The 144,179-nt window shown below is 42.7% G+C and overlaps 9 protein-coding genes and 1 long non-coding RNA gene across 15 annotated transcripts in view; 9 read left to right on the forward strand and 1 right to left on the reverse strand.

The window, feature by feature from the left end:
* Positions 1-11,133: 11,133 nt before the first annotated feature.
* LOC129841247 (uncharacterized) lies at positions 11,134-31,376 on the forward strand. Its single transcript, XM_055909431.1, has 6 exons — positions 11,134-11,674; positions 12,231-12,355; positions 14,112-14,279; positions 27,813-27,977; positions 29,303-29,414; positions 29,635-31,376. The coding sequence occupies exons 1-6, from the start codon at positions 11,392-11,394 to the stop codon at positions 30,594-30,596; spliced, it is 1,815 nt and encodes a 604-aa protein (XP_055765406.1). The 5' UTR covers positions 11,134-11,391; the 3' UTR covers positions 30,597-31,376.
* A 115-nt stretch (positions 31,377-31,491) lies between these two features.
* Positions 31,492-57,152, forward strand: LOC129841238 (zinc finger protein 692-like). Of its 2 annotated transcripts, none has more exons than XM_055909405.1 (7): positions 31,492-34,523; positions 34,931-35,061; positions 38,262-38,453; positions 48,802-48,963; positions 49,343-49,454; positions 49,681-49,808; positions 51,393-57,152. In XM_055909405.1, exons 1-7 carry the CDS (start codon positions 34,262-34,264, stop codon positions 52,449-52,451), a joined length of 2,046 nt encoding a protein of 681 aa, XP_055765380.1. In that variant the 5' UTR covers positions 31,492-34,261; the 3' UTR covers positions 52,452-57,152. The 2 variants fall into 2 exon arrangements, with proteins under 2 accessions (XP_055765380.1, XP_055765381.1); XM_055909406.1 differs by lacking the exon at positions 51,393-57,152 and adding an exon at positions 50,330-50,900.
* Positions 57,153-58,692: 1,540 nt separating this feature from the next.
* Positions 58,693-70,144, forward strand: LOC129841249 (uncharacterized). Its single transcript, XM_055909433.1, has 6 exons — positions 58,693-59,336; positions 59,727-59,857; positions 62,204-62,362; positions 64,616-64,738; positions 64,863-64,974; positions 66,395-70,144. Exons 1-6 carry the CDS (start codon positions 59,078-59,080, stop codon positions 67,357-67,359), a joined length of 1,749 nt encoding a protein of 582 aa, XP_055765408.1. The 5' UTR covers positions 58,693-59,077; the 3' UTR covers positions 67,360-70,144.
* Positions 59,901-66,468, reverse strand: LOC129841269 (uncharacterized). The gene is made up of 2 exons (XR_008757298.1): positions 66,383-66,468; positions 59,901-63,455 (listed from the first exon to the last, which is right to left on the reverse strand). It is a non-coding gene; the product is annotated as an uncharacterized LOC129841269 (long non-coding RNA).
* Positions 70,145-71,032: 888 nt separating the features above from the next.
* LOC129841263 (uncharacterized) lies at positions 71,033-73,826 on the forward strand. Its single transcript, XM_055909456.1, has 3 exons — positions 71,033-71,291; positions 71,675-71,805; positions 72,465-73,826. Exons 1-3 carry the CDS (start codon positions 71,033-71,035, stop codon positions 73,557-73,559), a joined length of 1,485 nt encoding a protein of 494 aa, XP_055765431.1. The 3' UTR covers positions 73,560-73,826.
* Positions 73,827-74,508: 682 nt separating this feature from the next.
* On the forward strand, positions 74,509-93,996 carry LOC129841264 (zinc finger and SCAN domain-containing protein 21-like). Of its 2 annotated transcripts, none has more exons than XM_055909459.1 (5): positions 74,509-74,626; positions 85,411-85,541; positions 85,739-85,888; positions 89,257-89,368; positions 89,570-90,873. In XM_055909459.1, the coding sequence occupies exons 2-5, from the start codon at positions 85,533-85,535 to the stop codon at positions 90,316-90,318; spliced, it is 1,020 nt and encodes a 339-aa protein (XP_055765434.1). In that variant the 5' UTR covers positions 74,509-74,626; positions 85,411-85,532; the 3' UTR covers positions 90,319-90,873. The 2 variants fall into 2 exon arrangements, with proteins under 2 accessions (XP_055765434.1, XP_055765432.1); XM_055909457.1 differs by lacking the exon at positions 74,509-74,626 and adding an exon at positions 83,155-83,632 and having other exon boundaries at positions 89,570-93,996.
* Positions 93,997-103,467: 9,471 nt separating this feature from the next.
* LOC129841243 (zinc finger and BTB domain-containing protein 24-like) lies at positions 103,468-115,788 on the forward strand. Of its 2 annotated transcripts, XM_055909417.1 has the most exons (7): positions 103,468-103,974; positions 104,374-104,504; positions 104,703-104,870; positions 109,261-109,413; positions 109,791-109,902; positions 110,085-110,212; positions 114,569-115,788. In XM_055909417.1, the coding sequence occupies exons 1-7, from the start codon at positions 103,692-103,694 to the stop codon at positions 115,508-115,510; spliced, it is 1,917 nt and encodes a 638-aa protein (XP_055765392.1). In that variant the 5' UTR covers positions 103,468-103,691; the 3' UTR covers positions 115,511-115,788. The 2 variants fall into 2 exon arrangements, with proteins under 2 accessions (XP_055765392.1, XP_055765393.1); XM_055909418.1 differs by lacking the exon at positions 114,569-115,788 and having other exon boundaries at positions 110,085-113,072.
* A 93-nt stretch (positions 115,789-115,881) lies between these two features.
* On the forward strand, positions 115,882-125,850 carry LOC129841256 (zinc finger protein with KRAB and SCAN domains 1-like). Of its 3 annotated transcripts, XM_055909445.1 has the most exons (4): positions 115,882-116,366; positions 123,549-123,679; positions 123,758-124,977; positions 125,764-125,850. In XM_055909445.1, exons 1-3 carry the CDS (start codon positions 116,111-116,113, stop codon positions 124,967-124,969), a joined length of 1,599 nt encoding a protein of 532 aa, XP_055765420.1. In that variant the 5' UTR covers positions 115,882-116,110; the 3' UTR covers positions 124,970-124,977; positions 125,764-125,850. The 3 variants fall into 3 exon arrangements, with proteins under 3 accessions (XP_055765420.1, XP_055765419.1, XP_055765421.1); XM_055909444.1 differs by lacking the exon at positions 125,764-125,850 and having other exon boundaries at positions 123,758-125,379; XM_055909446.1 differs by lacking the exons at positions 115,882-116,366; positions 125,764-125,850 and adding an exon at positions 116,398-120,606 and having other exon boundaries at positions 123,758-125,379.
* A 13,211-nt stretch (positions 125,851-139,061) lies between these two features.
* The window catches only part of LOC129841374 (gastrula zinc finger protein XlCGF49.1-like), a 19,681-nt gene continuing 14,563 nt past the window's right edge, over positions 139,062-144,179 (forward strand). The window contains exon 1 of the mRNA XM_055909621.1: positions 139,062-139,070. Within this exon, the coding sequence (XP_055765596.1) occupies positions 139,062-139,070 (9 nt within the window). The remainder of the gene's footprint in view (positions 139,071-144,179) is intronic.
* Positions 143,596-144,179, forward strand: part of LOC129841253 (gastrula zinc finger protein 5-1-like) — a 32,527-nt gene continuing 31,943 nt past the window's right edge. Inside the window, exon 1 of the mRNA XM_055909440.1 lies at positions 143,596-144,179. This exon is cut by the window's right edge and continues 1,197 nt beyond it. The gene's annotated coding sequence lies outside the window, so the exon portion shown is untranslated.

The raw sequence follows: 144,179 nt of genomic DNA on the forward strand, positions 1-144,179 counted from the left end.
ATGGAATGGATACAAATACAAAGCAGATGTCAATGCTGACGTCTGGACTCCCATACACAAGTATATTAAAAGACAAAAGAGTGCAGATTGCCCGTAAGAAAATCACCAGAAAACTCACGCTGTCTGCACCTGAGAGACCCTCTCCCGCAACAAAGGTAACAGTAGCTGGGCTAGCCTTGCAAAGTTGCAATCGAACATTATCCCCATTCACACTAATATATATTCCTACAAACATTAGTGCAACACTACATCAATGACGATATAACTTTTGCGTGTCTTTTTTTTGTGCATTTGTGAACATTTGCGAACATGTGCATTCAAAAGACCGGAGCATACATAAACATCTGAGCAAACTGAGGAGTAAAAGCATGGCCAGTGTTGCCAACTCATTTTCAGGGTAAGTTGCTAGAGGCAGGTTGATTTGTTGCTAAATGTCGTTGTGATGTCATTGTGTGATAACGTAAAACTGCGTCATTACGTAGAATACACAATAACATTACTCAAATTGACTGGCCATCTCGGCAAAAAATATGATTTGACATTTGTTCAGGTGTTGTACAATTTTGATTGAGACATGTTGATTGATGTTGTAAGTTCTGTTCAAGATCAAACATTTGTGACCAACTATATTCATTGGGTTTGGCTCGTCGAACCCGTACTGCTGCAGTCAGCCAACAATGATTTACAATTTGCTGAAATTGCTGATGGCCTGCTGCTGCCTGTGCACGAGCTGAGCGCCTGCTGCTGACGTCACTCACAATGCACTTTTGCAGCCAGGCACGTGTATTGTGACTGAGTGTGTGACAGAGAAAATCGTTTTTGTGTCATTTAGAGGGGGAAATGCGTGCATTTTAGCGTTTGAGTCACTTTTCAAAAGTTGCTAAAAGTTCAAAATACATTTTTAAAAGTAGCTACATTTGTTGCTAGGTGCTGTTTGACAAAAAAGTTGCCAGGGTAGTCTGAAAAGTTGCTAAATCTAGCAACAAAATTGCTTAGGTGGCATCACTGAGCATGGCTCCTGTTGATGACATCACAGCATTAACACGATTTAGAAAATAAATACAATAAAATAGTTAACTCTTGAAAGTAGTGTAACACATCTCAAAATAACCTTAAAATAATAAATGAAAATAAATGAGTGACTTTCAGTGAAATACATAAAGTATATTTTACACCTGTTACATTCACCCCTCCTGAATTTCACCAAAATCCTGAATGCAAATTAAACAGGATATCAAATCAAATAAAATCAAATTTTATTAGTCACATACACATGGTTAGCAGATGTTAATGCGAGTGTAGCGAAATGCTTGTGCTTCTAGTTCCGACAATGCAGTAATAACAACAAGTAATCTAACCTAACAATTCCACAACTACTACCTTATACACGCAAGTGTAAAGGGATAAAGAATATGTACATAAAGATATATGAATGAGTGATGGTACAGAACGGCATAGGCAAGATGCAGTAGATGGTATAGAGTATGGTATATACATATGAGATGAGTACTGTAGGGTATGTAAACATAAAGTGGCATAGTTTAAAGTGGCTATTGGTACATGTATTACATAAAGAGAGCAGTTGCCGTACCAGGCCGTGATACAGCCCGACAGGATGCTCTCGATTGTGCATCTGTAGAAGTTTGTGAGTGCTTTTGGTGACAAGCCGAATTTCTTCAGCCTCCTGAGGTTGAAGAGGCGCTGCTGCGCCTTCTTCACAACGCTGTCTGTGTGGGTGGACCAATTCAGTTTGTCCGTGATGTGTACGCCGAGGAACTTTCCACCTTCTCCACTACTGACCCGTCGATGTGGATAGGGGGGTGCTCCCTCTGCTGTTTCCTGAAGTCCACAATCATCTCCTTTGTTTTGTTGACGTTGAGTGTGAGGTTATTTTCCTGACACCACACTCCGAGGGCCCTCACCTCCTCCCTGTAGGCCGTCTCGTCGTTGTTGGTAATCAAGCCTACCACTGTAGTGTCATCCGCAAACTTACATTTACATTTAAGTCATTTAGCAGACGCTCTTATCCAGAGCGACTTACAAATTGGTGCATTCACCTTATGAAACTTGATGATTGAGTTGGAGGCGTGCATGGCCACGCAGTCGTGGGTGAACAGGGAGTACAGGAGAGGGCTCAGAACGCACCCTTGTGGGGCCCCAGTGTTGAGGATCAGCGGGGTGGAGATGTTGTTACCTACCCTCACCACCTGGGGGCGGCCCGTCAGGAAGTCCAGGACCCAGTTGCACAGGGCGGGGTCGAGACCCAGGGTCTCGAGCTTGATGACGATTTTGGAGGGTACTATGGTGTTAAATGCTGAGCTGTAGTCGATGAACAGCATTCTCACATAGGTATTCCTCTTGTCCAGATGGGTTAGGGCAGTGTGCAGTGTGGTTGCGATTGCGTCGTCTGTGGACCTATTGGGTCGGTAAGCAAATTGGAGTGGGTCTAGGGTGTCCGGTAGGGTGGAGGTGATATGGTCCTTGACTAGTCTCTCAAAGCACTTCATGATGACGGAAGTGAGTGCTACGGGGCGGTAGTCGTTTAGCTCAGTTACCTTAGCTTTCTTGGGAACAGGAACAATGGTGGCCCTCTTGAAGCATGTGGGAACAGCAGACTGGGATAAGGATTGATTGAATATGTCCGTAAACACACCAGCCAGCTGGTCTGCGCATGCTCTGAGGACGCGGCTGGGAATGCCGTCTGGGCCTGCAGCCTTGCAAGGGTTAACACGTTTAAATGTTTTACTCACCTCGGCTGCAGTGAAGGAGAGCCCGCAGGTTTTGGTAGCGGGCCGTGTCAGTGGCACTGTATTGTCCTCAAAGCGGGCAAAAAAGTTATTTAGCCTGTCTGGGAGCAAGACATCCTGGTCCGCGACGGGGCTGGTTTTCTTTTTGTAATCCGTGATAGACTGTAGACCCTGCCACATACCTCTTGTGTCTGAGCTGTTGAATTGCGACTCTATTTTGTCTCTGTACTGGGACTTAGCCTGTTTGATAGCCTTGCGGAGAGAATAGCTACACTGTGTGTATTCGGTCATGTTTCCGGTCACCTTGCCCTGGTTAAAAGCAGTGGTTTGCGCTTTCAGTTTCACGCGAATGCTGCCGTCAATCCACGGTTTCTGGTTTGGGAATGTTTTAATCGTTGCTGTGGGTACGACATCGTCAATGCACTTCCTAATGAACTCGCTCACCGAATCAGCATATTCTTCAATGTTGTTGTTGGACGCAATGCGGAACATATTCCAATCCGCGTGATCGAAGCAGTCTTGAAGCGTGGAATCAGATTGGTCGGACCAGCGTTGAACAGACCTGAGCGCGGGAGCTTGTTGTTTTAGTTTCTGTTTGTAGGCTGGAATCAACAAAATGGAGTCGTGGTCAGCTTTTCCGAAAGGAGGGCGGGGGAGGGCCTTATATGCGTCGCGGAAGTTAGTATAACAATGATCCAGGGTTTTACCAGCCCTGGTAGCACAATCGATATGCTGATAGAATTTAGTTTTGTTTTGTTTTTAGATTAGCCTTGTTAAAATCCCCAGCTACGATGAATGCAGCCTCAGGGTGTGTGGTTACCAGTTTACAAAGAGTCAGATAGAGTTCGTTCAGGGCCATCGATGTGTGTGCTTGGGGGGGAATATATACGGCTGTGATTATGATCGAAGAGAATTCCCTTGGTAGATAATGCGGTCGACATTTGATTGTGAGGAGTTCTAGATCAGGTGAACAGAATGACTTGAGTTCCTGTGTGTTGTTATGATGATCACACCACGTCTCGTTAATCATGAGGCATACCCCCCCGCCCCTCTTCTTACCAGATAAAGCACAAGGGACAGCAAACTCTTCTGAGTCACTACTGGCACAAGTGAACACCAAGATCTCATCTTCGGTATCTTCGGTCTCTGCTATACAAGCCATTTGCTGGGCAGATTCAGAGGAATGTAAGGTTGATCAGGCCCGAGAACCTCCTAAAGTATATTTTACCCCTGTTACATGTACATTTAAGGGCCAGACGAGCTCCCCTGTTCTAGGCCAGTTGTAATTTTCCCAAGTCTCTCTTTGTCACACATGACCACACGACTGGGCAGTAGTCCAGGTGCGATAAAACTAGGGCCTGTAGGACCTGCCTTGTTGATATTGTTGTTAAGAAGGCAGAGCAGCGCTTTATTATGGACAGAACTCTCCCCATCTTAGCTAATGTTGCATCAATATATTTTGACCATAAGTTTACAATCCAAGGTTACTACAAGCAGTTTAGTCTCCTCAACTTGCTCAATTTCTACATTATTCATTATAAGATTTAGTTGAGGTGTAGGGTTTAGTGAATGATTTGTCCCAAACACAATGCTTAGTTTTTCAAATATTTAGGACTAACTTATTCCTTGCCACCAATTCTGAAACTGACTGCAGCTCTTGTTAAGTGTTGCAGTCATTGCACTTGCTGTAGAAGCTGACGTGTATAGTGTTGAGTCATCCGCAGACATAGACACACAGGGTTTACTCAGAGCAAGTGGCAGGTCATTAGTAAAGATTGAAAAAAGTAAGGGGCCTAGACAGCTGCCCTGTCCTCCCCAATTAAGATGCCACCGGCCGCCTGTGTTCTATAGGATCTATCTACCCTGTGACAACACAGACTCTCCCTGGCCTTCGTCCTCCTCAGTCTCCTTATGTTATACCAGACCTCAGACAATGTCAGTGCTTCAACCATAAATGGCTACACAAGCCCATTGACAAATGACAGTAGTAGAAAAGTTATCAGTAGATCCAGTGGCAAAGAGAAGAGCTTCTCGTGTTCGTTCTGTGGGAAAGCCTTCAGTTTCCCCCAACAGGAGGAGATCCGCCAGAGGATGCGTAGAATTGCTCCGAAAGTAAATTTTTTAAACCTGAATGCCAAAACATTCAAGAGATAAACGTGCTCAAAGTTGACCCATTTTGCATACCCCACCATACCATGATAATGCCATGTCTTCGTCACTGGAAAAGATAAATGGCTGAGATTGCAACTTGGTCTTAGAGCATTTCATATTATTCTGTATGTAAATCCGAGACACTCCATTTAGTATGATATGTTATGAATTACAATTCGTATGATATGTTATGAATTGCAATTCATACAATATGTTCTGAATTGCAATTTGTACAATATGTTACGAATTTGCAAAACGTATGATATCTTACGAATTCCAACTTGTTGTGGCTAACGTTAGCTCTAGGGGTTAGGATAAGGGGTTATGGTTAGGGGTTAAAATCGCACCCGTGTGTAAGTAACATAATAAAAAAGTCAAAATCAAAATCTGTCAGTTTAACCTGTCTAGGATGAGGGTGCCGCTAGCGGCACTCCCCCCCCACCCCCACTGAAAAGGCAGAGCCGCGAAATTCAATTTTTTTTTTTTTTTTTTAAATATTTAACTTTCACACATTAAAGTCCAATACAGCTAATGAAAGACACAGATCTTGTGAATCCAGCCAACATGTCCGATTTTTAAAATGTTTTACAGGGAAGACACAATATGTAAAGATGTAAATCTATTACCTAAAAACGCATTAGCATAATCCACCATCTTTTATTTGTCCACCAACACCAGTAGCTATCACCAATTCGGCTAAACTAAGATATTTATAGCCCCTAACCAAGAAAAAAACTCATCAGATGACAGTCTGATAACATATTTATGGTATGGGATAGGTTTTGTTAGAAAAATGTGCATATTTCAGGTAGATGGCATAGGTTACAATTGCACCCACCGTCACAAATGGACTAGAATAACTACATTTTTTTTTTTTTACCTTTATTTAACTAGGCAAGTCAGTTAAGAACAAATTCTTATTTTCAATGACGGCCTAGGAACAGTGGGTTAACTGCCTGTTCAGGGGCAGAACGACAGATTTGTACCTTGTCAGCTCGGGGATTTGAACTTGCAACCTTCCGGTTACTAGTCCAACGCTCTAACCACTAGGCTACGCTGCCGCCCCAGCGGAATAACTACATAGAGCAACGTGTTTACCTACTTACTAATCATCAAACATTTCGTAAAAATACACAGCATACACTAATCGAAAGACACAGATCCTGTGAATACAGACAATATTTCAGATTTTCTAAGTGTCTTACAGCGAAAACACAATAAATCGTTATATTAGCATAGCACATGTGCAAACATTACCCCAGCATTAATTCTAGACAAAGTGAGCGATAACGTAAACATCTAACCAAAATCATGGTTAGACAATGGGGAAAGTAGCCCAACTGGTGAGAAAATGTCCGTGCGCCACATTAGACAGTGATCTACTCGTATACATAAATACTCATAAACGTGACTAAAAAATATAGGGTGGACAGCGATTGATAGACAATTTAATTCTTAATACAATCGCGGAATTACATTTTTTAAATTATCCTTACTTTTCAATACAGTTTGCGCCAAGCGAAGCTACGTCAAAAAACATGGCGTCCTAAGCCACTAACATTTTTCGACAGAAACACGATTTATCATAATAAAAATTTCCTACTTTGAGCTGTTCTTCCATCAGTATCTTGGGCAAAGGATCCTTTCTTGGGTCTAATCGTCTTTTGGTGGAAAGCTGTCCTCTTGCCATGTGGAAATGCCAACTGCGTTCAGCATGAACTGGAAGCGTGCCCAGCGATTCACAGCGTTTCAGAAATAAATGTCCCAAAATCGCACTAAACGGATATAAATTGCTATAAAACGCTTTAAATTAACTACCTTATGATGTTTTTAACTCCTATAACGAGTCTTAACATGACCGGAGAAAGATTACTCCCAACACTAATGCTTGGAACAGGTGCGGGTCGGTGTCCTCCACGCGCATGACGCAGCTCCAAAAGACTTACTAGCTACAGGGTTTTTTAATTTATAGTGCCTGTGAACGCGCAATCGACCCCATTCAAATCGTCATCACGTAAAGGCATCCAGGGGAAGACGTAAGCAGTGTCCGTATACTCATAGCAATAACAGTGGCCTTTTAACTGACTCCAGATCAGGGGCCAACATTTCTGAAATCTGACTCCATGTCAGGGAAATTGCTGTAGAATGGGTTCTGTTCCACTTAGAGACAACATTTCAACTCCTATAGAAACTATAGACTGTTTTCTATCCAATAATAATAATAATATGCATATTGTACGATCAAGAATTTTGTAGGAAGCCGTTTCAAAAATTACACGATTACCATAAATAGTGACAACAGCGCCCCCAGCCTCAACAGGTTTTAAGCTAAGGATATCTGTGGTGGAAGGTGGTCGAGCTACAAAGGTGTTTGTTAGACCATGAGACATCCCGAAAATCGGTCTTCTCACAAACGTCTGTAGCATCTGAATGGTTTGGCCTAAAAATATTATGACCGCTCTTTGGAAAGAAGACTCACAAACACAATGGTGTTTTCCAGGACCCATCTGATGGTAACCCATACAAACAAATGGAAGTATGGAGGTAGTTTTGTGCCCCCCGAAATCTGGGGTTAAATATGTGTCAAATATATATGTACAGTACCAGTCAAAAATTCCCACATATGCTGAGCACTTGTTGGCTGCTTTACCTTCACTCTGCAGTCCAACTCATCCCAAACCATCTCAATTGGGTTGAGGTTGGGTGATTGTGGAAGCCAGGTCATCTGATGTAGCACTCCATCACTCTCCTTCTTGGTCAAATAGCCCTTAACCAGCCTGGAGGTGTGTTGGGTCATTGTCCAGTTGAAAAACAAATGATAATCGCACTAAGCGCAAACCATATGGGATGGCATATCGATGCAGAATGCTGTGGTAGCCATGCTGGTTAAATGTGCATTGAACTATAAATAAATCACAGACAGTGTCACCAGCAAAGCATCCCAACACCATCACACCTCCTCTGCCTTCTAGGCAGAGTTGCAAAGAAAAAGCCATATCTCAGACTGCCCAATAAAAATTAAAGATTAAGCTGCGCAAAAAAACACAGACACTGGACAGATTTTTCTTTGCAACTCTGCCTCGAAGGCCAGCATCCTGGAGTCGCCTCTTCACTGTTAACATTGAGACTGGTGTTTTGCGGGTACTATTTAATGAAGCTGCCAGTTGAGGACTTGTGAGGTGTCTGTTTCTCAAACTAGACTCTCTAATGTACTTGTCCTCTTGCTCAGTTGTGCACCGGGGCCTCCCACTCCTCTTTATATTTTGGTTAGTGCCAGTTTGCGCTGTTCTGTGAAGGGAGTAGTACACAGTGTTGCACGAGATCTTCAGTTTCTTGGCTTTTTCTCACATGGAATAGCTTTCATTACTCAGAACAAGAATAGACTGATGAGTTTCATAAGAAAGTTATTTTTTTCTGGCCATTTTGAGCCTGTAATCGAACCCACAAATGCTGATGCTCCTGATACTTAACTAGTCTAAAGAAGGCCAGTTTTATTGCTTCTTTAATCAGAACAACAGTTTTCAGCTGTGCTAACATAATTGCAAAATGGTTTTCAAATGATCAATTAACCTTTTAAAATGATCAACTTGGATTAGCTAACACAACGTGCAATTTAAACACAGGAGTGATGGTTGCTGATAATGGGCCTCTATGTAGATATTCCATAAGAAATCTGCCATTTCCAGCTACAATAGTCACTTACAACACTAAATGTCTACACTATATTTCTGATCAATTTGATGTTACTTTAAATGGACAAAAAATGTGTTTTTCTATCAAAAATAAGGACATTTCTATAACATTTATATAACTTAAACTCAGTTTTTCACAATTCCTGACTTTTAATCCTAGTAAAAATTCCCTGTCTTAGGTCAGTTAGGATCACCACTTTATTTTAAGAATGTGAAATGTCAGAATAATAGTAGAGAAAATGATTTATTTCAGCTTTAATTTCTTTCTTCACATTTCCAGTGGGTCAGAAGTTTACATACCACTCAATTACTATTTGATAGCATTGCCTTTAAATTGTTTAACTTAGGTCAAACATTTTGGGTAGCTTTCCACAAACTTCCCACAATAAGTTGGGTGAATTTTGGCCCATTCCGCCTGACAGAGCTGGTGTAACTGACTCAGGTTTGTAGGCCTCCTTTCTCGCACACGCTTTTTCAGTTCTGCCCACACATGTTCTATAGGATTGCGGTATGGGCTTTGTGATGGCCACTCCAATACCTTGACTTTGTTGTCCTTAAGCCATTTTGCCACAACTTTGGAAGTATGCTTGGGGTCATTGTCCATTTGGAAGACCCATTTGGAAGACCAAGCTTTAACTTCCTGGCTGATGTCTTGAGATGTTGCTTCAATATGTCCACATCATTTTCTATCCTCATGATGCCATCTATTTTGTGAAGTGCACCAGTCCCTTTTGCAGCAAAACACCCCCACAACATGTTGCCACCCCGTACTTCAAGGTTGGGATGGTGTTCTTTGGCTTGCAAGCCTCCCCCCTTTTCCTCCAAACATAACAATGGTCATTATGGCCAAACAGTTCTATTTCTGTTTCATCAGACCAGTGGACAATTTCTCCAAAAAGTACGATCTTTGTCCCCATGTGCAGTTGCAAACCGTAGTCTGGCTTTTTTATGGCGGTTTTGGAGCAGTGGGTTCTTCCTTGCCGAGCGGCCTTTCAGGTTATGTTGATATAGGACTCGTTTTACTGTGGATATAGATACTTTTGTACCTGTTTCCACCAGCATCTTCACAAGGTCCTTTACATCTCCACTTTGCTGATCCTCAACACTGGGGCCCCACAAGGGTGCATGCTCAGCCACCCTCCTGTACTCCCTGTTCACCCATGACTGCGTGGCCATGCACGCCTCCAACTCAATCATCAAGTTTGCAGACGACACAACAATAGTAGGCTTGATTACCAACAACGACGAGACAGCCTACAGGGAGGAGGCGAAGGCTCACGGAGTGTGGTGTCAGGAAAATAACCTCTAACTCAACGTCAACAAAACAAAGGAGATGATCGTGGACTTCAGGAAACAGTAGAGGGAGCACCCCCCTATCCACATCAATGGGTCAGCAGTGGAGAAGGTGGAAAGTTCCTCGGCGTACACATCACAGACAACCTGAAAGGGTCCACCCACACATACAGTGTGGTGAAGGAGGCGCAACACCGTCCACAACCGCAGGGCTCTCCAGAGGGTGGTGCAGTCTGCACAACGCATAACCGGGGGCAAACTACATGCCCTCCAGGACACCAACAGCACCCGATGTCACAGGAAGGCCAAAAAGATAATTGAGGACAACCACCACCCGAGCCACTGCCTGTTCACCCCACTACCATCCAGAAGGCGAGGTCAGAACAGGTGCATCAAAGCTGGGACCGAGAGACTGAAAAACAGCCATCACTAGCACAGAGAGGCTGCTGCCTACATACAGACTTTAAATCATTGGCCACTTTAATAAATGGAACAATAGTCACTTTAATAATGTTTACATATCTTGCATTACTCCTCTCATATGTATATACTGTATTCTATACTATCTACTATACTATACTACTACTTGCATCCTACGCCGCTCTGACATTGCTAATCTATACATTTATATATTCTTATTCCAGTGGTTAGAGCGTTGGACTAGTAACCGAAAGGTTGCAAGATCGAATCACAGAGCTGACAAGGTAAAAATCTGTAGTTCTGCCCCTGAACAAGGCAGTTAACCCATTGTTCCTAGGCCATCATTGAAAATAAGAATTTGTTCTTAACTGACTTGCCTAGTTAAATAAAGGTAAAATAAAATAAAAAGTACATTTCCTTTACTTAGATTTGTGTATATTAGGAATTTGTTGTTGAATTGTTAGATATTACTTGTTAGATATTTCTGCACTGTCGGGAACTAGAAGCACCAGCATTTCGCGACTCCCGCAATAACATCCGCTAACCATGTGTATGTGACCAATAACATTTGATTTGATATACAGTGGGTTTTCCTCAGAGTTGCCGGGACATCTTATATCAATCAGTACACTCGTAACAACTTAAGCATTACGAAACTATTATTCGATCAAATAAACCCACATAACCATAAAACAATTTGTTGACCAAATTCGACACTCTCCTTGACCTAACAAAACTCCTTGTTTGGTTGGCGAAACGACGAAAAAAACGCCTCCTACTGGGGGGTGACAGATTTTCTGCCGAGTTGGGCATGTCTCTTCCTCTGGTATTAGAAATTGTGACGAAAGTGGTTAGTCTGACGGAAAATCACACGAAGAAGAAAACGGAAGTGAACAGTGATCAAGAACAATTTCCACATTAGCGTTTTTATTGTTGTTATGTAGACGTTTATGAACACCTTGGTACTCAAAATATGACTCATTTAATTACCCAGCATCACATACTTACCCAAGGTAGTGTTTAATTCGCATTGCAGACAGGATTTGGTTGATAGATTGTATCTAGGTAACGCTAGCTAGCTGCTAACAATGGCTAACTGTATGGGTTTTCACTCTCAAATAGCCTCCATTGTGGAGGTGCTAGCGAATACAGCCGTGGCAGACATCTGTAAACTCGTAGACGACGACTATGCAGTGTTTCGTTTGGAAATAACTCAAAGCCAGAAAGAAAACAGGACATTACGGAGGAAACTACAGCTATTGGAACAGAAGGTGACACGGGAGCGCACAGAGAGGACAATGCGAGACCGCGTCCTCGCCAGTCGTCCCAGTAGTGTCAAGATCCTCGACCGATACAGAGGAATGGCCAGAGGTACATTTTGCACAAGGCTGGGGCCGTCGCCCTGTTCCCGTCTGCGCATGTGTTCAGATGTATATTACCCAGAATTGTGTCTTGGTCAGTTTTTGGAGAGAATGCAATAATTCCCCTGATTGCTTACTTAGATATCTTGCACAAAGACAATATTTCCCGGAAGGCCGAGGCTGTGCAGCCTGTCACCGTTCATATATAGCTAGTGCCTTTCGCCCCGTTCCCCTCTGCACATGTGTTAAGATGTGTTACCCAGAATTCCGTCATGGTCAGTTTTTGAATAGTATGCAATAATTTCTCTGATTACTTATCTTGTGCAAAGACATCATATTCAAACCAGATTCTTGATTTACTGCATTTCCTATTATTTACTCAATGAAAACAATATGATGCATGAAACAATCAATTGATCTATAAATAGTATATCAATAAGTTATAAGGTGTTACCTTACATCCTTCACAATTCTAGACATTGTCAATTGGGTACAATATACAATTGAGCATTGACAGTAGCTAAGCTAACCACCTTTTTCCCGCCCCAATTAAATCTCCATTGAAGGAAATCTCACTGGAGGCTACAGGAGCTCTGTGAAGCCAGCAGGACACAATACATGGAGAGATGACCAACCAATCAATGTTGAAGAGGGGAGTGGAACCTCAACCCAGCACGTTATCGTGATAGAGGTTAGTGTAATTGTGTTACATCAAAATTACAGTACATCAAATGTGGCCAATTCATTTCAGAAAGGCTCCCCTCAGCTATTTACTTGTTTACATGTACAGCACCAGTCAAAAGTTTGGACACACCTACTCATTCAAGGGTTTTTCTTTATTTTTACTATTTTATACATTGTAGAATAATAGTGAACACATCAAACTATTAAATAACACATATGTACTCATGTGGTAACCAAAAAAGTGTTAAACAAATCAAAATATATTTTATATTTGAGATTCTTCAAAGTAGCCACCCTTTGCCTTGATGACAGATTTGCACACGCTTGGCATTCTCTCAACCAGCTTCACCTGGAATGCTTTTCTTGAAGGAGTTCCCACATATGCTGAGCACTTGTTGGATGCTTTTCCTTCACTCTGCAGTCCAACTCATCCCACACCCTCTCAATTGGGTTGAGGTTGTGTGATTGTGGAGGCCAGGTCATCTGAGGCAGCACTCCATCACCCTCCTTCTTGTTCAAATAGCCATTCAACAGCCTGGAGGTGTGTTGGGTCATTGTCCTGTTGAAAAACAAATGATAATCCCACTAAGCAAAAACCAGGTGGGATGGCGTATCGCTGCAGAATGCTGTGGTAGCCATGCTGGTTAAGTGTGCCTTGAATTCTAAATAAATCACAGACAGTGTCACCAGCAAAGTACCCCCAAACCATCACACCTCCTCCATGTTTCACAGGAACCACACATGCGGAGATCATCCGTTCACCTACTCTGTGTCTCACAAAGATACGGCGGTTGGTACCAAAAATCTCACATTTGAACTCATCATACCAAAGGACAGATTTCCACCAGTCTAATGTCCATTGCTCATGTTTCTTGGCCCAAGCAAGTCTCTTCTTCTTATTGGCGTCCTTTAGTAGTGGTTTCTTTGCAGCAATTCGACCATGAAGGCCTGATTCACACAGTCTCCTCTGAACAGTTGATGTTGAGATGTGTCTGTTACTTGAACTCTGTGAAGCATTTATTTGGGCTGCAATTTCTGATGCTGGTAACTCTAATTAACTTATCCTCTGCAGCAGAAATACGCGGTCTTCCTATCCTGTGGCGGTCCTCATGAGAGCCAGTTTCCTCATAGCACTTGATGGTTTTTGCGACTGCACTTGAAGAAACTTTGTTATTGAAATGTTCCGTATTGACTGACCTTCATGTCTTAAAGTAATGATGGACTGTCGTTTCTCTTTGCTTATTTGAGCTGTTCTTGCCATAATATGGACTTGGTCATTTACCAAATAGGTCTATCTTCCGTATACTACCCCTACCTTACCAAAACACAACTGATTGACTCAAACACATTAAGAAGGAAAGAAATTCCACAAATTAACTTTTAACAAGGCACATCTGTTAATTTAAATGTATTCCAGGTGACTACCTCATGAAGCTGGTTGAGAGAATGCCAAGAGTGTGCGAAGCTTTCAAGGCAAAGGGTGGCTACTGAAGAATCTCAAATATGAAATATATTTTGATTTGTTTAACACTTTTTTGGTTACTACATGATTCCATATGCGTTTTGATGTCTTCACTATTATTCTACAATGTATAAAATAGTAAAAATAAAGAAAAACCTTTGAATGAGTAGGTGTGTCAACTTTTGACTGGTACTGTACATCCTTATTTCTCTGCCATAGGGGAGCTTGTGAGACTTTCCTACGACATTGTTATCCAATTCCACTCATGTACCAGTAATAACCTCCTCTCTTCTTCTGTCAGTCTGCAGATACAGGGGTTGCAGGTCCTGGGGTCAAGCAGGAGAGAACTGAAGGAGAGGACACAAGACTCAGCAGAGACATCCAGACTGGATTGACTGGAGCACCCCCTGTATCCAGGGAGAACCCCGCCGCCTCGCCTCAGCCCAGGACCCAACACAGCATCACGGAGGTCAGTGGAACGCCGAACACCGTCCTCAAGTCAGAGACAGATACAGAGACTTTAACTGTAACACACAGGCTCTTACCCACAGGATCTGATCACAGATCAGACTCAGAGAGACTGGAGCTGGGGCCACTGGGCTGTCCTCCTGCTTCCAGCTCAGAGTACTTACCGGTATTTCACCAGAGCCAGAGGACGGTTCATTCCTGTGGAGATGGTGACGCGTTAGACACTGGTGTTGATGACCTGCCTTGTTCTTATGCTACAGAGATGGACCCTGGCAACATATCCTTGGGTTTAGAGACACAGACTCATCTGTTTAGAGAGGACTGGAACCAGTACAGTAGTAGTGTATACTCTGAAGGGTGCCTAGATAAGAAACGGGAGGTTATAGTGGTAGACGAGGTGAAAGTGGAGGGCGACGCTCCTCCCACATGGAATGCAGATAGTCACTTAGGAGACAGACACTCACAGGGTAGAGATTTCTTAGATTACAGAGAAAGCTTGGACACAAATATAAATGTTGTCACCCACTCGCCATTACACGCATTCAGGGATCGTGTCCCAGTGTCCACATCGATGGCACCTTCCGATTCACATGGCTGCGTCGTTTTCGATCAAGTGTTGAACTCAAATGACCAAAGGGCCATGGCTCGTGGAGGGGGAGCAACATCCGGCAATAGTAAAGAGAAACGGTTCCTCTGCATGTTCTGTAACAAAGGCTTCAGCTGCCCACAGAAAGTGGAGATCCACCAGAGGGTCCACACAGGGGAGAAACCCTACAGCTGTACCCAGTGTCATATGTGCTTTTCCCAGGCTTGTCACCTAAAGAGGCACCAGAGGGTCCACACAGGGGAGAAACCCTACAGCTGCCCCCATTGTGAAAAGAGGTTCTCCCGCCAGGACCAGCTGAAGATGCACCTGAAGGTCCACACGGGAGAGAGGCCATTTGCATGTACGCACTGCAGGAAGAGGTTCTCAGAGAGGAGCAACCTCAGGATACACCAGCAGAAAAACCATTCCACTATGTAACATAGGAAGTACCCATTCCACTCTATAGTGTCTGACGTTTAGATCAAACCCAGCATTGAAGACACAGATTCATTTTCAGTGTTATCAGCAGAAAAGATCCACTGATGCATTTAGAATAACGAGAGTAACAGATTTCAATGTTGAATATTTGTGGGTAGAATATTGCATCCAGATATGATATTGTATGATATATAAGGCATATATAAGCCTAAAAATGTAAAATAAGTGCTTGAGGTGTTCCGGAAGACTGTTAAAAAAAATGAAAAGAAACAGAATTGAAATGCAAACAGATTCTAACAGATTGGTTGATGTCATAAATATTAAGAACTAAAAGGCGATGGAAAAGTGGAGAGGAACTGGCACGACTGTCTGAATGAGTTGCCAGCATCACAAAACATTTTTGGAGAATGAATATGTTAAGGTTACTTTTGTACGTATTGGCCTAGACCAGAGCTATTCAACTCTTACCCTACGAGGTCCAGAACCTGCTGGTTTTCTGTTCTACCTGATAATTAATTGTACCCACCTGTTGTCCCAGGTCTAAATCAGTCCATGAGTAGAGGGGAACAATGGAGAGAAAAATGCGGCAGAACTGGCTTCGACTTCCAGAGTTGAGTTTGAGGGGCCTAGACTATATTGCAACATAAGGATGCATTAAGGTGTATTACAGATTTAATATTATTTTACTTGGGATGAGATGTTGAATTCGTCTGATGACACCAATACTTCTCGCCATTTTATTGTAGACAAATTAAATGGGATTTGCCCAGTTATTTTTTTTTGTCAATGAGAACACCTAGGAATTTGGTAGTTTTAAAGGAAATGTATTATACATTTTTTGGGCAATAAAATGCATGATTTAAACCAGTTGTCAACATCATTTAATTACAAATAAAGTTTTGCGATACTAATCATTGAACGGAAATGCCATGGAAAATGTTATTGGGCTTTTGAGCAGCAGTTTCATTTACAACATCTGACCAGTAGATATCAAAACGTTTTTCTGTAAATGTAGCAATTTGTTTGTGATCAAAATTACTGAAATAAATTCTATTGACCTGATTGCTTTGAGAGCTGGTACAAACGAGATAAAATAACAGGAAATTATCAGATATATCTGTACAAGAGACCAGATACCCCCGATTTAAAAGAAATTAGTAAATATATTGTCAGATTGCTACTTGTAGCAGTGATTCTTAAGTACAATGATGGCAAGATATAGGATCAAGAAAGTTATTGATCTTAACTTGATCACTCTTCTGTCGCAGAGAATTTTCCTGCTGCATCAGGAAATTCAAATGAGCCTGGTGAATCCCTGAAAATGATCAGTTCTCTTTCTCTCCATGCAGGGGCAGTCAAGCCATTGGGATCAGTGCTTGCTATAAAAAATCATATTCTCACTCTCAAACACTAGGCCCTATTACTGCAAAATTCAAATGTACAAAAATGTATCTGAAATGCAGAAGCCATATACATCAACAATTGTCGTTTTACATAGCTTAATAACGCAAGATGGATATTGGTCTTCACTAGGCTACTACATACAAGTGTATCTTAAGGTTACGAATGAACTGTCAAAATATAATTAAATCGTGGTCTGGGGTGGTCTTGCAGTTAGGACTGCTGCCTTCAATACTGTTTCGGCGGGGGTTCGATTCCGGCCAACGCATTTCTGGCACAAATAACTCAATCCCCCTGATTGACTTGATTAAGTTACACATTTCAAATATGGACAGTCCAGGGATATTTTACCCCCGATCTTGATAAGAAATTACCATACCAGACACGTTTGGATAACATAAAAAGGAAACAAAATAATAACAATAGCTTACGCTACACCAACATTAGTTTCCATTCATACAAAGTGTCGGGTAAATTGCCACAGTAGATTTGCCGTGGTAAACAAGGAAATCCTTTTTTTTCTGTTGTACGGAATGCTTGTCAATCGCCCTTAGTCTGTTCAAAAAGAGCTACGTCTTTCCGATGACAAGACCAATTTGAGGGCGAACATATCTAGAAAGTTGCAAGTGTAACCTGATCTCCCACAGGAGCAACCAACGTCTTAGACCGTTTTAGACTCTTTGACCGAGGGCAGGCACTGGTTTCAATATGCCATTTGGTTATATTCCAATAAGCTACATTCTGTATGCTACCCGTAAAAGGCGCTGCATGGTCAATCCGACATCTGCTTTGGCCGTGTAGCATTTACGGTGATACTGCTTCGGCAGAAATCAGGAAATTCATACATCTTGTGCTTCGCAGAGCTGTTGTGAAGGAACTTGTCAAGGAAGTGAGTTTGTGTTTATACAGTTTATACAGTGGTACGGAGCTAAATTTGGCCTCTGCATGCTTCCGTAGGCGCCACAATTGCTTCACACCTTCCATACGGAGCCTCCGACCACATTTTTGGATCAAGCATAAATTGGCTTTTAGCCTATCCATTGTCACATTATGAAAGGTGTGAAAACAAATTATAGGCTATTGTTTGTGTCCCTGGCTGAGCTGATTTGGGCCATCAGTTGATTGACAGATGTAGGCCTACTGTAGAACGATATATTTTCCTCCAGTGTGGATGCTCGCCTACTTTTATAGTTAGGCTGTGTATAATTTGTCAATTTAGTTATTGTCTTTGGTATGGATTGAAAGCCTATATTGTGTGGCCTTAATATTTTATTTTGTAAAGCTGTCAAGATGTTTGAGCCTATCCAAAGATGATTTTGTTGAGCTGAGACACTTTTCTCTGAATAGTAAATTATCAGACTATTTGTTTTACTTCTGGAAAACATTGAAATAAATGCAATTCACTTGTGGCCCTAATGTAGGCTCAGGCTTGCCACTAGATCACCCTGCACTGGGCGCAAATTCATGAGGCTCGGAGCCGGAGCACGCTGCTTAGACCTCTGCCCTACTGCAGGTTACAATGCTCTAGCAATTACTTAAATCCTTGTGCTACCCACACTATAGAATAATAATTGGAAATTGTCAAAAACATGTAATTTCAATTATTCATGCCTCTGTTCCAAATTACCCCACTTTGTCCCTTACAGCCTGTTTATTTCCTCAGTGAGTACTGGCGGCTAGCTCAATCCCTCTGTTTGTAATGTGACCTTGTATTGAAACATTTACTTCTTCAAATTACTAAGATATTGCATTATTAGAGTGCTATCTGAAAGCCAATTACCATTCACTTTTTTCCTTCACACTTATTAAATGTCTATTTTAAGATTCATATGTAATGCTTTGGAGGGATCAATATGTATATATTTCGGTCCCCTGTATATCGAATGCTCTGTCCATAATACGTCTCTACCTAGCATTTTAAACGGTTGGTTAGGTGAATACAGAACATCATTGGTTCTATTTAACAGGGTATGGGGTTTATTTCAAAAAGTATTACCAGGTTGGAAGAAATCTTTTAAGTGTTTATAATTGTATTGGTTAGGAGTAAGTCAAATCCTATACCATATCTTTCTCAAATGATCCATCAAGGGACCACTCTGAACATTTCTCAATACTTTTTACACCACTTACGTACTACACCACTTACGTCTAATTGTGGGTGAGCAGGTTGTATATATATTTGTTCTGTTGTTTACTTCATCAGATCTCTAGTAACCCATTATACATTTGTTACATCACAAATTCCTCCTCTACACCAGTGTAGACTGGTGTACATTCATACAGGGGTTTAAATATTCACTCTAGTCTTCTATTTAACAGCATATTCAGGAATAATACTATTTTCTTTCATATCTACATACAGAATCCCAATATAATGTTATAGATCTGAAAACTCAGCTCACACAGAACTGGTTGGGGTATTCATTATTTTCCTTATATAACTATACTTAGGTATTCACATCCACAACACTCCATGTGCATCTTCAACAATTATAAATCCCTACAATAACACTTTGTGCTATTATCAGTGGTTCTCAGACCACGTAGACCTTTCTATCGTTACATCCTATGTATCTTCAATGGTTCTCTTGCCGCTACTTCCTATACACTAGTAGTCCCAGACTATGATGGGCGGTGGTGGATGGAATCCCTAGATTGAGTCCCTACATTATTACCCCATGTGCATCTTCAATGGTTCTCTTGTCATTACTTCCTATGCACAATATGTATCTCCTACTCTGCCTTCTGAAAGTATTCAGACCCCTTGACTTTTCCACATTTTGTTAGGTTACAGCCTTGTTCTAAAATTGATTAAATAGTTTCCCCCTGATCAATCTACACACAATACCCCATAATGACAAATCAAAAACAGGTTTTTAGACATTTTTGCTAATTTATTAAAAATACAAAACTGAAATATCACATTTACATAACTATTCAGACCCTTGTCCCAAAACCACTCCTGCATTGTATTGGCTTTGTGCTTAGGGTCGTTGTCCTATTGGAAGGTGAACCTTTGCTCCAGTCTGAGGTCCTGAGTGCTCTGGAGCAGGTTTTCATCAAGGATCTCTCTGTACTGCTCTGTTCATCTTTGCCTCAATCCTGAATAGGCTCTCAGTCCCTGTCACTGAAAAACATCCCCACCGCATGATGCTGCCACCACCATGCGTCACTGTATGGATTGTGCCAGGTTTCCTCCAGACGTGACGCTTGGCATTCAGGCCAAAGAATTCAATCTTGGTTTCATCAGACCAGAGAATCTTGTTTCTCATGGTCAAAGTCCTTAGGTGCCTTTTGGCAAACTCCGAGCGGGCTGTCATGTGCCTTTTACTGAGGAGTGGCTTCCGTCAGGCCACTCTACCATAAAGGCCTGATTGGTGGAGTGCTGCAGAGATGGTTGTACTTCTGGAAGGTTCTCCCATCTCCACAGAGGAATTTTAGAGCTCTGTCAGTGACCATCGGGTTCTTGGTCACCCCCCCTGACCAAGGTCCTTCTCCCGTTATTGCTCAGTTTGGTCGGGCGACCAGCTCTAGGAAGAGTCTTGGTGGTAACAAACTTCTTCCATTTAAGAATCTTCAATGCTGCAGAAGTTGTTTGGTACCCTTCCCCAGATCTGTGCCGACACAATCCTGTCTCAGAGCTCAACGGAAAATTCCTTCAACCCCATGGCTTATGTTTTGCTCTGACATGCACTGTCAACTGTGGGACCTTATATAGACAGGTGTGTGCCTTTCCAAATCATGTCCAATCAATTTAACTTACCACAGGTGGACTCCAATCAAGTTGTAGAAACATCTCAAGGATGATCAATGGAAACAGGATGCACCCGTGCTCAATTTTGAGTCTCATAGCAAAGGGTCTGAATACTTATGTAAATTAGGTATCTGTTTATTTTTAATACATTTCCCCCAAAAATCTTAATGCCTGTTTACGCTTTGTCAATATGGGGTCTTGTGTGTAGATTGCTGAGGATTTTCTTTATTTAATCAATTTTAGAAAGGCTGTAACGTAACAAAATGTGGAAAAAGTCAAGGGATCTGAATACTTTCCGAAGGCACTGTATATTTAATAACACCACGTGTCATTGTTAGTGGCTGCAGACCACATAGACACTTCTTCAATAAATGCCTACAGACAGCTGTCAGCGGGGCTTTCCGTGGTACTGTTACGCCCTCGCTCTAGTCTTCTATAAGACTAGTGAATAGCCTTCTCTCTATAAGACTATGGGTACCTTTTTATGCATTATTCACCTTAATTGTATTGGTTTTATAATGCATTTTTTTAATCATTTCAAATTGACTTACTGAAATAATTTGCCGTTCCTCAATTGTTTGCGGATGATGTTTCCTCCTGGGCAGTTAACAATAAGGGTCTGGTCTGGGCGCGTCTCGTCATCTTTTGGTCAGAAGGGAATTTCCCTCAAAATGCGCAACTGGTTTTCCTCACAGACCCCCAACTGGAAAGCTCCGCAGGCAGAATCAATCATCCAGTTCATGATGCCAAATTGAAAATTTGTGGAAATTCTTACACAGGGAGACTCAAAGTCAATCTTAAATTAATCATTGTTTATTATCAGCGTGCTGGAGAGGTTCCAACCAACTCAATGCACCAAGTACACATGTCAATCTACTGGGGCAGTCCCGTTAGTTCTTATATACAGACAAGTTATATTTGCATGATTTAGCTTATTCATCATTCATATTTAATTAATCAATAACGTTTGCATGTGACAGACCAATACCTCAAAATACTTCTCTCTAAGCTGTGACCTTGAAATGGAGATATCCCTTTCTCTAAACAAGGTTCTGGGCTGCCAAATTGCAGATCGTGATAATGAGGATTCGTTCAATCAGTCACTTGCATGAATACAGAAATAGGTTTTTACAAAAACACAAACGTAAACATTTCCATCACACATTCAATACCGCCTTGCACACATCTAGCTGGCCTAAGGTGTAATCATTAGTCCAACAGTTCCAAACAAGAGTTTCTATTGGACAAAGCCAGGTATGTTTATCCCCATTTCATTCCGTTTGCTTCTGTTTAAGAAATGTTTTTCAACAGAATTGGCGGAATGAATACACCCTTGATCACACACAAACAATTCACTTTCATAGCTACATACAAACAGCTTGTTGTATTCCTTCTCGCATGTATGCGCTCTCCTCCTCTCACCTTTTCCCTTTGCTTGTGGACTTCAATGCACAACACATTGTGCATTGCTGTCTGTTACCAGGCGAAAAAGCATTTCCAAGCAAAACATTCATATCATAACTGCTACACACAGCCTACATTGTTGTCACCATATTAGCTAAAGTAACGTCATAGTCAACATAGCTAATAGAACTAATGCATTAGTTAACCCGCTACAATCATGCAGTACAGTCACTGGGGCCCCCCGGTTGCAATAAATTAATAAAACCAAAAGCTTACCTTGACTTGGAAGAGTTCCAGTGTTGGATAGTCATAGCTAGCTAACATAGCATCCCGCTGTTTGAGCCGGGTGTTTAAGTAGGCTAAACTAGCTAGCTGCATTTGCTAGATATGAAAACAGTGATGACGTTTTGCTCTCTCTCTCGCTCCTCCATTTTTGAAGAAATTAATTTGTTCAAAACTTTAACTATTGTCTTTGAGTCAACTACTCACCACATTTTATGCACTGCAGCGCTAGCTAGCTGTAGCTTATGCTTTCAGTACATTCTCTAATCCTTTGATTGGGTATAAAACATGTCAGTTCATGCTGCAAGAGCTCTGATAGGTTGGAGGATGTACTCCGGAAGTTGTCATAATTTTACTGTGTAAGTCTATGGAACGGGGTGAGAACCATGAGCCTCCTAGGTTTTGTATTGAAATCAATGTACCCAGAGGAAGACGGAAACTAGCTGTCCTTCGGCTACCTTAGAGTAATGTTGAGGCTACTGTAGACCTTCATTGCAAAACAGTGTGTTTTAATCAATTATTTGGTATTGTGAATATATTTTGTATCGTTTTATCTAAAAAGAACAACGTTTTAAATGTTTAACTATTTTTATTAAATTCACTGAGGAGGATGGTCCTGATACATAGGTGCATCATTTTAAATTATTTTGTTTTAAGCCTTCCCCAAACCACCATAAAATTATGTTGGAAATGTCCATGGTGAGTTGGGGAGAAATATATATTTTTTAAGATAAAAAAAGTCAAATGAATTAAAGGAATAGATCAGTGGGCTACAGCCAAATTGCCTGCAGTAGGCCTACTGGGCAGAGGGGGTGAAACACCAGCTGGTCGTACTTCAGGTATGTGATGTTGCCTCTCTTTTGCTGTTCAAAGAAAGCGGGTCTTTTCTTTTGAGGCGTACCTTTCGGAGAAGTCTTCATCGATTAAGAACTGAGCTCTTTGGCCTTGCACACCAGTGGTGGGTTTGGTGTTGAAATGAGAATTTATAAGCAGATAAGAACACCATACCCACTGTAATATATGGTGGTGGATTTTTGTTATGGTGCTGTTTTGCTTCCACTGGTCCTGGGGCCCTGGTTAAGGTCAAAGGCATCATGAACTTTACCCAGTACCAGGACATTTTAGCCCAAAACCTGGTTGCCTCTGCAAGGAAGCTGATACTTGGCCTCAAGTGGATCTTCCAGCAAGACGATAACCACAATCACACATCAAAATCCACAAAGAAATGGTAAATTGAATCGAATCCCATTGAAAACCTGTGGTTTGAATTGAAGAGAGCAGTCCATAAGCGCAAACAAAGGATACCAATGATCTCGAAAGATTCTGTATGGAGCAATGGTCTAAGATCCATCCTCCCAATGTATTCTACAATTTTAGAAAACATTTTAGAAAACGGCTTAGTGCTATAATCTTCGAAAGGTGAGGTATTGAAAACAGGAGTGTCAATCATTTTGACCCCTATCTTTTTGTGATTTTTTTTCTCTGAGCAATTGTATTAGTTTAAAATATAATACGTTTAAAAAATAAAATGGCATACAATATAGCTCAGTATTTGAATTATGTATTTTATTCAGTAATTTTTGCTCATCTTTATCAAGGGTGTCAATTTCGGATCCCACTGTCTTCCCTAATTTTTAAAGATACATTATGATGCTTGCAACATCTGAGCAGGGGGACGTGACCATGATGTGGTTAGCTGATACGTAAAATACATATCCAGGTGTTGTAAGATCTTACAGGTATCAGCAACGTATAAGCAGAGAAACGTGCCCATTGAGATGAGCACGATGCAAGACTTAGTTGTCACACAGAGTATCTGCGGCTTTGCACGTGTGTGCTTCACACTGCTATAACGTGGTAGCTCTGGGATCAAAACAGCTGAGAAGTTTAGCGTCACGCTTCAATGCTTCTGGTTGTTGCAGGAATTTACCCACTACTACTGTTTACTTGGTGCATCTACATCACATCTCGCTGAGTCTGCCTTTAAAGCAGGGGTGATGGGAGTTCCTTACTAATTAGGGACCTTATTTCATCAATCAAGTACAAGGGAGAAGCGAAAACCCGCAGACACGCTGTCCTCCATGGAATGAGTTTGACACGTGCTTTAAAGGGACAGTTCACCAAATTACATATTGGTTTCCTTACCCTGTAAGCAGTCTATGGACAAGGTTTGACATCAGTCCATGCTTTGGTTTAGTTTCACTGGCACTGTTTCCAAATGCTAACGTTTTAGCATTTGTGGCAAAAAAATCCCATTCAAGTCATGGTACCAATTTTTTTTTGCTTGGATTGCGTCATACCTTGACCATAGACTGCTTACAGGTTAAGGATACCAATGTGTAATTTGGGTTAACTATCCCTTTAAACCTAACCGACCTAGAATATGTGGACATCTATAAGTACCTAGGTGTCTGGCTAGACTGCAAACTCTCCTTCCAGACTCATATCAAACATCTCCAATCCAAAATCAAATCTAGAGTCGGCTTTCTATTCCGCAACAAAGCCTCCTTCACTCACGCCGCCAAACTTACCCTAGTAAAACTGACTATCCTACCGATCCTCGACTTCGGCGATGTCATCTACAAAATAGCTTCCAATACTCTACTCAGCAAACTGGATGCAGTCTATCACAGTGCCATCCGTTTTGTTACTAAAGCACCTTATACGACCCACCACTGCGACCTGTATGCCCTAGTCGGCTGGCCCTCGCTACATGTTCGTCGTCAGACCCACTGGCTCCAGGTCATCTACAAGGCTATGCTAGGTAAAGTGCCGCCTTATCTCAGTTCACTGGTCACGATGGCTACACCCACCCGTAGCACGCGCTCCAGCAGGTGTATATCACTGATCATCCCTAAAGCCAAAACCTCATTTGGACGCCTTTCCTTCCAGTTCTCTGCTGCCTGCGACTGGAACGAATTGCAAAAATCTCTGAAGTTGGAGACTTTTATCTCCCTCAACAACTTTAAAAATCTGCTATGCGAGCAGCTAACCGATCGCTGCAGCTGTACATAGTCCATCTGTAAACTACCCACCCAATTTACCTACCTCACCCCCATACTGCTTTTATTTATTTACTTTTCTGCTCTTTTGCACACCAGTATCTCTTCTTGCACATGATCATCTGATGATTTATCACTCCAGTGTTAATCTGCTAAATTGTAATTACTCGATTTATTGCCTACCTCATGCCTTTTGCACACATTGTATATAGATTCTCTTTTTTCTACCATGTTATTGACTTGTTTATTGTTTACTCCATGTGTAACTCTGTGTTGTTGTCTGTTCACACTGCTATGCTTTATCTTGGCCAGGTCGCAGTTGCAAATGAGAACTTGTTCTCAACTAGCCTACCTGGTTAAATAAAGGTGAAATAAAAAATAAAATAAATAACCTATGACCTGACCAATCACCTTTATGTATTACTGCCACACAGTGGCAAGAAGTGACATCAAAAACTATACAACACATAAATGGCTGTTAGCCTCCCAAGCGCAGGTTACTTTCTGTCCCTAAAACTGACACTAAATAATATAAACAAAATATATTTTTTATAAAACTTAAAGATAATAAAAACCAGTAAATCAGATCTGAAAACTAACCAAAACTAAACTACATTTCAAACAAAAAAATTAAAAATGACACAACTATGGGCCTCTCGAGTGGTGCAGTGCTAGCTATGCCACTAGAGATCCTCGTTCGAGTCCAGGCTCTGTCGCAGCCGGCCGCAACTGGGAGACTCATCGGGCGGCGCACAATTGGCTCAGCGTCATCCGGGTTAGGGGAGGGTTTGGCCGACAGGGATGTTCTTGTCCAATCGCGCACTAGCGACTCCTGTGGTGGGCCGGGCGCAATGCACGCTGACACGGTCACCAGGTGTACCGTGTTTCCTCCGACACGTTGGTGCGACTGACTTCCGGGTTAAGTGGGCATTGTGTCAAGAAGCAGTGCGGCTTGGTTGGGTTGTGTTTCGGAGGACGCCCGGCTCTCGACCTTCGCCTCTCCTGAGTCTGTACGAGAGTTGCAGCGATGGGACAAGACTGTAACTACCAATTGGATACCACGAAATTAGGGAGAAAAGGGGGTAATTTTTTTATAATAATAAATAAAAACAACTATAATAACCTTGGTATAAATCATTTTTAAATTGCTTATTTATTTTTAGGTGGGGGGTGGGATTAATTTAAGAGGTAGGGTTTAACGTTTTCGGAAGATGGGCAGGGACTCTGCTGTTCCACCATTGTGGTGCCAGGACAAAGAAGAGCTATGACTTGGCTGAGCTTGAGCTAACCTACCTGTAGGAGTGGGATGGCTAAGAGACCAGAGTTCGCAGAACAGAGTGTAAGGGTTGGGGTGTAGGTTTTGAGCATGGAAGAAGTTTGGAACCAACAAGACTCATCCTAGAGCTGGCCGCCCGGCCAAACTGAGGAATCGGGGGAGAAGAATCCGAGATGCCCAAGAACCCGATGGTCACTCTGACAGAGCCCCAGAGTTCCTCTGTGGAGATGGGAGAACCTTCCAGAAGGACAAACATCACTGCAACACTCCACCAATCAGGCCTTTATGGTAGTGGCCAGACGGAAGCCACTCCTCAGTAAAAGTTACATGACAGCGCGTTTGGAGTTTGCCAAAAGGCACCTAAAGGACTCTCAGACCATGAGAAACAAGATTCTCTGGTCTGATGACACCAAGACTGAACTCTTTGGCCTGAGTGCCAAGAGTCACATCTGGCGGAAACCTGGCACCATCCCTACAATGAAGCATGTTGGTGGCAGCATCATGAGGTGGGGATGTTTTTCAGCAGCCGGGACTGGGAGACTATTTAGAATCGAGGCAAAGATGAACGGAGCATAGAGAGATCCTTGATGAAAACCTGATCAGGACATCAGACTGGGGCGAAGGTTCACCTTCCAACCAGACAACGACCCTAAGCACACAGCCAAGACACCGCAGGAGTGGTTTCGGGACAAGTCTCTGAATGTCCTTGAGTGGCCCGGCCAGAGCCTAGACTTGAACCCGATCGAACATCTCTGAAAAGACCTGAAAATAACTGTGCAGCGACCTGGTCTGCCGAGAAGAATAGGAGAAACTCCCCAAATACAGGTGTGCCAAGCTTGTAGCGTCATACCCAAGAAGACGCGAGGCTGTAATTGCTGCCAAAGGTACTTCAGCAAAGTACTGATTGAAGGGTCTGAAAAGTTATGTAAATTTTTTTTTTAAATATATTTGCAAAAATGTCTAAACCTGTTTTTCCTTTGTCATTATGGGATAGTGTGTGTAGATTGAGGAAAAAAACGATTTAATCCATTTTAGAATAAATCTGTAACGTAACAAAATGTGGAAAAAGTAAAGGGGTCTGGATACTTTCCAAATGCACTGTATAGTGTACACACACTAACGAACACGTCAAAATAGTTTAGTCGGGTTTGTATGATGTTGACTTGATTTTCTAGCTGACTTCACAGCTGACTCATATTTACCCACAACATCATATTTATATCCACACTGATGGGTTTAACAACAATGAAGTCATTCTGTAACTACAGTATAGGACTCAAACGTAGTGGGGATGGGTAAACACTCCATGTTGAAAGTGGGTTTATTATCTGTGTGTGTATGTACCTGAGGGAATGTATGTCTGTGTAATCTGTATCATCTGTTTCTTCCAGGAGGAGAAGGGTCCAGAGGTGCTGCTGGTGAAGGAGGAGGTGTGTGGGGAGGGTCTGGGGAACCCTGAGGGGACAATGGTCATGGAGGACAACCAGACTACACCTCCTCCTGAACCCACAGAGGAACCAGCTGAGCAGCACAGGACCACACACAGTCTCACTGAGGTGAGCCCACTGTAAACTACTGTCTGAATGGTATTAGGTCGGGCCGTATTCCACTAAGCCTCTCAGAGTTGGAGTGCTGAATTAGGATCAGTTCGGCCTTTTAGATCATAATGAATGACTATGTAATGAGGTGGAGGACCTGATCCTCGATCAGAACTTCTACTCTGAGACTCTTTGTGTATAAGGGCACAGGTCTTGATATATTGTTAGGTAGTGTGGGACCATGCCTTTGAATTATCAAACCATTAAAGAAGGTCAAGTAATCATATCAACTAACACGTTTGCATAGGACTCATAGCAATCCCTCATTGCCCAATCAGAAGATGGTCCATAGCAGGGTGGTCAAATCAAATCAAATGTATTTATATAGCCCTTCTTACATCAGCTGATATCTCAAAGTGCTGTACAGAAACCCAGCCTACAACCCCAAACAGCAAGCAATGCAGGTGTAGAAGCACGGTGGCTAGGAAAAACTCCCTAGAAAGGCCAAAACCTAGGAAGAAACCTAGAGAGGAACCAGGCTATGAGGGGTGGCCAGTCCTCTTCTGGTTGTGCCGGGTGGAGATTATAACAGAACATGGCCAAGATGTTCAAATGTTCATAAATGACCAGCATGGTCAAATAATAATAATCACAGTAGTTGTCGAGGGTGCAACAGGTCAGCACCTCAGGAGTAAATGTCAGTTGGCTTTTCATAGCCGATCATTGAGAGTATCTCTACCGCTCCTGCTGTCTCTAGAGAGCTGAAAACAGCAGGTCTGGGACAGGTAGCACGTCCGGTGAACAGGTCAGGGTTCCATAGCTGCAGGCAGAACAATTGAAACTGGAGCAGCAGCACGGCCAGGTGGACTGGGGACAGCAAGGAGTCATCATGCCAGGTAGTCCTGAGGCATGGTCCTAGGGCTCAGGTCCTCCGAGAGAGAGAAAGAAAGAGAGAATTCGAGAGAGCATACTTAAATTCACACAGGACACCGGAAAAGACAGGAGAAGAACTCCAGATATAACAAACTGACCCTAGCCCCCCGACACATAAACTACTGCAGCATAAATACTGGAGGCTGAGACAGGAGGGGTCAGGAGACACTGTGGCCCCATCCGATGATACCCCCGGACAGGGCCAAACAGGAAGGATATAACCCCACCCACTTTGCCAAAGCACAGCCCCCACACCACTAGAGGGATATCTTCAACCACCAACTCACCATCCTGAGACAAGGCCGAGTATAGCCAACAAAGATCTCCGCCACGGCACAACCCAAGGGGGGGGGCGCCAACCCATATCAAATGTCTTTATCCAACATCATCTCACTCTGTATCTCTTACAGTCAGTAGACATGGAGGATGGGAAGCCTGATCTGCTGCTAGTCAAAGAGGAGACAATAGAGGATGAACCAGAGAGCATTGACCTCCTGAGTGGACTAAAGCTGGGGGTGCAAGGTAACGGGAGTAATATTATGGTCTACATACATTAATACATCTTTAATGGGAATAGTGATGCACTTGGCTATTATGTTTCCTTAATTCATCAAATGCAACTTATGTTTACATACAAAAACATACATAATGTATGAAAATTATTAGGTAATTGACAAAAAACTCCATATGTAGAGTTTTCTCTACATGTTTTTAAAGTATATTTTGTAACCTCTTCCTGCAGGTGGTTGGCTGGATGCAAACAGAGATTGGGCGGCCATCTTGGATTCCCAGACCCAGACCGGTCCAGCCAAAGGCCTAAGGGGCAACTTCACTGATCAGGCCAGGACCAGAAGCGATATAATAGAGGTCAGTGGATTGGACAGCGTCTTCAACTCTCGTCTGGGGAACAACACTGTTAACCACAACCAGAAACTGACAGTCGAACACAAAACAACCGAATTTAGTCTCCATGACAACATACTGGCTGAGACCAGGGCGAGACGTAGATTTGGTCTGCAGGGTTGGGTAGGTGTCCGTATGCAGCTTGAGAGAACAGATACAGACTTGGCTAGCGATGCTCCATCCTGCTCCTATAGTTGTGATTCAGAGAGACTGATGGTGCCTCAGGTTAACCCCCTAACAGGTGCTGCCTTCAGCCTGCCTTCTATAGGATCTATAAACTGGAACATGGACCCGGCGACAACACAGACACTCCCTGGCGCTTGTCCTCCTCACACTCTCCTAATGTTAAACCAGACCTCAGACAATGCCAATGCCTCAACACTAAATGGCTACACAAGCTCATTGACAAATGACAGTAGTGGAGATGGAATCTGTAAAGCTGGCAGCGCCAAAGAGAAGCGCTTCCCATGTTCATTCTGTGGGAAAGCATTCAGTTTTCCCAAACAGGTGGAGATCCACCAGAGGATGCACACTGGGGAGAAACCATTCAACTGTACCCAGTGTCAAATGCGCTTTGCCCGGGCTGGCCACCTGAAGAGCCATCAGAGAGTCCACACAGGGGAGAAACCCTTCAGCTGCCCCCAGTGTGAGAAGAGGTTCTCCCACCAGCACCAGCTGAAGAGGCACCTGAAGGTCCACACGGGAGAGAGGCCGTTTGCATGTACGCACTGTGAGAAGAGGTACTCGGAGAGGAGCTACCTCAGGTTACACCTGCAAAAAATGCACACGGCCTGTGTATAGTGACATGTAATGTAGTTCTATTTTTTTATCTTTATTTAACTAGGCAAGTCAGTTAAGAACAAATTCTTACTTATAATGACAGTTTTCTGGGGAACAGTGGATTAACTGCCACGACAGATTTTTACCTTGTCAGCTCGGGGATTCGATCCAGCAACCTTTCGGTTACTGCCCCAACGCTCTAACCACTAGGCTACCTGCCGCACCAACGTTTGTTTGTTTGTAGTTCATTTTGTTGGTTTTGGATGTAGTAGGGAACTGGAGGATGTGAACTAAGGAAAGAATGAGTATGATGAGGCAGAGTAGATGATATGGTGATGGTTGGTGTGATGGTGTCTGTAAAAATGCTTCACTGATGAAGAGTGACAACCTTGTCCTGTTTGATGCTGGTGTTTTATAATGAGGAAATGATAGTGCCTTAATTCATGTTTACTTGACATGAAGTAGTGAAGCTGTGTGTAATGTAATCTTGAACCTTTTCCAAAGTATTCTAAAATTTATTTTATCAAAGCGATGGTACCAGATTTATAGAAAAGGTCAAGTGTTACCATAGTGAGAAATTATTCTACTTGTGATTGCTATTTAGTTTAAATGAAATACTAAATTGACTCTGCTGACTGACTTGGTTATTTTGTAATTTTTTATAATATAAATATACTTTTTTAAAAATAAACTCCAATGGCTCCATATTTTTAGGTTCTTGAATCAGTGTTAGAGATGGCTTGACTGTGGTTAACATTTTATAATATCATGTCATGTTTCTGTGTGTACAGCAAAGAGTTTGTTATATAAAGCATTATGTTTTTCTGTACAATATTTGTTTGCAGTCTGTAGTCAATGAAGACCTGCTGATCTGGTGTTACTGGCGGAAGAGACTGGACCTATGAAGCAACTGGTCAGGATCATGGATCAGGAGCTGTCGCTCTTCCTTCCCGAGTCAGAACAACGGTCCCAACCGCAAGGGACAGAGACTCGACCACAACCACTACATAGAACACAACCAGCGGACAGTTGGACTGAACAACCTCACTCTTGGTGGTCATTAGAGAGACTGGGGGGAGTCCAGTCAGGGATCCAGTCTGCAGCCCAGACCCTTCTCTTCACAGTCTCAGTGCAGGGATGGAGCAGGGAATGGGGCTGATAGATAGACCCTCCTGTTCCTATGATACAAACTCCACAGTATCCATGATGAGCAGAGCAGATCACCCTGGGATTCAGAGGGAGCGCCCCCCCCCTATCCACACGACAGGACAGTAGTGGAGAAGGTGGAAAGTTCCTCGGCGTACACATCACAGACAAACTGAAATTGTACACCCATACAGACAGTGTGGTGAGGAAGGTGCAATAGCGCCTCTTCAACCTCATGGGGCTGAAGAAATTTGTCTTGTCACCTAAAACCCTCACAAGCTTACAGATGCACAATTGAGAGCATCCTGTCTGGCTGTATCACCACCCGGTACGGCAACTGCACCGCCCACAACCGCAAGGCCCTCCAGAGGGTGGTGCGGTCTGCACAACGCATCACTGGGGGCAAACTACCTGCCCTCCAGGACACCCACAGCACCCGATGTTACAGGAAGGCCAAAAAGATCAAGGACAACAACTACCCAAGCCACTGCCTGTTCACCCCGCTACCATCCAGAAGACGAGGTCAGTACAGGTGCATTAAAGCTGAGACCGAGAGACTGAAAAACAGCTTCTATCTAAAGGCTATCAGACTGTTAAACAGCCATCACTGACACAGAGAGGGTACTGCCTACATACTACCTAAATCATTGGCCACTTTAATAAATTAATCACTAGTCACTTTAATAATGTTTACATATCTTGCATTACTCATCTCATATGTATATACTGTATTTTATACCATCTATTGCATCTTGCCTATGCCGCTTGTGGTGGTTCATTTCTGTATTATCAAATGAGGAGAGACAAACTTATCACACAAGTCAGAGTTATACTTAAACTGAATCTTTATTAGTGAGAGCTCTGCAATAGCGACGGCTGGTCGACAAACCACCCTCAGATGATTTGTTGAGAGCCACGACACAAAGGCTACTAAAATCTTTTATAGCAAAGATCCACTCCCTAGTCGACATGACAAACAACAGATGTGTGGAACGGGTCACAAGGTGAGACTTGATAAATGAGAAAGCAGTATCCCGCAGCCAGATAGCATTTGCTATGAAGACTGTTCTTATTGTTCAGTTTGGCCCCTAAGACGAGGCTCCGATCTCGTTCCTGGTACTTCATAGCACAAAAACACCAACTCATTCTGTGGCATAAATCAATTGTCAACTCCAGATACACCCATCTCAAGTATAACCCCTTCTTTACCACACGCCTGGACAAGCTCACTGAGGTGAGTGAGCCTCTAGGTCATACACTATCCCAGGATAGGTGCAACATCAGAGATGACATACAATGGTTCCAGACACTACCCCACACATCTTGTCTCAAACCTTATTTCCCCCAAGGCCAAAGGAGAGAGTGACTGGCGCACAGACATTGTGGAGACAAGTAGTTGGTTCCCCATTAATCACGCCATTCCTTCACATGGTTTAGAAATAGGTAAAGACACATTCACATTTAAAGACAATGTTCCCTCCTGTCCTCTTCTCTTTCTGATATTTTGCATAGCACCAGGGACATGTGAAAGACAAGCCTGACTTCTCCCCTCTATGGGCCCCAGGTGACAGCCCCAGCTGAGGGTGGAAGTGAAACTGCCAACACCAGAGTCCGAAGGGCTGCATTCAAATAACTATCATATTAGCATATTATGCAGATAATACATCTTAATTATCTATGTTACCTAACAAATTCTGATTCTTACGCCACTTGCTTTTTCATTGCTCATCCATATATTTATATGTATATACTCTTATTCCATTCCTTCCTGAGATTTGTGTGTATTAGGTCGTTGTTGTGGAATTGTTAAACTACGTGTTAGATATTGCTGCACTGTCGGAACTATAAGCACAGGCATTTCGCTGTACTCGCAATTATATCTATGTGACTGATTTGATTTCAGAAGGTATGCAGGGGATGTCTGGGAACTATTATTTAGCAGAAATATTATAGTTATCATGTGAAGTGTCTTGTGGTAAGAGAGTAATTAACCACATACCCCTCATTAATTAACACTTTGTTAACTTGTCATTTGAAACAGGCTTGTGTAAATACCTGTTTTTTACAGCGACAGTAATCCTAGACTAGAACAAGCACTTGAATATTTACCTTACTGAGTAGATGGAATAAAGGAATTATTATTTTCAACTCTATTCTTGCTAACACACTGTTCGTTCTAAACAAGTATTCTCTAAGCTTGAAAGATAGTGATCACGAATAGATTTGATATGTAACGTAATAATCAGTACCGTATTTCAAAGAACAAGGCGCATAACCTTTTCAGTTAACCACAGCCTTTGAGCTGTGATGCCAACCAATAAGATTCTTTCTCTTCAGTGTAAGCGGAAGTGAACAGTTACCCAAAACAATTATCACGATAGCGTTTTTAGTATTGTTATTTAGACGTTTATTAACACCTTGGAACTCAAAATATGCCTAACTGCACAGAAATACATACTTATCTCAGGTAGTGTTTATTTCGCGTTGGAGACAGGACTTGGTTGCTAAATGTTCTAGGTAAGGCTAGCTAGCTGCTAACAATGGCTAACTGTATGGGTTTTCACACTCAAATAGCCTCCGTCATGGAGGTGCTAGCGAATGCCGCTGTGGCAGAGATCTGTAAACTCGTAGATGACGACTATGCAGTGTTTCGTTTGGAAATTACTCAAAGCCAGAAAGAAAACAAGACATTGCGGAGGAAACTACAGCTGCTGGAACTGAAGGTGTCACGGGAGCGCGCAGATAGGACCATTCGTCCTAGAAGTGTCAAGATCCTCGACCGATACAGAGGAATGGCAAGAGGTACATTTTGCAGAAGGCCGAGGTTGCGCTGCCTGTCGCCCCAATCCTCTCTGCGCATGTGTGACCTTAGATGTGTTAAACACGTACTGTAGTTGGTTAGCCAGAATTGGGTCTTGGTCAGTTTTTTTGATAGTATGCAATAACTACCCAGAATACTTGGCTGTCTTGCGCAAAGACACTATCATATTATAACCAGATTTTTGTTTACTGTACTTCGTATTATTTACCCAATGAAAACAATGTAATGCATGGAACATATTACATCAATCAATAAATAGTATATCAAGGAGTTAGAAGTGTTACCTTACATCCTTGCCAGTTCTAGACATGATCAATTGTGTACAATATACCGTTGAGCATTGACAGTAGCTAACCTAACCACGTCTTTCCCCCAATCACTCTCTCAGGTGAAGGACATCTCACTGGAGGCCACAGGAGTTTTGTGAAGCCAGCAGGACACAACACATGGAGAGATGACCAACCAATCACTGTTGATGAGGGGAGTGGAACCTCAACCCAGCACGTTATCATGATAGAGGTTAGTGTAATAGTGTTGCATAAAAAATTACAGTTACTTTGTAAATCAAATGTGGCCCATTTATTTCAGAAAGGCTCCCCTCAGCTATTCACTTGCTTACATGTATCTGCCATAGGGGAGCTTGTGAGACTTCTCTGACACAGGGTTTTCGCTGCAGTCATTTATCTGTGGCGCTGCGCAACGGCAAAGAAATATGGAACATGAAAAGAATATGTCTGCCGAGGCGCACTTTAAAGATTCTAGAACAGTACACATTTACTTTGCCTCTGCAAACAAAACGAGTAATGCATGACAACCCCATAGTAGAATAGTTTCTCTTTACCTAGTCGGCTTGTTGTTGTGTGTTCTATGCGAGAGAGATATTCCCCTCAAGGCGCATTCAAGTTATGAGTGCCATAGGGCGAAAAACATGAATTCTGATAGGCAGTCAATGCATAACAATTCTTGCAATTACTGGGAAAGCAGCAGTTGTAATGGCCTTTGTTAAAAATAGAGATCCCAATTTTCCATTCCAACTTTATTTATTGTTCAACTCCTTAGCGAACTGCACCATTTTAAACCCATGGTTTTTAGCAGTAGCATTGTTAAGCACATTCCTGATCCAATTCCCTGTGTATAGGGGAGAGTGGGGCTAAATGTAACAAAGGCCAATTGTAGGGTAACTTGGGGTTAAACACAACCCTTCCTCAAAATATTTTGGGGGAGTTACTTTTTTTTGATGAGACAGATAACATTTTTAGTTGAGCAAGAGTAGTGGCATCCAGGGAAAGTGCTGGGGGGGAATAGTGACATGAAATGGGGGGGGGGGGGGGGGGGGGGTTACTCCAAGTTATCATAAGAGGTAGGCCTATATTATATTTGCTGTGTTATTCATGTTTTTTGGGACATAAAATTCAGCAATAGGATGCTAACTAGCTAAAAGGTCCCATATTTGGGATCTAGCTAATGATTAGCCCAATAGGTAAATGCAGATGGCAACCCCATGCTTCAGCCTATTTATTTATAGCCACTATGCTGCATCAGTTGGGCTACAGGTGATAATGCTTATTGCTAATAGCACATTTGATCATATGGACCATGCATAGGCTATATTTATGGTCCAATATGTTAAAATTAGATTGGTTGAAATGTTTAAACTTATTTTTCTATATATTTTTTAATAAAGCTTATCTAATGCTTTAAGCACACTGTTTGATTAAATAATTAAGACACACAAATTACTCAAGAAAGAGCCTGATGATCACACTATGCAACAACAAAAAAAGAAGACATGGAGTGCCTGTGTGACTGGTTCACGTTGTCTCGCTTTCCTCCCTACTGCAGTGAAAAGGCACCAGAGGCACAGCATGTGTTTATTGTGCTGTCGGTGCTGATGCTGCAACCTCATTTCAGCCATTTAGTTTCTTACTTGTTTCTGACTGAAAAGTTATTTTAATGAAATCCCTAATTTGTTTAGGAAAAACATTCCCTATTCCCTCAACCCTTGCTCTCTTTACGTGAAACATGTAAGCATCACATGCAACCAATAGGACCTGACCTATAGCCTATCATAATGATGTCAATAAATTGGTTATAACAAACTACGAACACAGTAACACGTGACAGCAAAATGGATGCGGAGGACGTGAAAAATATGGGTGAATGTTTACTGTTTGCTCAGGAGGTAAAGGGGAAGTCAGATATGTGGAAGACATTTGACTTAGTTGTGGAAGCTACTGGAGATCAATAACAAGTAGGGTCTAGGAGCAAGCGTTGCGTGAGTTATGTGTGCCAAACAGTTGCTGTTAGATTTTTTCTGACCATTTGAACAGTGTTAACAACACTAAATAACAACACTAATGATTTATAAAGCCTTTATTACAGCAGACTAAAAACAGTTGCATGCATTTGTGAATTGCAGTTTATTTCTTGTTTAGGCTAATTATTCAAAGCTGCCTTTGTTAATTAATTTAAAACTAAAATGCTTGATTGCATTTCAAAGCATGAATGTCTCGTATGCTGTTTGATGGCATGAACAAGGGACTCATTGATTGATTGATACGGTAGCCTATATATTGAAATATAGGGCTAAGTAAGTTACGCTATTATGACTTAACAGGACGCGCTCTTAGGCCTGTAGCTCGATGGTGGTTATACAAGGCTACTATACAAAGACGACTAATGATAATGACATTACGTATTATAATGATGACCATAATAATAATTGTAATAATAACAATAAGAAGTTCAAGAAAGTGTAGGGTATAGGAGCGAGAGCTGCGTGCATATTATGTGTGACAAACAGGTGTTGTTAGCCAGAAGAATTATATTGTAATCTGTTTGGAACAGTGTAAACAACACTAAATAAATAAGAAATGCCAGTCTGTTGTAACAAAAAACTTTTTAAAAGCCTTTATTACAGCATAGCAAAGATTAAAAACAGCCGAATCTGTGAAATTGCTTTATCCAACATGTTGGGGTTTCCTCTCTCCTCAACTTTCTTAGACAATTAGGCTAAGGCATGGGCTGTTTCCTCATCTCTGCTGCTGCTGCCTCCGCCGCATGGTTCTCAATCCCAATATGCTGGTCAACTTTGCTATTATGCACATAACAACATAGGGAAAGGCGCCAATAGGGAAAGGCGCCAATTCTACGGCGCACTGAAGATTATGTGGACAGCGACCGTATCCAACACGGGAGAAAGTGCATTTGTTGTAAAATATTATTATTTGATTTATTAGTGTTGCACCATTTATTTTTACAAAGTATAGCCATATACAACTTCAGTATCACATGTCTTAGAGTGATGGACTGTGCCATCCCCGTGGCCTCCGCAATGGATGAAACAGGCGCGAATCAGACAGGTGTCTTGTGCACCATGAAAAAAACGAAACATTTAGACTGGTCGACTAAAGAAATCTCGGTCGACCAACAAGCCTATAGACCAGACGATTGATCAGTCGACTAAATGGGATCATCCCTAAAATAATTCAAAAATATAATTGTACAAATATGTTATTGGGAATATGTTATTGGGGCCCATTTATGAAGGTATAAATTATATTTTAGATGGTGTCAGCATAATTTTATTTTCATTCATTTTGGATTAGAATTCAACTTTTTCCCCCCACTGCTACTAATTTTGCCAGAGGAAACACTGCTACGACATTGTTATCCAATTCTACTCATGTACCCTTAAGAAACTCCTCTCTTCTTGTCAGTCTGCAGATGCAGAAGCTGCAGGTCCTGGAGGATCATCTCTGCTCAAGCAGGAGAGGACTGAAGGAGACGATCCACAACAAAGCAGAAACATCCAGACTGGAGCAGCGGCTGGAGTGGTGCCCCCTGAATCCATGGAGAACCTATCCACCGCCGCCACGCCCCAGCCCAGGACCCGACACAGCATCGCGGAGGTCAGTGGAAAGCCGAATGGCGTCCTCAAGACAGAGACGGACACAGAGACTTTAACTGTCACAAAAAGGCTCTTACACACAGGATCTGACCACAGATCAGACACAGAGAGGCTGGGGCTGGGGAGACTGGGCTGTCCTCCTGCTCCCGCCTCAGAGTATTTACTTTACGGTGACTTGAGGACAGTTCATTCCCATCTGGACTCAGGTGACGCGTTAGAAGTTGGCAATGATCCGTCTTGTTCTTACACTACAGAGATGGAACCTGTCAACATGCCCTTGGGTTTAGAGACACAGACTGATCAGTCTAGAGGGGACTGGAACCGGTACAGTAGTAGTGTATACTCTGAAGGCTGCCTAGATAAGAAAGGGGAGGTTATAGTGGTAGATGAGGCGACTGTGAAAGTAGAGGGTGATACTCCTCCCACATGGAATGCAGATAGTCACCTAGGAGACGGATACTCACAGGGCAGGGATTTCTTAGATTATAGGGAAAGTTTAGAGACAAATCCAAATGTCGCGACCCACTCCCCTTTACACACGCTCAGGGATCGCGACCCAGTGTTCACGTCGATGGGGCCTTCCGATTCACAGAGCCGCGACCTTTTCGATCAGGTATTGAACTCAAATGAAAGGGCTAGAGCCCAGGTTCAGGAAAGGGGAGCAACATCAGGCGGTAGTAAAAAGAAACAGTTTCTCTGCATGTTCTGTAACAAAGGCTTCAGCTGCCCCCAGAAGGTGGAGATCCATCAGAGGGTCCACACAGGGGTGAAACCCTTCAGCTGTGCCCAGTGTCACATGCGCTTTGCAGAGGCTGGCACACTGAAGAGGCACCAGAGGGTCCACACGGGGGAGAAACCCTTCGTCTGCCACGTGTGCCGGGCCAGTTTCTCCCACTCATTCAACCTGAAGAGACACCAGAGGGTCCACACAGGGGAGAATCATACAGCTGCCCCCAGTGTGAGAAGTTCTCCCACCAGCACCAGCTGAAGATGCACCTATAGGTCCACATGGGAGAGAGCCCGTTTGCCTGTACGCACTACGGGAAGAGGTTCTCAGAGAGGAGCAACCTCAGGATGCACCAACAGAAAAAACATTCCACTTCATAACATAGAAAGTAACCATTCGACTCCATTGCTTCTGACATTTAGATCAAACCCTGCATTAAAGACAAAGATTAATTTTCATTGTTGTCAGCAGAAAAGATCCATAGATGCATTTGGATTAACGACAGTAACAGCTTTCAGTGTTGAATATATCTGAGTAGAATATTTCATCCAGACATTGTGTGATATATATATAAGCCTAAAGAGTCAGTGACATATTGTGTTTGTACTGTGTAGACTATATGATGTTCACAAATGCCTATTTCATTACTTCCATTTACCTACTTAATTTTTTTCCCCGAGACACTTTTAATGAGTATATTAATGCAGTTTATCAAGTTCATGCAGATTTTTAGTTGAGACATGACATGTACAGTTGAAGTCGGAAGTTTACATACACCTTAGCCATATACATTAAACTCAGTTTTTCACAATTCCTGACATTTAAACCTACTAAAAATTCCCTGTCTTAGGTCAGTTAGGATCATCACTTTATTTTAAGAATGTAAAATGTCAGAATAATAGTAGAGAGAATGATTTCAGCTTTTATTTCTTTCATCACATTCCAGTGGGTCAGAAGTTTACATGAACTCAATTAGTATTTGGTAGCATTGCCTTTAAATTGTTTAACTTGGGTCAAACCTTTCAGGTAGCCTTCCACAAGCTTCTCACAATAAGTTGGGTGAATTTTGGCCCATTCCTCCTGACAGAGTTGGTGTAACTGACTCAGGTTTGTAGTTCTGCCCACAAATTTTCTATAGGATTGAGGTCAGAGCTTTGTGATGGCCACTCCAATACCTTGACTTTGTTGTCCTTAAGCCATTTTGCCACAACTTTAATAGAATGCTTGGGGTCATTGTCCATATGGAAGACCCATTAGCGACCAAGCTTTAACTTCCTGACTGATGTCTTGAGATGTTGCTTCAATATATCCACATAATTTTCCATCCTCATGATGCCATCTATTTTGTTTAGTGCACCAGTCCCTCATGCAGCAAACACCCCCACAACATGATGCTGCCACCCCCGTGCTTCACGGTTGGATGACGTTCTTTGGCTTGCAAACCTCCCCCTTTTTCCTCCAAACATAACGATGATCATTATGGCCAAACAGTTCTATTTTTGTTTCATCAGACCAGAGGACATTTCTCCAAAAAGTACAATCTTTGTCCCCATGTGCAGTTGCAAACCGTAGTCTGGCTTTATTTATGGCGGTTTTGGAGCAGTGGCTTCTTCCTTGCTGAGCGGCCTTTCAGGTTATGTCGATATAGGACTTGTTTTACTGTGGATATAGATACTTTTGTACCTGTTTCCTCCAGCATCTTCACACGGTCCTTTGCTGTTGTTCTGGGATTGATTTGCACTTTTCGCACCAAAGTACGTTCATCTCTAGGAGACAGAACGTGTCTCCTTCCTGAGCGGTATGACGGCTGCGTGGTCCCATGGTGTTTATACTTGCGTACTATTGTTTGTACAGATGAACGTGGTACCTTCAGGTGTTTGGAAATTGCTCCCAAGGATGAACCAGACTTGTGGAAGTCTACAATTTTTCGGAGGTCTTGGCTGATTTCTTTTGATTTTCCCATGATGTCAAGCAAAGAGGCACTGAGTTTGAAGGTAGGCCTTGAAATATATCCACAGGTACACCTCCAATTGACTCAAATGATGTCAAATAGCCTATCAGAAGCTTCTAAAGCCATGACATCATTTTCTGGAATTTTCCAAGCTGTTTAAAGGCACAGTCAACTTAGTGTATGTTAACTTCTGACCCACTGGAATTGTGCTACAGTAAATTATAAGTGAAATATTCTGTCTGTAAACAATTGTTGGAAAAATTACTTGTGTCATGCACAAAGTAGGTGTCCTAACCGACTTGCCAAAACTATAGTTTGTTAACAAGAAATTTGTGGAGTGGTTGAAAAATTAGTTTTAATGACTCCAACCTAAGTGTATGTAAACTTCTGACTTCAACTGTATGTGTGGATTTCATATGGTGTATTTAAAACTTGTTTATATTTTAATAAACACAAAATGGGACTTTTCATTTTAAGACTTTCATTGAGACTCTTTAATATTCATCACATCTGATCTCACCCTATTCAGCATATACCCAGCAGCGCTTTATAACCAATATACACTTACTAAATAATCCTACACATACCCACACACTAACAAACACCTACTGTACATTTCAAAATAGTTTAGTCAGGTTTGACTGATGACTTTTGACTTATCATAGTGGACTTATTTTTACCCACAATGTCATATTTATGTCTACCATGATGGGTTTAACAACAATTTAGTCATTCTGTAACTACAGTATAGGACTCAAATGTAGTGGGCAAAAAAACACACCATGTTGAAAGTGTGTTTTATCTGTGTGTACGTGCGCGGTTTGACTCAATGAGCAGTCCCCCCACGGTTATATCTGCAGGGTGGGTTTAGGGTCATGAAATATTGTGTGGTTCGTGGCGGGTGGGTTGAGTAAAGAGAAAACGACACCTTAAAAAAATCCAGAAATTTATTATTTTTGTGTAGTTTATATCTATAGGGTATATTTAGCCTAAAATAATGAAAGAAAAAACAATCTGGCTTTAGTGTGTAAGCCTAAGCTTTAATTGTATGTACACCAAACAGCCTATACACCAAGGGGCAGAAAAAGTTAAAGCTGCAACGCGACCCAACCAAATTCACATAGAAATGTGTGTTATCATCTGTCATTCTCATTTAAAGCAAGTTTGTGCTATTTCTATACTTCCCGTTTTTAAGTTTCACTTTTGCGTCTTTAACTTTCATTTTTTTTACACCAGTTTCAAAAAGATGTAAATACAACATTTTTGATTATGGAAAATGTATTTCTCAGCGGTTTAGATGGTGCAATGATTCTCTACACTATACTTGCTTGTTTTGTCACATAAACAGAAATTAGGCAAACTATTAGAATTTTAGCAACCAGGAAATGGCGGCGCGATTTATGCTAGTCCATCTTTTTACGTTGATCCATGGAGGCTAAAAGCTGCGAAATGGATTGTTGAAAAGTAATGTTTGGGAAAGATTTGGTTTAGTGGTAAAAGAGGATGATAGCAGTGCTGGCTATGTTATGTGTGATGATTGTGAGGCGCTACACAAATTTGACAGTCACAAGACTGGGACTTCAAATAGACCTATGGCAGGTCAAGGGAACTATAGCCTACTGTTCAGATGGGTTCAATGGAAACTGAAATCTGGACAATGACTGTAAACTCTCACATAGCCTTAATTAATTAATTAACCTTAATTAACTCCTGCAGAATTACAGTGACTTCGGGAAAGTATTCAGACCCCCTGACTTTTTCCACGTTTTGTTACATTACAGCCTTATTCTAAAATTGATTAAATAGTTTTCCCCCCCCTCAATCTACACACAATACCTCATAATGACAAAGGAAACAGGTTTTTAGAAATGTTTGCAAATTATTACAAATAAAAATATGACATTTACATAAGTATTCAGACCCTTTACTCAGTACTTTGTTGAAGCACCTTTGGCAGCGATTACAGCATTGAGTCTTCTTGGGTATGACGCTTCAAGCTTGGCACACCTGTATTTGGGTAGTTTCTCCCATTCTCTGCAGATCCTCTCAAGCTCTGTCAGGTTGGATGGGGAGCATCGCTGCACAGCTATCTTCAGGTCTTTCCCGAGATGTTCGATCAGGTTCAAGTCTGGGCTCTGGCTGGGCCACTCAGAGACTTGTCCCGAAGCCACTCCTGCGTTGTCTTGGCTGTGTCCTTAGGGTCGTTGTCCTGTTGCAAGGTGAACCTTCGCCCCAGTCTGAGATCCTGAGTGCTCTGGAGCAGGTTTTCATCAAAGATCTCTCTGTGCTTTGCTCCGTTCATCTTTGCTTCAATACTGACTAGTCTCCCAGTCCCTGCCACTGAAAAACATCCCCACCGCATGATGCTGCCACCACCATGCTTCACCGTAGGGATGGTGCCAGGTTTCCTTCAGACTTGGCATTCAGGCCAAAGAGTTCAATATTGGTTTCATCAGACCAGAGAATCTTGTTTCCCATGGTCAGAGGTGCCTTTTGGCAAACTCCATGCAAGCCGTCGTGCCTTTTACTGAGGAGTGGCTTCCGTCTGGCCACTCTACCATAAAGGCCTGATTGGTGAAGTGCTGCAGAGATGGTTGTCCTTCTGGAAGTTTCTCCCATCTACACAGAGGAACTCTAGAGCTCAGTCAGAGTGACCATCGGGTTCTTGGTCACCTCCCTGACCAAGACCATTCTACCCCGATTGCTTAGTTTGGCCAGATTGCTTAGTTTAGCTCCAAACTTCTTCCATTTAAGAATGATGGCCACTGAGTTCTTGGGGACCTTCAATGCTGCAGAAATGTTTTGGTACCCTTCCCAAGATCTGTGCCTTGACACAATTCTGTCTCGGAGCATCTACAGACAATTTCTTCGACCTCGTGGCTTGGTTTTTGCTCTGACATGCACTAACAACCGTGGGACCTTATATAGACAGTTGTGTGCCTTTCCAAGTCATGTCCAAACAATTGAATTTACCACAGATGGACTCCAATCAAGTTATAGAAACATCTCAAGGTTGATCAATGGAAACAGGATGCACCTCAGCTCAATTTCGAGTCTCATAGTTGTCGTGTCTTTGGCTATGCCGGATTAAGTGATATGACATGCTATTCTATAAAATAATTTCTCTGTAATTAATATTACCTGATTAAGCTAATCGGGTAAATAATTAACTAGAAAGTTGGGGCACCACGAAATAATGTTTATAGAGCTGTTATCTTCCAAATAAACTCTTAAAGACCTAGTAATCTTTTACATCAGTAGCAGTCAATATTTAATCCTCACCTTATTCAGTCTCATCTGAATGTTGTAAATTCTTGGTGTTCTTCACGAACCCTGGCTAACAAGTTGAATCAGCAATACAACATTTGGTTTAATTATTTATTTACTAAATACCTAAATAATCACACAGAATTATATATACACAGAATGGACCATACATTGATTACAAATTATGTCAACAAAGAAAACGTCCCTGGTGGACGGAGCCGACATGACGGCTGATTACACAAAGGAAAAGGGGTTGGGTTTGAATGAAAGAGCGGGAAGACTGAGGAACAAAGGGAGAAGCTATGTCTCTATCGGGCCGTAGTCAGCTACTCTATCGTAAATACATAATCTTATGCATTCTAAATAACCGCATTTGGAAAAGGAAAATGCAATAAATATTTACTCTGAGCTGCTCTTCGATCGGTTGGTCGTAGATGGGAGTCTGGGTTGTCCAGCAATGGATCTCTGGTCCTCTGAAGACTGTCTAGTGGTGAACTGGGGCGTGGTAGAATGGATACGTCGTCCGTCCTTTCCTAGCCCACGTTTACAGCGACTGCTGCTAACTCAATGGATAGGAGGTATCACTTTTGGAGTGAATAAGAGTTCAAAGTTCATACCAATTTGCCATACTTTTAAGCTCATGCTATGTTCTGGCTGGTATAGTCGAAATTCATCCTTTCAGCGTGTTTACCGTCATCTTCACGTTGAAATTCGGTGCTGATTTCGTTAGGTTATCTGAGCCCTTAGGACCGTCGCCTTAACGTCCTCGGAACAGGAAGTTACATTTTCGTCAAGGGGCTTATATAGGATTGGAAGAGAGCGATGTGTTTCATAGTTTTTAACCTATGTATGTTCACTTGGGCGGGGCCTCTGAGTGAGCAGAGTGGTGTTCTTCTGACAAACTGTTCTCTCATTAAGAAGCTAAAAATTCAATTTTATCTTTTCACAAATAGTTTCATATTTAAACATTTAAATTGCACAACAATTCCATGTGAATCTGATAACTAGAATGTGTAGATTTTAGAAGATACAGTTTGTCGTCCTATCATTAGTAATCATGTCTCAGACGCCAACTGAACTGACATCATATTCAATAAGTCCCAACGCATATTTTCAACTGGTTGGATTACTGAGATATGGTTCCGTTTCCCATCTTTTGATGTCACCAGACTCTCTATGTTAACAAAGGGATTTTCAATAGTCACATCGGTAGAGTAGAGAGAGGAAAAAGGGGAAAGGTATTTATGGGGGTCATAAACCTCCCCCATCAAGCCTGCGTCATGACATAGTATTAACTCTACCTACATGTACATATTACTTCAACTAACCGGTGCCCCCACACATTGACTCTGTACCGGCACCCCCCTGTATATATTGTAATTTTTTACTGCTGCTCTTTAATTACTTGTTACTTTTATCTCTTATTGTTATCCATATTTTTTGAAACTGCACTGTTGGTTAGAGGCTCGTAAGTAAGCATTTTACTGTAAGGTCTATACCTGTTGTATTCGCAAATGGTCTGAATACTTACAGTACCAGTCAAAAATTTGGACACATCCTCTTATTCAAGGGTTTTTCTTTATTTGTACTATTTTCTACATTATAGAATAATAGTGAAGAAATAAACACTATGAAATAACCAAAAAATGTGTTAAACAAATCAAAGTATATTCTATATTTTAGATTCTTCAAAGTAGCCACCCTTTGCTTTGAAGACAGCTTTGCACACTCTTGGCATTCTCTCAACCAGCTTCATGAGGAATGATTTTCCAACAGTCTTGAAGGAGTTCCCACATATGCTGAGCACTTGTTGGCTGCTTTTCCTTCACTCTGTGGTCCAACTCACCCAAACCATCTCAATTGGGTTGAGGTCAGGTGATTATGGAGGCCAGGTCATCTGATGCAGCACTCCATCACTCTCCTTCTTGGTCAAATAGCCCTTACACAGCCTAGAGGTGTGTTTTGGGTCATTGTCTTGTTGAAAAACAAATGATAGTCCCACTAAGCGCAAACCAGATAGGATGGCGTATCACTGCAGAATGCTGTGGTAGCCATGCTGGTTAAGTGTGCCTTCAATTCTGAACAAATCACTGACAGTGTCACCAGCAAAGCACCATCACACCTCCTCCTCCATGCTTCACGGTGGGAACCACACATGCATAGATCATCCGTTCGCCTACTCTGCGTCTCACAAAGACACGGCTGTTGGAACCAAAAATCTAAAAATTTGGACTCATCATACCAAAGGACAGATTTCCACGGGTCTAATGTTCATTGCTCGTGTTTCTTGGCCCAAGCAAGTCTTTTCCTCTTATTGGTGTCCTTTAGTAGTGGTTTCTTTGCAGCAATTCGACCATGAAGGCCTGATACACGCAGTCTCCTCTGAACAGTTGATGTTGAGATGTGTCTGTTACTTGAACTCTGTGAAGCATTTATTTGGGCTGCAATCTGAGGTGCAGTTACCTCTGCTTCAGAGGATAAATTCATTAGAGTTAACTCCGGGTCTTCCTTTCCTGTGGCGGCCCTCATGAAAGCCAGTTTCTTCATAGCGCTTGATGGTTTTTGCGACTGCACTTGAAGAGACTTTCAAAGTTGTTAAAATGTCCAGATTGACTGACCTTCTTGTCTTAAAGTAATGATGGACTGTCATTTATCTTTGCTTATTTTAACTGTTCTTGACATAACATGGACTTGGTCTTTTACCAAATAGGGCAATCTTCTATGTACCACGCATACCTTGTCACAACACAACTGATTGGCTCAAACACATTAAGAAGGAAAGAAATTCCACAAATTAATTTTTAACAAGGCACACCTGTTAATTGAAATGCATTCCAGGTACCTCATGAAGCTGGTTGAGAGAATGCCAAGAGTGTGCGAAGCTGTCATCAAGGCAAAGGTTGGCTACATTGTAGAATCAATTAGAAAATCTATTTTAATTTATTTAACTATTTTTGGGTTACTACATGATTCCATATGTGTTATTTCATAGTTTTGATGTCTTCACTTTTATTCTAAAATGTAGAAAATAGTAAAAATAAAGAAAACCCTTGAATGAGTAGGTGTGTCCAAACCTTTGACTGGTACTGTATGTAAATAAGGTATCTGTTTTTAATTTTTAATACATTTGCGAAAATGTATTAAAATTATTTTTATTTATTTGATCCATTTTTGAATAAGGCTGTAATGTAACAAAATGTGGAACAAGTCAAGGGGTCTGAATACTTTTCGAAGGCACTATAAGCATTTCTTGCAATAAAATGACACAACAAATGTAGGTAAAAAAATAAATCATATAATTTGACTTCAGAACAGGGTTGAATAAATATTTATTTTAGCATCTTGAGGGAATGCGAATGCGCAGTTCGATGCTGTCTGTAGAGGTGCAATCTTTTTCAGCATCATAAAAGCTGATTAGTATTTCAACCACATAAAATATGCATCCATGTCAAACTGAAATCTTATCAGAAACCTCATTGTCACAGCCGGTCAAACGAATGTCATTTGGAAATTTTGCTGAGAAATTCATTCCCGTTTTTTGTTTTGTTATTGCATTTACTCCCCGGTCCCTAAAAGTCTTTGCTCTGTGAAAGAAACAGAGATGACAGAGAACTTCACCGATGTCAACTAGATAGAATGAATGCTTGAATCGATTTATGACATTCTGGTGAGCAATGGTTTATTTTGTCTTCTACGGCAACATGTAATGACACAAGCAGCTTCTCTTCCATCTACACTGAAGAAAAATATAAATGCAACAAATAAAGTGTTGGTCCCATGTTTCATGAGCTGAAATAACTCCCAGAAATGTTCCATAAGCACAAAAATATTATTTATTTAGTGAGCGTGCAATTGGCATGCTGTTTGCAGGAATGTCCACCGGAGCTGTTGCCAGAGAATTTAATGTTCATTTCTCTACCGTAAGCCGCCTCCGTTGTTTTAGAGAATTTGGCAGTAAGTCCAACCGGCCTCAGAACCGCAGACCACGGGGGAGAAACTCATTCTGATTAGCTGGGCCTGGCTCCTATGCCTTCCAAGGCCCATCCATGGCTGTGCCCCTGCCGTCATGTGAAATCCATAGATTAGGTCCTAATTTATTAGCATACCAAAATGTTGGAGATTATAGCATACCAAAATGTTTATATAGCATACCAAAATGTTGGAAATTATAAGCAGAATCAGGCAAAAAAAAAGACACCCCCTGTCAAAAACATTTTTGCCGTCTCTGACTAGCCTACAGTGCATTTTCTATATTTACGGTTATGGTCGGTTACGGGGCCTCTGATTTTCACTTTATCACATTTGGTCAGGCGGATGCGGATGGGTTAATAGCAATTGCTTGCTGGTGCGGGTGAACAAACCCGCATACCACTGTGTGTAATTTGTACCACCTCTCTCTTCCAGGAGGAGGGTCCAGAGGTGCTGCTGGGGAAGGAGGAGAGGTGTGAGGAGGGTCTGGGGAACCCTGAGGGGACGATGGTCATGGAGGACAACCAGACTACACCTCCTCCTGAACCCACAGAGGACCCAGCTGAACAGCACAGGACCACACACAGTCTCACTGAGGTGAGCCCACTGTGAACTACTGTCTGAATGGTATTAGGTCGGGGCCGTATCCACAAAGCCTCTGAGTAGGAGTGCTGATCTAGGGTCAGTTTTGCCTTTTAACTCATAATGAATAAGATTTCATGGAAAGATCCTAGATCAGCACTTCTACTCTAAACCTCTTTGTAGATATGGGCCCAGGTCTTGATTGATTTTGTCTTAAGTGTGGGACCATGCCTTTGAATTATCAAACCATTAAAAATTGTCAAGTAATCAAATCAACTAACACGTTTGCAGAGTATAAAATTTGCTTGCATTGTCCAATCAGAAGATGCTCCATAGCAGGGTGCTCAAATCAGATTTCTTGATCCAACATCCTCTCACTCTGTATCTCTTACAGTCAGTAGACATGGAGGATGGGAAGCCTGATCTGTTGCTGGTCAAAGAGGAGACAATAGAAGATGGACCAGAGAGCATTGATCTGCTGAGTGGACTAAAGATGGGGGAGCAAGGTAAAGGAGAAATACATATAACCTACATACAGTAAAAGATCTTCAATGGGAATAGTGATGCACTTGGCTATTTCTTTCCATTCATAAAATGAAATCAATACAACTTGTGTTTACATACAAAACACACATAATGTATGAACTTGACCAGATCATTTACTCAAAAAAACTCCATATGTAGAGTTCTCTGTCATGTTTGTAAAGTCTATTTTCTAACCTCTTCGTGCAGATGGTTGGTTGGAGGCTAACAGGGGAGACTGGGCGACCATATTAGATTCCCAGACCCAGACCGGTGCAGCTATTGGCCCAGGGGACGACATCACTGAGCAGGGCTGGACCAGAGGTGACATAGTGGAGGTCAGTGGATAGGACAGCATCCTGAACTCTGGGCTGGGGAACAACACTGTTAACTACAACCAGAAACACAAAACAACATATCCATGACAACAGACTGGCTGAGACCAGGGCGAGGCGTAGATTTGGTACGTGGGAACGGGGAGCTCCTCTCTGTGTTGCAACAACACAGAGAGGAGCTACCTCAGGATACACCAGCAGAAAATGATTATTGTATGGTGATTAGTAGTAATAATAATACTACTACTACTACTAATAATAATACATGTATTTCTTTATTTTATATAGCGTTTTTCATACAGAATCTCAAAGTCTCTTTTAAAAACTAAAACAAATTCAGGGAGCTGGCAGTTCATGGGAGAGGGTCACAGCTAGATGACGATGCAGTTCAGTAAAGGAGTAGCTTGATTGCAGTCGGCGTTGATGGTACAGCCAGGGAGGGAGACACATCAGCCAGACAGGCCCAGAGCTTTATCAGGCACATCTGTCTCTGCAGTTCACAGCTCCTCCTCCTCTGTAGGTAGGCTGGAACATCCACCACCGAAAGCGTATCCCCCACCTGCGTGATGCATCGGCAGCAATAAGTGCCTGAGAGACCACCACACACATCAGCAACAGTCTCCTACGAGGCGAGCCTCTGTCATCCCCTCACACCACAGTCCACATCTTTCCATGTAGTACTAGTTAGTTAGTTAGTAGTCAATTCTGTTGGTTTTGGATGCAGTAGGTAACTGGATGAGGTGAACTGAGGAAATAATGAGTATGATGAGGCAGAGTAGATGATATGGTGATGGTTGGTGTGATGGTGTCTGTAAAAATGCTTCACTGATGAAGAGTGACATAAGTCGACTCTTTAGGTTGATGCTGGCGTTTTATAGGGAGATAAGGATAGTACCTTAATTCGTGTTTAATTGTCATGTAGTAGTGAAGGTGTGTGTAATGTAATGTTGAACCTTTTCCAAAGTATTCTAAAATGTATGTTATCAAAGCAAGGGTGCCAGATTTACAGAAAAGGTCATATTACCATAGTGAGAAAAGTTATTCTTCTTGTCACATGTATGGTTTTGTGCAATAAAAGTACTTTACTTCACGTTATGTGAGTGTATGACCATTTAGTTGAAATTAAATACTAACTTGACTCTGTGCTGACTGACAATTTTTTCAATAATTGCAGGGACTGAGTTTCCCTTAGCTCAGTCGAACCAAAACATTATACTTCATTCTTGAATCAACACATCTGTAAATATTTTACAATAAACTCAGATGGCTCCATATTGTTAGGTACTTGAATCACAGTGTTAGAGATGGGCTTAGGCCTCCTAAGTGGTGCAGCGGGTTGTGTTTTGGAAGACGCACGGCTCTCGACCTTCGCCTCTCCGTACGGGAGTTGCAGCGATGAGACAAGACTGTAACTACCAATTGGATACCACGAAAACGGGGTAAAAGAAGGAAACATAATTATTTTATTTTTTTAAGATAGGTTTGACTGTGGTTAACATTTTATAATATCATGTCAAGTTTCTGTGGGTACAGCAAAGAGTTTCTTATATAAATCTTTATGCTTTTCTGTAAAATTTGTGTTCACAGTCTGCAGTCCATGAGTACCTGCTGATATCCGGTGTTGCTGGCGGGAGAGACTGGACCTCTGAATCGGCTGGTCACAAATCCTGGCCCCGGATCAGAACCCTGGATCAGGAGCCATCACTCTTCCGTCCCGAGTCACAACCAGGACCGAACCACGAGGGACAGAGACTCCACCACCACACAGAACACAACCAGTGGACAAGGGGACTGAACAACCACAATCATCGTGGTCATCAGAGAGACGGAGGCTCCAGTCAGGGATCCAGTCTGCAGCCCAGACCTTTCTCTTCACAGTCTCAGTGCAGTGATGAAACAGGGCCTGGGGCTGATAGAGATAGACCCTCCTGTTCCTACACTACAGTATCCATGATGAACAGAGCAGGTCACCCTGGGCTTCAGCCTTCACAGAGAGTGGTGGGAGACCCCCCAAGTGGGAGTCTAACAGGAAGTCTTTCTCCTTCAGGATCTCATCTACTGCCTGGTGAATGGGTCCATAGAAAGCCTGGACCTGGGTCTAGCCTTCCTCAGTTACCTCATGGTTACCCCACCAATACAGACAAGGTCAGGATGGGTGTTCACCACAAGATGTACTTAGCCTATAACACAGCACACAATCCCAACAACACCCAAACAATGGTTAGAGGTCAAGGAGGAAGCTCAAATACTAACCCCCTGGGGGTGGTGGCTCCTGCTTCTACCTCCTCTGGTGTCACTGGGTCACAACGTGTAAGGCCGAGCATTAGGACAGACGCCGACAAGCCGTATGCCTGCCCCACATGTGGGAAGTGCTTCGCTGAGGCAACTTATGTTAAGGAGCACCAGACCGTTCACACCAAGGAGAGGCCCTTCAAGTGTAAGCTGTGCTACAAGAGCTTCTCCTTCCGGAGTAACCTTATCAGACACAGGAGTGTCCACAGTGGGAAGAAACCTTTCAGCTGTACCCAGTGTCATATGCGCTTCTCCCACTCGTCCAACCTGAAAAGGCACCAGAGGGTCCACACAGGGGAGAACCCTACAGCTGCCCCCAGTGTGAGAAGAGGTTCTCCCACCAGAACCAGCTGAAGATACACCTGAAGGTCCACACGGGAGAAAGGCTGTTTGCCAGGAAGAGGTCCTCAGAAAGGAGCTACCTCAGGATACACCAGCAGAAAAACCATTCCACTCGATAGCTTCTGACGTTTATATCAAACCCTGCATTAAAGACAAAGATGAATTTTCATTGTCAGCAGAAAAGATCCACAGACGCATTTGAAATAACTAGAGTAGCAGATTTCAGTGTTGAATATTCCTGGGTAAAATACTGCATCCAGACATTGTGTGATATATAAGCCTAAAAAGTCTGTTACATATTGTGTTTGTACTGTGTAGGCTATATTATGTTCACAAATGCCTATTTTATCAAGTTCATGCAGATTTTTTTCTCGAGACAGTACAATGCATTCATCGTAAGAAAGCTGGGTAAAACAATCATAACACAGTCATAGCAAGTACATTTTCCCTCAAAGTACTTAGTGCCTTCAGAAAGTATTAGCACCCCTTGACTTCTTCCACATTTTGTTCTGTTACAGCCTAAATTTTAAATTGATTCAATGTCAAAGTGGAAATGTGTTTTTCGAAATTGTCTTAAGTCAATAAGTATTCAACCCATTTATTATGGCAAGCCTAAATAAGTTCAGGAGTAAAACTGTGCTTAACAAATCACATACGTTTTATGGACTCATTCTGTGTTCAATAATAGGGATTAGCATGATTTTTCAATGACTACCTCATCTCTGTACCCCTCACATACATGTAAGGCCACTCAGTTGAGCAGGTAATTTCAATCACAGATTCAACCACAAAGACCAGGGAGATTTTCCAATGCCTCGCAATGAAGGGCACCTATTGGTGGATGGATTTTTAAAAAAGCATACATTGAATATCCGTTTGAGCATGGTGAAGTTATTAATTACATTTTGGATGGTTTATCAATACACCCAGTCACTACAAAGATACAGACGTCCTTCCTAACTCAGTTGCTGGAGAGGAAGGAAACCGCTCAGGGATTTCACCATAAGACCACTGGTAACTTTAAAACAGTTACAGAGTGTAATAGCTGTGATAGGAGAAAATTGAGGATGGATCAACAGCATTGTAGTTACTCCACAATACTAACCTAATTAACAGAGTGAAAAGAAGGAAGCCTGTACAGAATAAAAATATTCCAAAACATGCATCCTGTTTGCAACAAAGCACTAAAGTAATAGTGCAAAAAATGTGGCAAAGCAATTCACATGTTATGTTTGGGCTAAATCTAATAAAACACATTACTGAGTACCACTCTCCATATTTTCAAGCATAATGGTTGCTCCATCATGTTATGGGTATGCTTGTAATCGTTAAGGACTGGGGAGTTTTTCAGGATAAAAAAAACAAACTGAATGGAGCTAAGCACAGGCAAACCCCTAGAGGAAAACCTGGTTCAGTATGCTTTCCACCAGACACTGGGGGATTAATTCACCTTTCAGCAGGACAATAACCCAAAATATAAGGCCAAATCTACACTGAAGTTGATTACCAAGACGACAGTGAATGTTCCTGAGTGGCTGAGTTACAGTTTTGACTTAAATCTACTTGAAAATCTATGGCAAGACCTGAAAATGGTTGTCTAGGAATGATCAACAACCAATTTGACAGAGCTTGAAGAATTTTGAAAAGAATAATGGTCAAATGTTGCACAATCCAGGTGTGCAAAGCTCTTAGAGATGTACTCAGACTCACAGCTGTAATCCCTGCTTGACTCAAGGGTGTGAATACTTATGTAAATTAGATATTTCTATATTTCATTAGTATATTTGCAAACACTTCTAAAAAACGTTTTCACTTTGCCATTATGGGGTAATGTGTGTATATGGGTGAGAAAACAAATGTATTTAATCCATTTGGAATTCAGGTTGTAACACAACTAAATGTGGAATAGTTCAAGGGGTATGAATGCTTTCTGAAGGCGCTGTATCAGCAAAATCTGTGCTAGTAGGAAGAGACATTTAAACGTTTTGGTGGTGGGGGGTGGGCACTGTGGGATTAATTTAAGGTACTCTTTGAAGAGAAAGGGTTTTAGGCGTTTTTGTAAGATGGGCAGGGACTGCTGTCCTAGCTTCAAGGGGACACTTGTTCCACCATTGGGATGCCAGGACAGAGAAGAGCTTTGACTTGGCTGAGTGGGAGCTGATCCCCCGTAGGGGTGGGACGGCCAAGTAACCTGAGGTGGCTCAGGTTCGGGTGTAGGGTTTTCGCATAGCCTGAAAGTAGGAAGGGGCAGTTCACCTTGCTGCTCTGCAAGCACCATGGTCTTGTAGTGGATGCCAGCTTCAACTGGAAGCCAGTAGAGGAGCGGGGTGACATGGGAGAACTTTGGAAGGTTGAACACAGGTGGGCTGCAGTGTTCTGGATAAGTTGCAGGGGTTTGATGTCACAAGCAGGGAGCCCAGCCAACAAAGAGTTGCAGTCATCTAGACTGGAGATGACAAAAGCCTGGATTAGGACCTGCGCTGCTTCCTGTGTGAGGAAGGGTCGTACTCTACGGATGTTGTAGAGCATGAACCTGCAGGAGCGAGTCACTGCTTTGATGTTTGCAGAGAATGTCAGGGTGTTGTCCACAAGGTTCTTTGAATTTTGGAGGTGGACACCTTGGAGTTGTCAACCGTGATGGTTGTGTCAAACTGCAATGCTGCTGGGTTTTTCACGCTCAACAGTTTCCCGTGTGTATCAAGAATGGTCCACCAACCAAAGGACATCCAGCCAATTTGACACAACTGTGGGAAGTATTGGAGTCAACATGGGCCAGCATCCCTGTGGAATGTTTCGACACCTTGTAAAGTCCATGCCCAGGCGAATTGAGGCTGTTCTGAGGGCAATGTTTTGTACACTCAGTGTACACTTAAATATAAATAAATATACCTACACATACCCACACACTAACAAACATCTACTGTACACATCAAAATAGTTTAGTCAGGTTTGTCTGATGACTTGACTTTCTATAGCTGACTCATTTACCCACATCATATTTATTTACGATGATGGATTTAATAGATACAGCAACATCCCTCAGTGTCTTTGGGGAGGTGACAAAACCTTTTTTGAGAGGAAACTATCTAATTTGCCTCACATCTTAATTAAACTTGCAATAAACAAATTGTAGACTTTGAAAAACATTACTCTGGTTGAAAACGAGCAGAAACAAATGTTTACAGAGCAAAAGGGGAAGATTTTAACAGTGCTAAAACATGAGTATAACACCTTACTACGATCTAATTTATAATGCATCACACAAGAGTAACATATTATTCTGAAGGGGAACATGATAGTAGACTTTTGGCTGCAAGGCTTAAGCAAAATGAAGCCTTTTCTTGTATCAATACAATTCAAACACCATCTGCTAAGATGTCACATGACCCAGTAGAAAATAAGGATGTCAGAGGATGACCCTGATCATAGTAAGATGACACATTTCTTAACATTGGACCATCCCAAACTCAATCTGAATTCCATGATTCTCCACTTGGTCTTAAAGAACTCAGGAGCGCATTAACATCTATAAGAAGAGGCAAACCACCAGGGCTTGATGGTTTTTCTTCTGAGACATTTCTTGAAATATGGGATATTGTCGGGACACTAATTCTTGGTTCCATCAGTCATGCATTAAAACATGGTGAATTCCATAGAGACCAAAACACATCACTGATTACAGTTTTGCTAACAAAGGGCAAATCTCCCCTAGACTGTAAAATGTATAGGCCCTTAAGCTTTATCACACCTGAGCTCAAGCTGTTTGCAAAAGGTACTTGCCATTAGATTGGAACTGCTTGTAGGAAATCTAATTAACGGTGATCAAACTGGGTTTATAAAGGGTTGTTCAGCTTCTGACAATATTAGACATCTATATTCCATATCATATATATGAGTCAGACTATTACCCAGTCCCTGCTGCATTTATTTAGTTTGGATGCAGAAAAAGCCTTTGATATGATATAATGGAACTATCTGTGGTTTGTTTTGGTAAAGGATTTACCTCCATGTTAAAAACATTGTATTCTGCACCCCAAGCAGTTGTAACCAGACAGGAAACATTTCATCCAAGCCTTGACGTTTACAACGTTCCTCAAAACAAGGATGTCCATTATCACCAATGCTCTTTGCCCTGTCTTTAGAGCCCCTTTTTCAAGTGATCAGATTGGACCCACTTATTTCACTCATCAATGTTAAAAAGGTTTGCAGCATAAAGTGTCACTATGCCGATGACACTATTGTGTTTCTCAGACAGCCCAAATTCCCTTTGACAGATTCTGAAATGTACTATTTTCATTTTTTTTTCTGGATATAAAATGGGCTGAACCCAATTAGTCCACTGATCAATTGTTTGGTCGATAGGCTGTTGGTCAACCAAGATTATTTCTGTAGAGCAGTTGCAAATATATATATTTTTATAGGCACACAAGACACCTGTTTTATTCGCACCCATCTCAGTTGACTAATCCATTGCGGAGGCCCGGGGGATGGCACAGTCCAAGAAGAAGGGGAGTGTGGCTAAGATGCGCAATACGCTCTCTCCTGCAAATTTGTGCACAATCATTGTTTCATAACTAAATTGTATACATTGTTTGTGTATTTCAATTCCCCATTACAGTAGTACATTTACCGTTAATTGCTATAATTTCTAATCTACAATGTTTGTTTGGTTACGGTAATTTATGTTAATACATTCAATAGCCTATATTATTATTCCAGTCTTTTACGTTCTCATTATCGGACACGTTGTTTGCAGAGCGCACAACCTATGCTATACTTGTGAGAAACAAGTTTAGTTTATTTCATTCCATTCACAGGTTTTGTCAATTTAGTCATTGTTTTCTGTTTGGAGCGCTCCTGTCAATGTTGAGTAAGGACGTGCACCTGATTAAGCATAAAACTAGGCCTATGGGCTGCGGCAAATGTAGACATATGAATGGGCCTATTTATGGATCTGATAGTATTTCTGATTGGCTTAAAGCACCACCACTAATGAGCTATGGAGCTTCTCGAAGCAATGTTTCCTTCACCTCAAACAGCAAGCAAACAAAGTCTGTTTTTACATCCCCTGAAAAAGACAATAGTTCTTCAATGTATTTGAAAAAACAAATCCAGCTCTCTCCCTTTAGATAACAACTCAGCGTGAAAGGTTAAAATGTCATTCTCTGATCCAGTGGAAACGTGATAAAATAGGCCTACCTGATTACTTCTTATCCCTTGCTCTAATAGCCTACAGCTGTGTCTGTCTCAAGCTCATTGGCTCAAGAGACTCTAGGCAGTTTATGGTAGAGAAATTAGCATTCAATTCTCTGGCAACAACTCTGGTGGACATTCCTGCAGTCAGCATGGTGGATGGATGATCTTGGCAAAGGAGAAATGCTCTGGTCTAAGGCACTGCATATTAACTCCTACACAATTAAACATTTTTTGCAGTAAAATTATACATCAAATTTGACTTTGGAACCGGAATGGAGAAATAGTTAAATACTGTCTGTAGAATTTTTTTTAGCATCATAAATGCTGATACGATTTAAAACACATGTTTCAAAAGACAAATAAAGCAACACCTCACGGCACAACGCCTCACCCCTATGTGACCTACTGGTTGTACTGACATGTATGTGTAACTGATAGACGCACACACTACATGTTAATGTTTTTAAACGTATGTAAATTGTTTAGACTTGTCTGTAATGTATTTTTCCCTATGTGTCGGACCCGATTAAGACTAGCTGTCGCCATTGGCGTTGGCTAATGTGGATCCAAATAAATCACATCAAAAATATGCATCCAAGCCGAACGGAAGTCTTATCAGAAACATGTTGGTCGTTTTCACATGTTTCTATTTCCTTACAACCGGTCAAACGGATGTCATTTGGAAATTTTGCACAGAAAATCTTTTTGATTTAGCATTTTCTTCCTGGTCTTTGCTCAGCGAAAGAAGCAGAGATGTCAGTGAAAAATTCACCCATTGAAACATTAATTCCATCATTTATGACATTCTGTTGAGCAAGGGTTTATTTCGTCTTCTAGAGCAACATATCAAAATCAAGTTTAGGTCACACACATTTTTAGCAGATGTTATTGTGGGTGTTGCGAAATTATTGTAAGATGACAGGAGACAAGATACATGTATATCATTATACGTTGACTAACAAATACCCTACCAAAATGTCGGAAATGATAAGCAGAAACATATCTAAATTAGGCAACAACAAAAAAATGCAGCCCCTGTCAAAATCGTTTCGACACCTTTTCATATTTGCGGGTCGGGTGCAGGCCTCCGATTTCCACTTTATCACATATAGTCGGAAGGTTGCATTTGGGGGTGCGGGTGAACAAACAGCTGAACCACACACAACCAGCGAGCATACCCTTTTCATTTAACCACACCCTTTGAGCTATGACGCCGTTTCTCTTCTGTGTAAACGGAAGTGAACAATGACCATTTCCACGTTAGCGGGTTTTATTGTTATTTAGACGATTATTAACACCATGGAACTCAAACTATGATACATTTAACCGCACAGCATCACATACTTAGCCCATGTAGTCTTTAATTCGCGTTGGATAGAGGATTTGGTTGATGTATGTTATCTAGCTAGGTAACGCTAGTTAGCTGCTAACTTTAGCTAACAATGGCTAACTGTATGGTTTTTCACACTCAAATAGCATCTATCATGGAGGTGCTAGCGAATGCAGCCGTGGCAGAGATTTGTAAACTCGTAGACGACGACTATGCAGAGTTTCGTTTGGAAATAACTCAAAGCCAAAAAGAAAACAGGGGATTGCGGAGGAAACTACAGCTACTGGAACTGAAGGTGGCACGGGAGCGCATACTACCCAGTCGTCCTAGCAGTGTCAAGATCCTTGACCGATACAGAAGCATAGCAAGAGGTAAAGTTAAGTTTCCTGTCGCAGGTCATATATAGTTTAGTGCCGATCTCCCCTTTCCTCTCTGCACACGTGTTTATATGTGTTACCCAGAATTGGGTCTTGGCCAGTTTTTGAATAGTGTGCAGTAATTCCTCTGATTTACTTATCTTGTGCAAAGACATCATATTCTAGCCAGATACTTGATTTACTGCATTTCCTATTATTTACACAATGAAAACAATATGATGCATGGAACATCATACATCAATCGATAAATAGTATATTAAGAAGTTATGAGAAGTTACCTTACATCCTTGCCACATCTTATCAAAACTGTCAATAGTGTACAATATACCAATTAGTATTGACAGTAGCTAACCAGTACCTCTTTTCCCCCAATCACACTCTCAGGTGAAGGACATCTCACTGGAGGCCACAGGAGTGTTGTGAAGCCAACAGGACAAAATAGATGGAGAGATGACCAACCAATCACTGTTGATGAGGGGAATGGAACCTCAACCCATCATGTTATTGTGATAGAGGTTAGTGTCATAGTGTTACATAAAAAATGAGTTACTTTGTAAATAAAATGTGGCCAGTTTATTTCAGAAAGGCTCCCCTCAGCTATTCACTTGTTTACATGGACATCCTTATTTATCTGCCATAGGGGAGCTTGTGAGACTTCCCAATGACATTGTTATCAAATTCTTAAGGGTCAGTAGCTTACATTGGGTGTACAATTTTCAATTACAGCATTATTTAATCTGCAGTTATTCTTCTGCTATTTATTCTGTTGCCAATAATATTTACACTGAACAAAAACACAAATGCAACACAAACTGTTAGTCCCATGTTTCATGAGCTGAAATAAACGATCCCTGAAATTTCTTTCAAATTTTGGGCACATATTTGTGTAGATCCCTGTTAGTAAGCATTTCTCTTTTGCCAAGGTAATCCATCCACTTGACAGGTATGGCATATTGAAATAAATTCATTAGGTCCTAATCTATGGATTTCACGACTGGAAATACAGATCTGGTCACAGATACCTAAAAAAAAAATGGGCCTCAGGTTCTCATGACAAAATCTTTGTGCATTCAAATTGCCATCAATAAAATACAATTGGTGTTCGTTGTCCGTAGATTATGCCTGCCCATACCATAACCCCACCATGGGGCACTTTGTTTACAACATTGACAGCAAACCGCTCACCTCACGACGCCATACACATGGTCTGCGGTTGTGAGGCTGGTTGGACGTACTGCCAAATTCTCTAAAACAACTTTGGAGATGGTTTATGGTAGAGAAATTAACATTTAATTCTCTGGCAACAGCTCTGGTGGGCATTCCTGCAGTCAGCATGCCAATTGCCTACTCCCTCAAACCTTGAGTCATCTGTGCCATTGTGTGACAACTGCACATTTTAGTGGCCTTTTATTGTCCCCGGCACAAGGTGAACCCGTGCAATGACGGATTATTTTGGCAAAGGAGAAATGCTCACTAACAGGGATGTAAATACATTTGTGCACTACATTTGAGAGAGATAAGCTTTGTGTGTGTATGGAACATTTCTGGGATCTTTTATTTCAGCTCATGGAACATAGGACCACCACTTTCCATGTTGCTTTTATATTTTTGTTCAGTGTATATATCAGTACACTCAAAACAACCTATTACAAAAATTATATTCAATCAGATAAGCCACATGTAGCAAATAAGGCATAGCAATTTTTGTTAACCAAATTCGACACACATTGAACTCCAAATAAAAACTCCACACTTAGTGAGCAAAAAAAGAAACGCCACCTGCTGGAGAAGATATTGTATGCCTCTTTCGCATCGCCTCTTCCTCTCTACTTCAAGTCGCCATGAAGCCGTCAGATACATTGTAGGAGGCACTATTTGTCAAGCAATCATTAGTGTGTTTTTGTTTGACCCACGCAAATGTGGCCAAATACGTGGCTGAAAAAGGAACTACGTTTGCGATATTTCAAAGGTACAAAATGTAAAGTGATGTGAGACGTCTCTAATTGTACACGTGTTATGTTTCCAGTTTGAGTGTGTGATATGGGGTTATATAAAAGTTTATTTTGACATTCATACAGACAAACTTTTATAAACAATAGCAGCTATTTGGACACTGCCATGTTGATCTGGGCCTTGTGGTTGGAAAACCACTACAGTGTCTGACTTTTGGCTGTGGCAGATGCACCTCCCGATTTCACTCCTCGGCTTACGTCTAGTGGGTTTCTTACTACTCAATCAAGCCCATTGTTGCCTAAGTACAACTTTCATGGTGCATATCTTGTTCCTCGTTTTGTAGGTTAATAATTTGCATTGTGAAATTCATAAAACGCAGTCATAAGACATAAATGTGTTTCCGAGTGAATTTAGTTACCATATACCGGTTTTCAACTTATTTGACAGTCAAGAAGCACAAAGCCGAAAAGTTAGAACTGTTTAATTAGAACTACAACTCCCACCAGCTGTACAAGTCTTTGTCTTTCAACAGTTTGCCGGTGTTTGCTGTTGCCTTTTTAAAAAGTACTGGCTGGCAACGTTCAGTAAAAAGGTTCAAGTGTAATCTAATATAAAATACATAAAACTGACAGTAACTACAGGGTTTTATTGTCCTGCGAGTCCTCAACTCGCACAACCATGCTAACAAGGCTGCTCAGTTGTAGTTCAAATGAGACTAACTTTCGCCAATGTGTCTTACTTCTTGAGCGTCAAATGTTTTCGGATTTGATCAAATGAATACCATTTTATTAATCTTAGGACTGCGTTTTCATGAATTTGATATAAGCTTGAAGCACGTTCAAAATCCATATGGGACTGGAAACAGGAAGTAGGCAGGACTATCATAATAACCTCTCTTCTTGTGTCAGTCTGCAGATGCTGCAGGTCCTGGGGTCAAGCTGGAAAGGTCTGAAGGAGAGGAGGACCCACAACACAGCAGCGACAACCAGACTGGAGTGCCCGCTGTAGCCACGGAGGACCTCACCACCACCCCAGTGCAGCCCAGGAGCCGACGCAGCATCATGGAGGTCAGTGGAGCGCCGAACACCGTCCTCAAGTCAGAGACGGATACAAAGACTTTAACGGTGCTGGAGCGACTGGACTGTCCTCCTCTCCCCCGCTCAGAGTATTTACTTCACGGTAACCTGAGCCCGAGGTCGGTTCTGTCCCACCGGGACTCGGGTGACACATTACAGACTGGCAATGATCCATCCTGTTCATATGTTACAGAGACAGAGATGATACCTGGTGACATGCCTGTGGGTCTAGATAAACAGACTAATCAAATGAGAGGGAACTGGAACCGGTGCAGTAGTAGTGTATACTCTGAAGGGTGCCTAGATAAGAACGGGGAGGGTCTGGTCGTAGATGAAATGACTGTGAAAGTGGAGGGCGATGCTCCTCTGACATGGAATCCAGACGAAACTCACTTAAGAGAACGACACTCACAGGGCAACACCGGTGAATTCTTAGACTACAGGGAAAGCTTAGAGACAAATCTAAATGTTGCTACCTACTCCCCTTTACACATGTTAAGGGAATGCGACCCAGTGTCCAAGTTGATGGGGCCTTCTGATTTGCATGGCCGCGTCCTTTTTGATCAGGTATTGAACTCAAACGACAGGGCAAGAGCCCAGGCTCAGGGAGGGGTCGCAACGTCAGGCAATGGTAAAGCGAAACGGTTCCTCTGCATGTTCTGTAACAAAGGCTTCAGCTGCATCCAGAAGGTGGAGATGCACCAGAGGGTCCACACAGGGGAGAAACCCTTCAGCTGTACCCAGTGTCATATGCGCTTCGCTGAGGCTGGAAACCTGAAGAGGCACCAGAGGGTCCACACAGGGGAGAAACCGTTCAGCTGCCACCTTTGCAGGGCCAGTTTCTCCCACTCATTCAACCTGAAAAGGCACCAGAGGGTCCACACAGAGGAGAAACCTACAGCGGCCCCCAGTGTGAGAAGAGATTCTCCCACCAGCACCAGCTGAAGATGCACCTGAAGGTCCACACGGGAGAGAGGCCCTTTGCCTGTACGCACTGCGGGAAGAGGTTCTCAGAGGAGATACCTCAGGATACACCAGCAGAAAAACCATCCCACTCGATAGCTTCTGACGTTTAGATCAAACCCTGCATTAAAGACAAAGTATAATTTATTGTTGTCAGCAGAAAATATCCAGATACATTTGAAATAATGAGAGTAGCAGTTTTCAATGTTCAATATTTCTGAGTAGAATATTGCATCCAGACATTGTGATAAGGTATATACACTGTGTACAAAACATGAAACACCTGCTCTTTCCATGATAGACTGACCAGGTGAAAACTACGATCCTTTATTAATATCACTTGTTAAATTAATTTCAAATCAGTGTAGATGAGAAGGAGACATGTTAAAGAAGGATTTTTAAGCCTTGAGACAATTGAGACATGGATTGTGCATGTGGGCCATTCAGAGGGTGAACGGGTACGACAAAATATTTAAGTGACTTTGAACGGGGTATAGTCGTATGTGCCAGGTGCACCGCATTGATTGTGTCAAGAACTGCAACGCTGCTGGGTACGACAAAAGATGCTCAAAAGTTGTATGCTAAACAGTTTCCTGTATATGGGAAGCATTGGAGTCAACATGGGCCAGCGTCCCTGTGGAATGCTTTCGACACCTTTTAGACTCCATTCCCCGACGAATTGAGTCTGTTCTGAGGGCGAGGTGGGGTGCAACTCTATATTACGAAGGTGTTCCTAATGTTTTGTACACTTAATGTATATGCCTAAAAAGTCTGTTAGTGTGTTTACAGTGTAGCCTATATGATGTTCAGTTTCATTACTTCCATTCAACTACTTAATTTGAATAAGTTCATGCGGACACGTGTAGTTTGTGGTGTATTTAAAACTTCTTTGTTTAATAAACACAAAATGGGACTTTTCATTATAAGACTTTCATTGAAACTCTTTAGTATACATCTGATTTCTCCATATACCGACAGCAGTTATAACCAATAAACACTAAATATACCTACACATACTCACACACTAACAAGCACGTCAAAATAGTTTAGTCAGGTTTGTCTGATGATGACTTGACTTATCATAGCTGACTCAGTTATCCACAACATAATTATGCCCACCATGATGGGTTTAACAACAATGAAGTGATTATGTAACTACATTATAGGACTCAAATGTAGTGGGGATGGGTTAATACTCCATGTTGAAAGTGTGTTTATCTGTGTGTGCGTATGTACCTGAGGGAGTCTGTCTGTGTAATTTGTATCACCTCTCTCTTCCAGGAGGAGGAGGGTCTGGGGAACCCTGAGGGGACCATGTTCATGGAGGACAACCAGACTACACCTCCTCCTGAACCCACAGAGGAACCAGCTGAGCAGCACAGGACCACACACAGTCTCCCTGAGGTGAGTCCACTGTGAACTACTGTCTGAATCATATTAGGTCAGGGCCTGTATCCACAAAGCCTCTCCATAGCAGGTCGCTCATATCATATTTCTTGATCAAACATCCTCTCACTGTATCTCTTAGTCAGTAGACATGGAGGATGGGATGCCTGATCTGCTGCTAGTCAAAGAGGAGGCAGTAGAAGACAGACCAGAGAGCATTGACCTGCTGAGTGGACTAAAGATGGGTGGGCAAGGTAAGGGAGAAATACATATAGCACATTGTCTTCCCCCGGGTGGTGTCACTCCTACGAGAAGCTAGTTCCTCATAGTACCAGTTTCAATCCAAGTACCAATCCCATTTAGCAAACTCCAGAAAGTGCTGTGGTCAGATGACATGAAAATAGAGCTCTTTGGCCACGCACACCAGCGGTGGGTTTGGTGTCGAAAAGGAGAAGCATATGATGGTGTATCTTTGATGTTATGGGAGTATTTAGCTTCCTTTGGTCCTGGGGCCCCTGTTAAGGTCAACAGCATCATGAACCTTAAGAAGTTCCAGGACATTTTTTGCCAAAAACCTTGTTGCTTCTGCCAGGATCTGTAAGTGGATCTTCCAGCAAGACAATAACCTCAAGCACACATGAAAATCCACAAAGAAATGGTTAATTGACCACAAAAATCAACATTTTGCAGTGGCCATTTCAGTCTCCGGACTTCAACCCGATTGAAAACTTGTTTGAATTGAAGAGGGCAGTCCATAAGCACAGATGAAGGATATCAAGGATCTGGAAAGATTATGCATGGAGGAATGGTCTAAGATCATTTCCAATGTGTTCTCCAATCTCATAAAACATTTTGGGAAAAATCTCTGTCGTTATCCTCGCAAGGGGAGGGTGCTGGAGTATTGAAAATGGGTGCCAATAACTTTGACACCTAGAATATCTTTTTAAAGTACTTGTAAACAAAGTAATTTTTGAGCATATAATATAGCTCAGTATTTTTTATTATATAGTATTTTTTGCTTATATTTATAAAGGGTGCCAATAATGAGGTGACTGTACTTATTAGAACATAATATTGATGTTCACAACAAAAAAATTCATTCAAGGTTTATAACAAGATGTCCATTCAATAGTACATGACATCAGAAAAACAATAGCATAGCAACGGACGCTTTGGTTCGTAATGAACCAAAGCGTCCGTTGCTATGCTATTGTAGGCCGGTCAAACATTTTCAAGTTCGAGCAACAGTCCTAGCAACGGAAGCTAGAAGTCATGGAATCCCATTGTGATGCTGCGGGACACTATTTGGCATGACATGTTCACCCATACAATAATTGTTTTCTTTTGTGGTTTAATAAAATGTCAATTCAATAATGATTTACAGCAGAAAAATATCTCTACCATATGGCTCAAATGTAAGACGATTTACTCAGAATTTAGCATAATTAGAGTGAACAGAAGGCCATCACGGCTATGGTCAAAAAGTAGTCACTGCTAATAGATATAACTCAATGTGAATAGTGATGCGCCTGGCTATTCTTTTTACTTCATTCATAAAATGAAATCAACAAAACTTATGTTTACATACAAAAAGACGCATTATAATGTATAACTTGACCAGGTAATTGACTTAATCTCCATATGTAGGGTAATTTTTTTTACCTCTTCCTGCAGGTGGTTGGCTGGAGGCTAACAGAGGAGACCGGGTGGCCATCTTGGATTCCCAAACTCAGACGGGTGCAGCCAAGGGCCCAGGGGACAACATCATTGAGCAGGCCAGGACCAGAGGCAACATAGTGGAGGATAGTGGATGGGACAGCGTCCTCAACTCTGGGCTGGTGAACAACAATGTTAACCTCAACCAGAAACAGACAGTGGAACACAAAACAACATATGAACTTAGTCTCCATGACAACAGACTAACTGAGACCAGGGCGAGGTGTAGATTTGGTTCACGGGGACAGAGAGGTGTCCGTATGCAGCTGGAGAGAACAGACACAGACTCGGCTAGTGATGCGCCGTCCTGCTCCTATAGTTGTGATTCAGAGAGACTGATGGCACCTCAGGTTACCCCCCTAACAGGTGCTGCCTTCAGCCTGCCTTCTACAGGATCTATCAACTGGAATATGGACCCTGCAACAACACAGACACTTCCTGGCCTTCATCCTCCTCACACTCTCCTAATGTTAAACCAGACCTCAGGCAATAGTGCCTCAACACTAAATGGCTGCACAAGCCCATTGACAAATGACAGTAGTAGTATTAATGCTGTCAGTCGATCTGGTGGAAAAGAGAAGCGCTTCCCGTGTCCTTTCTGTGGGAAAGCCTTCAGTTTCCCTAAACAGGTGCAGATCCACCAGAGGGTCCACACAGGGGTAAAACCCTTCAGCTGTACCCAGTGTCACATGTGCTTCGCTCAAACTGGTGACCTGAAGAGGCACCAGAGGGTTCACACAGGGGAGAAACCCTACAGCTGCCCCCAGTGTGAGAAGAGGTTCTCGCGCAAGCACCAGCTGAATAGGCACCTGAAGGTTCATACGGGAGAGAGGCCATTCGCCTGTACGCAATGCAGGAAGAGGTTCTCAGAGAGGAGCAACCTCAGGATACACCAGCAGAAAGACCATTCCACTCTGACATAAAGGAACCATATCACCCGATACCTTCTGAGATTTAGATCAAACCCTGCATTAAAGAGAAAGAATAATTGTCATTGTTGTCAGCAGAAAAGATCGACATGCATTTGGAATGACAGATTTCAGTGTTGAATATTGCATCCAGACATTGTGATATACACTGAGTGTACAAAACATTAAGAACACCTTCCAAATATTTATTTGCACCCCCCATTTTGCCCTCAGAACAGCCTCAATACGTAGGGGCATGGACTCTACAAGGTGTCGAAAGCGTTCCACAGGGATGCTGGCCCATATTGACTCCAATGCTTCCCACAGTTGTCAAATTGTCTATGTTCTTTGGCTGGTGGACCATTTTTGACACATATGGGAAACTGTTGAGCGTGAAAAACCCAGTAGCATTGCAGTTCTTGATATAAACTGTTGCGGCCGATACCCCGTTCAAAAGCACTTAAATCTTTTGTCTTGCCCATTCACCCTCTGAATGGCCCACATACACGATCCATGACTCAGCTGTCTCAAGGCTAAAAATCCTCCTTTAACCAGTCTCCTCCCATTCATCTACGCTGATTGAAGTGACAACAATAAGAGATCATATTTCTGTCATGGAAAGAGCAGGTGTTCATAATATTTTGTACAGTGTATAAGTCATTTATACACTGAACAAAAATATAAAACGCAACATGCAACAATTTCAAAGATTTTACTGAGTTACAGAAATCAGTCAATTGAAGTAAATTAATTAGGCCCTAATCTATGGATTTCACATGACTGGGCAGGGGTGCAGCGATGGAGGGACCTTGGAGGGCATAGGCCCAGCCAGTCAGAATTAGTTTTTCCACACAAAAGGGCTTTATTACATACAGAAATACTCCTCAGCACACCCTCAGACTATCCCGCAGGTGAAGAAGCCAGATGTCGAGGTCCTGGGCTAGCATGGCTACACGTGGTCTGCGGTTGTGAGGCCGGTTGGACGTACTGCCAAATCTTATAATAGAGAAATGAACATTCAATTATCTGGCAACAGCTCTGGTGGATATTTCTGCAGTCAGCATGCCAATTGCACGCTCCCTCAACTTGAGACATCTGTGACAGTGTTGTGTGACAAAACGGCACATTTTAGAGTGGCCTTTTATTGGCCCCAGCACAAGGTGCACCTGTGTAATGATCATGCTGTTTAATCAGTTTCTTGATTATCTTGGCTAAGGAGATATGCTCACTAACAGGGACGTAAACAAATGTATGCACAGAATGAGAGAAATAAGCTTTTTGTGTGTATGGAAAATCTCTGGGATATTTTATTTCAGCTCATGAGATATGGGACCAACACTTTACATGTTGCGTTTATATTTTTGTTCAGTGTATATAAACTCAGCAAAAAAAAAGTTTATTTTTCAGGACCCTGTCTTCCAAAGATATTTAGATTTTTACGAATTAACTTCACAGATCTTCATTGTGAAGGGTTTAAACACTGTTTCCCATGCTTGTTCAATGAACCATTAACAATGAATGAACATGCAACTGTTGAACGGTCGTTAAGACACTAACAGCTTAGACGGTAGGCAATTAAGGTCACAGTTATGAAAACTTAGGACACTAAAGAGGCCTTTCTACTGACACTGAAAAACAAAAGAAAGATGCCCAGGGTCCCTGCTCATCTGCATGAATGTGCCTTAGGCATGCTGCAAGGAGGCATGAGGACTGCAGATGTGGCCAGGGCAATAAATTGCATTGTCGTACTGCGAGACGCCTAAGACAGCGCTACAGGGAGACAGGACGGACAGCTGATCGTCCTCGCAATGGCAGACTACGTGTCACAACACCTGCACAGGATCGGAACATCACACCTGCGGGACAGTTACAGGATGGCAACAACTGCCCGAGTTACACCAGGAATGCACAATCCCTCCACCAGTGCTCAGACTGTCCGCAATAGGCTGAGATGCTCGACAGCGCTTGTAGGCCTGTTGTAAGGCAGGTCCTCACCAGACATCACTGGCAACAACGTCGCCTATGGGCACAACCCCACCGTCGCTGGACCAGACAGGACTGGCAAAAAGTGCTCTTCACTGACGAGTCGCGGTTTTGTCTCACCAGAGGTGATGGTCGGATTCGCGTTTATCGTCGAAGGAATGAGCGTTACATCGAGGCCTGTACTCTGGAGCGGGATCGAGGTGGAGGGTCCGTCATGGTCTGGGGCGGTGTGTCACAGCATCATCGGACTGAGCTTGTTGTCATTGCAGGCAATCTCAACGCTGTGCGTGACAAGGAAGACATCCTCCTCCCTCATGTGGTACCCTTCCTGCAGGCTCATCCTGACATGACCCTCCAGCATGACAATGCCACCAGCCATACTGCTCGTTCTGTGCGTGATTTCCTGCAAGACAGGAATGTCAGTGTTCTGCTATGGCCAGCGAAGAGCCCGGATCTCAATCCCATTGAGCACGTCAGATCTTTTGGATCGGAGGGTGGGGGCTAGGGCCATTCCTCACAGAAATGTCCGGGAACTTGCAAGTGCCTTGGTTGGAAGAGTGGGGTAACATCTCACAGCAAGAACTGGCAAATATGGTGCAGTCCATGAGGAGGAGATGCACTGCAGTACTTAATGCAGCTGGTGGCCACACCAGATACTGACTTTTGATTTTGACCCCTTTTGTTCAGGAACACACTATTCCATTTCTGTTAGTCACATGTCTGTGGAACTTGTTCAGTTTGTCTCAGTTGTTGAATCTTATGTTCATACAAATATTTACACGTTAAATTTGCTGAAAATAAACACAGTTGACAGTGAGAGGATGTTTCTTTTTTTGCTGAGTTTATGATGTTCACAAATGCCTGTTACATTACTTCCATTCAACTAATTTTATCCCCATGACACTTTTAATGAGAAAATTTTTATCAAGTTCATGCAGATGTTTTGTTGAGATGTGTATTTGTGGTTTTCATATGGTGTATTTAACACTTAGTGTTTAATAAACACAAAATGCTGTTTGAAGTAAATGCCTATAAAGTAGCTTCAGGTCTTGTGATGACTGAGGTGAAATATTAAACATGAACTAAAGTGCACCTGTATTTGATAATGCAGACTGACTGGTCTCTACAAACTGGGCCAGAGTATACGACCTGTTTACTTCTGTTTGGGAGGGTAGTTAACCAAAGGTTAATGAGGGGTATGTGGTTAACTTGTCATTTGAAACAGGCTTGTAAATACCCGTGTTCATATTTACCTTAGAGGGGATGTAGATGGAATAAAGTACTTATTTTATTATATTCTACTCTGTTCTCGCTAACACACTGTTCTTCCTAAAGAAGTCTGCTCCTCCGAGCTTGAAAGATACTTATCACGAATAGATTTGATATGCAACGTAATAAGCCTTCCCGTAGCTCAAAAAACAATGCGCATCACCTTTTCATTTAGCCACACCCTTTGAGTTATGACGCCAACCAATAAGATCCTTTCTCTTAAGTGTAAACGGAAGTGAACAGTGACCAACAATAATTTCCACGTTAGTGCTTTTGTTGTTATTTAGACGTTTATTAACACCATGTTGGAACTCAAAATATGACAAATTTAACAGCATCACATACTTACCCCATGTAGACTTTAATTCGCGTTGGAGACTGGACTTGGTTGATCGATGTTATCTAGGTAAGGCTAGGTAGCTAGTTGCTAACAATCATGGCTGACTGTATGGTTTTTCACACTCAAATAGCCTCCATCATGGAGGTTCTAGCGAATGCAGCCGTGGCAGAGATCTGTAAACTCGTAGACGACGACTATGAGGTGTTTCGTTTGGACATAACTCAAAGCCAGAAAGAAAACAGGGCATTGCGGAGGAAACTACAGCTATTGGAACTGAAGCTGGCACGGGAGCGCGTCCTCGCCTGTCGTCCTAGTTGTGACAAGATCGTCGACCATCACGGAGGAATGTCAAGAGGTACATGTTGAAGGAGGCGGAGGCTGCGTCGCCTTTTATATATAGCTCAGTCCCTGTCGCCCGTTTCCCATCTGCACACGTGTTCAGATGTGTTACCCAGAATTGGGTTTTGGTCAGTTTTTGGATAAAAAGTAATAAGTCCCCTGATTAATTAGACACAAAATCATATTCTAACTAGATTCTTGATTTACTGATTTTCCTTTTATTTAGTCAATGGAAACAAGATGCATAGAACATAATACCTCGATCAATAAACAGTATATCAAGAAATTGAGAAGTATTAGCTTACATCCTTGCCAATTCTAGACCGTGTAAATAAATATACACCTGAGCACTGACCGTACCTAACCTAACCACCTCTTTTCCCCTATTGACTCTCTTAGGTGAAAGACATCTCACTGGAGGCCACAGGATCTCTGTGAAGCCAGCAGGACACAATACATGGATAGATGACCAACCAATCACTGTTGATGAGGGGAGTGGAACCTCAACCCAGCATGTTATTGTGATAGAGGTTAGTGTAATTGTGTTGCATAAAAAATTACAGTTATTTTGTAAATCAAATGTGACCAGTTTATTTCAGGAAGGCTCCCCTCAGCTATTAACTTGTTTACATGTACATCCTAATTTATCTGCCATAGCCACCTGAGAGTCAACAAAAAAAGGTTACAAAGAAACAAATGTGAACAAATATTTGTATAGATTTTGAAAAATTATATGTGCACTGTAGTGGACATTAGGACTCAGTTGGTAGTAAATATGAACAGAGGACTTTTATTAACAAGCTCTTATTTAATCTGGAAAGAACATATGAATACTCACCAAACTATTCTTGAGAGTATAAACAGCTATTAGAAACAATTTGATTTTAATTGCACACACTTACCATAAAATGTGCTTGTTGTGATGATAGCCATTTCGAAGAACCAAAATAGACAGAATTATGAATGTGACACCCCCACACGTGATATCATTGAAATTCCCAGAATGTCCTCTCAAATGTACAACAGGACCTGACACAGTGGCATGTATGGCCTTAGATCAAAAACTAATGTCCATTAGAGAGGGCAAAACATTAATTGCTTAGTCTCAGGAGGATATGGGTGCTTGTGAGACTTCCCTACGACCTTGTTATCCAATTCAACTCATGTACCACCTCTCTACTTGTGTCAGTCTGCAGATGCAGAGGCTGCAGGTCCTGGAGGAACGTCTCTGGTCAAGCAGGAGAGGACTGAAGGAGAGGAGGACCCACAACACAGCAGAGACATCCAGACAGGAGCAGCGTCTAGAGCGCCCCCTGTAGCCACGGAGGACCTCGCCGCCCAGCCCAGGATCCGACACAGCATCGCGGAGGTCAGTGGAACGCAGAACGCCGTCCTCAAGTCAGAGACCGACACAAAGACTTTAACTGTAACACAAAGGCTCTTACACACAGCATCAGACCCAGAGAGACTGGGCTGTCCTCCTGCTTCTGGCTCAGAGTATTTACCGGTATTTCACCAGAGCCAGGAGACTGTTAATTCCCTTGGAGATGGTGATACGTTACACACTGGTGGTGATCTGTCTTGTTCTTACGGTACAGAGATGGACCCTGGCAACATGCCCTTGGGTTTAGAGACACAGACTGATCTGTCTAAAGGGGACTGGAACCAGTACAGTAGTAGTGTATACTCTGAAGGGTGCCTAGATAATAAAGGGGAGGGTCTCGTCGTAGATAAAGTGACTGTGAAAGTGGAGGGCGACGTTCTACCCACATGGAATGCAGATAGTCACCTAGGAAACAGACACTTAGATTACAGGGAAAGCTTGGAGACAAATCCAAATGTGTGCACTTCCGATTTACACAGTCCCCTTTTCGATCAGGTATTGAACTCAAACGACAGGGCTAGAGCCCAGACTCAGGGTGGGGGAGCAACATCAGGCAGTAATAAAGAGAAACGATTCCTCTGCATGTTCTGTAACAAAGGCTTCAGCTGTCTTCAGAGGGTGGAGATCCACCAGAGGTTTCACACAGGGGAGAAACCCTTCAGCTGTACCCAGTGTCACATGCGCTTCGCCCAGGCTGGTGACCTGAAGAGGCACCAGAGGGTCCACACAGGGGAGAAACCATTTGGCTGCCACCTGTGCCGGGCCAGTTTCTCACACTCATCTAACCTGAAGAGGCACCTGAAGGTCCACACAGGAGAGAGGCTGTACACACTCCGGAAAGAGGTTCTCAGAGAAGAGCTACCTCAGGATACACCAGCACAAAAAGCATTCACTCGATAACATAGATAGTATCCATTCTACTCGATAGCTTCTGACATTTATATCAAACCCTGCATTAAAGACAATTTTGAATAACAAGAGTAACAGATCTCAGTGTAGAATATTCCTGGGTAGAATATTGCATCCAGACATTGTGTGATATGTATAAGCCTAAAAAGTCTGTTACATATTGCGTTTGTACTGTGTAGGCTATATGATGTTCACAAATGCCTATTTCATTACTCCCATTTGACTACTCTTTTTTTCCAATACACTTTTCAATGAGAATATGATTGCAGTTTAAGTTAATGCAGATTTTCTGTTGATGTGTGTATGTGTGGTTTTCATAGTATATTTAGTAGTACTTTCTGTTTAATAAACACATGGGAATTTTCATTGACTCTCTTTAGTATACATCACATCTGATCTCACCCTATTCCAAATATACCTACACATACCCACATGCTAACAAACCTCTACTGTACATGTCATAATAGTTCAGTCATGTTTGTCTTTTGATGACTTTTTGTCTTATCATAGCTGACTCCTATTTACCCACAACATCATATTTATGTCCACCATGATGGGTTTAACAACAATTAAGTCATTCTGTAACTACTCTATAGGACTCAAACATAGTGGGGATGGGTAAATGTTGAAAGTGTTTTATCTGTGTGTGCGTGTGTAACACAGGAGGCTGGTGAGAGGACGGCTCATAATGGCTGGAATGAAGTCAATGGAATGGTATCAACCACACCCATGTGTTTGATTCCATTCCATTTACTCCATTGCAGCCATTACTATAGCCTCCTCAATTCAGGTGCCACCAGCCGCCTCTGATGTGTACGTACCTGAGGGAGTGTATGTCTGTGTAATCTGTATCACCTATCTCTTCCAGGAGGAGGGTCCAGAGGTACTTTTGGTGAAGGAGGAGGGTCTGGAGGTGCTGTGGTGAAGGAGGAGGGGTGTGGGGAGGGTCTGGGGAACCCTGAGGGACCAAGGTCATGGAGGACAACCAGACTACACCTCCTCCTGAACTAACAGAGAAGCCAGCTGAGCAGCACAGGACCACACACAGTCTCACTGAGGTGAGTCCACTGAACTACTGTCTGAATGGTATTTGGTCAAGGCCCTTATCCACAGTGTCTAGAGTAGATCATAATGAATACCTCTATATAGACAGGTGGGGACCTGATCCTAGATCCAGCTGTTTGCTTAGAAATTCTAGGGAAATAAGGAGGCCTGCGTCTTGTGACCGTAGCGTACGTGTAGGTATGTACGGCAGGACCAAATTGGAAAGATTGGTAGGAGCAAGCCCATTTAATGCTTTGTAGATTAGCAGTAAAACCTTGAAATCAGCCCTAGCTTTAACAGGAAGACAAATTTGGGGGTTTTAGTCAAGATTCTAGCAGCCATGTTTAGCACTAACTGAAGTTTTTTATCTGGGTAGCCGGAAAGTAGAGCATTGCAGTAGTCTAATCTAGAAGTGACAAAAGCATGGCTACATTTTTCTGCATCATTTTTGGACAGAAAGTTTTGGATTTTTGCAATGTTACGTAGATGGAAAAAAGACGTCCTTGAAACAGTCTTGATATGTTTATCAAAAGAGAGATCAGGGTCCAGAGTAACGCCGAGGTCCTTCAGTTTTATTTGAGATGACTGTACAACCATCAAGATTAATTGTCAGATCCAACAGAAGATCTCTTTGTTTCTTGGGACCCAGAACTATCATCTCTGTTTTGTCCGAGTTTAAAAGTAAAAAATGTGCCGCCATCAACTTCTTTATGTCTGAAACACAGGCTTCCAGGGAGGGCAATTTTGTGGCTTCACCATGTTTCATCGAAATGTACAGCTGTGTATTGTCCGCATAGCAGTGAAAGTTAGCATTATGTTTCCAAATGACATCACCAAGAGGTAAAATATATAGTGAAAACAATAGTGGTCCAAAACCGGAACCTTGAGGAACACCGAAATTTACATTTGATTTTCCCGAGGACAAACCATTCACAGAGACAAACTAATATCTTTCCGACAGATAAGATATAAACCAGGCCAGAACTTGTCCGTGTAGACCAATTTGGGTTTCCATAAAGAATGTGGTGATCGATGGTATCAAAAGCAGCACTAAGGTCTAGGAACACGAGGGCAGATGCAGAGCCTTGGTCTGACGCCATTAAAAGGTAATTTACCAACGTCACGAGTGCAGTCTCAGTGTTATGATGTTGTCTAAAACCAGACTGAAGTGTTTCGTATTGTTTGTCTTCAGAAAGGCAAAGAGTTGCTGCGCAACAGCTTTTTCGATTTTTTTTGAGAGGAATGGGAGATTCAATATAGGCCGATAGCCAAACCTTGACCCAGAAAATATAAACTTTCTCAAGAGAGGCCAGATTACTGACACTTTAATGAGTTTGGTACACACCCGGTGGATTGGGAGACGTTTATTATGTTCAACATAGGAGGGCCAAGCACAGGAAGCAGCTCTTTCAGTAGTTTAGTTGGAATATGGTCCAGTATGCATTTTGAAGGTTTAGAGGCCATGGCTATTTTCATCAATGTGTCAAGAGATATAGTATTAAACAAACTTGAGTGTCTCCCTTGATCCTAGGTCCTGGCAGTGTTGTGCAGACTCAGGACAACTGAGCTTTGGAGAAATACGCAGATTTAAAGATGAGTCCGTAGTTTGATTTCTAATGATCATGATCTTTTCGTCAATGAAGTTCATGAATTTATCACCACTGAAGTGAAAGCCATCCAATTATAACCCTGTTACACGAGTCAGAAGACTTTCAGTTTGGTGTAGCACCATTTCTGTTCAAATTTTCTGGAAGTTTGCTTCAGGGCTCAGGTATTTTCTCTATACCAGGGAGCTAGTTTCTTTCAACAAATGTTTTTTGTTTTTAGGGGTGCGACTGCATCTATAGTATTACGCAAGGTTACATTTAGTTCCTTGGTTAGGTGGTTAACCGGTTTTTGTACTCTGACGTCCTTGGGTAGGTGGAGAGAGTCTGGAAGGGCATCAAGGAATCTTTGGGTTGTCCGAGAAGTTAAAGTATGACTTTTAATGGTCCTTGGTTGGGGTTTGAACAGATTATATGCTGCGATTGCAAATGTAATAAAATGGTGGTCTGATAGTCCATGATTATAAGGAAAAACATTAAGATCCACAATATTTATTCCACAGGACAAACTAGGTCCAGAGTGACTGTGGCAGTGAGTAGGTCCGGAGACATGTTGGACAAACCTAACTGAGTCGATGATGGCTCTGAAAGCCTTTTGGAGTGGGTCTGTGGACTATTCCATGTGAATATTAAAGTCACCAAAAATTAGAATATTATCTGCCATGACTACAAGGCCCAATAGGAATTCAGGAAACTCAGTGAGGAATGATGTATACGGCCCAGGAGGCCTGTAAACAGTAGCTATAAAAAGTGATTGAGTCAATAAGTATTCAACCCCTTAGTTAGGGCAAGCCTAAATAAGTTCAGGAATAAAACTGTTTAACAGATCACATAAGTTGCATGGACTCATTCCATGTTCAATAATAATGGTTAACATGATTTTTCAAGGACTACCCCATCTCTGTACCCCAAACATACAATTATCTGTAAGATTTCTCAATCAAGTAGTGAATTTCAGCACAGATTGAACCACAAAAGACCAAGGAGATTTTTCAATACCTCGCAAAGAACGGTAACGATTGGTAGATGTGTACAAATAAATAAAAAATGACTCAACATCCCTTTGAGCATGGTAAAGTTTTGAATTAGGCTTTGGATGGTGTATAAATCCCAGTCACTACAAAGATACAGGCGTCAGAGAGGAAGGAAACTGCTCAGGGATTTCACCATGAGGCTGATGGGGATTTTAAAACAGTTACAGAGTTTAATGGTTGTGATATGAGAGAACTGAGGATGGATCAACAACATTGTAAATTACTCCACAATACTAACCTAAATGACAAGTTGAAAAGAAGGAAACCTGAACAGAATAAAAATATTACAAAACATGCATCCTGTTTGCAACAAGGCAAACAATGTGGCAAAGAAATTAACTTAATGTCCTGAATACAAAGTGTTATGTTTGGGGACAATCCAACATTACACATCACTGAGAACCACTGTTCAAGCATGGTGGTGGCTGCATCGTGTTATGGTTAGGCTTGTCATCGGCAAGGATTAGGGATTTTTTTTATAGGTTAAGACTAGGGGGCGCAGTTTTCGCTTTTGGCTAAAAAGGCATACCCCATTTAAAACTGCCTATTTCTCAGCCCCCGAAACTAGAATATGCATATAATAGTCAGATTAGGATAGAAAACACTCTGAAGTTTCCAAAACTGTAAACATTTTGTCTGTGAGTTAAACAGAACTGATATTGCAGGCTAAAACCTGAGGAAAATCCAACCAGGAAGTGGCCCTGTTCTTGAGACCTCTCTGTTCCCATGCATATCTATTGCCCATGTTTGGGATGAGTTGGACCTCCGAGTGAAGGAAAAGCAGTGCTCAGCATGCATGGGAACTCCTTCAAGACTGTTGGAAAAGCATTCCTCATGAAGCTTGTTGAGAGAATGCCAAGAGTATGCAATGCTGTCATCGAGGCAAAGGGTGGTTACTTTGAAGAATCTCAAATATAAAATAGTAGTAGTATTTGTTCCACACTTTTTTGGTTACCAAATGATTCTGTGTGTTATTTCATAGTTTTGATCTCTTCACTATTATTCTACAATGTAGAAAATGGTAAAAATAAAATAAAAACTTAAATGAGTAGGTGTGTCCAAATTTTTGACTGGTTCTGTATATATACCACTATCCCCAACACACCCCAGCACCCCTTCCCACTACTTTGGCCCCAATAGATCCTACACCAGGCCGTCGGCCTGGGAGGCTGGAAATCCATCTCTCAAAACCCACTGTAGTTTTTATGCACTTAAATCTCTGATACCCAAAAACATCTCTGCTGCTGCTACTACCAATTTAATCTTCTGGGATTTCATTTCCATCTGTGCGGTACAATTAACCTGATGAGGACAGAGTGCGCTGTTTTCACTTTGGGGGAAAAACGTGCCCAATTTAAACGGCCTCGTACTCACTTCTTGCTTGTACAATATGCATATTATTATTACTATTGGATAGAAAACACTCTCTAGTTTCTAGAACCGTTTGAATTATATCTATGAGTAAAACAGAACTCATTTGGCACAAACTTCCTGACCAGGAAGTGGAAAATCTGAAATCGATGCTCTCTTCTGGGTCCTGCCTATAAATGGGCATGATACCTATTAGTATACATGCACGTCATACACCTTCCCCTGGATGTCAAGATGCAGTGAGAGAAGAAATGGAGTGTTTATCTTGGTCTGAGATGGAATACGTCCTCTTGGAATGACGTGTCACCCATTTCCTGTTTTCAGGAAGGCGCGAAGTTGGACCTGGATTTGCCTTCTGAATAGCTGTCGTTATAGGCGACTACTATCTCCAGCTGATTTTATTTGATACATGTGACAATATCCTCGTAAAGTATGTTTTTTCAATATAGTTTTATTAGATTTTTGAAATTTATTCGGGACGTTAGGCGTGTTGCGTTGTGTGCCTTTGTTCAGAAAGGAGAGCTTCGCGCCACTTGGCTAGTGCGCTTGCTAATTCAAGAGGGAAAATGGAATTTCTAAATCCAAACAACGATTGTTCTTGACAAAGGACACCTTGTACAACATTCTGATGGAAGATCAGCAAAAGTAGGACCCATTTTATGATGTTATTTCATATCTGTCGAACTGTGTACTATTAGTTTTGCGCCCAGCTTTTGGGCACTCGGTCGACATAACGTAAGCCTTATGTGGTAATGAAGTTATTTTTATAATTCTAACACGGCGATTGCATTAAGAACTAGTGTATCTATCATTTCCTATACAACATGTATTTTTTAGCTATGTTTATGAATAGCTATTTGGTCAGAATATGTGTGTCAGAAAAAAATCTGGACGTTGTGGAACAAAATAGCTACGTTAGCACAATGTATAACCACTGATTTCAGCTCTAAATATGCACATTTTCGAACAAAACATAAGTGTATGTATAACCTGATGTTATAGGACTGTCATCTGATGAACCTTATCAAGGTTAGTCAAAAATTATATATCTTTTGCTGGTGTGTCACGATCGCTAACTTTTACTGCTGGGAAATGGCTTGTGTTTCTGGCTATTGTGGTAAGCTAATATAACGCTATATTGTGTTTTCGCTGTAAAACACTTAATAAATCGGAAATATTGGCTGGAATCACAAGATGCCTGTCTTTCATTTGCTGTACACTATGTATTTTTCAGAAATGTTTTATGATGAGTATTTAGGTATTTGGCGTTGGTGTCTGTAATTATTCTGTCTGCTTTCGGTGCAATTTGTGATTGTAGCTGCAATGTAAACTATGATTTATACCTGAAATATGCACATTTTTCGAACAAAACATAGATTTATTGAATAACATGTTATAAGACTGTCATCTGATGAAGTTGTTTGTTGGTTAGTTTGGTTGGTTCTTGGTTAGTTAGGTTGGCTTTGTGCATGCTACCTGTGCTGTGAAAAATGTCTGTCCTTTTTTGTATTTGGTGGTGAGATAACATAAATATACGTGCTGTTTTCGCTGTAAAACATTTAAAAAATCGGACATGTTGGCTGGATTCACAAGATGTGTACCTTTCATTTGCTGTATTGGACTTGTTAATGTGTGAAAGTTAAATATTTCTAAAAAATATATTTTGAATTTCGCACTCTGCCTTTTCAGTGGAATGTGGGAGGAGTTCCGCTGGCGGAACGCCAGAGTCAGACAGGTTAATTAATGACCATAGCAAAAAACGCCAAGAAGCCAACCTTACTAAAGCACACATAGCTTGGGTCACTCTACTGGCCTACTACTCACAGGGATCCTCTCAGGCTCCCTCACCCTTAGCCCAACATCCTTTACTTTCCTCACTTCCTCAGAATGACACTTTCTGCACTGCTGTCACCCTGGCAACCTCAACTTGTCTCACTCGCACAGGATATTTATGATCCCCAGCAACATGGCCACCCCCACAATTGACACACACTAATTTTTCCAATTAAACTACACACTCTTTTGTCCCATCCCCTCCTGCACACCTCGGAATCGCCCCACTACATACTGCTGCAACATGACCATAAACTTGACACGTGAAACACGGTACTGGGTTCGCAACAAATTCTCTCATGGGATAACTTATATACCCTAGCATGACTTTATCCGGAAAACACACAGAATCAAAACTCTGAACAACAGACAGGGTCTCCTCAGTCCCGCGCTCACCACCGGGTCTGCGCACCACCAAACGGCGTGCATCACAGACAACAGGGATCCCCGACTTCAGTTGATCCACCTTAACACTCAACCCCACCACAGTTATCACTCCTTTCAATGGTGCTGTGCTCCGGAGACTAAAGCAACACTCCACCACTCTCCTTCCTGACTCCCCCTCCACTCAGTACCCACTCAGTACCCCCTCCACTTTCTGTTGTTAAACAGAAAACTCAAACATATGGCAGCAGACCCACAAGGTCTGCCATGAGAGGTGACTGTATAGTTCCCTTAAGGAATAGCACCTTTAGTCAATCTGCTTTCTCTGTGAGAGCTTCCCATGTTTGGAATACACTGCCATCAGACACACACAACTGCACCACCTGTCACACTTTCACAAGAAACATGAAGACATGGCTAAAGGCCAATCAGACTTGTGAACAAAATCCCTAGTTGTTTATTGCCGCTTTCCATGTTGTCTGTAGCTTGTGAGGTGTGGAAACACTTTGTTGCTTTTATGGATTTTGTCTTGTTGCTCTGTCTGCAAGCTACGTCTTGCTTGTCCTATGTTGCTCTGCGTGTGCTCACTGCTTATTGATTGTCTGTATTGTTATGGTAACTGTTTTTAATAACCTGCCCAGGGACTGCGGTCGAAAATTAGAGAGCGGTGAGGGGAGCCAGAGATGACTGTATAGTTCAAACCGGCACTTTTACTGAAACGTACATTACTGTGCACTATCCCTATAAAAATAAACTCAAACACCTCTTTCATCCCGACTCTCGAAACATGCATCGCCCTCTCCCTCTAAACAGCAGACACACAAAAACAAATCTGGAAACTTTGACCGAATTGACAGAAACCAACTCCTTCTTCAACCAGCCTGATACCACAAACGAATCGGCCAAAAGGCATGGATCCACTTTCTCCACGAATCGTACTCCCACTGGGCCAGTGTAATCTATGGCATTTCCCTGATCATTGGGGTGAGGCTTGGAAGCCTTCACCTGACGACCCAGGTTATTTCTCCTCACTTTTGTCAGGATCAATTTCAAGTTATCTTTTTGTCGACTACTCAGGGTCTTCAGACGCATAACATGCATTTTTCTCTCCTGTACTTGACCCAAAGGATAAAGTACTCTGCTTGTATGTTGCAGTCGGTTCGGGTTTGCTGCACCTCACGCCATTCTTTCTGCTTCGATTCTTCTTGCCATCCACCCTCTTCCTCACTGGGTCCTCCGACATGATGATTTCAGGAAAGTCTACAGGTTGCATGCACACATACCATTTGAGATGCAAAAATACCACCGGAGATGCAAGCGCACGCACTTTGAAATTCGCAGACCACGTGGCATCAACGTGCATAATCTGCAGCATTAGTGGATACTGTAGGTGAAAATTCATGACTATGGTTGATTTTCCAGTCTCTAGACTGTTCTCCCAGAAAACAGAGTTAATGAATAGACATGTGTAAGCAGAATAAAGGCTGAGCTCAGGTGAATGGACAGAGCTGGATAAACAAAGAGTTAACCATTGGACATGTAAAAACAGAACGTAAGCAGAAATCATGGGAGTGTACAGACTGGGTCAACATGGAGTTAATCACTAGACATGTAAAAACAGAACTTAAGCAGAAAATGTGTACCTTAATTAATATAGGCACCAAAAGCCATGTATCTGTAATAAGAACCTGTTTGTACTAATCAAGTATTATTAGAAAAGCACTTATATTAGGAAAGTATATATGCAATAACTGTATTCTTTTTTGTATTAACACTAGCACCGCCACCATTTTAGCAGATGTGGGCGTTAACAAGCAAGAATTGGGACAAAAAGATAATGGTGGCGAGAGGCCAAGGGGTGTTAATCATCTACATAGAGGGGCGTGACCATGTGTGTTGTCTGAATGTGGAAACCTATAAAGCCTGAGGTATGTATCAAGAAAAATCTGTTCCATGGAATTGCTTGGCTTCTGTTACTTTGTAATAAAGTCTATTTGAAGTTCTGGTATCTGAGAAATATTTGATTCAATATTTCCACAACAATACTCACACTGCTTTCAGGGCAGGTCTACGGGTGACTAAATTACTTTTCATAGCAGGTTAGGAGAGTTAGGTTAAGAAAAGGGCTAGCTAAAATGCTCAAATTATCCAAGACGCTACTAATATATATCTACAACCAGGCCTGCCTTGAACAGTCTGGTTTTCCACAAATACAATTCTGTGCTGGATGTTTCTCTTTTCTTGTCACCAATGTGTAATCCGCTCTCCGACCTGCGAAGGGCGGCAATACGCGACGCTGTCTAATCTTCCGGAAATTCACACAAAGAAGTAAACGGGAGTGAGCAGTGACTGAGAACAAGTTCCACGTTAGCGTTTATATTGTTATTTAGACGCGTATTAACACCCTGGAACTCAACATATGACTAATTTAACTGCACAGCATCACATACATGGTACTGTTTAATTCGCGTTGGAGACTGGATTTGGTTGATAGATGTTATCTAGGTAACGCTAGTTAGCTGCTAACGTTGGCTAACAATGGCTAACTGTATGGTTTTTCACACTCAAATAGCCTCCATCATGGAGATGCTAGCGAATGCAGCTGTGGCAGATATCTGTAAACTCGTAGACGACGACTATGCAGTGTTTCGTTTGGAAATAACTCAAAGCCAGAAAGAAAACCGGGGATTACGGAGGAAACTACAGCTACTGGAACTGAAGGTGGCACGGGAGCGCGCAGAGAAAACCAATAGGGTCAAGATCCTCGACCGATACAGAGCAGTAATGCCAAGAGGTACAATTTGCACATGGTACCTAGAATTGGTCTCAGGGCCAGATTTAGAATGATTAAAAAATATATATTTTATAGTTATAGTCACTCCACCCTTCGGCAACCCATATTTTTTTTGTAAACAATTCCGTGCACCAAGATGCAATACGACACGTGTTACATTTTCTTTTGAAGGAAAAGCCCCACTATAATAAAGTAATATCATTTGCAACGTGAGCAAAGGCGTTTTTGGCATTTCCACACATGGGTAATAAAATACTCATATCATGCAATTCTACCTCATTTTACATGAAAGAATACATTCGCTAAATTGTTTTTAATATCACACAAATGACCGAAATGAGTTGCAACACTGACAAACTGAGATAAATCTGGTCTTGAATTCAAACCCCAAAAATTGCCCAGGCTCACCTAATGATGAAGCCATAGGCTACTACTCACAGTAATGGCCGATGCGCTCCTCTTGGCAATAGCATATCTCAAGATGATCTACTTTGAAAAACAGTGCTGCTGTTCACGAAAAATGGGAGTTGAGGGAAAAAAAGTTTATATTGGTTCTACAGTGGTAGGTGTTTGCTTTCCATGTTTTTTCCCCCCGCGATTGTATTTTGAAATTAGCAAAAGGCCAAAGGACAGCCACAACCAACCATAGAAATATAATCCATAGATGGCAGTTCCCATTCAAGTCATGAATTGTTTAAATCCACTTGTTGAATCTATGCCAAGGTGCACTGAAGCTGTGGTGGCCCAACACCCTTTTTAAGACACTTTAGGTTGGTGTTTCCTTAGTTTTGGCAGTTTACCTGTATGTGCTTGTGATCAAATTTTATCCACCGTTATTTTTTAGAAACTATTGAGCCTCTATAGCAGGGGTGTCAAACTCATTCCACGGAGGGCCTAGTGTCTGCAGGTTTTTGGTTTTTCCTTTCAATAAAGCCCTAGACAACCAGGTGTGGGGAGTTCCTAACTAATTAGTGATGTTAATTCATCAATCAAGTACAAGGGAGGAGCGAAAACCCGCAGACACTCGGCCCCCGTGGAATGAGTTTGACACCTGTGTTCTATAGGTAAATTATGCTCTCTTGTTGTATTTTGAAAATTGAGAGTGGGCTCCTGTGGTTGGATGAAAAATAAATACATTTGCCTCTTGGGCCCAGTCCCCGACTCACACAATTGGCCAGTCACATTTATTTATTTATTATGCAGTTTATTTTATGAATTAGTTACCCAATCAAGGCAGAGCCCCCCCCCCCCCCCAGTTACCCACGTGGCCTCCCCACCTCATCTACTCCCTCTATCTGATAGTTAGCAAAGCAGCAGGCTCTCTACACTCATTGAGAGTGGGCTTCTGAGTCCTCCTGTAGTTGGCAGTTGCAGTAAAACATGAAAAAAAAATATATATATATATATACTGTATATATATTTTTTGCTGTCTGTTGGTCCTTCACGGGTCTGGGCCCAGGGGCTTCATCCTCGGTAAGGCCTTGCATTAATCCGGCCATGATTGGGCTTGGTCAGTTTTTGGATAGTATGCAATAATTCCCCTGATTACTTAGCTAACTTGCACAAAGACACTATCATATTCTAACCAGATTCTTGATTTACTGAATTTCCTATTATTTACTAATTGAAAAAATTATGCAAGGAACATAATCAATCTATAAATCGTATATCAAGAAGTCATCCTGGACAATTCTAGACAGTGTCAAAACTGTCAATATAGCGTTCAGCATTGACAGTACCTAACCTAACCACCTCTTTTCCCTCAATCACTCTCTCAGGTGAAGGACATTTTACTGGAGGCTACAGGAGCTTTGTGAATCCAGCGGGACACAATACATTGAGAGATGACCAACCAATCAGTTTTGGTGAGGGGAGTGGAACCTCAACCCAGCATGCTATCATGATAGAGGTTAGTGTAAAAGTATTACATCAAAATTACAGTTCATCAAATGTGGCCAGTTAATTTCAGAAAGGCTCCCCTCAGCTATTTACTTGCTTACATGTACATCCTTATTTATCTGCCGTAGGGGAGCTTGTGAGACTTCACTATGACATTATCCAATTCCAGTCATGTATCGGTAATAACCTCCGCTCTTTATGTGGCAGTCTGCAGAGGCTGCAGGTCCTGGTGTCAAGCAGGGTAGGACTGAAGTAGAGGACGCACAACACAGCAGAGACATCCAGACTGGAGTGACTGGAGCACCCCCTGTAGCCACGGAGGACCCCACCACCGTCGCTCGACGAAGCATCACGGAGGTCAGTGGAACACTGAACGCCATCCTCAAGTCAGAGACACACACTTTAACTGTAACACACAGGCTCTTACACACAGCAACTGACCACAGATCAGACCCAGACAGACTGGGGCTTGGGACACCGGGCTGTCCTCCTGCTCCGACTCAGACTACTTACCGGTATTTCACCAGAGCCAGATGATGGTTAATTCCTGTGGAGATGGTGACACGTTAGACACTGGTGGTGATGATCCGTCTTGTTCTTACACTACAGAGATGGACCCTGGCAACATATCCTTGGGTTTAGAGGCACAGGTTAATCTGTCTAGAGGGGACTGGAACCGGTACAGTAGTAGTGTATACTCTGAAGGGTGCCTAGATAAGAAAGGGGAGGTTATAGTGGTAGATGAGGTGACTGTGAAAGTGGAGGGCGATGCTCCTTCCACATGGAATGCAGATAGTCACCTAGGAGACGGATACTCACAGGGCAGAGATTTCTTACATTACAGAGAAAGCTTAGAGACAAATACAAATACTGTCACCCACTCCCCTTTACACGAGTTCAGGGATCGCGGCCCAGTGTCCACGACGATGGCACCTTCCAAATCACTTGGCTACGTCGTTTTTGACCAGGTATTGAACTCAAACGACCAAAGAGCCAAGGCTTGGGGAGGGGGAGCAACATCAGGCAATAGTAAAGAGAAACGGTTCCTCTGCATGTTCTGTAACAAAGGCTTCAGCAGCCCCCAGAAAGTGGAGATCCATCAGAGGGTCCACACAGGGGAGAAATCCTACAGCTGTACCCAGTGCCACATGTGCTTTGCCCAGGCTGGTCACCTGAAGAGGCACCAGATGGTCCACACAGGGGAGAAATCCTACAGCTGCCCCCAGTGTGAGAAGAGGTTCTCCCGCCAGGAACAGCTGAAGATGCACCTGAAGGTCCACATGGTATAGAGGCTGTTTGCCTGTACTCACTGATGGAAGAGATTCTCAGAGAGGAGCTACCTCAGGACACCAGTAGAACAACCATTTTACTCTATAAAGTGGAAAGTAACCATTTCACTCAATAGCTTCTGATGTTTAGATCAATCCTCGCATTAAAGACAAAGATTCATTTTCGTTGTTGTCAGCAGAAAACATCCACGGATGCATTTTGAATAATGAGATTAAGAATAACAATGTTGAATATTCCTGTGTAGAATATTGCATCCAGACATTGTGTGATATACACTGCTCAAAAAAATAAAGGAAACACTTAAACAACACAATGTAACTCTAAGTCAATCACACTTCTGTGAAATCAAACTGTCCACTTAGGAAGCAACACTGATTGACAATACATTTCACATGCTGTTGTGCAAATGGAATAGACAAAAGGTGGAAATTATAGGCAATTAGCAAGACACCCTCAAAAAAGGAGTGATTCTGCAGGTGGTGACCACAGACCACTTCTCAGTTCCTATGCTTCCTGGCTGATGTTTTGGTCACTTTTGAATGCTGGCGGTGCTCTCACTCTAGTGGTAGCATGAGACGGAGTCTACAACCAACACAAGTGGCTCAGGTAGTGCAGTTCATCCAGGATGGCACATCAATGCGAGCTGTGGCAAGAAGGTTTGCTGTGTCTGTCAGCGTAGTGTCCAGAGCATGGAGGCGCTACCAGGAGACAGAACAGTACATCAGGAGACGTGGAGGAGGCCGTAGGAGGGCAACAACCCAGCAGCAGGACCGCTACCTCCGCCTTTGTGCAAGGAGGTGCACTGCCAGCGCCCTGCAAAATGACCTCCAGCAGGCCACAAATGTGCATGTGTCAGCATATGGTCTCACAAGGGGTCTGAGGATCCCTTGTGAGACCATTGTAGACTCCGTCTCATGCTACCACTAGAGTGAGAGCACCACCAGCATTCAAAAGTGACCAAAACATCAGCCAGGAAGCATAGGAACTGAGAAGTGGTCTGTGATCACCACCTGCAGAATCACTCCTTTTAAATAAATTAATGGACAACAATACTTAGGCCCAATATGTTTGCATGCATAGCCTAACTTATTTTTTTAAACTAATTTTGATGGTTGTTAAAAGTGGAATTTCTACAATATTACCGTTATGTCAACACACTCGTCACTCTCGTTTAACAACTCTAAATCGCTTTGGCACAGTAGCCTAGGCATCAAGTCACCTGCTGCTGATAATGTTGCATACAATGTTTTAAAGGTTTATCATTTTCATCGAACACAATCAAAGTTAACATAAGCTCTAAATGCCTTCAATTGCCAAATCTATAGGCATGCCCAATTTAGGCTTTTTTTTAAACATGTTGCACTCCAAAGGAATTCCTTAAAATAACATGTACAGTAGGTAATTAAATGAAAAATGTTTTTCAGGGTTGGGGTCTATTCAGGAAGTACACTGAAATTCCAATTCTTGTCACTGCTTTTCAATGAGAAAAATTTGGATTTGGAATTGTTTATTTTCTGAATTGACTGAAATTGAATTGACCCCCCAACCCTGTTATTCGTTAGCCTAGTGGTTAAGTATTTGGGAACTTTATGTGAAATATGCCTCATGTGAAACAAGTGCGAGAGATATACCTACTGTTTCATGTAGGTCGAGATTATTTATGGATTGATCATATATTGAAATGGAAAAGGGGAAACACTAGCTCACCATTTAAACATTCATTGTTTTATTTAAGCAAAGTTAGAAGATTCACGTCTCGGCCAATTCCTGCAGGCTCAATGACCTTCATCAGAATAATCACACAAAGGGAAAGGACAAGTTCATATAAGGCAGGGATGTGCATCTCCTCGGGGGCCTGATTGGTGTCATACTTTTGCCCCAGCTAACACACCTGACTCCAATAATCAACTAATCATGATCTTCAGTTTAGAATGCAATTAGTTTAATCAGCTGTGTTTGCTAGGGATGAGGAAACAGTCTGACACCACTCCGGCCTCCGAGGACTGGAGTTGCCCATCCCTGACATAAGGTATGTGGAAAACAATCAGGCTAAGATCATATAGCAATATCAACACATTCTTCTACCAACTCGAAAACAATTGCATGTGGCACAGGAACCACTGACTCGCTGCGTTTTTCTATTACCAAGACACCTGCTGGTAACTCTGAACTGGTTAGGACAGCTCATGAGGTCTCTTAAATATATTTGTTGACTAGGTGGGACTCTTTTGACTAAAGAGGCTTCTTGCATAGCTTTTATTTTTACCCATAAGAGTAGGAGTAAATTGTCTCTATTCTCAGCACGTCAAGTAATCAAATCAACTTTGCATAGCACTCATAGCAATCCCTCATTACCCAATCAAAATATATTCCATAGCAGGGTGCTCATATCAGATTTCTTGATCCAACATCCTCTCACTCTGTATCTCTTACAGTCAGTAGACATGGAGGATGAGAAGCCTGATCTGCTGCTAGTCAAAGAGGAGACAATAGAAGACGGACCAGAGAGCATTGATCTGCTGAGTGGACTAAAGATGGGGGAGCAAGGTAAGGGAGAAATACATATAGCCTACATACAGTAATAGGTCTTTAATGGGAATAGTGATGTGCCTGGCTATTTTTTTTCCCTTCCTTCATACAATGAAACCAACACAATGAATGTTTACATACAAAACCACACATTATAATGTATGAATTTGATGACAATTTTTTTTTTCGGAAAGTATATTTTCTAACCTCTTCCTGCAGGTGGTTGGCAGGAGGCTAACAGAGGAGACTGGGTGGCCATCTTGGATTCCCAGACCCAGACGGGTGCAGCCAAGGGCCCAGGGGACAACATCACTGAGCAGGCCAGGACCAGAGGTGACATAGTGGAGGTCAATGGATGGGGCAGCGTCCTCAACTCTGGGCTGGGGAACAACACCGTTAACCCCCTAACAGGTGCTGCCTTCAGCCTGCCTTCTATAGGATCTATCAACTGGAACATGGACCCTGCAATAACTCAGACACTCCCTGGTCTTCATCCTCTTCACACTGTCCTAATGTTAAACCAGACCTCAGACAATGCCAGTGCCTCAACACTAAATGGGTACACAAGCCCATTGACAAATGACAGTAGTAGCAATGCTATCAGTAGCTCTGGAGGCAAAGAGAAGCACTTCCCATGTTCGTTCTGTGGGAAAGCCTTCAGTTTCCGCAAACAGATGGAGATCCACCAGAGGATGCACACAGGGGAGAAACCATTCGGGTGCCAACTGTGCCGGGCCAGTTTTTCACAATCATCCAGCCTGAACAGGCACCAGAGAGTCCACACAGGGGAGAAACCCTACAGCTGTCCCCAGTGTGAGAAGAGGTTCTCCCACCAGCACCATTTGAAGGTGCACCTGAAGATCCACACGGGAGAGAGGCCATTTGCCTGTACGCACTGTGGGAAGAGGTTCTCAGAGAGGAGATATCTCAGGATACACCAACAGAAATTGCACACGACCCATGTATAGTGACATGTAATGTAGTACTAGTTAGTTTGTAGTTAATTCTGTTGGTTTTGGATGTAATGGGGAACTGTATGAGGTGAACTGAGGAAAGAAGAAGTATGATGGTATGATGAGGTAGAGTAGATGATGGTGTCTGTAAAAATGTTTCACTGATTTTAGACTAACAATATTGTCCTGTTTTGATGATGTTTTGTGATGAGGAAATGATTGGGCCTTACGTTGACTTGACATGAAGTAGTGAAGCTGTGTGTAATGTTGAACCTTTTCCAAAGTAATCTAAAATGTATTTTATCAAAGCGAGGGTTCCAGATTTTTCAGAAAAGGTAGTGTTCACTTTTCTCACTTTTCTACTTTTCACATATCGTTTTTTTACAATAATAGTACTGAACTTCACGTACATTGAAATGAGATACAAAATTGACTCTGTGCTGACTGACTTGGTTATCTTTTGGTCATTGCAGGGACTGAGTATTCCTTAGCTCAGTCAGACCAAAACATACTTAATTCTTAAATTAACACTTTTGGATTTTTTTTTTTTACAATAAACTCTAATGGCTCCATATTGTTGGGTACTTGAATCACACTATTAGAGATGGGCTTGACTGTGGTTAACATTTTATAGTGTCATGTTTGTGTGTACAGCAAAGAGTTTCTTATATAAACCTTTATGCTTTTCTGTTCAATGTGTTTTACAGTCTGCAATCCGTGAGGACCTGCTGATATTTAGTGTTGCTGGCGGGAGAGACTGTACCACTGAAGTGGCTGGCCACAATCCCTGACCCCGGACAAAGCCTTCCCTCTTCGTTCCACAGTCGGAACAAGGACCCAACCGTAAGTGACAGAGACTTCAACACCACCACAAAGAACACAACCAGTGGACAGGTGGACTGAACAACCTCAGTCCTGGTGGTCATCAGAGAGACAGAGACTCCAGTCAGGGATTCAGTCTCAGTGCATGGTTACCCCACAAATACAAACAGGGGCAGGATGAGCATTCACCATGAGGTACCTAGCCTATAACACAGCACACAATACCGAACTTCAATGCATTTAGGAAAATAGAGTCTGTTGCAGAGTAAAGCATTGGAACATAGGGGGAAGAGAGAAAGGGAACAAGAGAGGTCTTAGTTGTGGTCTTTAGGGTGCAGGTGTACGGTCTGACTGTCCGATGGTGTGTTGGGTTGTAGTTTAACGCTTCGCAACAATGTTGCTACTAATCCATTGCGATCCATAACCGTCGCGGTCCCAAATGAGAACAACCACGTCGTCGAGCGCTCACACCGAGGATTGATTTAAATACTGTATAACTGCATACGCTGAAGACAAACAAAAAAACTTCTGCAGCATAGCACACACAATCAAAACTGTCGGGCCACCCAAGAGCTCCTCCCCAAAGAGCTGAACAAGCTCTCTTTTATCTCCTCCTTCCTTACTGCTCATGCGCTCTTAAAGTGGCCGCGCACCATGAAGGCTCCGTGCAGGATTTCGCCACAAGATACAGTAATTTTATTATTTTCTACTCTATTCTTGCTAACATTTCTAAACAAGTCTACTCTGAGCTTGATACTGATGAATAGGTTTGATGTGTAATGTAATAAGCAGTACAGTACCTTTTTCAAAGAACAGTGAGCATACTTTTTTTTACTATTATTTTTTTTTAAACACAACCTTTGCGCTATGACCCCAACCAACAAGATTCTTGAAGAAAGCCGTCGGTGGGACGGCAGAAGCGCAAGTGCTGTTTAAAGCTGAAAGTGCGTCGAGCATAGTAGTGAGAAGGATGAGTGGACAACAGTGAAGTCTAATGAAACGAAAAGTGCTAAAATTGTTGTAGTAAATCAGTCTGATAAATCGATTCTTTTTGGAGTAAGTTTTTGGGATGAGGATTTTAATTTGAGAAACCCTTTTGAAGTCAGGATGGTGAAGGAGGTGCTGGGAAAAGTGGATGCAGTCAATAAGCAGGACTGGTATATCTAATGAGCGAAATTTCGCGAGCCATAATGCACGCTCCTTATCTACTAATGAAGTGGACAGCTTTGATTTTCAGAACAGGGCAACGGTAAAAGTATCATCTCTGGCATCCCAACATTAATATCTCAGGCTGAAAATTCCAGGAGTAGTTCATGTACGTCGCTTGACCAGTATGGTGGATGGGGAAAACCGAGCAAATTTTATCCGTATTACTGTTGTTTAATTGAGTATCTCCCGATCTATGAAAAGCTGGGATATAAACCCAGCAAAAAAACATCCCCTTTTCAGGACCCTATCTTTCAAAGATAATATGTAAAAATCCAAATAACTTCATTGTAAAGGGTTTAAACACTGTTTCCCATGCTTGTTCGATGAATCAAACAATTAATGAACTTGCACCTGTGGAACAGTCGTTAAGACACTAACAGCTTAGACGGTAGGCAATTAAGGTCACAGTTATGAAAACTTAGGACACTAAAGAGGCCTTTCTACTGACTCTGAAAAACACCAAAAGAAAGATGCCCAGGGCCCCTGCTCATCTGAGTGAACGTGCCTTAGGCATGCTGCAAGGAGGCATGAGTACTGCAGATGTGGCCAGGAAAATAAATTGCAATGTTTGTACTGTGAGACGCCTAAGTCAGCGCTACAGGGAGACAGGACGGAGAGCTGATCGTTCTTGCAGTGGCAGACCACGTGTAACAACACCTGCACAGGATCGGTACATCCGAACATCACACCTGCAGGACAGGTACAGGATGGCAACAACAACTGTCTGAGTTACACCAGGAATGCACAATCCCTCCATCAGTGCTCAGACTGTCCGCAATAGGCTCAGAGGGGCTGGACTGAGGGCTTGTAGGCCTGTTGTAAGGCAGGTCCTCACCAGACATAAATCGCAACAACGCTGCCTATGGGCACAAACCGACCATCGCTGGACCAGACAGGACTGGCAAAAAGTGCTCTTCACTGACGAGTAGCAGTTTTGTCTCACCAGGGGTGATGGTTGGATTCACGTTTATCGTCAAAAGAATGAGCATTACACTGAGGCCTGTACTCTGGAGCGGGATCGTTTTGGAGGTGGAGGGTCCGTCATGGTCTGGGGCGGTGTGTCACAACATCATCGGACTGAGCTTGTTGTCATTGCAGGCAATCTCAGCGCTGTGCGTTACAGGGAATACATCCTCCTCCCTCATGTGGTACCCTTCCTGCAGGCTCATCCTGACATGACCCTCCAGCATGACAATGCCACCAGCCATACTGCTCGTTCTGTGCGTTATTTCCTGCAAGACAGGAATGTCGGTGTTCTGCCATGGTCAGCGAAGAGCCCAGATCTCAATCACATTGAGCACATCTGGGACCTGTTGGATCAGAGGGTGAGGGCTAGGGCCATTCCCACCAGAAATGTCCAGGAACTTGCAGGTGCCTTGGAAGAGTGGGGTAACATCTCACAGCAAGAACTGGCAAATCTGGTGCAGTCCATGAGGAGGAGATGCACTGCAGTACTTAATGCAGCTGGTGGCCACACCAGATACTGACTGTTACATTTGATTTTGACCCCGCCCCCTTTGTTCAGGGACAGGTTATTCAATTTCTGTTAGTCACATGTCTGTGGAACTTGTTCAGTTTATGTCTCAGTTGTTGAATCTTGTTATGTTCATACAAATATTTACACATGTTAAGTTTGCTGAAAATAAATGCAGTTGACAGTGAGAGTACATTTCTTTTTTTGCTGAGTTTATTAGCGGACTAAACACCACTCCACAGTGAAGGAAGTTTTCTAATGAACACAACCACTAGTTGCCATATAAGAGCAACAGCAATGAGCAAACAGTCAGTGGTTGTATTTGATTAACATTTATTGAAAGGGTATCGATTTCAGCAAACCAAAGTAAGTCACACAACTACAGAGGACAAACATATTGAGGTGGGCGTCGAATCTTTTTTATTTTTTATTATTGACCTTGGGCGAATCGATGTAGTTGGAGCTGATCTCGGCTCGAAGGCGTTGGTGAAGTTCATCAGCAGTGGTGGAGAAAGTATGTAATTCTCATACTTCAGTCAAAGTAAAGATGCCTTGATAGAAAATTACTCAAAAGTGAAAGTCACCCAGTAAAATACTACTTGAGTAAAAGAAAGTATTTGGTTTTAAATATATTTCAGTATCAAAAGTAAATGTAATAGAAAATAATAATTTTCCTGATGGTAGCACGCTGCTCTAACTTCATCTGGTGAGAGGCCTAGCCTTTTAACAACTGAAGCAATGTCATCAAAAGTTGGGGCCCTCTTTCTTTTTGGCATTCTGATAAGTATGGAGATGACACATAGGACAAGTTTTCCAGACAGTTACAGGCTAACTATATGGAATGTTATATGGAGAAATGTTCCTTAGTGCTTCAAATAGTTTTCCAAGCTAGATTGGGGTCCATTCAGAATTAAATTGAGACCTGTTACATTCTACATCAGTTACTTCTTTTTAAATGGAAATAATCAGTACAGAATTTGACATTGAATGTAAAGAACATGGATTGAAAGTGAATTACAATAGTATTTTTTTTTAACCATATCCCCCCTGTAATCAATGATCATTTCTAAATACATGACTTGCCCAATCATGTCTAAGCAATGATTACTTCCAGTGAGGATGGAATTGCGCTATGACGCATAACCACAGTGGGCTGCAGGCATAATCCACATAAGCAGTAGCTAGGAGGCCACCGACCATTATTATCATTATTATTTATTTTTTAACAGCGGTCACTTACTGTTGTGCTACAATAGTAAAATACACAAGGTGAAATTTAGAGATTTGGTTGTGCATCAGCAGTTGGTTAGCAAATAAAAGTTTGTCACATACACATATGTTATCGTACGGGCAGCAAAACGTTGGTTTCTAGCTCCAACAATGCAGTAATACCTAACAATACAAAACACACAATCCTAAAAATGTATATAGTAAATATCAGAACAAATATTGCCAGTCACCGAGTCACAATTAGCCATGTCAGCTACAAAAATGTAGATTGGTAAGTTAGTCTAGCCAGTTATCTAAACTTCTTATATTAATGGCCCGATACCGATTGGGCACGCAGGGGCATGTGCCCAAGGGCCCTGACCTCCAGGAGGCCCCCAATGATTGTGTTAGTCACTCTCACTCAGACATGGTTAACATTGCATAAATCTTGGCAAAATGTGTAGAATTTCAGCAAATTAACTGTAATACTCCACCTTTTCTCTGCTCCGTGGCAAAATGAGTCTAATTGCATGAAATGTATTCAAAATTGCTAAACCTTTCCCTGCACAATGGCAAAATGGCCACAATTGAAATGTAAATAATTCAACAATTTCAATTTCTCTCCACCGTCAAGAGGGGGGAGGGCACTACAACATTTTGCCAGCGAGGTGGGCAGCCCCCAGACCAAATATTGGTTAGGGCCCCCAAAAGCCATGTTAAGATCCAAATGAACAACATAACATGGACAGAGGGGGACCTGGGACTTCATCCACAAATCATCTCACAGTAATTGTTGATCTAGGATGTGTCTATAATCTTATTCTTGTTGTAAACTGCAAAACTGATCCGAGAGGAACACTCCTACTCTGAGACAGTTGATATGTAAGGCCCCAGGTTAGATGGAATGTTAACACTTGGCCCCTGGGGTTGAATGGGGTCATATGGGTATCAAACTTCATGCTAATGAATTTATCTGGAGTAGGAGTGATGAGTTATTGCTGATGTGGACGAGGCAGAGGCTCAAGTGTTTCCACTGTACAAGATATCTGTGGAATGGTTACAGACAATATACAGGTGAGAGGTCAAAAGTATATTATATGCAAATAACAGGATTGGGTTGTGTAGCTGACAGTAGTGGCTCGCTCAATCTTTACATATATCCCTCCTTTTGTCCTCCTAAGGAGTAATCACTGATTAGAAATGACTAGACAGGTTAATGCCATGTAGTGGAGCCCTTAGTTTCACCTGCCCATTCCTGTCTACGCAGTGATTACTTCAAGGAGGGAGGAAGGAGTTGCTCAGTAATTTGTATTAAACACCTCAGTTCTTCCAAAGTGCCCCCTTTCAATTCTCTGCATGAACAGGAAATATGGTGGAAACTCCTTTTGGGCCATGCATAAGCCAATCTAATGCTTTTACATTTATGGTGAATAGTGAATCATATTATGTACGCCCTTCAGGAGAAGTGAGTGTTTGATGTCATTACACTAAATTGAAATATTTGATCATCATAAGTGATTTCTTACACACATCCCACCAAATGATGATAAATATATTTCAAAAGGACAAATTAAGAAAGACTACAAATTAAATGTATCACCCACATATGAAACATATTCAATGTCTACATGAACAAATATAGCAATGTGCAGAATAAATTAGCAATTTCAATTGTCAGTGATTGACATTTTCCCTCATCCCAAATCACATGTCATGTCTACATCAAGTAGCACCTTTCCATCTAACTGCACCGTAGGTCAGCCCACATGGGACAAGTGAGAGGGACATTTTTTTTCACACGCTAGATCAAACAATGAAAGTTCAGCAGGATGTCATCCAGAATGTGGAAATTTAAGGCCCTTTGCAAGGGGTCAAAGGTCACAATAGTGCAGAATGGAAAGTATCACCAATAACCAGAGACTGGATTTATGATTAGTGTATTTGTATACTGTTCTGCATATACACAGAAAGAACCTGGTGAATTTTTCACCCGTTAGTTGGAATTTCTCTACCCCACACTGTCAGATCGTCAAGTTGTAGTTCATTTTTTTATTTTTTTTATTTCACCTTTATTTAACCAGGTAGGCTAGTTGAGAACAAGTTCTCATTTGCAACTGCGACCTGGCCAAGATAAAGCATAGCAGTGTGAACAGACAACAACACAGAGTTACACATGGAGTAAACAATAAACAAGTTGTAGTTCATGAATGTCTTTGACAGGAAAGTTGTGGTTAGCTAATGGCCAACTTTCACCAAAATTTAGAAATGTGTTGTTCTTGTGTATATGTAAGACTTAAAGCATAATAAATGCAACAAGTAACTAAATGTTTTCTGGTAGGGTCCACTACATCATAGGCCCTGTCCGGGGGAATCATAGGACATGGCCACAGTGTCTCCCTACCCCTCGTATCTCAGCCTCCAGTATTTATGCTGCAAAAGTTTGTGTCAGAGGCTAGGGTCAATCTGTTATGTCTGGAGTATTTCTCCTGTCTCATGCACCCTGTAATTCTCTCTCTCTCTCCCTTACCCTCCCCTCCCAGTGGACCTGATCCCTGGAACCATGCCTCAGGACTTCCTGGCCTGATGACAACAACCTCTCCCTCAATGTGAGCAAGACAAAGGGGCTGATCGTGGACTTTAGGAAAAGGAGGGCCGAACAGGCCCCCATTAACATTGACGGGGCTGAAGTGGAGCGAGTCGAGAGTTCCAAGTTCCTTGGTGTCCACATCACCAACAAACTATCATGGTCGAAACACACCAACACAGTTGTGAAGAGGGCACAACAAAACCTTTCCCCCTCAGGAGACTGACAATATTTAGCATGGATCCCCAGATCCTCAAAAAGTTCTACAGCTGCACCATCGAGAGCATCCTGAGAGGTTGTATAACCGCCTGGTACGGCAACTGCTGGGCATCTGGCCATAAGGCGCTACAGAGGGTAGTGCGTACGGCCCAGTACATTACTGGGGCAAAGCTTCCTGACATCAAGGACCTATATACTAAGCGTTGTCACAGGAAGGGCCAAAAAATAGTCAAAGAGCCCCCACCCCCCCAGTGTTTTTACACTGCTGCTACTCACTGTTAATTATAAACGCAAAGTCACTTTACAAATGACCTCAACTAACCTGTACCCCCGCACATTGACTCGGTACCGGTACCCCATGTATATATAGCCTCGTTATTGTTATGTAATTGTCTTGTGTTACTTATGGATTTAATAAAAAAATGTGACTTTAGTTTATTAAAACCTTTCTTAACTCTATTTCTTGACCTGCATTGTTGGTTAAGGGCTTGTAAGTAAGACCTTCACGGTAAGGTCCACAGCTGTTGTATTCGGGGCATGTGACAAATAAAATTTTATTTTATTTGGCTTGGTTTTTGCTCTGGCATGCACTGTCAACTGTGGGACCTTATATAGACAGGTGTGTGCCTTTCCAAATCATGTCCAATCAATTGAATTTACCACAGGTGGACTCCAATGAAGTTGTAGAAACAGCTCTAGGATGATCAATGGAAACAGGATGCACCTGAGCTCAATTTGAGACTCATTGCAAAGGGGAAGAATCATTATGTAAATAAGGTATTTCTGTTTTTTATTTGTAATTAATTTGCTAAAATGGGTAAACCTGATATTCACTTTGTCATCATAGGGTATTGTGTGTATATTGAGGGAAAATATTAACGTAATCAATTTTAGAATAAGGTTGTTAGGTTAAAGCATGTGAAAAATAAAAAGGAGTCTCTGCATGTGAAAAAGTAAAAGGAGTCTGTCTGTCTGGTAGAGTAGTGGTTATGGTGTTTGCTCCCCAAACCAGAGTTTGAGAGTTCAATTCTGAGAAGAGCCATTTTTAGAGAGCCATTTTTGATGTTACCTTTTGTTGGCATGAAAGAGCTAATTTGAGGTGTGTAGGGGGTAGGGGCTAGTTCCCATCAAATAGAAGGACTGAAGTGACACCTTGTATAGAATGTCCTTTTAATAGAGTTGTGATAACATACTATGTTCGTGGAGTAACAATATTATCCAGGTCTGCAAAAAGCCAACTTTGACCTGGGGGCATGCTTTGTAGACCATTCAAAAGCGTTCCGATACCTTGTCCCCAAGAAAAAACCCACATGTCATGATAGCTTATAGACAGTAGTAGGCAAAGTTCCAATATTAAGATGTTGGAATAACATTTCTAGGGTCTATTTGCTGGGAATTGGAAACACGTCCCTTTCGAATTTCGTCCCCCGTTCCTAAACACATCCATCCTATGGTGTAGGTTTTGAAGATTCATAATCTATGCTTGTAGTCATCAGAAGAAGATTGAGGAACGGTTGGTGGACCCAAGAAGTACAAGCCCCCACGCCATTCTCCAACCTCTGAAATGTTGTCTTTGATGTATGCATTTTGAAGTACCCCTTAACATTTAGTCTCTGTCTGTCTGGTAGAGTAGTGGTTATGGTGGATGCTCCCCAAACCAGAGTTTGAGAGTTCAAATCCCAGAGAAACAGTTAATGTATGAACTTCTTTCTTGTTGCCTTTGTGGGCCTGAAAGAGCAAACAAGAGGTATGTAGGGGAAAAGGGGCTAGTTCCCATCAAATAGCAAGAATGAAGTGACACCTTGTTTCAAATGTCATTTCAATAGAGTTGTGATAACATACTATGCTGTGGAGTAACAATACAACCATACTCTACAAAAGCCAACTTTTACCTGGGGCCATTCTTTGTAGACCATTCAAAGGTGTTCCTAGTCTTTGTCCCCCTGAAGAAAGCCACATGTTAAGATAGTTTTAAAATAGTTGTAGTAGTAGTTGTTATGGTTGTGAATTCCCAAAGGAGAGGTTGTGAGTTAAATTCCTTTCAAGAGCCAACTTGCTTTTGTTGCCTTGACAGAACAATGTTGAGGTGGGGTTTCGGAAGGACATAGACAGCAAGGGAAATTGGATTATAAAATGTTAGGGTACAGCAACTGGTGTTGAGTAGGAGTGCTGATCTATGATCAAACCCACCCCTGTCCATATAATCTTATTCCAGAGACAACTGATTCAGAATGATCTAGGCAAAGCTGATCGTAGAAAAGTGCTCATCTGTACGCATTTATGGAATGTCTTAGGCTAAGAGTGCTGAACTGGAATCAGTACCCCCCCACCCCCCGTCAAAGTAATGGTATTCATTCTACTCACAAATGCTACACAGATCCTAGTTCAGCACTCCTACTTCAAGCCACCAAGTGAATATTGGGTATTGGGTGCTAAACGTCTTGAACAGTGGTTGAAAAAGTACCCAATTGTCATACTTGAGTAAAAGTAAAGATATGTTAATAGAAAATGTCTCAAGTAAAAGTGAAAGTCACCCAGTAAAATACTAAGTAAATGTCATTGCTAAAAGATACTTAAGTATCAGTGGTAAAAGTATAAATTATTTGACCTTCCATATATTAAGCCAACCAGACAGCACAATTCTCTTGTATTTTTATTTAAGAAATAGCCATGGGAACACTCAGACATAATTTACAAACGAAGCATGTGTTTAGTGAGTCTGCTAGATCAGAGGCAGTAGGGATGACCAGGGATGTTCTCTTGATAAGTGTGTGAATTGGACCATTTTCCTGTCCAGCTTAGCATTCAAAATGCAAAAAGTACTTTTGGGTGCCAGGGAAACTGTATTGAGTAAAAAAAATATATATTTTCTTTAGAAATGTGGTGAAGTAAAATTTTATGTTGTAAAGAAACAGAAAGAGTAAAAGTACAGATTAAAAAAAACAACAGATATAAACGGAATGTAGTGGAGTAGTTTAAATACATTTTTGTTAAGTAATTTACACCATTGGACTTGAAAGAACACCTCAATTACCTCGCCTAACAGGTGCCCCGACACATTGACTCTGTACCGGTACCCCATGTATATAGGCTCACTGTTTTTATTTTACTGCTGATCTTTAACTATTTGTTACTTTTATTTCTTGTTTTTCTTACAACTAAATTGTTGGTTAAGGGCTTAATTTCAGCATTTCACTGCAAGGTCTACACATGTAGTATTCGTGGTCCCGTGTTGCTCAGTTGGTAGAGCATGGCGCTTGCAACGCCAGGGTTGTGGGTTCATTCCCCACGGGGGGACCAGGATGAATATGTATGAACTTTCCAATTTGTAAGTCGCTCTGGATAAGAGCGTCTGCTAAATGACTTAAATGTAAATGTGACAAATACAATTTGATTTGTTACACATGAAAACATGTTGTGAACCTGGTGTGACATTATTGAAGCTGTGCTGACACCTAGTGGACATCAAGAGATTGATTGGGGACACTGTCCTGTGTAGGGTGCTGTCTTTCGAATGGGACGTTAAACGGGTGTCCTGACTCTCTGAGGTCATTAAAAATCCCATGGCACTTATCGTAAGAGTAGGGGTGTTAACCCCGGTGTCCTGGCTAAATTCCCAATCTGGCCCTCAAACCATCATGGTCACCTAATAATCCCCAGTTTACAATTGGCTAATTCATCCCCCTCCTCTCCCCTGTAACTATTCCCCAGGTCGTTGCTGCAAATGAGAACGTGTTCTCAGTCAACTTACCTGGTAAAATAAAAATAAATAAATAAAAAGAGGACCTGCACACACTATAACCTTAAAACAGATAGGATGCTTTACATAAATTGCTCTTTTTTATTAGACACTAATATATATGTCCAATAAACAGACGTTCAAAAGTCGGAATGTAAAGCAAAAACGACTGGAAAGTTATTCAAAAGCAGGTGTAGTGAATCAAGCATCTTGGAGTTACCTGAAATAGGTCAAAGTATATATTTTAAATGTTCTAATTTATTTAATCTTTATTTAACTAGGCAAGATGAACTCAACAACATCGGCAGACAAGTTACCTGCTATATTTGGGAAACAGGATTAACACAGAGAGAACTTGGCAAAATGCATGTTTCTGTAGTAAGAGTAGGTATATACAGTATCATCGGTAACAATTGTGTACAAGCCACCTAGCTAAAAACATACTGGTGCTAGCGGTCATTAGTTACATTTCAACCACAGCGATTCCCTAATTGAGGCGCAACAGAGTTCACCGGCAAATGCAGGAACACCGGAAATAATAACTAAACCAACGAACGAGAAATGGTGGAGGCTAGCAGAACGAAGAGACATTTTTCCGAATAAACGTGGTGAGTGAAAAACGTAATTACATAGCTCACTCCCTACCCGGTATGTCATTCTACTGTTATACGACTGTATGCGTTTTTTTTTGGCAACCTTGATATTTACGGAGTTTTTGGAACGGATTCCTGTTGGAACGTTCCACAAATTATACCCACCCACTTATTGCCACAGTTATTCATTGTACTGTTCAAATTTATTTATTTATTTATTTATTTAACCTTTATTTAACCAGGTAGGCAAATTGAGAACACGTTCTCATTTACAATTGCGACCTGGTCAAGATAAAGCAAAGCAGTTCGACACATACAACAACACATAGTTACACATGGAGTAAAAACAAACATATAGTCAATAATACAGTGAAAAAAAATAAGTCTATATACAATGTGAGCAAGTGAGGTGAGATAAGGGAGGTGAAGGCAAACAGATATGTATAAATAAATAAAAATATAAAAAGGCCATGGAGGCGAAGTGAGTACAACACAGCAAGTAAAATAAAAACTAAAAAAAAACACTGGAATGGTTGGTTTGCATTGGAAGAAAGTGCAAAGTAGAGACAGAAATAATGGGGTGCAAAGGAGCAAAATAAATAAATAAATAAATACAGTAGGTAAAGAGGTAGTTGTTTGGGCTAAATTATAGATGGGCTATGTACAGGTGCAGTAATCTATGAGCTGCTCTGACAGCTGGTGCTTAAAGCTAGTGAGGGAGATAGGTGTTTCCAGTTTCAGAGATTTTTGTAGTTCGTTCCAGTCATTGGCAGCAGAGAACTGGAAGGAGAGGCGTCCAAAGGAAGAATTGGTTTTGGGGGTGACTAGAGAGATATACCTGCTGGAGCGCGTGCTACAGGTAGGTGCTGCTATGGTGACCAGCGAGCTGAGATAAGGGGGTACTTTACCTAGCAGGGTCTTGTAGATGACCTGGAACCAGTGGGTTTGGCGACGAGTATGAAGCGAGGGCCAGCCAACGAGAGTGTACAGGTCGCAGTGGTGGGTAGTATATGGGGCTTTGGTGACAAAACGGATGGCACTGTGATAGTGTCAAGAAATCATTGTGTCTCTGGCTGATAAGTATTAGGGTCATCAATATTTCAAGGCAGAAGCACGGCAAGGATACTGTCGTTGGAAGATGGCACGACCTTCGAGGCTCTTTTCTGATTCGAATGTTTGATTTTAACAGAAAAGCAGGTTGATTTTGAACAGTTGAATTTTATTTCTGATCGTTTGACTTATCCACCCATACAGTAGGTGGCGACATGCACATAAAATTGTTGCGGACGCCATTAAACCAGAGGAGAAGAATAAAACCCTTTTTCGTCAGTGTAAACGGAAGTTAACGTTGACCAAGAACAATTTCTTACGGTAGCGTTTTTATTGTTATTTAGACGTTTACTAACACCATGGAACTCAATATGAATCCTTTGATTGCATAGCCTCACATACTTACCCCCAGGTAGTCTTTAATTCGCGTTGTAGACAGGACGATAGATGTTATCTAGCTAGCTAGCTAGCTGCTAACGTTAACTAACAATGGCTAACTGTATGATTTTTCACACTCAAATAGCCTCCATCATGGAGGTGCTAGCGAATGCCGCCGTGGCAGAGATCTGTAAACTCGTAGACGACGACTATGCAGTGGTTCGTTTGGAAATAATTCAAAGCCAGAAAGAAAACAGGGCATTGCGGAGGAAACTACAGCTACTGGAACTGAAGGTGTCACGGGAGCGCGCAGAGAAGACAGCGCGAGAGCGCGTGCTCGCTAGTCGTCCCAGTAGTGTCAAGATCCTCGACCGATACCGAGGAATGGCAAGAGGTACATTTTGATGTTGCAGAAGGCCGAGGCTGCCGCCCGGTTCCTCTCTGCGCATGTGTTCAGATGTGTGACCCAGAATTGGATCTTGGTCAGTGTTTGGATAGTATGAAATACTTACCCTGATTACCAATACTTAGCCATCTTGAAAAGTTTTTTTTTATTTGACCAGGCTTCTTGCACAAAGACAAAATATCATATTCTTACCAGATTCTTGATTTAATGAATGTCCTGTTGTCAAAATCAATTAAAATAATATGATGCATGGAACAATAAATAGTATATCAAAAAGTTATAAAAAGTTATCCCTTACATCCTAGACAGTTTCAATAGTTTACAATATAGCATTGGCCATTGTCAGTACCTCATTTAACCACACATTTCCCCCAATCACTCTCTCAGGTGAAGGACATCTCACTCGAGGCCACAGGAGCTTTGTGAAGCCAGCGGGACATAATGCGTGTAGAGATGACCAACCAATCACTGTTGATGAGGGGAGTGGAACCTCAAACCAGCATGTTATTGTGATAGAGGTTAGTGTTATAGTGTAACATTAGAAATTGCAGTACATCAAATGTGGCCCGTTTCTTTCAGAAAGACTCCCCTCGGCTATTAATTTGCTTACATGTACATCCTTATATATCAAACATATCGGAGCTTGTGAAACTTCCCTGAGATAATGTTATCCAATTAAACTAATTTACCGGTAATAACCTCTCTTCTTGTGTCAGTCTGCAGAGGTTGCAGGTCCTGGGGTCAAGCTGGAGAGGTCTGAAGGAGAGGAGGACCCACAACATAGCAGAGACATCCAGACTGGAGAAGCGGCTGGAGTGGCATCCCCTGTAGCCACAGAGGACCTCACCGCACCACAGCCCAGGGCCCAACGCAGCATCACGGAGGTCAGTGGATCGCCGAACGCCGTCCTCAAGTCAGAGCCAGACACAAAGACTTTAACTGTAACACAAAGGCTTTTACACACAGGATCTGACCACAGGTCAGAACCAGAGGGGCTGAGGAGACTGGGCTGTCCTCCTGCTCCTGGCTCAGAGTATTTACTTTACGATAACCTGAGCTCGAGGGCGGTTCAAGTTAATTCCCATCAAGATTCAGGTGACGTGTTAGAGGCTTGCAGTGAGCTGTCTTGTTCTTACGCTACAGAAATGGACCCTGGCAACATATCCTTCAGTTTAGAGAGACAGGCTGATCTTTCCAGAGAGGACTGGAACCATTACAGTAGTAGTGTGTACTCTGAAGGGTGCCTAGATAAGAAAGGGGAGGTTATAGTGGTAGATGAGGTGACTGTGAAAGTGGAGGGTGACGCTCCTCCCACATGGAATGTGGATGAGACTCACTTAGGAGAAGGACACTCAGAAGGCAGAGATTTCTTAGACTACAGGGAAAGCTTAGAGACAAATCTAAATGTCGCGACCCACTCCCCTTTACACAGGCTTAGGGATCGAGACCCAGTATCCACGTTGATGGGGCCTTCCAATTCACACGGCCGTGTCCTTTTCGATCAGGTATTGAACTCAAACGACAGGGCTAGAGCCCAGACTCAGGGAGGGGGCGCAACATCAGGTAATAGTAAAGAGAAACGGTTCCTCTGCATGTTCTGTAACAAAGGCTTCAGCTGCATCCAGAAGGTGGAGATCCACCAGAGGGTCCACACAGGGGAGAAACCCTTCAGCTGTACCCAGTGTCACATGCGCTTCACCCAAGCTGGTGACTTGAAGAGGCACCAGAGGGTTCACACAGGAGAGAAACCCTTCAGCTGTACTCAGTGTCAGATGCGCTTCTCCCACTCGTCCAGCCTTAAGAGGCACCAGAGGGTCCACACGGGAAAACCCTAAAGCTACCCTCAGTGTCAGAAAAGGTTCACCCACTAGAACCAGCTAAAGGTGCATCTGAAGGTCCACACGGGAAAAAGGCTGTTTGCCTGTACTCACTGCGAGAAGAGGTTCTCAGAGAGGACCTACCTCAGGATACACCAGCAGAAAAAACATTCCACTCTATAACATGGAAAGTAACCATTCCACTCAATAGCTTCTGAAGTTTAGATCAAATCCTGCATTAAAGAGAACGATACATTTTCATTGTCAGTAGGAAATATCCACAGATGCATTTAGAATAGTAAGACTAACATTTTTCAGTGTTGGAATATTCCTGGGTAGAACATTGCATCTAGACGTGTGAGATATAGCTAGATATATATGCCTAAAAAGTCTGTTTCATATTGCATTTGTGTAGGCTATGTTCATACAGATTGAGACATTACATTTTAGTAATTTAGCAGGCACTCTTGTCCAGAGTGAATTACAGTTAATACATTCATTTAAAAAAAAGCTGGGTTAAACAACCACAACACAGTCGTAGCAAGTACATTTTCCCTAAATAAAGTCAGTGCTAGTAGGTAGAAGCCTTATTTTTTGTCAGGGACTCTGCTGTCCTAGCTTCAGGGGCAAGCTGGTTCCATCATTGGGGTGTCAGGACAGAAAGAGTTTTGATTGGACTGAGCGGGAGCTGATCCCTTGTAGGGGTGGGACGGTGAAGAGAACAGAGGTTGCAGAATGGAGTGCTCGGGTTGGGGTGTAGGATTTGAGCATAGCCTGAAGGTAGGGAGGGGAAGTTCCCCTTGCTGCTCTGTAGGCAACCGTTATGGTCTTGTAGTGGATGCAAACTTTGACTTGAAGCCAGTGGAGTGGGCCGAGGAGTGGGGTGACCTGGGAGAATTTAGGAAGGTTGAACACAAGGCGGACTGCAGCGTTCTAGATAAGTTGCAGGGGTTTGATGGCACAAGCAGGGAGCCCAGCCAACAGAGAGTTGCAGTAGTCTAGACTGGAGATGACAACTGGATGGATTAGGGCCTGCCCCCCTTCTTGTGTGAGGAAGGGTCGTACTCTACGGATGTTGTAGAGCATGAACCTTGGAGCGGGGTAGGCCTTCCCTGGAAGGAAGAGCTGTTCCGGCTTGTGGAGCTTGAGGTGGTGGGCAGACATCCAAGTTGAGATGTCTGCCAGGTATGCAGAGAGACATGTGTATGTGTGGTTTTCATATGGTATATTTAACACTTGTTTATGTTTAATAAACACAATGTGACTTTTCATTCTAAGACTTTCATTGTGACTCTCTTTAGTATACATCACATCTAATCTCACCCTGTTCTGCATACACCCACCAGCACTTTATAACCAATATACCTACACATACCCACACACAAACACCTAGTGTACACGTAAAAATAGTTTAGTCAGGTCTGATGACTTTTGACTTATCTTAGCTAACTTGTTTTTACCCACAACATCATATTTATGTCCTCCATGATGGGTTTAACAACAATGAAGTCATTCTGTAACTACAGTATAGGACTCAAACATAGTGGGGATGGGTAAACACTCCGGGGCCATACTTGCAAACAGTTACTCTGTTTCTGCGCATTAGCCAATGAAAATAATTGATTTACTTGTAAGTGATAGTAGGTTATTTATTTAACTAGGCAAGTCAGTTAAGAACAAATTCTTATTTTACAACGATGGCCTACCCCGGTCAAAACCCTCCCCTAACCAGGACAATTGTGCGCCGCCCTATGGTACCCCCGATCCCGGCCGGTTGTGACACAGCCCAGGATTGAACCAGGGTCTGTAGTGACTCCTCTAGCACTGAGATGCAGTGCCTTAGACCACTGCGCCACTCGGGAGCACAAAATTGTAACTGGCCCCATCAGATAACCTGCCGCACGTTAGTCCTATGCTAACCTCACCAGATGACAGTCATTATTTCCTGGAACAAGTTCTGCATCAGACAATTCTAAATGTTGAGGTAGATTGAGGTGAACAAACACTACAATAAGAGCAACTTTAAAGTCAAGCACTCTCATTATCCTCCTACAGATGGCAGTATTGCAGTAACAGTATTCGTTCATTTAAAAAAATGTGATCACGAGTCCGGACTCAAACCCACGTTGGCGAGTATCCACACTAGAGGAAAGTTCATAGTGTGTCTTCTAAAGCAGGGGACAGTCCTAGCTTTTGGGGGCCCTAAGCGAGATTTAGTTGAAGGGGCCCACCACCTCACGGCAAAACATTTTAATGATCCCCCTTTGACGGCAGGGAGAGAATTTCAGTTTTTAAGTTCCTGCAATTCTATACATTTTGCCATGGGGTGTATGCCGCTTGTGCCTTGGACCGGCCCTGTTCTACAATACACCTGTCAATCAACTGATCAACGCATCCTACTGCACGCCGTAGGCCTATTAATAAGGTAGTAACACAAGACCATTCAGTGCTTTCAGGGTGTCCATAGTCATAGAGACAACTAAAAGTAAGAAGCTAGATATTAGGCCTACACTAATTTGTGTGAAGAGAAGTGCAGGCAAAACATTTTATGAGTAGCTTCTTGTTGGAGTCCCTCTTGCTGACCGACACACAGGCTACTGGCACTGCTACATACAGCCTGTTACTACTATAGGCTATATTACATAGAATTGTAGGCTACATTTCCATGTACAATGTTTTAGATGCGTTTTTATAATCATCTACTTTTTCACATTGCGTTATTTGAGTCGAGGGCTCACAGTGGATCACTTTTTCCTCAAAATGAAATCCTTGCCTCGAGGGGGATTCAAACTCGCTGCCATCGTACCTTGCCGTCTCTGGGCTTACTGCCTTAGTGGATCACACCACCAATTGGTGATGTCAGTAAGGGTAAATTACAACTATTTGACAAGACCACGAGTCTTCGACTTTGAATATAAACTTACATGTTGTATAATCCTCCTACATCTTTATTGCTGAACATTGTCTAACATTAGTACTACTAGCTAGTAGCCTTGTCAAGGATGCATCAATGCAATATTGGCACACTTAGACCAATGGAACAAAAGGCAACCTTGAATATGTAGGTTTTAAATATCCCTCTGGTGGCCTGGGTTGACCTATTTTAAGAAATACCATTTGCTGGTGAATATAAAGTCTAAGATCTTTTGATAGGCTGATGTGGAATTCTGTTCCAGAAAATAATCAGTCATCTGGTGAAGTTAGCATAGGGCTAACGTATACCAGATTATCTGATGGGACCAGCTACAATGCAGCGTTCTATCACGTGCAAGTAAATTGACGATTTTAATTGTCTGATGCACATTTTGTGACGGAGCAACTGTTTGAATATAAACTGTTTCTAATGTTCACAAGTATGGCCCATCCATCATTAAAGTGTGTTTATTATCTGTGTGTATGTATCTGAGGGAGTGTATGTCTGTATGTCTGTGTAATCTGTATCACCTCTCTCTTCCAGGAGGAGGAGGGTCCAGAGGTGCTGCTGGTAAAGGAGGAGGGTCTGGGGAACCCTGAGGGGACCATGGTCATGGAGGACAACCAGACTACACCTCCTCCTGAACCCACAGAGGAACCAGCTGAGCAACACAGGACCACACACAGTATCACTGAGGTGAGCCCACTGTAAACTACTGTTTGAATGGTATTAGGTCAGGCCGTATTCCACTAAGCCTCTCCGAGTAGAGGTGCTGATCTAGGATCAGTTTTGCCTTTTAGATCATAACGAATAAGACTATATGGAAATATCCTAGATCAGCACTCCTACTCAAACTCTTTTGTAGATACGGGCCCAGGTCTTGATACATTTTTGTCTTAAGTGTGGACCATGTCTTCGAATGATCAAACCATTAAAGAGTGTCAAGTAATCAAATTAACTAACATGTTTGTATAGTATTCAATCCCTCATTTCCCAATTAGAAGATGCTCCATCGCAGGGTGCTCATATCAGATTTCTTGATCCAACATCCTCTCACTCTGTATCTCTTACAGTCAGTAGACATGGAGGATGGGAAGCCTGATCTGCTGCTAGTGAAAGAGGAGACAATAGAAGACGGTCCAGAGAGCATTGACCTGCTGAGTGGACTAAAGATGGGGGAGCAAGGTAGGGGAGAAATACAAATAGCCTACATACAGTAATAGCTCTTCAATGTGATTAGAAATTTGCCTGGATAGTTTTTTCTTAAATCAATAGAACTTATGTTTACATACAAAACCACACATTCTAATGTACGAACTTGACATTTTTTTCCCCCGTAAAGTCTATTTTCTAACCTCTTCCTGCAGGTGGTTGGCTGGAGGCTAACAGAGGAGACTGGGTGGCCATCTTGAATTCCCAGACCCAGACGGGTGCAACCAAGGGCCCAGGGGACAATGTCACTGAGCAGGCCGGGACTAGAGGCGACATAGTTGAGGTCAGTGGATGGGACAGCGTCCTCAACTATGGGCTGGGGAACAACACTGTTAACCACAACCAGAAACAAACAGTCGAACACAAAACAACAACTGAACTTAGTCTCCATGACAACAGACTGGCTGAGACCAGAGCGAGGCGTAGATTTGGTCTGCGGGGACGGGGAGTTGTCCGTATGAGAACAGACGCTGACTCGGCTAGCAATGCTCCGTCCTGCTCCTATAGTTGTGATTCAGAGAGACTGATGGTGCCTCAGGTTAACCCCCTAACAGGTGCTGCCTTCAGCCTGCCTTCTATAGGATCTATCAACTGGAACATGGACCCTGCGATAACTCAGACACTACCTGGCCTTCATTCTCCTCACACTATCCTGTTAAACCAGACCTCAGACAATGCCAGTGCCTCAACACTAAATGGGTACACAAGCCCATTGACAAATGACAGTAGTAGTAACGCTATCAGTAGATCCGGTGGCAGAGAGAAGCGCTTCCCATGTTCATTCTGTGGGAAAGCCTTCAGTTTCCCCAAACAGATGGAGATCCACCAGAGGATGCACACAGGGGAGAAACCATTCGGCTGCCACCTGTGCCGGGCTAGTTTCTCCCAATCGTCCAACCTGAAGAGGCACCAGAGGGTCCACACAGGGGAGAAACCCTACAGCTGTCCCCAGTGTGAGAAGAGGTTCTCACGCCAGCACGATCTGAAGATGCACCTGAAGGTCCACACTTGAGAGAGGTCGTTCACCTGTACACACTGCGGGGAATGTTTCTCAGAGGAGCTACCTCAGGATACACCAGCAGAGAATGCAATGGCCTACAAATACTGTATACCCACTGGGTACACCATGTCATTTCAGCATGGATAATTGGGTAATATTTGGTAGATACGTTGATCAATGAGATTCCAACCTATTTTCACCCACTCAAAATGACTGCTAAAAGTTTGTTGAATTCCCAATGTTATCACTATGCTTTTAACTATCTAAAAGTCAAACCAAATTGTGTCAGATTTATGGTTCAGTTTTCACCTATGTGTTATCACTGCTCTTTCAACCTTTGAAAATCACACTAAAGTTAAAATGGGAATACATTGTCAGATATTTTGTTTATTTATACAATAACTTAATGTGTTATGACTGTGATTGATCTAATAGCACAACCAAATGACTTGGGAGTGTCTGACAACTTAAGATGTTGCCCACCGCGTTCAGCCAAGTGTGTGCAACATCCTAAGGTGTCGGAAAATAGTGGTGGAAAATGTTGTTTTATTATGACAGTACACATATTTCCCCCCCCCCCCCCCCCCCCCCCGCTGCTGACCATTTAAAGCTAGTTAAGGAGGAAAATGAAGCCTTTGCAGCCTGAATAGAGGATGCTTTATGTACAAGCTGGTCCACGGGGAAACTAGTGTATTATTGGGAATGCACATCAATCCTAGACGATAGTGCAGATCTAGCGGCCACTATTGGCTGGCTGTCCTGTAGTGGTGCACTATAGTGGTGCAATTGCCCTCATACTTGAGACACTGGCGATCTCATAAAACAACTATCTTAACTTGAAATTGGTGATGACTATTTGGATATCTCTCTTAGCAACCTAGATGTTGTTTCAGCAATAAGGCATGAGAACCCCGGGATTATCGTGTGATAACTCCCGACTAAGGGCTATTCTTATGCCCAAGACGAAGCCAAGGGCCGGGGAAACAGCCCTTAGGAGGGAGTTATCATACAATAATTCCCGGGTTCTCATGCCTTATTTCTTTTATAAAACATTTGGCAACATATGTATATATTTTGTAAATAGATCTAAATCAAATAATGCATTTTAAATAGTTTGATTTAATCTTATTCTTAAACTTTTATTTTTGGTTGATGTGAATCCAACATTTATTATGAATTTATAGATTCCATTTGAAACCAACTGAAGCTTGAAAACTCTAGGCCTATATGTATTGTCTATTTTTTGTTTAAAACTGGGCTGAATTGAAACAATAGCCATTGATGACTTTCCAAATGCTATATTAGAGGCCTACAGTAAATGGCATCATTGACGATATGATTGATGAAGTATGGTTACATTTCATTTGCTCTGTTAAACCTACCCTTTAGAATGACTTCAATAGCAACAGTGAACCTATTAAGTGGACATTTCTCAACAATCATTCTAACAATAGCACATTGGTAATAGTCAATGACGACTATCAAAGCTAAGCAGAGCTTGTAGATAGATCAAATTTCTAGCCTATTTTTTTCTTAAAGTGGATATTACTTTGAAGATGACGTTGTTTCAAAGGTAAAAATAAAAAAGATTATACCTTTTTTCAAATGCAAAGTATTTTTCACATAGATTCCACGTCACAATACGTTGACAAATGACGTTGAAACAACGTTGATTTAACCAGTTTGTGCCCAGTGGGTCGTGAGGTGTAATATAGTACTAGTTAGTTTGTTTGTAGTTCATTCTGTTGGTATTGGATGCAGTAGGGAACTGGATGAGGTGAACTGAGGAAAGAATGAGTATGATGAGGCAGAGTAGATGATATGGTGATGGTTGGTGTGATGGTGTCTGTAAAAATGCTTCACTGATGGAGAGTGAAACTGGGCCTTTAGGTTGATACTGGTGTTTTATAGTGAGGAAATGATAGTGCCTTAATTAATTTGACATGAAGCTGTGTAATGTAATGTTGAACCTTTAACTAAGTATTCTAAAATGTATTTGATCAAAGCGAGGGTACCAGATTTACAGAAATGGTCAAGTGTTACCATAGTGAGAAGTTATTCTACTTGTCACGTATGGTTTTGAACAATAAAAATGATTCTAATGCCATTTTGTTTAAATTAAATACTACATTGATTCTGCTGACTAACTTGGTTATTTTGTATCATTGCAAAGACTGTTTGGACTTTTTTTAATACACTACCGGTCAAAACTTTTAACACCTACTCAGTCAAGGATTTTTCTTTATTTTTACTATTTAACTACATTGTATAACACCATATGGATGAAATAACACATATGGAATCATGTAGTAACCAAAAAAGTGTTAAACAAATGAAAATATATTATAGATTTGAAATTCTTCAAATATCCACAGCTTTGCACACTTTGAAAGTTTCTTTAAAAGTGCAGTCGCAAAAACCATCAAGCGCTATAATGAAACTGGCTTCCATGAGGACCGCCACAGGAATGGAAGACCCAGAGTTACCTCTGCTGCATAGGATAAGTTCATTAGAGTTACCAGCCTCAGAAATTGCAGCCCAAATAAATGCTTCACAAAGTTCAAGTAACAGACACATCTCAACATCAACTGTTCAGAGGAGACTGTATGAATCAGGCCTTCATGGTCGAATTGCTGCAAAGAAACCACTACTAAAGGACATCAATAAGAAGAAGAGACTTGCTTGGCCCAAGAAACATGAGCAATGTACATTAGACCGGTGGAAAGTTGTCCTTTGGTTTGGAGTCCAAATTGGAGATTTTTGGTTCAAACCGCCGTATCTTTGTGAGACGCAGAGTAGGTGAACGGATGATCTCTGCATGTGTATTTCCCACTGGAAAGCATGGAGGAGAAGGTGTGGTGGTGCGGGGATGCTTTGCTGGTGACACGGTCTGTGATTTATTTAGAATTCAAGGCACACGTAACCAGCATGACTACCACAGCATTCTGCAGCAATATGCCATCCCATCTGGTTTGCGCTTAGTGGGACTATCATTTGTTTTTCAACAGGACAATGACCCAACACACCTCCAGGCTGTGTAAGGGCTATCTCCCTAAGAAGGAGAGTGATGGAGTGCTGCATCAGATGACCTGGCCTCCACAATCCCCCGACCTCAACCAAATTGAGATAGTTTGGGATGAGTCGGACCACAGAGAGAAGGAAAAGCAGCCAACAAGTGCTCAGCATATGTGGGAACTCCGTCAAGACTGTTGGAAAAGCATTCCAGGTGAAGCTGGTTAAGAGAATGCCAAGAGTGTGCAAAGCTGTCATCAAGGGAAAGGGTGGCTATTTGAAGAATCTCAAATATAAAATGTATTTTGATTTGTTTAACACTTTTTTGGTTACTTCATGATTCCATATGTGTTATTCCATAGTTTTGATGTCTTCACTATTATTCTACAATGTAGAAAATATAAAAAAAATAAAAAAAACACTTGAATGATTAGGTGTTCTAAAACTTTTGACCGGTAGTGTGTATATATATATAATTAACTCCAATACCTCCATATTGTTAGGTACCTTTATCACAGTGTTAGTTACGCTTCACTGTGGTTAATAATATGTCATGTTTCTGTGTGAACAACAAAGAGTTTATTTTATAAACCTTTATATGCTCTTCTGAACAATCTTTGTTTGCAGTCTGCAGTCCATGAAAACCTGCTGATATCCAGTGTTACTGGCGGGAGAGACTGGACAAATGAAGCGGCTGGTCACAAACCCTGGCGCCGGATCACGACCATGGATCAGGAGCCGTCACTCTTCGTTTCCGAGTCAGAACCAGGACCCAACCGCGAGGGACAGAGACTCCACTACAACCACTATATAGAACACAAGCAGTGGACAGGTGGTCTGAACAACCTCAGTCCTGGTGGTCATCAGAGAGACAGAGGCTCCAGTCAGGGATCCAGTCTGCAGCCCAGACCCTTCTCTTCACAGTCTCAGTGCAGGGATGAAGCAGGGCCTGGGGCTGATAGAGATAGACCCTCCTGTTCCTTTGATACAAACACCACAGTATCCATGATAAACAGAGCAGGTTACCCTAGGCTTCAGCCTTCACAGAGCGTGGTGGGAGACCCCCCTGGTGGTAGTCTATCAACAAATCAGTCTTTTCCTTCAGGGTCTCATCTAATGTCTAGTGACTGGGTTCATAGAAAACTGAGAAACGCTAGACCCGGGTCATCTCGTGGTTACCCAACAAATACAGACAGGGTCACGATGGGTGTTCACCACGAGAGGTACTTAGCCTATAACACAGCACACAATCCCAACAACACCCAAACAATGGCTAGAGGTCAAGGAGGGAGCTCAAAGTCTAACCACCTGAGTGTGGTGGCTCCTGCTTCTACCACCCCCGGTGTCGTTGCGTCACAATGTGGGAAGTTGAGCATTAGAACTGACTCAGACAAGCCGTACGCGTGCCCCACATGTGGGAAGTGCTTTGCCCATGCAAACTATGTGAAGACGCATCAAACCGTTCACACCAAGGACAAGCCCTTCAAGTGCAAACTATGTTACAAGAGCTTCGCCTTCCTGACTAGCCTGATCAGACATAGGAGTGTCCACAATGGGGAGAAATTGTAGCAGTGTGGCTTGAGATGTACGCAGTGGATTTCTGTGAACTATTCTTTAGCTAAAATATTATAGTTATCGTGTCTTGGGGTAAGATGGTAATTAATCACATACCCCTCAATAACCCTTTGTTAACTTGTCATTTGAAACAGGCTTGTGTAAATACTTGTTTTTAGAGAGCTGTTCAAACACAACTGAATATAAGCTTACTTAGACGTAATAAAGTCATTATTTTCTACTCTATTTCTAAACAAGTCTGGTCTGAGTTTGAAAGATAGTGATCATGAATAGGAGATTAGATTTGTAATAAGCAGTACCGTATTTCAAAGAACAGCGCGCATACCTTTTTCAATTAACCACACCCTTTGCACTATGACGCCAGCCCATAAGATCCTTTCACTTCAGTGTAAACGGAAGTGAACAGTTACCAAGAACATTTTCCACGAAAGCGTTTTTGTTATTTACACGTTTATTAACACCATGGACATTAAAATATGACTAATTTAACTGCACAGCATTACATTAGTTACCTCAGGTAGTGTTTAATTCGCGTTGGAGGCAGGACTTGGTTGATAGCTAGCAAGCGTTACTTACAAAATTTGACTGCTAACAATGGCTAACTGTATGGTTTTTCACACTCAAATAGCCTCCATCATGGAGGTGCTAGCAAATGCAGCCGTGGCAGACATCTGTAAAATCGTAGACGACGACTATGCAGTGTTTCGTTTGGAAATAACTCAAAGCCAGAAAGAAAACAGGGCATTGCGGAGGAAACTACAGCTACTGGAAATGAAGGTGGCACGGGAGCGCGTCCTCGCCAGTCCCAGTAGTGTCAAGATCCTCGACCGATACAGAGGAATGGCAAGAGGTACATTTTGCAGGCGGAGCAGTGTTAATGTTAGATATGGTCTATTCATTTTGACAAACATATCATTTAGTCTTATAAAATATAATTAAGTCACTTTTGTCGTTTGAATGATTTAATCTAGTTATTGTCAACTAAATGCCCTTTCATTTTAGTCACATCACATTTGTATTGGCTCATTAACCTATAGTAAACATAAATCACTGACTTCCATGTACAAATGCATAGCCTTGTCCTACCAACATATATTTTTCTGCACAACATCTTATTTTCTTCCCAACAGCAGAAATATGACAAACATATACAGTGTACAAAACATTATGAACACCTTCCAAATGTTTGCCCTTAGAACAGCCTCAATTTGTTGGGGTATGGACTCAAGGTGCCAAGCTTTCCCCTGGGATGTTGGCCCATGTTGACTCCAATGCTTCCCACAGTTGTCAAGTTGGCTGGATGTCCTTCGGGTGGTGGACCATTCTTGATACACACAGCAAACTGTTGTGCATTGCCTTATTTATTTTATAGCATATTGGGTGACAGTCATTCATATTCCTTTCACCCAGCTCAATGTAACTTTGATAGGTTTAGGTTACTACATGATACTCAAATTTGCCCTGTACCCATCATGAGGTTGCTACAACCTAGCCTAAGAATGGAAGTTTACAATGTAGGTGCACAGGTCGAGAGAAACATTTGAGTAATCAAGGTGACAGACAGTGACACATTCAATACCGCCTTGTACACTTGCCTGCATCTAGCTGATCTAAGGTGTAATCCAACAGTTGCAAACAAGAGTTTCTATTGTACAAATTCTGGTATGTTTATCCCTGTTCTGTTTGCTTCCGTTTCAGAAAAGTTTTTCAACAGAATCGGCGGAATGAATACACCCCTGATCACACGCAAACACAGTTCACTTTCATAGCAGCCACATACAAACAGCATAATCAAAGCATAACACATCAGCATAACACATCAGCTGTCTGTGACCCAGGCTGTGTGACCAGGCGACAAAACCTTTACAAGCCAAACGTTCATATCATAATCGCTACACAGAGCCTACATCATTGTCATGCAGTGCAGTTTAGCAGTTACACTAGCGGGCCCCGGTGGCATTAAATTTAAACCAAAAGCTTACCAACCAGTGTTGGCTAGCCATAGCCAGCTAGCTAACATGGCATCCCACTCTGTTTGAGATGGGTGTTTTTGAGTAGACAAAACTAGCTACCTAAGTGAAAGTGAGAAGGAAAAAAATCTTTCTTGCTTCTCCATTTTTTAAGAAATGAATTTGTTCAAAACTGTCCAACTATTGTCTTTCTCTCCGAGTCAACTAATTGTATGCACTGCAGTGCTAGCAAGCTGTCGCTTATGCTTTCAGTACTAGATTCATTCACTGATCCTTTGATTGGGTGGACATGTCAGTTCATGCTGCAAGAGCTCTGATAGGTTGGAGGACTGCCTCCAGAAGTTGTCATAATTATTGTGAAAGTCTATGGAAAGGGGTAGAACCAAGAGCTTCCTAGGTTTTGTATTGAAGTCAATGTACCAAGAGGAGGACGGAAACTAGCTGTCCTCCGGCTACTTAATGGTGCTACCCTGCAGAGTTCTGTTGAGGCTACTGTAGACCTCAATTGCAAAACAGTGTTTTATAATCAATTATTTGGTAAGATGTGAATATATTTAGAAAATTTTTATCTTAAAAGGATAACTTTTTTTCAGGTTTAACTTTTTTTTTAAATGAAATTCACTGAGGAGGAAGGTCCTCCTCTTCCTCATGATGAGCCTCCACCGATCAGATGAAAACATGACTTGTTGAGTTTATACCACAATAAAATGTAATACATTTTAAAGGTTAAATAGCAAATCTTTACAACTTGGTCCACAGAGATCCTGTTGAATTAATAGGGATTTTATATTTAATTCTGATTAAGCTCATCTATACCGGGAATAAATGAAATCTACTTTCACCCCTGATTATATAAGAATTATCTGGCCATGTAAATTCCTAATTCCGGCTCAAAAAGACACACACAAGTGCAGAGCGAGAGAGAGTAGTGTTTCGCCCAGTGATGTAGTAGAGTCACTAAACCTTGAGTCCCCTGTGCTCACGTCACAAGTCCCTATGGCTGAAGTTGGACCAGGACTTTGGCACTGGCACTTTAAGTGCTCAAGTCTGAGTCACTGGGTCCACATTAACTCAAAAGCTATTTACCCAGTCAGATATAGCGTAGTGGCAAGAGGAATTTAGCAACTAGTCTCTTGTAATCAGCCAACCGCATCCCATTCTAGCCATCACTTACCTGCTTCTCTCCGTCCGCTCTTCATGCTCATCTCTTCCTCCATCATTTAAAAAAGTATAATTTAGCTGTGATGCAGTCCCTGATCAGTTATCTGTTGTTACATTTGTACATTTGATACATTGGAGCAGCTCGTAGAGTGAGCAAAGTTGATACATTGTATATCATTTCATCCTTGGTATAACCAGTGCACAGGCCAGTCTGGGTAGGCTTTGCAAGTTCGTTGTCACGCAGCAGTGCCAGAGAAGAAAAACAGCTTTGCAACGGGCATGTGTGCAGATTTACAGCAAATAAAACTGCTCATCTCTAAGCTCAAATGGTAATAAAAAATAAATATGACCCACGATTTCGGGCACATTTGATGTAATTTCACAAACCAGGTCGTGGGCCGTGTTAAACTAAGCCTGGGCCGATAATTACTGGTTTGATAACAAACAACATTGTTCAGTCATGGACAAATTTGAAGAAAGGAAAAGGGTCTGCTACTCATGAGATCTGCTTCCAAGGTAGGATTCATATGGACCTAATGCAAGCCTAAAATATATATTTTTAAATTGATTATCTTTCTGGTGCTCGATACGTTATTTTGTGCATAACGTTTTTAAAGTTGGGAGCAGTATGTGAGTGTGTTACAACTGAAGAGTAAAGGTTTCATGCAGTGCTTTCCCCTTACTGCCACAATGACATGCAGATCATTATGCATGTGTATTCCTGAAGTGGTAATATCAGTGACAGGTTTTTTGTGAAGCACGTGCATAGCGTTTAGAAAAACAGGAACAAGCGTTGGAGGGGACGGAGCGAACAGGACGCTAGGTCACTGAATATTTCTGCTGTGGTATTGCGATACTTGGCCTGGTATCGTTTGTAAAATGTTGGTATCGTGACAACACTACAGCTTATAGGGATGAGGTCAGTGACCTGGAAACCTCTCCCTCAACGGCAGCAAGACAAAGGACCTGATCGTGGACTACAGGAAACCGAGGCTCAGAACGTCCCCGTCCTTATTGACGGGGCTGTAGTTGGAGTATCAAGTAACTCGGTGTCCACATCACTAAGGAATTAGCATGGTCCACAAACACCAACCCAGTTGTGAAGAAGGGACGACAACACCTCTTCTCCCTCAGAAGACTGAAAAGATTCAACATGGGCCCTCAGATAGTACAGCTTCACAATTGAGAGCACCTTGACTGGCTGCATCACCGTTTGATATGGCGACTGCTTGGCATCAGACCCAGGGAGGAAGAGAGGCCCAACTCGGAGGAAAATCTGACTCCCTCCAGAAGGTGGCGTTTGACTATTTTCGCCCACCAAGCAAGGAGTTTTTGTAGGGAGGTCAGTGATAGTGTTGAATTTTGCCAACAAAAAATGTTATGGCTTATTTTCTACGTGAGCTTTATTTGATCGAATAGAAGCTTCGTAATGCTTAAGTTGTTACGAGTGTAAGTACGACGTGACATCCCGGCAACTTTGGGGGACTTCTTTTTTTTTTTTTTTTTTTTTACATCGGAATCGTCTCGAGATGGCTATTATTGTCATGAGGCTAGTAGCGTACCTTCTATCTCCATTGAGTATTGGCGGTTGACGTCCACAACCCTCATCGAATATTCAAAAATGGATTACAATAATGAGACGTATCCACCAATCCAAATAAAGTTTAGTCGGGAGCTAGACAGCCCTCCGTGCCGCTTTGTGGACAATAACTCTCATTGTTAGGGCGGAGAGACGTGTATCTTGTCAGAATATCCATAATCTTTGTCTCTCTTCCGTGATCCGGAAACTGATAAGTGGTCACATACGCCGATTCATGGACCGTCTATATCTGGGTTGCATCCGGTTTATACAGACTAACGTTAGATGCGCACAAGAACTCAGTGGGCACAGGTAGCAGCGACGACGTCATCCCAAAACCTGGCAGACATTGGGTGGATATAAAATGTTTATCTTTGGCTGTGAGTGATTTATTACATATTTTTATATAATTCAATGGGTGTTTTGTGCCCAAAGGTGAGGACTAAAGTGTCTTAGGAATTGTCTAATCGCACTTCTATATGTGGCTGCCTATGGAAATTTCCTTAATCTGCCACACCCCCTTTGAATCAGCTGTTATACTTTCAGAGGAGAAAAGCATGCACACATTAAGATTGATATGCTACTTATCCTTTTATCAATTAAATGTCTTGCGCAGCTAACTTAATTTGTTTTTATCACATTACACATTTATTTTGGGATCTACCTGTCATTTGCCTGATGGAAATTGTGGAGAAGCAGCTTCTCATTTCATACAAGCACATTTTCGTCCACGTTCGATCTCCTCGCCGGCTCTCCTCGATTCCCTTTGGCCTATTTCAAAAGGAGGCGAGAGGACTCGGAAACAAATCGAATTTAGAAAGGCCTTTGTCTCGGTCCAGTAGCCCAATGAGATTGCGTGAAGATGACGTACGGTGTAATAAAACACGTCACGATGTCGCGAGGACATGTCGCCCGGTTCCCCTCCGCACATGTGTTCAAATGTGTTAACCAGAATTGAGTCTTGGTCAGTTTTTGGATAGTAAAAAGTAATTCCCCTGATTTCTTATCTTGTGCAAAGACACATTATCATATTCTAACCAGATTCTTGATTTACTGCATTTCCTATTATTTACTCAATTAAAACAGTGTGACACATGGAAAATAATACAATCAATAAATAGTATACCAGGAAGTTATGAGAAGTGTTACCTTACATCCTTGCCAGTTCTAGACAGTCAATAAATACACTGCTCAAAAAAATAAAGGGAGGGGCTTCCCGGGTGGCGCAGTGGTCTAGGGCACTGCATCGCAGTGCTAACTGCGCCACCAGAGTCTCTGGGTTCGCGCCCAGGCTCTGTCGCAGCCGGCCGCGACCGGGAGGTCCGTGGGGCGACGCACAATTGGCATAGCGTCGTCCGGGGTAGGGAGGGTTTGGCCGGTAGGGATATCCTTGTCTCATCGCGCTCCAGCGACTCCTGTGGCGGGCCGGGCGCAGTGCGCGCCAACCAAGGGGGCCAGGTACACGGTGTTTCCTCCGACACATTGGTGCGGCTGGCTTCCGGGTTGGAGGCGCGCTGTGTTAAGAAGCAGTACGGCTGGTTGGGTTGTGCTTCGGAGGACGCATGGCTTTCGACCTTCGTCTCTCCCGAGCCCGTACGGGAGTTGTAGCGGTGAGACAAGGTAGTAATTACTAGCGATTGGATACCACGAAAATTGGGGAGAAAATGGGATAAAATTTAAAAAATAATAAAAAAAATAAATAAATAAAGGGAACACTAAAATAACAAATCCTAGATCTGAATGAATTAAATATTCTTATTAAATACTTTTTTCTTTACATAGTTGAATGTGCTGACAACAAAATCACACAAAAATGATCAATGGAAATCAAATTTATCAACCCATGGAGGTCTGGATTTGGAGTCACACTCAAAATTAAAGTGTAAAACCACACTACAGGCTGATCCAACTTTGATGTAATGTTCTTAAAACAAGTCAAAATGAGGCTCAGTGGTGTGTGTGGCCTCCACGTGCCTGTATGACCTCCCTACAACGCCTGTGCATGCTCCTGCTGAGGTGGCGGATGGTCTCCTGAGGGATCTCCTCCCAGACCTGGACTAAAGCATCCGCCAACTCCTGGACAGTCTGTGGTGCAACGTGGCGTTGGTGGATGGAGCGAGACATGATGTCCCAGATGTGCTCAATTGGATTCAGGTCTGGGGAACGGGCGGGCCAGTCCATAGCATCAATGCCTTCCTCTTGCAGGAACTGCTGACACACTCCAGCCACATGAGGTCTAGCATTGTCTTGCATTAGGAGGACCCCAGGGCCAACCGCACCAGCATATGGTCTCACAAGGGGTCTGAGGATCTCATCTCGGTACCTAATGGCAGTCAGGCTACCTCTGGCGAGCACATGGAGGGGTGTGTGGCCCCCCAAAGAAATGTCACCACACACCATGACTGACCCACCGCCAAACCGGTCATGCTGGAGGATGTTGCAGGCAGCAGAACGTTCTCCACGGCGTCTCCAGACTCTGTCACGTCTGTCACATGTGCCCAGTGTGAACCTGCTTTCATCTGTGAAGAGCACAGGGCGCCAGTGGCGAATTTGCCAATCTTGGTGTTCTCTGGCAAATGCCAAACGTCCTGCACGATGTTGGGCTGTAAGCACAACCCCCACCTGTGGACGTCGGGCCCTCATACCACCCTCATGGAGTCTGTTTCTGACCGTTTGAGCAGACACATGCACATTTGTGGCCTGCTGGAGGTCATTTTGCAGGGCTCCTACAGTGCTCCTCCTTGCACAAAGGCGGAGGTAGCGGTCCTGCTGCTGGGTTGTTGCCCTCCTACGGCCTCCTCCATGTCTCCTGATGTACTGGCCTGTCTCCTGGTAGCGCCTCCATGCTCTGGACACTACGCTGACAGACACAGCAAACCTTCTTGCCACAGCTCGCATTGATGTGCCATCCTGGATGAGCTGCACTACCTGAGACACTTGTGTGGGTTGTAGACTCCGTTTCATGCTACCATTAGAGGGAAAGCACCGCCAGCATTCAAAAGTGACCAAAACATCAGCCAGGAAGCATAGGAACTGAGAAGTGGTCTGTGGTCACCACCTGCAGAACCACTCCTTTATTGGGGGTGTCTTGCTAATTGCCTATAATTTCCACCTTTTGTCTATTCCATTTGCACAACAGCATGTGAAATGTATTGTCAATCAGTGTTGCTTCCTAAGTGGACAATTTGATTTCACAGAAGTGTGATTGACTTGGAGTTACATTGTGTTGTTTAAGTGTTCCCTTTATTTTTTTGAGCAGTGTATATTGTTGAGCATTGACAGTAGCTAACCTAACCACCTCTTTTCCCCCAATCACTCTCAGGTGAAGGACATCTCACTGGAGGCTACAGGAGCTTTGTGAAGCCAGCGGGACACAATACATGGAGAGATGACCAACCAATCACTGTTGATGAGGGGAGTGAAACCTCAAGCCAGCACGTAATCGTGATAGAGGTTAGAGTGCATTCCTTTTGACATTGTTATCCAATTCAACTCATGTACCGGTAATAAACTCCTCTCTTCATGTGTCAGTCTGAAGATGCAGAGGCTGCAGGTCCTGGAGAATTGTCTCTGGTCAAGCAGGAGGGGTCTGAAGGAGAAGAGGACCCATGGCACAGCAGAGACATCCAGACTGGAGCAGCATCTGGAGTGCCCCCTGTAGCCACAGAGGACCCCACATCACCTACCCAGTCCAGGATCCGACACCGCATCACGGAGGTCAGTGGAATGCCGAACTCCGCCCTCAAGTCAGAGACCGACACCAAGACATTAACTGAAACACACAGGCTATTACACACAGGAACTGACCACAGATCAGACCCAGAGAGACTGGGGCTGGTGCCACTCGGCTGTCCTCCTGCTCCCGGTTCCGAATACTTAACGGTATTTCACCAGAGCCAGAAGACGCTTCATTCCCGTGAAGATGGTAATGCGATAGAAACTGGCGTTGAGGATCCGTCTTGTTCTTACTCTACAGAGATGGACCCTGGCAATATATCCTTGGGATTAGAGACGCAAACTAATCTGTCTAGAGGGGACTGGAACCGGTACAGTAGTAGTGTGTTCTCTGAAGGGTGCCTAGATAAGAAAGGGGAGGTTATAGTCATTGATGAAGTGACTGTGAAAGTGGAGGGTGACGCTTCTCCCACATGGAATGTGGATAGTCACCTAGGTGACGGACACTCACAAGGCAGAGACTTCTTAGATTACAGGGAAAGCTTAGAGACAATTCCAAATGACGTGACCCACTCCCCTTTACACACGCTCAGGGATCGGGACCCAGTGTCCACATCGATGGGACCTTCCGATTCACACAACCTTTTCGATCAGGTATTGAACTCAAACGACAGCGCTAGAGCCCAGGCTCAGGGAGGGGGAGCAACATCAGACAGTAGTAAAGAGAAACGGTTCCTCTGCATGTTCTGTAGCAAAGGCTTCAGCTGTCCTCAAAAGGTGGAGATTCACCAGAGATTCCACACAGGGGTGAAACCCTTCAGCTGTAACCAGTGTCACATGTGCTTTGCCCAGTCTGGTGACCTGAAGAGGCACCAGAGGGTCCACACAGGGGAGAAACCCTACAGCTGCCCACAGTGTGAGAAGAGGTTCTCCCGCCTGGACAAGCTGAAGATGCACCTGAAAGTCCACACGGGAGAGAGGCCGTTCGCCTGTACGCACTGCAGGAAGAGGTTCTCAGAGAGGAGCTACCTCAGGATACACCAGCAGAAAAACCATTCCACTCTATAACATAGAAGGTAACATTCCACTCCATAGCTTCTGAGGTTTACATCAAACCCTGCCTTAAAGAGAAATAATAATTTTTATTGTTGTCAGCAGAAAAGATCCACAGATGAATTTGAAATAATGAGAGTAACAGATTTCGGTGTTGAATATTCCTGGGTAGAATATTGCATCCAGACATTGTGTGATGTATAAGCCTAAATAGTCTGTTACATATTGTGTTTGTACAGTGTAGGCTATATGATGTTTCCAAATGCCTATTTCATTACTTCCATTAAACTACCTAATTTTTAATGAGAAAATTAATTACGTTTTTCAAGTTTATGCAGATTTTTAGTTGAGACGTGTATGTGTGGTTTTCATATGGTGTATTTAACACTTGTTTATGTTTAATAAACACAAAATGGGACTTTTCATTCTAAGACTTTCATTGAAACTGTCTTTAATATACATCAAATCTGATCTCACCCTATTCTGCCTACACCCAAGAGCACTTTATAACTAATATACACTTACTAAATATACCTACACATACCCACACACTAACAAACACCTACTGTACATGTCAAAATAGTTTAGTCAGGTTTGTCTGATGATGACTTTTGACAATTTTTACCCACAACATCTTATTTATGTCCATAATCAGTTTAACAACAATGAAGTCATTCTATAACTACAGTATAGGACTCAAATGTAGTGTGGATGGGTAAACACTACGTTTAAAGTGTGTTTATTATCAGTGTGTGTGTACGTACCTGAGAGAGTGTATGTCTGTAATTTGCATCACCTGTCTCTTCCAGGAGGAGGATGGACCAGAGGTGCTACTGGTGAAGGAAGAGGGCTGTGAGAAGGGTTTGGGGAACCCTGAGGGGACCATGTTCATGGAGGACAACCAGACTACACCTCCTCCTGAACCCACAGAGGAACCAGCTGAGCAGCACTGGACCACATACAGTCTCACTGAGGATTTTCTATTTCAAGTCCAAATATGTCATACTTTGACAAAAATGAGGACCTATTGATGAAAATCGTTGTACAACATCATGGTAAGCTCTGGCCATCGTATTTCAGCAAAAAAAAAAAAAAATCTGCTTTTGTGGATCTGTAAGTGTGGGACCATGTCTTTGAATTATCAAACGATTAAAGAATTTGAAATGATCAAATCAATGTACACGTTGCATAGTATGAAATCAACTAACATGTTTGCATAGCACTCATAGCAATTCCTCATTGCCCAATCAGAAGATGCTCCATAGCAGGATGCTTATATCAGATTTCTTGATCCAACATCCTCTCACTCTGTATCTCTCGCAATCAGTAGACATGGAGGATGGGAAGCCTGATCTGCTGCTAGTCAAAAAATACATGATCTAAGATTGATATTTGGTATTAATCCGTCATAAAAATGTAAGTAATCGCTCAGCACTACCCACCAGCACCACCTACGGGGGCACCAGAGAGTCCACTCATGGGAAAAACCCTACAGCTGCCCCCAGTGTGAGGAGAGTATCTCTCGCCAGGACCAGCTGAAGATGCACCTGAATGTCCACTTGGGAGAGAGGAGCTACCTCAGGATACATCAGCAGAAAATGCACAAGAACCATGTATAGAGAGTAATTTGACATGTAATGTAGTACTAGTTAGTTTGTAGTTAATTCTGTTGGTTTTGGATGTAGTAGGGAACTGGATGAGGTGAACTGAGGAAGGAATGAGTATGATGAGGCAGAGTAGATGATATGGTGATGGTTGGTGTGATGGTGTCTGTAAAAATGCTTCACTGATGAAGAGTGACAACCTTGTCCTGTTTGATGCTGGTGTTTTATAATGAGGAAATGATAGTGCCTTAATTCATGTTTACTTGACAGGAAGTTAAGATAAAGAACGATAGAGATAAGAACATAAAGATGTGTTTAATGTTGAACCTTTTCCAAAGTATTCTAAAGTGTATTTTATCAAAGCGAGAGTATTTTTTTTACAATTAAACTCCAATGGCTGCATATTGTTAGGTACTTGAATCACAGTCATAGAGGTGGCCTTGACTGTGGTTAACATTTTATAATATCATGTCATGTTTCTGTGTACAACATAGAGTTTCTTATATAAACCTTTATGCTTTTCTGAAATTGGCTGGTCACAAACCTTGGCCCCGGATCAGAACCCTGTATCAGGAGCAATCGCTCTTCCTTCCCGAGGTAGCTCCTCTCTCCCAACCAGGACCGAACCACAAGGGACAGAGACTCCACCACCACACAGACCACAACCAGTGGACAGGTGGACTGAACAACCTCAGTCCTGGTGGTCATCAGAGAGTGTTGGAGAAAACCATTAAGGAGAACTCAGCATGAATTATAGATAGGTTTAGTTGCTAGGCTGAAGTAGCAAGGACATGCACATTAAGAGAAGATGACACCCAGACCATATGACACCCAGGCTATACTCTTTTTTTGAAAGAGTACATTAACCAAGACCACACGTACATTTATGACAGCTGGACGTATTATGGTCAGCAGGATACAGGAAGAAAGATGGAAGCAAGATAACTGATGACTAACAAGTAAAACATAAGCATGCAATGCATAGATTATTTTAGGACGTGAAGAGGGTTCTGTCATCGTTATAACCTAACCAAAAGCAGATATGAGCGTTAGTGGGTGTGAACAAGCAAGGTCTGAGATGAAAAGATAATCATAGAGAAAAGTCAAGGGAAGCTATTTTCATATAGATGGAGGGGACTCTATACGTTATGCAAAGACAGAATCCTATAAAGGCAGGACTCTGTAATATGAGAATGTAGTCTCTTTCCATGGAGGGGCTCGGCTTTGCTACTTTGTATTAAAGTCTTTATTGAATTCACAAGTTCTTGTAAGAGTGTTATATTTCTGAGACGATTCTCCACGACAAGAGACGGAGGCTCCAGTCAGGGATTCAGTCTGCAGCCCAGACCCTTCTCTTCACAGTCTCAGTGCAGGGATGAAGCAGGGCCTGGGGCTGATAGAGATGGACCCTCCTGTTCCTATGATACAAACACCACAGTATCCATGATGAACAAAGCAGGTCACCCTGGGCTTCAGCCTTCAAAGAGAGGGGTGACTCTCTTTGAAAGTCCCATTCTGTTAGACTATCACCCTTGGTGATAGTCTAACAGGAAGTCTGTATTCTCCTTCAGGGTCTTGTCTAAAGCCTGGTTAATGGGTTCATAGTAGGCTTGATCCTGGATCTAACCTTCCTCAGTGCAAACTATGCAAGCTTCTCCTTCCAGAATAACCTTACCAGACATAGAAGTGTCCACAAAGGGGAGAAATTGTAGCAGTGTAGCTTGAGATGTACAGGGGATATCTGGGAACCATTCTTTAGCTGATATATTATAGTTATCATGTGAAGTGTCTTGGGGTAAGAGTTTTTTCTGTGTCCTTTCACATTCTCAGATGATACAGACTTGTTGTTTGGTGTGCTGGCATAACTGAAACACTGTCATTGAAGTATAACACTATATTTTCCCTCAATTTGGTTTTGCAGATGTTCTATTCATAACAAATATACCCCAACATTATGTGGTACCTGTTTCTTTATGTACCAAACAATGTAAAATAGGTGATCAAACCTGTTGTCCTTTTGTTATGTTGTCTCTGCTTGTTTATCCTTTAGAATTTAAATTGGCCTTGGTTTCATTGGCTTCCTTCAAACATATAGGTTTCTGTCCTTGCCACTGATGGGATCTAGCCAGCCATTCTTTTCAGGTCATTTATGGTAATGTATCCACCACACTTGTAGTGAAAGAACGTGGTGTGGCAATCGGCAGATGTATCACAGAGACCAACTGGCTGTATACACGGGAGAGCTGGTGGCAGTACTGTTGGCCTTGCAGTGGGTGGAGGACATGAAGCCGGACAGGGTTGTTGTGTGTTCCGACTCGTGTGCAGTATTGATGAGTGAAGTCCTTCAGATTACGGAGGAGACAAGACATGCTATATGAGGTACTCCAATTCATTACCGGTGAGGCAGATGGGTGTACAGATTTGTTTAGCTTGTGTAAACCGTGTGGGGGTGGAAGAGAATGAGGAAGTAGATGTGCTAGCTAGACAGGCCCTTAGGAGAGAGGAGGTGGAGGTCCCCATGAGGAAGGCAGAGGCTAAGGGACTGATATGGTCAGTGGTGGTGCAGAGATGGCAGGAGCAGTGAAACTGCTTAGAGACAATAAGGGCAGGCATCTATTCCAAGTAGGCTACAGAGGAAAGCCGGGGAGGACGGCAGGAAGAAACAGAAGAGAGGAGGCCGTCTTTACAAGGCTACGGGTGGGACACAGCCGGCTGAATAAGACATTAAGGGCTCTATTTGAGATGTGTCCTTAAAAATGTTCACCAAACTGCCAATTTCAGGCAGCCAACTGGAGATATTTAAGAGTGAGAAGGTTACAGAGGCATAAATATCATACACCCCCCGCAAAAAGAAATGGCTAACCTCCTCTCTTATTGGTAATGGTGAGAGGTTAGCATGTCTTAGGGGTATGATTTTTGTGCATTTGACTTTCTCACTCATCAATTTTCACGATTCGTTCATGATTATCCGCAATCATGGTAGCATCCACATTAATGTAGCAGTGTTCAGAAACAAATTATATTCTTATTTACAATAAAAGTGACTCCAAAATGATACAACACATTATTTACCATTCATTTATATTGGGCACAACATAATCGCCTTATATGAAACATTTGATCTCAAATCCGAAATGCTGGAGCCAAATTCAAAGTTTTAGCTTCAATGTCCAAATAAATATGTAGGGCAGTGTATGTCACTGTATTTAGTCTACAGTCCTTGGTCGATCTTCAATGCATTCCTAGTCCAAGGCTTGTGCTCTGTTTTCTTAAGTGTTGCGCTTTTGGGGGTAGGTGCACTTGATTCAGAAGCTCTGCGCTCCGGGTAGGCAAAGTGATAGGCCTGCAGCTCGTCGTGTCTATTTTAATATAGAGGAATATTTAACTTTCTCTGGTCATAGGAACATGAATTTGTGCATGAGGCAGATGCGGTGCGACTTGAGTATTGCCATTAGGTAGAAGACGGGGTCCCCTCTGGTCAGTCTCACCAGAGAAAAGGAGAGAGCGGGGACCGTGAGAGGCGGACACCCTCTGCTGCTCTCTTCCTCCCTCCACTCAGACTAATGCTGTGTTCAAAACAACTGGGAACTCGGAAATCTCAGACTTCAGTTCGTTCAAGACAACTGGGAACTTAGACTGGGATAAATAGTTTTGAACGGTCATTCCACCTGGCGAGAAGGTGGAAAGCTTTAAGTTCCTTGGCGTACACATCACTGACAATCTGAAATGGCCCACCCACACAGACCCTCAGAAACTTTTACAGATGCACAATTGAGAGCATCCTGTCGGCCTGTATCACCGCCTGGTACGGCAACTGCACCACCCGCAACCGCAGGGCTCTCCAGAGGGTGGTATGGTCTGCCCATGTAACAGTATAACTTTAGTCCGTCCCCTCGCCCCGGGCGCGAACCAGGGACCCTCTGCACACATCAACGACAGTCACCCACGAAGCATCGTTACCCATTGCTCCACAAAAGCCGCGGCCCTTGCAGAGCAAGGGGAACCACTACTTCAAGGTCTCAGAGCAAGTGACGTCACCGATTGAAAGGCTATTAGCGCGCACCACCGCTAACTAGCTAGCCATTTCACATCCGTTACACCCAACGCATCACCGGGGGCACACTGCCTGCCCTCCAGGACACCTACAGCACCTGATGTCACAGGAAGGCCAAAAGGATCATCAAGGACAAGAACCACCCGAGCCACTGCCTGTTCACCCACTATCATCCAGAAGGCGAGGTCAGTACAGGTGCATCAAAGCTGGGACCGAGAGACTGAAAAACAGCTTCTATCTCAAGGCCATCAGACTGTTAAATAGCCATCATCAGCCGGCTACTACCCGGTTACTCAACTCTGCAGCTTAGAGGCTGCTGCCCTATATACATAGACATGGAATCACTGGCCACTTTAATAATGGAACACTAGTCACTTTAATAATGTTTACATACTGCTTTACTCAACTCATATGGATATACTGTATTCTATTCTACTGTATTTAGTCAATGCCACTCCGACATTGCTCGTCCTAATATTTATATATTTCTTAATTACATTCTTTTACTTTTAGATTTGTGTATTGTTATGACTTTTTTGATACTACTGCACTGTTGGAGCTAGGAACAGAAGCATTTCGCTACACCCGTAATAACATCTGCTAAATATGTGTACGTGACCAATAATATTTGATTTGATTTGATTTGAACTCAGAATTCCAAGTCAGAAACTCAGGAATCTTTCTAGAACTCCGGCCTGAAGATCACGGACATCATGATTTTATCTTGTTTTTTACAAGTTCCCAGTTGTCTTGAAAGCACCATTGCCATTAGATGCAGGTCCCATCAGTAAAATAAAAAGCTAATTATTTACAAATGATTTCAATTTATGCTCAGCAAGTGCTACACAAATTGATCTATTTTTGAGCTTGAGTTTTGAAATATGATATGGTCTGAGAAGAACAATATTGGCAGGCCAGGCATATCGCCAATATGCTGTGATAATGTATTACAATGGCTTGCGAAAGTATTCACCCCCTTGGCATTTTTCCTATTTTGTTGCCTTACAACCTGGAATTAAAATATATTTTTTGGGGGGTTGTATCATTTGATTTACACAACACGCCTACCACTTTGAAGATGCAAAATATGTTTTATTGTGAAACAAATAAGAAATAAGACAAAAAAAACAGAAAACTTGAGCGTGCATAACTATTCACCCCCCCAAAGTTAATAGTTTGTAGAGCCACCTTTTGTAGCAATTACAGCGGCAAGTCTCTTGGGGTATGTCTCTATAAGCTTGGCACGTCTAGCCACTGGGATTTTTTCCCATTTTTCAAGGCAAAACTGCTCCAGCTCCTTCAAGTTGGATGGGTTCCGCTGGTGTACAGCAATCTTTAAGTCATACCACAGATTCTCAATTGGATTGATGTCTGGGCTTTGACTAGGCCATTCCAAGACATTTAAATGTTTCCCCTTAAACCACTCGAGTGTTGCTTTAGCAGTATGCTTAGGGTCATTGTCCTGCTAGAAGGTGAACCTCCATCCCAGTTTCAAATCTCTAGACTAAAACAGGTTTCCCTCAAGAATTTCCCTGTATTTAGTGCCATCCATCATTCCTTCAATTCTGACCAGTTTCCCAGTCCCTACCGATGAACAACATCCCCACAGCATGATGCTGCCACCACCATGCTTCACTGTGGGGATGGTGTTCTCGGGGTGATGAGAGGTGTTGGGTGTGCGTCAGACATAGCGTTTTCCTTGATGGCCAAAAAGCTAATTTTGTCTCATCTGACCAGAGTACCTTCTTCCATATGTTTGGGGAGTCTCCCACATGTTTTTTGGCGAACACAAACATGTTTGCTTATTTTTCTTTAAGCAATGGCTTTTTCTGGCCACTCTTCCGTAAAGCCCAGCTCTGTGGAGTGTATGGCTTAAAGTGGTCCTATGGACAGATACTCCAATCTCCGCTGTGGAGCTTTGCGTCTCCTTCAGGGTTATCATTGGTCTCTTTGTTGCCTCTCTGATTAATGCCCTCCTTGCCTGGTCCGTGAGTTTTGGTGGGCGGCCCTCTCTTGGCAGGTTTGTTGTGGTGCCATATTCTTTCATTTTTTAAATAATGAATTTAATGGTGCTCTGTGGGATGTTCAAAATTTCTGATATTTTTTTATAACCCAACCCTGAACTGTCCTTCTCCACAACTTTGTCCCTGACCTGTTTGGCGAGCTCCTTGGTCTTCATGGTGCCGCTTGCTTGGTGGTGCCCCTTGCTTCGTGGTGTTGCAGACTCTGGGGCCTTTCAGAACAGGCGTATATTTACTGAGATCATGTGACAGATCATGTGACACTTAGATTGCACACAGGTGGACTTTATTTAACTAATTATTTGACTTCTGAAGGTAATTGGTTGCACCATATCTTATTTAGGGGCTTCATAGCAAAGGGGGTGAATACATATGCACGGACCACTTTTCCGTAGTTTATTTTGTAGAATTCTTTTAAACAAGTAATTTTTTTCATTTTACTTCACCAATTTGGACTATTTTGTGTATGTCCATTACATGAAATCCAAATAAAAATCCATTTAAATTACATGTTGTAATGCAACAAAGTAGAAAAAACGTTGAGGGGGATGAATACTTTTGCAAGGCACTGTAGGCCTACTGTAGGCCCCCCACTGTAGGCCCCCCATCCAACTCAACGGGGCCACAGTGGAGAGGGTTACTCGGCGTGCACATCACTGACAAGCTGAAATGGTCCCTTCACACAAACAGTGTGAGCTAATGACTCACATACACACACATGTAACATGTTTTATGACGCTCACAAGCTACACAAGAGTTGTTAAAAAGTAAGGTGTTCTTCTACATAAAAGATCATGGGAAATTATACTGTAATAAGCTCACATAGATGTTGCCACAAACTCCAGACAGTTGTCACTGACTAATTGGATATTCATTTCCCACTGAGCAAACAATTTCTGTACTTACAGCATTCAGAAACACTTGACACCCAGTGTCATAACACGTTATGAGATGGTCATAACTATGTCTTAATATGCAGTGGCAACCTGTCATTCAGGTCATATATATATTAAAAAAATGCCTGTTTTGCTTGTTATTTTGGCATTAATACATGTCACACATCAGTTTGCAAACAATGTAAAAAAAATAAATAATAATGATTGAGTTAATAAAGCCGCATACAAACATGGTCTCTTTTTTTGCTTTCTTGAGTAAGGCAGCTCCAAAATGCAGTACTTTCTGTGGTGGTGGGGCAGCCAGCAGAACATATGGAGTGTAGTTGTTGGTAATGTTCTCTAGTTGTGCCGTGATTGGCTCAGTGTTCTGTCACTCATGGGGACGCAAAATCTACGGGGAGAGCTCAAAAATTCAAGCCCCTTGGGTAATGCCATAGAGTTACATTAGAACTTCCCATCCAAAAAGGCTCAAGGTCATTGGCCACAGATAAAATAACGTCAAATTACATTATATCTACCATAGCTATGATTGGACTGATCATGTGAACATCATACTTTCAAGCTAGACAAGCAGTCATCATGAATCACGTCGACAATCTACTGGCAAATCCTTTTCAATCCTTGTCAAATAAAGAGAACTTATAGATAAAACGTATCGGTGAACCGTGACCGGGAGTCCCATAGAGCGGTGCACAATTGGGCCAGCGTCATCCGGGTTAGGGGAGGGTTTGACCGGGGGGGCTTTACTTGGCTCCTTGCGATCTAGCGACTCCTTGTGGCGGGCTGGGCGCCTGCAGGCTGACTTTGGTCGTCAGTTGAACAGTGTTTCTTCCGACACATTGTTGCAGCTGGCTTCCGGGTTAAACGAGTGGGTGTTATGAAGCGCGGTTTGGCGGGTCATGTTTCGGAGGACACATGACTTCACCTTCGCCTCTCCCGAGCGCGTTGGGGAGTTGCAGCGATGAGACAAGATCGCAATTACGAAATTGGGAGGAAAAGGGGGTAAAAATGACACACATTTATTTTAATAAACGTATTGGTGCTTGTCGGCCATAGGACATAAACATTGCAAAACAGGTTGGAAATCGCATATTCAATAATGAGTGGTTTGGAAGGAATCAGTGGCTAACTGCAAGCATTGCAAAGCCATCACTAGCCTGCTATTCAGTGGAGTGGGTGTGTGGTCCAAGTCTGGGTTTAACGGTCACTTTTCCAAGCTTAAAAGGATAAATATTCAACATCATGGGCCAGAAAAGGTTGAATAAATTAGCCATGCTGTCAATCCAGCATGACTTCTGCCATGTTCAAAACAACTGGGAATTCTCAGACTTCAGTGCGTTCAAGACAACTGGGAACTCTGAAATAAACGAGCTCTGACTGGGAATATACGTTTTGAACGGTCATCCATCTTGGAATTCCAAGTTGTGTTGAAAGCACCATAAATCCAGAGAATGCCAGAGGCTGAGTGGCAGATTGGTGGAACTATTAGGCAGAAGGATGGAGATAATAGGGCTACTCCTGGAATAAGTGGACCTACTGCAAGCAATGTTGCTTATGGTAGTCCTGACACGGTTACGAGACCTGTTCAGAAATCTTTCTCTCACAAATGTGTTATGTCAAAGGACACCTTGATAGTTAATCAGATTGACTTTATAGCCGTCATTGGAAAGATTATCAACCTGACTGTGTTTGTGGAAGGAAGAACTGCCAAGTTGAAGATCATTTTGGAAGCAGCAACGGTTTTAGGAGTAACAGTAAAATGGCGCCAGAGAGGAAGGCAGACGTTTTACGTGACCCCAACCGATTGTTTTTTTGTTTGTTTATTTGCGTTGTTTGTAACTTATTTTGTACATAATGTTGCCGCTGCAGTCTCTTATACCCGAAAATCATTTCTAGACATCAGGACTGCGATTACTCACCACTGACTAGCAGGATCCTTTTTTTCCTTTCGCGAGCCCGACGCGAAGGATATACAGCTTTCTTGGGAACAGGCCCAGATCCCAGTGATTTGCATGAAGAGGAGGCGGCTAAAAAGGGGCCGAAGGGCAGGCTACCTTCTGAGAATTCGTAGGCGATCGAATAAACCCACACTTCCTTCCATTCTGCTAGCAAACGTGCAATCTTTGGAGAATAAAATCGATGACCTACGCGGATTAAACTACCAACGGGACATTAAAAACTGTAATATCTTATGCTTCACGGAGTCGTGGCTGAACGACGACACTATCAACATACTGCTAGCTGGTTATACGCTGTACCGGCAGGATAGAACAGCAGCGTCTGGTAAGACAATGGGCGGCGGACTATGTATTTTTGTAAATAACAGCTGGTGCACGATATCTAAGGAAGTCTCGAGCTATTGCTCGCCTGAGGTAGAGTATCTCATGATCAGCTGTAGACCACACTACCTACCTAGAGAGTTTTCATCTGTATTTTTCGTAGCTGTTTTACATACCATCACAGTCAGAGGCTGGCACTAAGACTGCATTGAATGAGCTGTAGTCCGCCATAAGCAAACAAGAAAACACTCACCCAGAGGCGGCACTCCTAGTAGCTGGGGACTTTAATGCAGGGAAACTTAAATCCGTTTTACCAAATTTCTATCAGCATGTTAAATGTGCAACCAGAGGAAATAAAAATCTGGACCACCTCTACTCCACACACAGAGACGCATAAAAAGCTCTCCCTCGCCCTCATTTGGAAAATCGGACCATAATTCTATCCTCCTTATTTCTGCTTACAAGCAACAATTAAAGCAGGAAGCAGCAGTGACTAGATCAATAAAAAAGTGGTCAGATGAATCAGATGCTAAGCTACAGGACTGTTTTGCTAGCACAGACTGGAATATGTTCCGGGATTCCTCCGATGGCATTGAGGAGTACACCACATCAGTCATTAGCTTCATCAATAAGTGCATCGATGATGTCGTCCCCACAGTGACTGTACATACATACCCCAACCAGAAGCCATGGATTACAGGCAGCATCCGCACTGAGCTAAAAGCTAGAGCTGCCGCTTTCAAGGAGCGGGACTCTAACCCGGAAGCTTGTAAGAAATCCCACTATGTCCTCTGACGAACCATCAAACAGGCAAAGCATCAATACAGGACTAAGATCGAATCCTACTACACCGGCTCTGACGTTCGCCGATTGTGGCAGGGCTTGCAAACCATTACAGACTACTTAAGGTAAGCACAGCCGCAAGCTGCCCAGTGACACAGGCCTACCAGATGAGCTAAACTACTTCTATGCTTGCTTCGAGGCAAATAACACTGAAACATGCATGGGAGCACCAGCTGTTCCCTAGAGACTGTGTGATCACGCTCTCCGCAGCCGATGTGAGTAAGACCTTTAAACAGGTCAACATTCACAAGGCCGCAGGGCCAGATGGATTACCAGGGATACTGACATTTTCAACCTCTCCCTGTCCGAGTCTGTAATACCAACATGTTTTAAGCAGACCAGTGCCTGTGCCCAAGAACACTAAGGTAACCTGCCTAAATGACTACCGACCCATAGCACTCACATCCGTAGCCATGAAATGCTTTGAAAGGCTGGTCATGGCTCACATCAACACCATTATCCCAGATACCCAAGACCCACTCCAATTTGCATACCGCCCCAACAGATCCACAGATGATGCAATCTCTATTGGACTCCACACTGCCCTTTCCCACCTGGACAAAAGGAACACCTATGTGAGAACGCTATTCATTGACTACAGCTCAGCTTTCAACACCATAGTGCCCTCGAAGCTCATCAATAAGCTAAGGACCCTGGTACTAAACACCTCCCTCTGCAACTGGATCCTGGACTTCCTGGCGGGCCTTGCCCAGGTGGTAAGGGTAGGTAACAACACATCCGCTACGCTGATCCTCAACACAGGGGCCTTTCAGGGGTCTGTGCTCAGTCCCCTCCTGTACTCCCTGTTCACTCATGACTGCACAGCCAGGCACGACTCCAACACCATCATTACATTTGCTGATGACACAACAATGGTAGGACTAATCACAGACAATGATGAGACAGCCTATAGGGAGGAGGTCAGAGACCTGGCTGTGTGGTGCCAGGACAACAACATCTCCCTCAATGTGATCAAGACAAAAGGAGATGATTGTGGAGTACAGGAAAAAGAGGACCGAGCACGCCCCCATTCTCATCGACGGGGCTGCAGTGGAGCAGGTTGAGAGCTACAAGTTCCTTGGTGTCCACATCACCAACAAACTAACATGGTCCAAGCACACCAAGGCAGTCGTCAAGAGGCCATGACAAAACCTATTCCCCCCTTGAGACTGAAAAGATTTGGCATGGGTCCTCAGATCCTCAAAAGGTTCTACAGCTGCACCATCAAAAGCATCCTGACTGGTTGCATCACTGCCTGGTATGGCAACTGCTCTGCCTCCGACCGCAAGGCACTACAGAGGGTAATGCGAACGGCCCAGTGCATCACTGGGGCCAAGTCTCCTGCCATCCAGGACCTCCATACCAGGCTGTGTCAGAGGAAGGCCCTAAGAATTGTCAAAGTCTCCAGCCACCCTATTCATAGACTGTTCTCTCTGCTACCGCACAGCAAGCGGTACCGGAGAGCCAAGTCTAGGTCCAAGAGGCTTCTAAACAGCTTCTACCCCCAAGCCATAAGACTCCTGAACATCTAATCAAATGGCTACCCAGACTATTTGCATAGCCCGCCCCCCCTCCCTCTCCCCCTCTTTTACACCACTGCTACTCTCTGTTGTTATCATCTATGCATAGTCACTTTAATAACTCTACCTAAACGTACATACTACCTCAACTAACCGGTGTCCCCGCACATTGACTCTGTACCGGTACCCCCTGTATATAGTCTCGCTATTGTTATTTTACTGCTGCTCTTTAATTACTTGTTATCTGTATTTTTGTAACTGCATTGTTGGTTAGGGGCTCGTAATTAAGCATTTCACTGTAGGTTTACACCTGTTGTATTCGGCGCATGTGACCAATACGATTTGATTTTGATTTAATGTCGCCATGATTGTTGATATGTTGACTCCTAATACTAATGATGGAATGTCTCAGTATGATGATAATTAGAGTTATGGTTTTTGTCATCCTTCAGTGGAATGCTAGAAGCCTTATTTATAACGGTCTGAATTTGAAGAAATATGTAATTGATTTAAAGATCAAACCTGATGTGATACGTGTTCAAGAAATGTGGCTTAGACAACATCTTGTTTTTATTATTCCTGGTTGTTGTTAAATCAGATCTGATAGATCAATTGGCTGTGTTACGTTCATAAGGGAATGTCTATCGTGATATACCTGTCCCATCTGAATATGAATGTGTGATGGTGGAAATCTACAGTGCAGGTAGTACTGTTAAGTAAAACTGTCAACCATCTGTAGCGATGTTTGATGAAATATCAGGAGAATTGAGCTCTAGAGAGATATGGTACGGTGACTTTAATACACAGTTTATGGGGAAGCACACATACAGATGCTAGTGGTACTATTGTGGAAGATATGCTGGAAACAAGAGCATTTGCATGTCTTAACGATGGATGTGGTACAAGAGTCGATGTTGTTACAGGGGTTACATCCTGCCTGGACCTCACACTGGCTTCTAACTCGATTGCGTCTATGTGTGAATGTAATGTATGATTCTACTGTTGGAAGTGATTTGGTGTACCATGATTTGTTCCTGATTTAGATTACCATGAACTGTGATGTTACTATTCCAGATAGGGCACCATTCAGATGATGGTGATTTCATAAAGCAGACTGGGAAAAGTTTGGTGATCATTGCTTAAAGTCTGTTGGAGAGTTGTCTTTAGAGAGGCCGGTTGATGTATGGGCTGCCTCTGTGACCTCTCTGATTTTGACTACAAATGTATACAGTGCCTTTGGAAAGTATTCAGACCCCTTGACTTTTCCACATTTTCTTGCATTTCAGCCTTATTCTAAAATATATTAAATCGTTTTTTCCCCCTCATCAATCTACACACAATACCCCATAATGACAAAGCAAAAAAAGGTTTTTAGAAATGTTTCATTTACATAAGCGTTCAGACCCTTTACTCAGTACTTGAAGCACCTTTGGCAGCAATTACAGCATTGAGTCTTCTTGGGTATGACGCTACAAGCTTGGCACACCTGTATTTGGGGAGTTTCTCCCATTCTTCTCTTCAGATCCTCTCAATCTCTGTCAGGTTGGATAGGGAGCTTTGTTGCAAAGCTATTTTCATGTCTCTCCAGAGATGTTCGATCGTGTTCAAGTCCGGGCCACTCAAGGTCATTCAGATACTTGTCCGAAAGCCACTCCTGAGTTGTCTTGGCTGTGTGCTTAAGGTCGTTATCCTGTTGGAAGGTGAACCTGCGCCCCAGTCTGAGGTCCTTAGCGCTCTGGAGCAGGTTTTCATCAACGATCTCTCTGTAGTTTGCTCCATTCATCTTTGCATCGATCCTGACTAGTCTCCCAATCCCTGCTGCTGAAAAATATCCCCACAGTATGATGCCGCCACCACCATGCTTCACCGTAGGGATGGTACCAGGTTTCCTCCAGACATTGGTCTGATGGTGCCAGGTTTCCTTGGCATTCAGGCCAAAGAGTTCAATCTTGATTTCATCAGACCAGAGAATCTTGTTTCTCATGGTCTGAGAATCTTTAGGTGCCTTTTGGCAAACTCCAAGCAGGCTGTCATGTGCCTTTTACTGAGGAGTGGCTTCCGTCTGGCCACTCTACCACAAAGGCCTGATCGGTGGTGTAATGACGGTCCTCCTCCTCTTCATCCGAAGAGGAGGAGCAGGGATTGAACCAAGGTGCAGCGCGTTGAAATGACATGATGAATTTATTTAACAAGACAAAACGAACTATACTTGAAAATGATACAAAATAACAAAACGAAAGTAGACAGACCTGAACTACGAACTTACATACAACGTGAAGAACGAAATGAACAGGAACAGACTACATGAAATGAACAAACCGTATACAGTCCCGTATGGTGCAAACATAGACACAGACACAGGAGACAACCACCCACAAACAAACAGTGTGAATGCCCTACCTAAATATGACTCTTGATTAGAGGAAAATGCAAACCACCTGCCTCTAATCAAGAGCCATACCAGGCAAACCAAAACCAACATAGAAACGAATAACATAGACTGCCCACCCAAAACACATGCCCTGACCATAAACACATAAAAACAACATAAAACAGGTCAGGACTGTTACAGTACCCCCCCCCTCAAGATGCGCACGCCGGGCGCACAAGCACAAAGTCCAGGGGAGGGTCCGGGTGGGCAGTTGACCACGGTGGTGGTTCCGGCTCAGGACGCTGTCCCAATCCCACCATAATAAATCCCCGCTTCTGTGTCTTCCTCAAGGTGGCGACCCTCGCCACCGACCTTGGACTGGGAACCCTAGACATGGGTCCCGCTGGATTTAGGGGCCGCCCCGGACTGAGGGACGGCAGCTCCGGACTGAGGGACAACACCGGGACAAGGGGCAACACTGGGACAAGGGGCAGGTCCCGGCTGGCTGGCTCTGGCGGATCCTGGCTGGACGGCTCTGAAGGCTGATCCGGTCTGACGGAAGGCTCTGGCTGATCCGGTCTGGCGGAAGGCTCTGGCTGATCCGGTCTGGCGGAAGGCTCTGGCTGATCCGGTCTGGCGGAAGGCTCTGGCTGATCCGGTCTGGCGGAAGGCTCTGGCTGATCCGGTCTGGCGGAAGGCTCTGGCGGCTCCTGTCTGGCTGACGGCTCTGTAGGCTCTTGGCAGACGGGCGGCTTTGCAGGCTCATGGCAGACGGGCAGCTTTGCAGGCTCATGGCAGACGGGCAGCTTTGCAGGCTCATGGCAGACGGGCAGTTCAGGCGCCGCTGGGCAGACGGGCAGTTCAGGCGCCGCTGGGCAGACGGGCAGTTCAGGCGACGCTGGGCAGACGGGCAGCTCAGGCACCGCTGGGCAGACGGGCACACCTGTAGGGAGGAGACGGAGAGACAGCCTGGTGCGTGGGGCTGCCACAGGACCCACCAGGCTGGAGAGACCTACAGGAGGCTTGATGTTAAAAGGCACCTGAAGGACCGGGCTGTGGGGGAGTACTGGAGCTCTGGTGCGCAGCCTTGGCACCACTCCCCCAGGCTGGCATACTACTCCAGCCCGTACCCTCCAGAGTGCAGGCACAGGTTGAACCGGGCTGTGGATGAGCACTGGAGATCTAGTGCCTACTACGCGCACTTCTCCCTTAGGCTCCACTCCCACATTAGCCCGGTACGAGCGGAGCGTAGGCATAGGACGCACTGCACCCTCCCAGCGCCCCGGAGACACAGCACGCAGAGCCGGCGCAGGATACCCTGGACCGAAACTGCGTACAGGAGACCAGACGCGCTGAGCAGGCACAATACGCCCCGGCTGGATGCCCACACTCACTTGACACTTTCGGGGGGCTGCCCTATAGCGCACCAGGCTATGGGCACGCACTGGCGACACCGTGCGCTTAACCGCATAACACGGTGCCTGACCAGTGACGCGTTGCTTATAATAAGCACGAGGAGTGCGCTCAGGTCTGCTACCTGGCTTAGCCACACTCCTCTCTAGCCCCCCCCCAAAAAAATTCTGGGGTTGCCTCTCGTACCTGTCCCGCTGCCGTGCTGCCTCCTCATATCGCCGCCGCTCAGCTTTCGCTTCCTCCAGCTCAGCTTTGGGGCGGCGATACTCCCCAGCCTGTGCCCAGGGTCCTTCTCCGTTCAACTCTTCCTCCCAAGTCCACAAGTCCTGGGATTTCTGCGGTTGCTGTCCTCTTCCCCGCTGCTTGGTTCTGGTAATTTGGTGGGTGGTTCTGTAATGACGGTCCTCCTCCTCTTCATCCGAAGAGGAGGAGCAGGGATTGAACCAAGGTGCAGCGCGTTGAAATGACATGATGAATTTATTTAACAAGACAAAACGAACTATACTTGAAAATGATACAAAATAACAAAACGAAAGTAGACAGACCTGAACTACGAACTTACATACAACGTGAAGAACGAAATGAACAGGAACAGACTACATGAAATGAACAAACCGTATACAGTCCCGTATGGTGCAAACATAGACACAGACACAGGAGACAACCACCCACAAACAAACAGTGTGAATGCCCTACCTAAATATGACTCTTGATTAGAGGAAAATGCAAACCACCTGCCTCTAATCAAGAGCCATACCAGGCAAACCAAAACCAACATAGAAACGAATAACATAGACTGCCCACCCAAAACACATGCCCTGACCATAAACACATAAAAACAACATAAAACAGGTCAGGACTGTTACAGGTGGAGTGTTTCAGTGATGTTTCTCCTTCTGGAAGGTTCTCCCATCTCCGCAGAGGAACTCTAAAGCTCTGTCAGAGTGACCATCGGGTTCTTGGTCACCTGCCTGACCAAGGCCCTTCTCCCCCGATTGCTCAGTTTGACTGGGCGGCTAGCTCTAGGAAGAGTCTTGGTGGTTCCCAACTTCTTCCATTTAAGAATGATGGAGACCACTGTGTTCTTGGGGACCTTCAATGCTGCAGACATTTTTTGGTACCCTTCCCCAGATCTGTACCTCGAAATAATCCTGTCTTGGAGCTCTACGGACAATTCCTTTGACTGCATTGCTTGGTTTTTTCTCTGACATGCACTGTCAACTGTGGGACCTTATATAGACAGGTGTGTGCCTTTCCAAATCATGTCCAATCAATTGAATTTACCACAGGTAGACTCCAATCAAGTTGTAGAAACATCTTAAGAGTGATCAATGGAAGCAGGATGCACCTAAGCTACATTTTTTATGTCTCATAGCAAAGGGTCTGAATGTAAATAAGGTATTTCTGTTTTTATTTGTAATAATTTGCAAAAATGTCAAAAAACGTGTTTTCGCTATGTCATTAAGGGGTATTGTCTGTAGATTGAGGGTTTGTTTTATTTAATCCATTTTAGAATAAGGATGTAATGTAACAAAATGTGGAAAAGGTCAAGGGGTCTGAATACTTTCCGAAGGCACTGTATGTGCCAGTGAGTGAAGTGGGTGAGAAAAGGAAGGTGATTCCTTGGTGGACTGAAGAGTGCACTGTGGGTATTCAAGAAAGAAATAGGGCTTACAAAGTGTTGTGTAGGAATATGACTCCTGGTCCATTTTCTAATAATTGCGCCAACAGTTGTTGCCTTCTCACCAAGCTGCTTGCCTATTGTCCTGTAGCCCATCCCAGCCTTGTGAAGGTCCACAATTTTATCCCTGATGTCCTTACACAGCTCTCTGGTCTTGGCCATTGTGGAGAGGTTGGAGTCTGTTTGATTGAGTGTGTGGACAGGTTTCTTTTATACAGGTAACTAGTTCAAACAGGTGCAGTTAATACAGGTAATGAGTGGAGAACAGGAGGGCTTCTTAAAGAAAAACGGACACAGTAGTGTTGAAGAATGGAATGAAAAAAAAAAAAAAGTGTCAATAATTGAAGGGGACGATCATATATCCAACAAGGATTTGTTTCTTTTTGGGATGAGATTTTTTTGATGACGATGTTTAACTGGGATATCCGTTCGGGGTCTCGAAGAGGGTGAATCGTATGTTGGGAAAAGTCCAATCAGAGTGACCAGGAGTGGGCTTAATTAATTTTGTGTCTGTGGAACAGAGGAAGAGGGCAGTGGGTCTCA

The sequence above is a fragment of the Salvelinus fontinalis genome, chromosome 42, assembly GCF_029448725.1.
Source record: "Salvelinus fontinalis isolate EN_2023a chromosome 42, ASM2944872v1, whole genome shotgun sequence".
In the NCBI taxonomy this organism is placed as follows: domain Eukaryota; kingdom Metazoa; phylum Chordata; class Actinopteri; order Salmoniformes; family Salmonidae; genus Salvelinus; species Salvelinus fontinalis.

Bases quoted from the DNA above. Each gene is read 5' to 3' on its own strand.
- LOC129841247 (XM_055909431.1), top strand. From the start codon at position 11,392: ATGGCTAACTGTATGGGTTTTCACTCTCAAATAGCCTCCATTGTGGAG. The intron at 12,356-14,111 runs GTTAGTGTAATT...TTCTTCTGTCAG, and splicing joins AGCACGTTATCGTGATAGAG to TCTGCAGATACAGGGGTTGC. The intron at 27,978-29,302 runs GTGAGCCCACTG...TATCTCTTACAG, and splicing joins CCACACACAGTCTCACTGAG to TCAGTAGACATGGAGGATGG.
- LOC129841238 (XM_055909405.1), top strand. From the start codon at position 34,262: ATGGCTAACTGTATGGGTTTTCACACTCAAATAGCCTCCGTCATGGAG. The intron at 49,455-49,680 runs GTAAAGGAGAAA...CTCTTCGTGCAG, and splicing joins ACTAAAGATGGGGGAGCAAG to ATGGTTGGTTGGAGGCTAAC. The intron at 49,809-51,392 runs GTCAGTGGATAG...TTGTGTTCACAG, and splicing joins CCAGAGGTGACATAGTGGAG to TCTGCAGTCCATGAGTACCT.
- LOC129841249 (XM_055909433.1), top strand. From the start codon at position 59,078: ATGGCTAACTGTATGGTTTTTCACACTCAAATAGCATCTATCATGGAG. The intron at 62,363-64,615 runs GTCAGTGGAGCG...TCTCTCTTCCAG, and splicing joins GCCGACGCAGCATCATGGAG to GAGGAGGAGGGTCTGGGGAA. The intron at 64,739-64,862 runs GTGAGTCCACTG...TGTATCTCTTAG, and splicing joins CCACACACAGTCTCCCTGAG to TCAGTAGACATGGAGGATGG.
- LOC129841263 (XM_055909456.1), top strand. From the start codon at position 71,033: ATGGCTGACTGTATGGTTTTTCACACTCAAATAGCCTCCATCATGGAG. The intron at 71,292-71,674 runs GTACATGTTGAA...TGACTCTCTTAG, and splicing joins TCACGGAGGAATGTCAAGAG to GTGAAAGACATCTCACTGGA. The intron at 71,806-72,464 runs GTTAGTGTAATT...TACTTGTGTCAG, and splicing joins AGCATGTTATTGTGATAGAG to TCTGCAGATGCAGAGGCTGC.
- LOC129841264 (XM_055909457.1), top strand. From the start codon at position 83,377: ATGGCTAACTGTATGGTTTTTCACACTCAAATAGCCTCCATCATGGAG. The intron at 83,633-85,410 runs GTACAATTTGCA...TCACTCTCTCAG, and splicing joins CAGAGCAGTAATGCCAAGAG to GTGAAGGACATTTTACTGGA. The intron at 89,369-89,569 runs GTAAGGGAGAAA...CTCTTCCTGCAG, and splicing joins ACTAAAGATGGGGGAGCAAG to GTGGTTGGCAGGAGGCTAAC.
- LOC129841243 (XM_055909417.1), top strand. From the start codon at position 103,692: ATGGCTAACTGTATGATTTTTCACACTCAAATAGCCTCCATCATGGAG. The intron at 109,414-109,790 runs GTGAGCCCACTG...TATCTCTTACAG, and splicing joins CCACACACAGTATCACTGAG to TCAGTAGACATGGAGGATGG. The intron at 109,903-110,084 runs GTAGGGGAGAAA...CTCTTCCTGCAG, and splicing joins ACTAAAGATGGGGGAGCAAG to GTGGTTGGCTGGAGGCTAAC.
- LOC129841256 (XM_055909445.1), top strand. From the start codon at position 116,111: ATGGCTAACTGTATGGTTTTTCACACTCAAATAGCCTCCATCATGGAG. The intron at 116,367-123,548 runs GTACATTTTGCA...AATCACTCTCAG, and splicing joins ATACAGAGGAATGGCAAGAG to GTGAAGGACATCTCACTGGA. The intron at 123,680-123,757 runs GTTAGAGTGCAT...TTCATGTGTCAG, and splicing joins AGCACGTAATCGTGATAGAG to TCTGAAGATGCAGAGGCTGC.